General features: G+C 36.0%; 7 protein-coding genes and 1 long non-coding RNA gene across 9 annotated transcripts in view; 5 read left to right on the top strand and 3 right to left on the bottom strand.

Moving 5' to 3' along the window:
• Positions 1 to 19632: 19632 nt before the first annotated feature.
• Positions 19633 to 56197, bottom strand: LOC137390223 (leukocyte receptor cluster member 1 homolog). The gene is made up of 8 exons (XM_068076532.1): positions 56067 to 56197; positions 54576 to 54675; positions 49313 to 49531; positions 47290 to 47407; positions 46681 to 46744; positions 45986 to 46100; positions 45486 to 45826; positions 19633 to 20602 (listed from the first exon to the last, which is right to left on the bottom strand). The coding sequence occupies exons 1-8, from the start codon at positions 56087 to 56089 to the stop codon at positions 20596 to 20598; spliced, it is 987 nt and encodes a 328-aa protein (XP_067932633.1). The 5' UTR covers positions 56090 to 56197; the 3' UTR covers positions 19633 to 20595.
• Positions 56198 to 59460: 3263 nt separating this feature from the next.
• Positions 59461 to 83385, top strand: LOC137391187 (tRNA wybutosine-synthesizing protein 4-like). 2 transcript variants are annotated; one of them, XM_068077574.1, is made up of 7 exons: positions 59461 to 59513; positions 69748 to 70532; positions 70756 to 70957; positions 74841 to 75026; positions 80797 to 80967; positions 81998 to 82114; positions 82578 to 83385. In XM_068077574.1, the coding sequence occupies exons 2-7, from the start codon at positions 69753 to 69755 to the stop codon at positions 83135 to 83137; spliced, it is 2016 nt and encodes a 671-aa protein (XP_067933675.1). In that variant the 5' UTR covers positions 59461 to 59513; positions 69748 to 69752; the 3' UTR covers positions 83138 to 83385. The 2 variants fall into 2 exon arrangements, with proteins under 2 accessions (XP_067933675.1, XP_067933674.1); XM_068077573.1 differs by having other exon boundaries at positions 59471 to 59513; positions 69718 to 70532.
• Positions 83386 to 96159: 12774 nt separating this feature from the next.
• On the top strand, positions 96160 to 99897 carry LOC137391062 (uncharacterized). The gene is made up of 3 exons (XR_010978100.1): positions 96160 to 98549; positions 99063 to 99209; positions 99708 to 99897. It is a non-coding gene; the product is annotated as an uncharacterized lncRNA (long non-coding RNA).
• A 2769-nt stretch (positions 99898 to 102666) lies between these two features.
• Positions 102667 to 111423, top strand: LOC137392209 (nuclear receptor subfamily 2 group F member 1-B-like). The gene is made up of 7 exons (XM_068078863.1): positions 102667 to 103390; positions 103557 to 103775; positions 103917 to 104096; positions 105235 to 105327; positions 106680 to 106764; positions 108130 to 108320; positions 110866 to 111423. Exons 1-7 carry the CDS (start codon positions 102688 to 102690, stop codon positions 111258 to 111260), a joined length of 1866 nt encoding a protein of 621 aa, XP_067934964.1. The 5' UTR covers positions 102667 to 102687; the 3' UTR covers positions 111261 to 111423.
• On the bottom strand, positions 111402 to 114920 carry LOC137392210 (small ribosomal subunit protein eS19-like). The gene is made up of 4 exons (XM_068078864.1): positions 114846 to 114920; positions 114482 to 114547; positions 114064 to 114233; positions 111402 to 111637 (listed from the first exon to the last, which is right to left on the bottom strand). Exons 2-4 carry the CDS (start codon positions 114544 to 114546, stop codon positions 111456 to 111458), a joined length of 417 nt encoding a protein of 138 aa, XP_067934965.1. The 5' UTR covers position 114547; positions 114846 to 114920; the 3' UTR covers positions 111402 to 111455.
• A 547-nt stretch (positions 114921 to 115467) lies between these two features.
• On the top strand, positions 115468 to 130563 carry LOC137391213 (protein phosphatase 2C-like domain-containing protein 1). The gene is made up of 10 exons (XM_068077614.1): positions 115468 to 115624; positions 115962 to 116167; positions 116645 to 117274; positions 120029 to 120213; positions 120496 to 120599; positions 121581 to 121682; positions 122965 to 123188; positions 126195 to 126327; positions 127572 to 127827; positions 130203 to 130563. Exons 1-10 carry the CDS (start codon positions 115474 to 115476, stop codon positions 130429 to 130431), a joined length of 2220 nt encoding a protein of 739 aa, XP_067933715.1. The 5' UTR covers positions 115468 to 115473; the 3' UTR covers positions 130432 to 130563.
• Positions 130564 to 130602: 39 nt separating this feature from the next.
• On the bottom strand, positions 130603 to 138519 carry LOC137391214 (EF-hand domain-containing family member B-like). Its single transcript, XM_068077615.1, has 9 exons — positions 138270 to 138519; positions 138059 to 138118; positions 136195 to 136528; positions 135444 to 135768; positions 134093 to 134315; positions 133284 to 133472; positions 132610 to 132757; positions 131703 to 131884; positions 130603 to 131094 (listed from the first exon to the last, which is right to left on the bottom strand). The coding sequence occupies exons 1-9, from the start codon at positions 138396 to 138398 to the stop codon at positions 130903 to 130905; spliced, it is 1782 nt and encodes a 593-aa protein (XP_067933716.1). The 5' UTR covers positions 138399 to 138519; the 3' UTR covers positions 130603 to 130902.
• A 376-nt stretch (positions 138520 to 138895) lies between these two features.
• LOC137391216 (ras-related protein Rab-5B-like) overlaps positions 138896 to 144179 on the top strand; it is a 10887-nt gene continuing 5603 nt past the window's right edge. Inside the window, exons 1-3 of the mRNA XM_068077621.1 lie at positions 138896 to 139103; positions 142411 to 142586; positions 143808 to 143959. Of these exons, the coding sequence (XP_067933722.1) occupies positions 142421 to 142586; positions 143808 to 143959 (318 nt within the window). The 5' untranslated portion in view covers positions 138896 to 139103; positions 142411 to 142420. The remainder of the gene's footprint in view (positions 139104 to 142410; positions 142587 to 143807; positions 143960 to 144179) is intronic.

A 144179-nucleotide genomic window follows, 5' to 3' on the forward strand; every position in this document is an offset into this window, starting at 1 on the left:
CCTACCAAGGGATTGTTTCAGAAATGAATCTTTCCTTTGCTAAGCTTTCTACATAAGAAACATGTCGAACACTGGAATTGCAGCATAGCTTAAATGATGAGGGAAATTGCACAGATTCCTGTGAAGCCTGTGTAAAAAAAAAACGCTACAGGATCTTCTAAAAGCAGAGGCTAGAGCAGCATACACGAAAAAAGCAGCAAGCATCAGAGACAATGTAATTGTCAGAAGTGTTCAAGTGTGGATTTGCAGAAGGTAATTACATTACCAATAATGCCAGGCATCAAAGTGTATGCTTCACCAAAAGAAGAATTGCATTTCATGAACTGTTTGCACCAATCGACGCCTACAAAAGAACTAACCAAACACATAGCATTGTTTGGCATGAAGGACTTGCCAGTAGACTTGGAGAAGAGATTGCATCAACTTTCCTCATGGCTTTAAAAATGGACCGAGATCACCAACATATAATCTACTTTATGGACAACTGCACAGCCCAAAACGAAAATTGGGTATTATTCACTATGATTGATATGATCAATTCTGCTGACATTGCTGCTGAAACAGTATGTTTCAAATTTCTAGAAGCTGGACACACATTTATGTCAGCTGACAGCGTCCATGCAGAAGTAGAAAATAATACGAGCCAAAAAGAACATCTACGAACATCTCGTACGACTTGTGATGATTTTGTTGGTGTAATCCAGACCTCAAAAATCAAAGTTGTTACCCCTGATCATCTGATGTTCAAAAATCTAAAAGGACAACAAACACAGCATAAGCTTTCAAAACGACCATGCCTGCTTTCTGAAATTAGAGTGGTTGAATTTCGTCGAGGAAAACCTGTTGTTCGTGAAAAAACGACATAGTGACAGGGAGTACCAAGAGTTTGACTTCCTGAATAAGAAGTACAAGCCAAGCACAGAGAACCATCAACCTCTACATGAAACAGCTTGTGGTATTCCACCTAGCAAGAAACAAGACATAATTGGGAAACTTATTCCACTAATGCCAGCTACTCGACATACTTTTTGGACAGAGTTGGTAACATCAGAGGCAGTATCTGACCTGATTGATGGAAATGATTAGAAGAATGACATAGTCTCTTACAAGCAGTAACAACCAATTAAACAATTATGAAGTCTTTGCATGTGCATGTATGTGAGATAGACTTGTAAAAAATATTTTGGTGAATAACTACCACACAAATATGCATAATTATCTAAACTAGGTTACACTTCATAAATATATTATGTAAACTTGGTTAATTAGTATTTTAATCCTTGTGTGAAATAAGTTTTGTTCTGTTTTCTTTGTGCTGTCTTCTTGTGGTTAATTATAATACAATAATGTTGCCACAAGCTTGTTTGTTATGCCATTAAGGCATTCATAACCCATTAACTCTGGTTAGTGTGGTATGAATGCCTAAGCCATGTTTGAAATATTTAAGATGTTTGCCAATCAAAACAAATTAACTATTATAAGTCTTTAAATCTTTGCCAAATATGAAAAAAGTTACTTATAGTAATAAAACTCTTTCTTGTCTATATAATGATGCAAAAAACTAAACAATTCGTGCATTTATAGTTTGAGGCCAAGCTAGCAAACCAAACTGCTTATATTGAATAATTGCACAATCACTAGTTAGTGTGGTTTGATTGCTTAGGGCAGTCTAATTAATAGTGGTTAGTATCTAGCAATGACAAATCCGTATCAGGAAATTAAATTTCAGAATCTCCCATTCACTAGGCATATACCTAACTAATTAAGCTACGGGATACATTGGGTTCACTGAGCAACATGAGTCGTTGTCTGGGTTAACATACGCATAGCACTCTGTGCTCCGCAGTTGACTAAAGCTTGCTCTCACAGCTCTTGTCAGTAAGCTAGCTTACTCAAATTAGCCATTGGCAATGTGCCAGGGAAATGGCAGGCAACTACATCACCTGTCACCGTTTATAAGCTGTTTTTCAATACCTGTGCAACACCGGCAATTTGGCTAGTCAGAATATCAACTTGTCTCCCTCATGCTTTTGCTCTAACGCAGTAAACCATTCAAGAGTTGCTAACATTCTTGTCTTATTGAGACATCTTCTGGGTCAACTCTTGAAATACTACGTCCGAAAATGTTCAAAAAGACTTCTTAAATCAAGACTTTCGATGACATTTTGTAAAATCCTAAATAATTAGCAAATTGGATACTTAACTATCTAGCTTATTTTTATAGCTGTTTGATATTGGCATATGGAAAAACTGTCTTCTAAATATGAGAATGTGTAAACACTTTTTAATCTGTTAAAATTTCCTAACTACAGCAGTTGCTTTGAGGATAGATGCTATGATTATTCTATTATCTAGGCATGAAGAGGTGCAATGTTTCCACTAGCATTCTCCAACATTACTTTCCAGTGGTGGCTACCAACTACGTTTCCCTGTATGTAGTTGGAGATGGAAACTGCCTATTTCGCGCTCTCTCACTAGGAATTTGCAGTAGTGACAGGTTTCATTCAGTGCTTCGTCTGCTTGGAGCATTTGAAGCTCATGCGCATAAAGAAAGTTACGGTAATGCCAGGTGAGCATAAATTCAAGAAGTGTCATTTCTCTTATAATATTTGTTTGTGCAAAATGTTTACAACAAATTTAATCAGGTGGCTGCCGATGTATTAGACTTGCAAGATTAAACACTCTCACGAAAGTTATTAGACATAGAAATAATCCTTTTATGCTTGAGAATTATTTGTTAGTTTCAATAGACGTTTTTTACCTGTTTCATTAAAAGCAGCGAACAACATGCGTTTAACAGTACCATAATTAAAAACAATGCTTGATCCACATAAAAGTTATAATAAATTCAGTCACATATATCTAGGAGCAGTCCTTGAGGCTCTTAGATATAACTAACTAGGCTATAACTAACTATAGCTGATTAAAACGCTCCTAACATTTTACTACATGTCTTACATGGAAGAGTAATCTCCCATTATTTACTTACTATGTATAGTCCTAATTAAATCCAAAAAAGTTTTTAATAGTTTAATAATTATTCATGTTATTTGAAATGAAAAAAGATTAAATTCTATCATAACTGTTCTTAAAATTACAGTCATTGTGCAGAGGTAGACATAGTGAATGCTGAACAGCTGGTAGCGAATATTGCGCAACTGGAATGCTGGCAAAGCATAAGCTCAATTTATGCTATTAGTGCTGTTGTTGGCTGTCCGATTCGGACCTTTTTTCCTGCTCAGACAACACTTCAGATGCCTGTCCTGTCTCGCTTAGTTGTCGGCCAAGGAGTCCGTACAAAGAAGTCTTCTGTTGCTGATATCATGTCCAGTTCGACTGACTTATGGAAAAACTTTTTTGTTTAACCATTACGTACCAGTTACGTCCAGAAGAAAGGTAAGCTTATCACAATATTACTTGTTAGTCTGCCGCAAAACTATCTTTCAGTTTTGCAAATGAAGCAAGTTAATCAAAATCTTTTGGTCCGCTAGCGGTGGGTTATAAGTTGTGAATACTTTCAGTCAACAGATGTTGTTTTATTGGAGGACTCATGGCAAGTATCAGAAGAGTCTGTGGAGCTCCTACAAGATGTAGGCATAGATGCAGAAGAACGTTATTCTCCTCTTCCAAGGACCAGCGCAACAAAACCTGCTGCTCAGATAAATGTAAAATTGAATTTTGAGATTTCATCCCGGAAGATAACGCGACACGAATACTTTACAGTGACGATGTCTTCAAGAATTTAAATATTTGACTCAGAATACTATTGGCTTGTACTTTTCTTTAGGCACTGCCCTTTGAGAAAAGTATGTTAGATGCAGAAGAATGTTATCCTCCTCTTCCATGGACCAGCGCACCAAAACCTGCTGATCGGATAAAGGTAAAGTGAATTTTGAAATTTTATCTCGGAAGATAACACGAAGCGAATACTTAACAGTGATGATGTCTTCAAGAATTTAACTATTTGACTCAGAATGCTATTCACTTGTATTCTTCTTTGGGCACTGCCCTTTGAGAAGAGTACGCTAAATGCAAAAGAATGTTATCCTCTTCTTCCAAGAGCCAGCACACTGAAACCCGCGACTCAGCTAAAAGCAAATATTGAATTGTGAAATTTCATCTCGGAAGATAACGCCAAGCTAATAATTTACAGTGACCATGTCTAAGAAGTTAACTATTTGACTCAGAATGCTATTGGCTTGTACTCTTCTTTAGGCACTGCCCTTTGAGAAAAGTATGTTAGATGCAGAAGAATGTTATCCTCCTCTTCCATGGACCAGCGCACCAAAACTTGCTGATCGGATAAAGGTAAAAGTGAATTTTGAAATTTTATCTCGGAAGATTATGCGAAGCGAATACTTTACAGTGACGATGTCTTTATGAATTTAACTATTTGACTCTGAACGCTATCCGCCTGTTCTCTTCTTTAGGCACTGCCCTTTGAGAAGAGCATGCTAGATGTAAAGGAATGTTTTTCTACCCTGAAGTGCAGCCCATTGAAGCCTACAGCTATTGTTCCAACTCCCGTCATGATAAACTTTAACATCTTCAATTTTAAATTTTAGCTCAACTCACACAAACTTGAGTAAATAAAATTGATCAATTGTTGCTCAGAGAGCTATATTATTAGTTTGTAAGCGCACTGCTTGAAGTAGCTTCAAAAATAGAGAAACTCTTCTTTTGATTGATTTATCATTACAGTAATCCCTCACTACGTCGCGGCTCATCCTTTGCGATTTCAGTATTTTCCAGCTGAAATGTTCGTTAAAAGATAAAAACTTTAACAAAATCAATTAAAAAACAAGTTGAAATATAAACTGAAAGTTAAACAAGACAACTTCAATCTACTTTTCTCCAACTTCAAGTATTCTTCTGTTAAAATTTTAGCTCATTCATATACTTATTGCTTCTTATACTTAGTTCCTTTACGGCGGAAAGTGAAAAGAATACTGTAGGTCGATATCATTCAGTACAGGAATTTAATATAATTTTTACGGACAAGTCATTCACGGAAACAGAGGAGATTTCGTGTTAATATACGATGGCTATCGATACCAGCAAAACCGTCACCTCTTGACCTCAACTCGTTGGAGATGCTGGCTTCAGTGCAGGGCATGGATAACAACTCAGCGATACCCTGTCTCCCGTGAAGGTGATTTTGTGAAGGTGTATGCCACAGAAGACCATAGTCATCTTCCCAATGAAGGCAAAATAAGGTATGATAGCAGGGACAAAATCTAGAGAAGTTGGGTTCACTGAACCCAATCGATACACTTAAAAGGACATACGCAAAAGAGGCTATACAACATGTCGAATTCCCGAGTATGGCGCAGCGTAGAGTGTGCTAAAGAGAGCAAGGTGGGTTGAGGCTGCTACTAACACGTTAGTCTAGTAACATGGATAACTAATAACTAGTTAACACTTAATAATTAGTCAAGATATATTGAACTGTATGGGCAATCACCATTTTTCACAGCGTCGAAAAATTGTGGGCTACTCCGTTCTAAATGAAAGAACTGCTGAGTTCAGCAGAATTCAGATTAGTTAGTGAAGCTTAATACAATTGATGGAATAAAATATCTATTATTCTTTTCTCAAATGGCAATGTGCATTTAACAAAGCTACCATAATCTAAGAACAACATTAAAAACACGCCAAACTCGCAAAATTGTAATGGGAACTGAAATCATGGTATTATACCTTTGAATTAAAAATGGTGAATTTTTTCAATCCTGACTCATTACTTTTTATTAATTTCCATAGTGTTCAGCCTATTCTGAGTTCTGCTTATTCTATATTACGCAATATTGTGATTGCTCATCACTTTTTGCAGTTTTTATTCCAATTCAATTAATTTCAATTACCAGTAGAGTGGCATCGTACCCATGATAACCGACCATTTATGTTTTACCAAGCATAATTGTCAAAGAATAATTCTTTATGTCCTCGCAGTTACTTTTGAAAATGTGTTATCTAACTCGATGCATTATTATAATAATATATTTTCACAATGGTGTCAACTATCCTTCAGACAAACAGTAGTTGTAATTCTTAATGAGTAAATCAAGGTGTGTGTTCTATAACAATTAAAGGTGCCCATCTCAAGTGCAAAGTTTTAACTGTAAATTGTGAAATGGCATTTTCTATAGCTGTTAGTTTTAATCTAGCTACTTTTCACTTATCAAAAAACAAAACTGGAATATTGGTATTCGCCACAAAAGAAAGCCTTACCATTGCTAGAAATTCGCAGACTACCTATATTGATGGAACCTTTAAAGCCATACCATTACCATATCAGCAGATTGTTTCTATCCATGCCACTGTTGCCGATACAGTGGTGCCTGCAATATTCTCTTTGTTGGCTTCAAAAAGTACAACAGTCTATAAGGAGGTACGTATTCTTTGAATAATAATTTCTTGAAGATAAGCAATGTTGATTACCAACATCTACATTGACTAGTGTACATACTAGTGTACATATAATGGCCAATGTTATAAAATGAGCTACATGGTGAAACTGATGATATTGAGTTTTAGTAAATAAAAATCATTCAGTACAGTGAACACTCCTATAACGTATACCTCCTGTAACTTAAATCTTTACGCTATTTGGAATTTGTGAAGTTTTTGCTTCGCACTACATAAAAAAATATAACGAAGAGTGTCAAGTCGGGTGAGTTCTCAAATTCTCTTTGAATGGCAGCACATCTGGGGGTCCTCCCATGTTTTGTGACGATTCTGACGACCCGACGACAGGGATATTTAAAAAGTGACAGACGAGACGACCATTTACCAATGTAGGTGACGAGGATTGCGTAAATAGGATTACTAAAGGTACGGCTGCATGTAACGAATTTTTCGTTGGTTCGGAGTTCTGGCCGAAATCACGAAAAACGCAGAATTAATCAGTCAAAATTCACAGAATTATTTGAGCTGCGCATGCCCACCGAGTTCGTCGACGAACGCTTTTAACAGATTAAACAAATTATTAGCGAGCACGATTCTAGCGGCTTTAGCAATTAGTATAGTCCTAGACATGTACCGTGACACACAATAAAAATACGAAAGCATTTCAACATAGAACACACGATAAAACTGTCTAAGTCGCGCTATTTTTAGTTAGCGAACACGACTTTAGCAAATTTTAAGATATATGTAGTCCGAAAACATAATGCGACACACAAGAAAATTATTACAGAAAGTTATCATAGTAAATACGATGCAACTGACTTGTTTGGGCTAGAGATGTCGACATTCTCTACCGCAAAACTTTTGCTGCTAAAAAGGAAATATAATTAAAAAATAAACAAATTGTAGCTATAGCGTCCAAACAATAAATGCATTCAATAACGCAATCTAAGCAGTTGCATCGTGTGTACTATGTTGATTTGCACTTATACTTTTACTATTGTGTGTCATTATACGTCTCTTGGACTATACTAATTGCAAAAGCTGCTGAGATCGTGCTCGCTAGCACGATTCTAGCAGCGCAGAATAATTCTGTGTGTTTCAATCATTTCGTGATTTTGGTTAGAACCAACGGAAATTTTGTTACGTGTTGCCGTACCGTTACTAACTTATTATTTGTTCGTAAATCACCACGGTCAACCGAAACTTTACTAGTTTTGGTTTGAAGCATCTGGCCCAGCATTTATAGACTGCCAAATAATTGAAGCAATGAAATGCCACGACATTGACAGCAAATCCGTTTCCAAGTCTGTGACTGACAGTGATTATTAAAGGCAATCTCGGTCTATTTTCAGTACAAGAAATATAGCTCTAAAAACCTAAGACGGCTGTCACTCTTCGCGGAGTAATCAGCAACGCTCCCAAACATCACTAATATGTTTGTGAAGGTCGCTGGTTGAGCCATGCTTTTGGTTAGCAGAAGTTTAAACCTAGCGAGTTTCAGATTTTTAACGCAACCCAGTGCCACCAGTATAGATATTTGTATTAAAATAACGAATGTGAAGAAAGAGGTTGTTTTGGTTACCAATTTGAAAAAGGTGACAGTGATTTTAAAAGTGACGACAGTGATTTTAAAAGTGACGACAGTGATTTTAAAAGTGACTATTCTGACGACAGCTTTGTGTGGTAGGACCCCCGCATCTCGCTGCACTTGCAAAAGAGCAAACTACGTGCATTACTATTATACATGTATACACATAGCTTCTGTGATATTCTAAATTGTCGGGATAGATCGTCAGATGTGTCGACAAAACAGAGGATAAGGTAGCCGCGCAATTGTTCATAAATACTTGAAAGCGATCGATTGGCGCAGGTGTTACAGCATCGGTCTACCTATCTGAATGTCACGAGTTTGAGTACCATCAAAAGTTGAATTTTTATACTAACCTCGACTCCTGCATACAGATACACGACGAACAGGTAGTACCGCTAACTTTATAGTAAAATTTTTTTTGTTTTGCTTTCTCGTAGACGTCTGAAATATTTGTTATTAGCTTCACTATGCTGAATAGACTTTATTTATTCTTTAGAAAAAATAAGCAAATCGTTTTAAATGAATGTTGTCAATGCAAATCAATAATACTGCAGTTACGATACAGCAAACAAATTAAAGAGTTATTTTTTGCTTTTTGCGGCCTTAAAGAGGTGAGTTTGGGAAGATCTTGGAACAGATTAGGCAATTTACATGCATTTTTCTGTTGGTATAACGTAAAAGCCTTATTATGTAAAAGTTCCTGGAAGAGATTATTTGCGTTGTAGGAACGCCTACTATATCTTCAAATCTACAGAGCCCATCATTGATTTAATTATATTTGAGGTATTATTGCCTGCATGTATATAAAACTTTGCATGATGTACTGAATCAATTAGATCTTTTTAAATCTTTTTAAGAGTAGGCAGGCTGCTGAAAACCATGAGCAATTTTTCAAAACTGATGCCTGAATGTAAACGGCTTTATACATTTGTAGATGCTCAAGGTTGTCAAGGGCACTGAAGAATTGAGTGCTGGGAAGGTCGTTTGCGGTTTTGAGATTAGTCTGCATGAAGCGATAAAAGCTGCATGGCCATATGTAGAAATGTGCGGGTGCTATTTTCACATCACGCAGAGTATTTTGCAAAAGGTGGCAGCTCTTGGCTTGCAATCCGCATATAAGAACTATAGCAATGTACAAGATATTGTACAAAAACTGTCAAGTATGGGTTTCCTTCCTCCACATCATGTGATCGGGGCATTTGAGCAAGTTGTATTAAATTAGCATGATTATTGTAATAAAGATTTTTATTATTATGTTTATTAATTTCATTTGAATATCCCATAGTAAAAACGTCTTCTGCCTTGACATGATAAACATTTGAACAAATGCTGATTAGCAGATGAGTGCATCGAAAAGTTGTTTAAAAGCAAATACACCTGATTACCGAAATATGGTGGTGATAGGACTAACGATCACTTTATCACTAACGAATACATCGGATGAAACTTTTCATCTCGCATATGTTCTTCAAAAAATACTATGATGTATGAATATAACATAACTTCGGTGTGAATTTAGAGTGGCCAGAAAATACGAGCTACCAATTGCCATGAAACAGTTTTACAAAGCATTTTGTAAGAGTGCAAAGCAGCAAGCGTCCAAGTTCACCACCTATAAATCCGATAAAAGATCTGATAGAATGTGTTCCAGCATGCTTCCTCTGACATCTGAATCATGAATTAATGTTTTCTTATTTCTTATTATTGTGGTAATTTAAAAAGATCAAAATTTGTAAGGGAGGCTGCAAAAGATTTTCCAGCCATGGAGATATTACTCGCCTACTTCCATGATACTTTTATACATGGAATAATTCCAATCAGCGATGGAATGTATATTTTCGAGACATACGCACACGGACTAACAACGATGTAGAAGGTGAACATAAAAAGCTAATAAAATCAAAAAAATCAGGCATCGTCCACTACCTCACAATAGGAATGATGCTTTGCAATTTGGCTTCCCTAGCTATTGCATATTGTTCATATTTGTGGAATACGTTGAACCTTGATAACAAAAATATCTGTCAGCAAAACAATTCTTACTAGCAGTATACAGGCAGAGTTTCTTTTAAGACTATATTTCATAATGACACATCATGTGCCAATTTCCTTTGATTCTCATTCATATTATTCTGCTGTTTCAACATTGAAACCAGCAAAGTTTATAGACACTCAATTTATGATTTTGTCTTCCTCAGAGTAATTCATTCACAAAGCCGCTGCCCCCACTACAAATTTTAAAAATTTTACTGCATATGTGCATATGAAACATTATGTTGACGACAATGAGAATGTGCAGTCCCCACTATTCAGGCTAGGAGCCTAAAAGAGTGAGCTAACAACAATCTGCTGTAAATAAGAAAGCTTCCATGAAGGTAAAATAAAAACGGTATGAAATTTTCACCAAAACTTTTGAGTTGAAAAAGATAATCCGTATAGCTTAATTATATTATAAGTTTATTCAGCAAAGTGTTTTTTCTCTTATGTCTAGCTTGGAAAAGTCATTTTAATGATGTAGTTGGAAAAAGTCATCTTTCAATATGGCTTCTCATTTCATGTTTAAAGGATGAAGAAGTATTGTATAAACAACGAGCCACAGCTGCTGAAAAATGTTTGTCTTTTTACGAAAAAATATGGGAACGATCATTCTAATCTACTTTCTTTGGCAAACCTTCTGTGCAATCATCAATGACACAATTTATGCTCAATACTTAATTGTTTATAAGAAATTCTATTTCATGCATATATATATGTATAGTAGAATATATATATAAAGGAATATATGGAAAGGAATACATATATATATATACTATATATATTATATAGTGGAACTGATAGCAAACCTCTAAACGCTTTTCAAATGCAATTTTATTTATATGCAATAATTTTCATTTCAGGGAAACTGGTAGTTTGCGGGCGGAAAAAATGGCAGAAGCTAAAGGAACGAATTCAAAAGCTCAAGAGACAGCTGGAACAGCGAAAACAAACAATAAATAGCTACTGGCGAGCAATAAAATATGCTGTCAATGAAATAATTTAAAATGACCAGCATTTACTTTAAAAATATGTATTGTATATTATATCATCTCAGTTGATTGACAGAGAACACTTTGGTATGTAAAGATCTAAATGTTCTGTAAGCATGAGTACTCGAAAAAGATCTTGTCAGTCTAAAGCAATTAGGTCAAGTAAACATAGTTGACTACCCCTTTGCTTCAACACTGTTTTCAATTGCTACTAATACACAAAACTGTAACCAGACAAACACACCAAATACTACTTTTTGTCCCCACAATAGACGCTTCATGTCTACTTCTTATAACGTAAATTCCAGGTAATATAAAAAAATGTCATATAGCGAACTGTCAAGTAGGAGTAACTTCTCAAACTCGATTTGAATGGTAAAATATTTTGACGCACTTGTGAGAAAAAACAATATATGTAGTATTATATCTATTATATATACAACTTCCATGACATTCTAGTTTGTAATGATAGATCGTTAGACGTGTCAACAAAACAAAGAATAGCTAGCTGCGCAGTTGTTGATGAACAGTCTACTTAAAGGCGATCGATTTGTGCTACAGCATCGGTGTACCAATTTGAATGTCACGAGTTAGGAGTATCGCGAAAACTTATCTTCTATTCTAACCTTGACCCCTAAATACAGATATGCGACGAATAGGTAGGCAGGCACTGCATTTTATGATGAAAAAAATGTTTTGCTTTATTGTAGGTGTATAAAAATATAGTATCAGTTTTACTTTGTAGAATATACTTTGCTGTTTAAAAAAGTAAACAAATTGTTGTAAATGGAAATCACATGTGTGCGTTTCCCATCATCTTATTGCAAAAGTACCGCAATCAGAGTCTATAAAACCAGTGAATTGACTAAAAAAGGAGACAAGTCGTCGATAAAAAATATAATATTACAGTTATGGTAGAGCGGGCAAATTAAAAAGTTATGTCCAGTTTCTTTCTTATTGTATGGCCAGAGGAGTGAGTTTGGAGAGTTCTCGGAACAGATCGGGCAATTTACATATATTTTGCTGTCTGTATAATGTAAAATCCCTAAGACGTATACGTTTTTGGAACTGACTATTTACGTTGTAGAAGTGTCTACTGTCTTTCCAACTTGTTTTCTGTGCGGCTGAGATCAAACAAAAAGACAAATCATTCAGTACATTAGACTAGTATTTTTATTTGTTTTGACTTGGAGTCCTGGAAGATGTAGGCATAGATGTAGAGGAATGTTATCCTCCTCTTCCAAGGACCAGCGCACCAAAACTTGCTGATCGGACAAAGGTAAAAGTGAATTTTGAAATTTTATCTCGGAAGATTATGCGAAGCGAAAACTTTACAGTGACGATGTCTTTAAGAATTTAACTATTTGACTCAGAACGCTATCCGCCTGTTCTCTTCTTTAGGCACTGCCCTTTGAGAAGAGCATGCTAGATGTGAAGGAATGTTTTTCAACCCTGAAGTGCAGCCCATTGAAGCCTACAGCTATTGTTCCAACTTCCGTCATGATAAACTTTAACATTTTCAACTTTAAATTTTAGCTCAACTCACACAAACTTGAGTAAATAAAATTGATCAATTGTTGCTCAGAGAGCTATATTATTAGTTTGTAAGCGCACTGCTTGAAATAGCCTCAAAAATAGACAAGCTCTTCTTTTGATTGATTTATCATTACAGTAATCCCTCACTACGTCGCGGCTCACCCTTTGCGATTTCAGTATTTTCCAGCTGAGATGTTTGTTAAAAGATAAAAATTTTTAACAAAATTAATTAAAAAACAAGTTGAAATACGAGTATAGACCAACCAAGCGTAGACATAGAGTGTTATGAGTAACAACTAAGCACATATTTTTAATGAATGACATGGAATAAAAAATGATAACCCAGGCAGCTGTACTGTCATTTATACAAACAGGTTCATTATGAACTCTGAATATTATTTACAATATTACTATTATACATTATTATAAACTGATATAAGATAAGGGAGTTTTGAGCAGTATCATGAGTTTGTGAGAGTCTAGTTGGCTACTAATACAAACAATGCTTTGCAAGAATAGCTTGCAAAGTGTACACAACTTCAAAGTATAAACTGAAAGTTAAACAAGACAACTTTAATTACCGTTGCTCCAACTTCAAGTATTCTTCTGTTAAAATTTTAGCTCATACATATACTTATTGCTTATTATACTTAGTTGCTTTAAGGCGAAAAGTGAAGAGAATACTGTAGGTCGATATCATTCAGTACAGCAATTTGATATAATGTTTGGGGACAAGTCATTCACGGAAACAGAGGAGATTTTGTGTTAATATACGATGGCTATCGATACCAGCAAAACCGCAACCTCTTGAGCTCAACTCGTTGGAGATGCTGGCTTCAGTACGGGGTATGGATAACAACTCAGCGATACCCTGTCTCCCGTGAAGGTGATTTTGTGAGGGTGTATGCCACAGAAGACCATAGTCATCTTCCCAATGAAGGCAAAATATGGCATGATAGTAGAGAAAAAATCTAGAGTAGGTAGTTTCACTGAACCCAATCGATACACTTAAAAGGACATACGCAAAAGAGGCTATACAACATGTCGAATTCCCGAGTATGGCGCAGCGTAGAGTGTGCTAGAGAGAGCGAGGTGGGTTGAGGCTGCTACTAACACGTTAGTCTAGTAACATGGATAACTAATAACTAGTTAACACTTAATAATTAGTCAAGATATCTTGAACTGTTTGGGCAATCACCATTTTCACGGCGTCGAAAAATTGTGGGCTACTCCGTTCTAAATAAAAGAACTGCTGAGTTCAGCAGAATTCAGTTTAGTTAGTGAAGCTTAATACAATTGATGGAATAAAATATCTATTATTCTTTTCTCAAATGGCAATGTGCATTTAACAAAGCTACCATAATCTAAGAAAAACATTAAAAATACACCTAACTCGCAAAATTGTAATGTGAACTGAAATCAGGGTATTATACCTTTGAATTACCAATGGTGAATTTTTTCAATCCTGACTCATTACTTTTTATTAATTTCCAGTGTTCAGCCTATTCTGAATTCTGCCTATTCTATATTACGCAATATTGTGATTGCTCATCACTTTTTGCAGTTTTTATTCAAGTTTGCTTTTAACAGGTGAAACAACCTACCTAAAACTCCAAGATTGTTGGAAGAAGTTCAATTACCACTACAGTGGCAACGTACCCATGATAACCGACCATTTATGTTTTACCAAGTATAATTGTCAAAGAATAATTCTCTATGTCCTCGCAGTTACTTTTGAAAATGTGTTATCTAACTCGATGCATTATTATAATAATATTTTCACAATGGTGTCAACTACTCTTCAGACAAACAGTAGTTGTAATTCTTAGTGAGTAAATCAAGGTGTGTGTTCTATAACAATTGAAGGTGCCCATCTCAAGTGCAAGTTTTAACTGTAATTGTGAAATGGCATTTTCTATAGCTGTTAGTTTTAATCAGCTACTTTTCACTTATCAAAAAACAAAACTGGAATATTGGTATTCGCCACAAAAGAAAGCCTTACCATTGCCAGGAATTCGCAGACTACCTATATTGATGGAACCTTTAAAGCCATACCATTACCATATCAGCAGATTGTTTCTATCATTGCCACATACTCCATCCCGATACAGTGGTGCTAACAATATTCTCTTTGTTGGCTTCAAAAAGTACAACACTCTATAAGGAGGTACGTATTCTTTGAATAATAATTTCTTGGAAATAAGTAATTTTGATTACCAACTTCTACATTGACTAGTGTACATATACTAGTGTACATATAAGGGCCAATGTTATAAAATGAGCTACATGGTGAAACTGATAATATTGAGTTTTAATAAATAAAAATCATTCAGTACAGTGAACACTCCTATAACGTATACCTCCTATAACTTAAATCTTTACGCTATTTGGAATTTATGTGAAGTTTTTGCTTCGCACTACATGAAAAATATAACGTAGAGTGTCAAGTCGGGTGAGTTCTCAAATTCTCTTTGAATGGCAGCACATCTCGCTGCACTTGCAAAAGAACAAACTACATGCATTACTATTATACATTTATACACATAGCTTCTGTGACATTGTAAATTGTCGGGATAGATCGTCAAATGTGTCGACAAAACAGAGGATAAGGTAGCCGCGCAATTGTTCATAAATACTTAAAAGCGATCGATTGGCGCATGTGTTACAGCATCGGTCTACCTATCTGAATGTCACGAGTTTGAGTACCACCAATAGTTATATTTTTATACTAACCTTGACCCCTGTATACGGATACACGACGAACAGGTAGTACCGCTATTTTTATAATAAAATTTTTTTTTGTTTTGCTTTCTCGTAGATGTCTGAAATATTTGTTATTAGTTTCACTTTGCTGAATAGACTTTATTTACTGTTTAGAAAAAATAAGCAAATCGTTTTAAATGAATGTTGTCAATGAAAATCAATAATACTGCAGTTACGATACAGCCAACAAATTGAAAGAGTTATTTTTTGCTTTTTGCGGCCTTAAAGGGGTGAGTTTGGGAAAGTATTGGTACAGATTGAGCAATTTACATGCATTTTCCTGTTGGTATAACGTAAAATCCCTATTATGTAAAAGTTCCTGAGAGAGATTATTTGCGTTGTAGGAACGCCTACTATATCTTCAAATCTACAGAGCCCATCATTGATTTAATTATACTTGAGGTATTATTGCCTGAATGTATATAAAACTTTGCATGATGTACTGAATCAATTAGATCTTTTTAAATCTTTTTAAGAGTAGGCAGGCTGCTGAAGACCATGAGCAATTTTTCAAAACTGATGCCTGAATGTAAACGGCTTTATACATTTGTAGATGCTCAAGGTTGTCTAGGGCACTGAAGAATTGAGTGCTGGGAAGGTCGTTTGCGGTTTTGAGATTAGTCTGCATGAAGCGATAAAAGCTGCATGGCCATATGTAGAAATGTGTGGGTGCTATTTTCACATCACGCAGAGTATTTTGCGAAAGGTGGCAGCTCTTGGCTTGCAATCGGCATATAAGAACTATTGCAATGTACAAGATATTGTACAAAAACTGTCAAGTATGGGTTTCCTTCCTCCACATCATGTGATCGGGGCATTTGAGCAAGTTGTATTAAATTAGCATGATTATTGTAATAAAGATTTGTATTATTATATGTTTATTAATTTCATTTGAATATCCCATAGTAAAAACGTCTTCTGCCTTGACATGATAAACATTTGAACAAATGCTGATTAGCAGATGAGTGCATTAAAAAGTCGGTTAAAAGCAAATACGCCTGATATGGTGATAGGACTAACGATTACTTTATCACTAACGAATACATCGGATGAAACTTTTCATCTCGCATGTGTTCTTCAAAAAATACTATAACGTATGAATATAGCATAACTTCAGTGTAAATTCAAAGTGGCCAGAAAATACGAGCTACCAATTGCCATGAAAAAGTTTTACAAAGTATTTTGTAAGAGTGCAAAGCAGCAAACGTCCAATTCGCCACCTATAAATCCGATAAAAGATCTGATAGAATGAGTTCCAGCATGCTTCCTCTGACATCTGAATCATGAATTAATGTTTTCTTATTTCTTATCATTGTGGTAGTTTAAGATCAAAATTTGTAAGGGAGGCTGCAAAAGATTTTCCAGCCATGGAGATATTACTCGCCTACTTCCATGATACTTTTATACATGGAATCATTCCAATCAGCGTATGGAATGTATATTTTCGAGACATAAGCACACGGACTAACAACGATGTAGAACGTGAACATAAAAAGCTAATAAAATCAAAACAATCAGGCAACGTCCAGTACCTTACAATAGTAGTGATGCTTCGCAATTTGGCTTCCCTAACTATTGCATATAGTTCATATTTGTGGAATACGTTGAATCTTGAGAACAAAAATATCTATCAGCAAAACAGCAGAGTTTCTTTTAAGACTATATTTTATAATGACACATCATGCGCCAATTTCCTTTGATTCTCATTCGTATTATTCTGCTGTTTCAACATTGAAACCAGCGAAGTTTATTGACACTCAATTTATGATTTTGTCTTCTTCAGAGTAATTCATTCACAAAGCCGCTGCCCCCACTACAAATTTTAAATATTTTACTGCATATGTGCATATGAAACATTATGTTGACGACAACGAGAATGTGCAGTTCCCACTATTTAGGCTAGGAGCCTAAAGGACTGAGCTAACAACAATCTGCTGTAAATAAGAAAGCTTCAATAAAGTTAAAATAAAAATGGTATGGGATTTTCACCCAAACTTTTGAGTTTAAAAAAGATAATCCGTATAGCTTAATTATATTATAAGTTTATTCAGCAAAGTGTTTTTTCTTTTGTCTAGTCTGGAAAAGCCACTCTAATGACGTGGTTGGAAGAAATCATCTTTTAATATGGCTTCTCATTTCATGTTTAAAGGATGAAGAAGTATTGTATAAACAACGAGCCACAGCTGCTGAAAAATGTTTGTTCTTGTACGAAAAAATAGGGGAACGATCATTGTAATCTACTTTCTTTGGCAAACCTTGTATGACATAGTCAATGACACAATTTATGATCAATACTTAATTGTTTATAAGAAATTCTAATTTATGCATATGTATAGTAGAATATATATATATATAGGAATATATGGAAAGGAATACATATATATATATAATATATATATATTATATATATATAGTGGAACTGATAGCAAACCTATAAACGCTTTTCAAATGCATTTTTATTTATATGCAATAATTTTCATTTCAGGGAAACTGCTAGTTCGCAGGCGGAAAAAATGGCAGAAGCTAGAACGGATTCAAAAGCTCAAGAGACAGCTGGAACAGTGAAAACAAACAATAAATAGCTACTGGCGAGCAATAAAATATGCTGTCAATGAAATAATTTAAAATGACCAGCATTTACTTTAAAAATATATATTGTATATTATATCATCTCAGTTGATTGACAGAGAACACTTTGGTATGTAAAGATCTAAAGATCTAAATGCTCTGTAAACATATGAGTACTCGAAAAAGATCTTGTCAGTCTAAAACAATTAGGTCAAGTAAACATAGTTGACTACCCCTTTGCTTCAACGCTGTTTTCAATTGCTAATAATTCACAAAACTGTAACCAGACAACCACACCAAATACTACTTTTTGTCCCCACAATAGACGCTCCTATAATGTCTACTTCCTATGACGTAAATTCCAGATAACATCAAAAAATGTAAAAAAATTTCAAATAGCGAACTGTCAAGTAGGGGTAATTTCTCAAACTTGATTTGAATGGTAAAATATTTTGCCGTACTTGTGAAAAAACAATATATGTAGTGTTATATCTATTATATATACAACTTCCATGACATTCTAGTTTGTAATGATAGATCGTTAAACGTGTCAACAAAACAAAGACAAATCATTCAGTAGATTAGACTAGTATTTTTGTTTTGACCTGTAGTCCTGGAAGATGAGATTGCAAAATAGGTTGAATGACAGCAATGGACTGGTTTTGTTTTTACACACACATGATACGATTGATGGCTTTAAAATAGTCAGACACTCGAATGCAACTCTAAAGATTTCAAGTCAACTCCCTGATGTGGTTCACGACTTATGTTACAGATATATCTAGTTATCCGAGTTATCCCTGACAACCTAGAAAACCAAATTGGCAGTTTTTAACGATGCGTCATAAAGATTGACGAAGTTATGACTATTCACTGAACCTTATTGAAAACATGGACAAAATTCTAGTTTATTTTGACCTACCTGAGAATGAAGCTCAATTAAAAGAGATAAAAATGAGTTTGTAGGAACAACTTATAGTGAAAAACACTGATTTACTGCTGTACTCGCTTGTTTGGCAAGAGGAAGTAAATCACCATCGATGCCAATCTTCGACTCAATCAATCGGGTTCTTTCACGGTTTGTGGTTTTTGAGTGTAAGGAATGCCAAAACTATCAGACCAGACCCTAACGAGAAACCAAAGCAAACAAAAACATAGTAGACAATGCAAAACATGTTGGAAACCCCCTTATAGCTCAGATGATTTCACAAAAAATATCTCTTGCACAAGATCTTTAACCATTCCGCAGGCAACTTTTTGGGGCAATTGCGAGTTAATTTTCCAAAACATGATTTATTAAAGCCGTTTGATACTCTTATTTATATAACATTGTATACTTCTGTTGTTTCTATGACACAGGTAAACACAAATAAATGTTTCGTCAATGCTTCGCATAACTGTCTCTAAGTATCGTACTTTCATAAGCAGTCGCCTTGCAGAGGCCTACACCAGTCGTTACACCCTGTGCTTAATCTTGTTTCTTTGTAGCTTTGCTCCTGATGCCTTGGCTGTACACACAGCACACTTTCGTCTTTTTTCATTTAGAATGGTATCTATAAAATATCTTTCAGTTCTCTTTGCTGAGGAAAAATAAGACTAGGAACACCTACGGTTTATTGCTCTGCACGGTAGTTACCAATCAGTTCTGTGATAGTTGGGTGCAGTGTAGTGAAACTACTATCATCGAAACGATTAAGAAATGAGCTTGTAGATCATATCAAACTTTATTGTATTATGCTCTCGAAGACTTGAATACTAATTTATGCCCATTAATGATTCTCAAACAGTTTTACATGTATATACCATTTACAAAACCATTGGAATCCCTAGAACCAAGTTGCTACGATAACAATTAATTAAATAGAAGAACCTTTCAATTTACCGGGAAACTGATAGTTCGCAGGCAGAAAAAATGGAAGAAGCTAGAGGAACGGATTCAAAAGCTCAAGAGACAGCTGGAACAGTGAAAACAAACAATAAATAGCTACTGGCGAGCAATAAAATATGCTGATGTAAATAAAATATGCAATAAAATAAAATATCCTGTGTAAATCGAAAAACCTTTCAATTTACACAGGATGCTAGATACACAGACACTGAACGAATAAGAAAGATGTCCATGGCAAACCCGAATCAACACGTCAAAATAACAGATTCGATTGTGAGAATATGAAGAGAAAAATGTTGTTGACCTCTTCCGAAGGTTCCATAAACATTGTTCCACATTTTGATTATTATTTCAGACAAAAATATCTTCATTGTATCAATTAGGTGGTGACAGTCTAATAAGTCAAAATGAGTCTGATGAGTATTTCATATAAACAGTATGAGTGTCGTAAGATAAATAAAATAAAGTTCTATGAGATTGTACTCGACCTCTATTTCACACCTTGTCGATTAAGGCTTCATGGCGAAATTGTGTGATTGCAGATCTCTTGTGATGCGTGAAGTGGTGTTAAGTCTGTAAGGAAACGAGATGGCTGGCAGTGATAAAGTTGATCTTTGGTAATTTAGGATGAAATAATGTTCTGACATGTTTAGCCAGTTGTATATCGATAATTCGTGCCTTTGTGTCTTGCTTCACACAATGACCAAACTCGCGAACACCTTAATTTATTTTACAGTGCAGCAATTCATTTCTGGGATTTGTTGATTTCTATTTTATTCATTTCTAGCATTTAGGTTGATAATCGAGAGGCTTCATAATCTAAAATCAAAATAATGACTTGTAAGTTGTTACAACTAGCAAAAATTATTACATGAAATGAAAAAGGGATAAACAAAAAACCTAAAAACAAGAGACCTTAACTAATGGTCACGTCTCAAACAAATGAAATCAAAAACAACTACAAAAGCCAAAAATAAGTTTTTACTGCCATATGCCTTTCCCCATTAAAAATATTTAACAACTTCTCTGTTTTAACAGAAGTTTTCGATGATGATATGGCTAAAAGATTTGATACAACTCAGGTGTTGGATGCAATGGATGATGGTGATGCAGATGAAGAGTTACGTGATTTTAGTTATAATTTTATGATGATTTTGGATCAGAAAGTGATAATGAAGGTGTGCTCAATCGATCTTATAATTCCTCAAACATTTTAACCGAGCTCGGAAGTGGTAATTCCCAAAATGTCGTAGTCAAACAGGGAAGTTAGATTGGTGCTGATGATCATCATATCTCTGATAGTGATGGTGCAGCTCCTCCAATACTTAAAAGGGCTAAAAGAAGAACATGCAGACATAAGAATAATCAAGATTTAGGAGATTCAAGTCGAAACTGCAGACAGGCATAGGGGTGGGTGGACAAGGCAGGAGTAAGGATTATCAACCAGTACTAAATGGAGGCACGCCTGGATGGGATGTAGATCATGCTACTTTTCAACAGTTACCATTTACTCCCAATGAAAACCATGGCATAAAGAACTTTACCTGCTGACTTTCCCAATGTCAGACCTTTGAATTTATTTGAGTCGCAAAAACTAATAATTATCTAACTAAATCATTCAAAAATTTGTATCTTCTTGAGCTCAAGGCTTTCTTTGGAATAAGAATACTAATGGAGATGATTGTGCACAATGATAGGTATGAGTCCTACTTTCATTTTGATTAACATCACGAAATAACCTAAGTCCTAGCTTTGGTAAAATAATGTCTCGCAATATTTTTCTTGCTATCTGGTCCATGCCGCATTGTGTTGATGAAAGCGACACAAGCGAACAGCAGTGTCCATATGCTTGACAACGCTACCTTTTGTACAAGGACAGGTATTACACAACTGTGGCTCGTTGTAAGCATTTGCTGCTTAGATGTAGTACTCTCATGACCGAAACTGCAATAACAGCCAGAATGAATTTTTCTAAGCAGCTAGTAGGGAGGCAGATGAACTGAGATGAAAACCAGCTACTGTTCAATGGAAACTGCGGCTATTGTCTGGTGTGACAAAAAACCAATCTACTTTGTAACATCAAGTGAAGTTTCCAAACCAGCTGAACATGTTTCGAGGCACAAAGCCAGAACTCACAAAAGGGACAAAGTGGATTGCCCAAATAAAAATGATCAGTTAACAAAGTTACAGCGTTATAGACGTCATTATCGCTGGCCATGGTCGACCGTAAAACTCTTCATGTAGGCTGCCTATAACTCATATATGAAATCCTATAAAAACTTGATTGCCTAATTTCAGGCTACAAGGAGGCTAACTTTTCATCGGTATATACAGAAGTTGTGCACAGAACATGTAGGGGTTACAGACAAAAAGCTTTTCTGTATTCTGGACGTCAAGTGCACGCAGAAGGGCGTCTTCGGAATAGTCAGATGCAGCCAATTGACATGGCAGAGAGAGCAGACACTTTCAACAAACCACAGATGTGTTGTTTGCTCCGATATGTTTTTCAGAGTGCAGATGCTTCATATGGACGGCGAAAGAGTCCATATAGACTTCATATGTCTTCATATGGACTTCATATTGCTGCGAAAGACAGTATACAAGTGGTCATCCTGCAACATTTTCCTTTGTGTCGGTTTAGGAGAGGCCAACTGTTTCAAGGTTTACCACACCAAGGAGAGATTCTGGAGATAAATTTAGAGACTGAATTTTTGTTTTACTTTTTGTATTAATCATTTGAAAAAACCTTTCAATACAGGTTTTTAAAACTTGTTATTTTTGGCAAAAGTTGATAAAATAGTGTAAATTTTGATGGAAGAACTGGAGGGTCACTTGGGACATCCCCAAGTGGTTACCATTACTATTGACGATTAGCCCGTTGCTATCCACCGCAGCCGTCGAGCTGCTGGGATGGTTATTGGGTGAGTACTACGCTTATGCCATTACGTCCGTACCCACTGTAGCCTCCTTAATTTCTTTTACATCCCATATTACGCTCTACCGCACATGCTCATTCACACCATGTTCCTTTGCAGGAATGAGACAGAAGAAGTAACCAGAGGCCGCCTATAGCTACCATGCATATATATATGCATGGTAGCTATAGGCGAAGCTATATAATTGTAGTAGCTAATTTAGCTACTACAATTATAATATGTAGTTTATATAATATAAACTACATATTATAATTCACCATTTATTACAAAAAAAATCCCTTTTTTATTTTATTTTACTTCGTATATATATAATGTAACCTATTTACTTCAAAAAAAATCTTTTTTTTCTTCGTCAAAATTCAAATCTTTGGCTCATCTTAATGTCTTGGTCTCAAGTTATACCTTGGTTTGGGTTGTGGTGGTTGTCGTTTCTCGTCTGCGTCAGTTGTCTTAGTATTCACTGTGCCGTCGCAAAGTTCCCTACGTGGTGCAGTTTCCCTATATACTTAGGCGGGTCATGACATTCTATTGGCTTTGTGGCTTTTTTTAGGCGTTCCATGTGCACCACAAAAGGTACGCCTGTTGGTTTACCATCAAGCCCTAAAGATCGCACATAGGCATTAAGTGACCATATTCCAGTGACTATATATGGTCCGTGCCAGTTTTTGTGAATTTCTTAACTTGTCCAGGTAATGTCTTAGGTACGGATATATACACTATGTCAGCTTCCTTGAAGCTATGACTACTAATCTGCATGTCATGGTACAGTTTATAAGCTTTCTGCGCAGAGTCCAAGTTGTCACTGGCTATACACCATGCGTCTGCCAACTAATGACGAGTCAGTTCCGCTACATTCATGTCCTCATTTAGTGATCTAGGTAGAGTCGTAGGTATGCACAAGTCAAATGGCAAGTCCAACTCCCGTCCAAAAGCTAAGTAGGTAGGCGTAAAGCCTGTGCTAGCGTGTGAAGTATTGTTAAATGCTGAGATAACGTAAGGTGTAAGCTCATCCCAATTACTTTGATGACGATTCACAACAGTTGACATAAGGTAGGCATATGTACTAAAGAATTAAACCATTGGTAGGCGCGTGGTAAGGTGTGCTATGCCTTTTGTCAATCCCTAGCATTTCGGCTAGCTCACTCATTAATGCATTAGCAAACTCTGATCCATTGTCAGATATTAATATTGTTGGAACGCCGCGAGGTAACACCACATGAGAAATCAGTGCCTTAGCCACTGTCTGGGCACTTTTATCTACCAAAGGTATCGCTATCACAAATTTAGAAAAGGCACACTGGAGAGCAAGTAAGTGTTGCCTGAGTCATTGGCAATCTGCCACAAATGTCCATGTTCAGTCTATGAAAGGGTCTCTCAGTCTCTATAATCTCTAGGGGTAGTACTGGATAAGCGTGAGACCTCTTTCGTTGGTTACACAATGCGCAAGCAGCTACGGAATTGTAAACCATGCTTTGCATTCCTAGCCAGGCACCGTATGATATTTGCCAGGCTTATATACTACTTTCAAATTGTATTCCTGTAGTTTTAGAGAATACTTTGCTAATCGGTTATTGCCATGTTTGCAAGTCATTAGACATTGTAAGGCGCTATGGTCAGTGTATACCGTAGTCTCGTGTACAAGTAAGAAGTGTCTAAAGTGTGTTACTGAGTCAAAAATAGCCAATCCTTCTCTCTCAAAAACACCATATCGCTTTTCAGCCTCGTTAAGCACCCTACTATAGAATGCAACTGGGTGCAATCTCCCTTCATGTATTTGACACAATTGCGCACCTATGGTTTAGTGATATCAGCAAGCAGCTACGAAATTGTAAACCATGCTTTGCATGCCAAAAAATTGCATGCAAAAAATTGTCATTGTTTGTTAACATTTGCAGATGGTTTATAGACTTATTTTTCAATGCGTTACCAAATATCATTTGATGAGCAGATATAGGCATATTTATTCAAAGATTAAAAACATCCTACTTTTTGGGAAATTGCTCAGAGAAACTGATGCACCTTGATGAGGATGCCAAGGGTTCAAATGGTTAACTAAGAGAATGTTTGGTTGTTAGGTTTGATGATCAGTGGGTTTCTCATATGGTGCAGGCAAAGGACATTCTTGGCATTCTGTGGCACGGCATTCAGCACATCGAGGATTTGTCGCCATGGGATGTTAAAACAGATAGTTCAGCACACACATGTATAATACATCTGCTGAACTACTTGCCATATTGTTGACAATATTAGTTGTCATATTATGACAACTCCTGATGAACTACAGCATACATGTAACTTAGAAGATCAACACCTGGCTGTCTTACTACCTTGCAACTAGCTAAATGAGTGTTTTTTCTTCTCTGTTGGTATTATGACAAAAATAAAATAATAAATTAGCCATATATGTATTTTGGGATATTCGAAAAACCATCTTAAGCAGAAGTAATTCATAGCTTAACCTGTTTCACTATATCTGTTTGCATTCGCCTATAATTTTCAAGATTGATTGTTCCAATACAAATTTAACTATTATGATTAATTTTGATTTATTGAACATTTATTTAGAAAATTATAAAACCGTCGATATCCGTAATAGCTTTCTTCTGTCATCTTTACAAATTCGCGCATCAAAAGCACTCAAATTATTCACCGACATAGATGTCCACACCGGTACGTAGTTGTTGTCCCTCTCACTCAAAGATTTATGTACAACCAACGAAAGGGCACACAGCTTCGATTTAGACTGTTTTCATAATGCATAAACTCTACCTTGACTCGTTAACTAAAAAAGGTTAGAGAGACAAGTTGCGACCTTGGATTAGTTAATTATATTTAAATCTTAATTTTCTATCTTTAAACTGACATCTAGTGCTCCTCCAGCCAAAATATGCTTTACATAAGTAGGCCATTGATTATTTAACCAATTTTTTTTTCAGAATACTACAATTACTCAGACATAACTATTGAGGATCTCAGTACTCCATTTTACTTCAACTTATCTAGAAATTCAACTCTGATCAACACAATACTACAACTGCACGAGATGACTTTCCACTCAACATAAAAATTGATTCTTAATGGACATTTATGTTTTTATAAAAAATATTATTATCATCGGCACACTGGACAACTAATTATTAATCATAGACCTATACCATTTGAGAAGTTCATTTCCAAAACCAGTCATTTCCATTTTTTTCACTCTGTGACTTGAAATTTATGTTATACTCTAGTAGTATGAGTTAAATAGAATTTACTGGAAGCGGCTTATACTTTTCACTGTTCTATTTTTAGGTGCACCTGAAAGAAAGTACCTAAGTTCTCAATACAACATTCGCCGGCTCTACAACATCTTTGTGGCAGAGAATCCTGACCGGAACAGTGTAGTAAAGTATAGTTACTTTTGATGAGGGTTTTCCTTTTATAGCTTCAACATTGGATTTGGCTCTCCACATACTGATGTATGTGCAACTCGCACTCAGTTGAAATTGAAAATCAAAGACTCCACCTTCTCAGCAGAGGATAAAGCGGTTAATGTTGCTTCATTGATTGTTCACAGGCGTAAAGCGAGAGTATTTTATGACAAGCTGAATGCCACCACTGATGATAGAATCACTATTGTCTTAGATGTAATGGAAAACCTTGTTTTACCAAAGACACCTGTTGGGCAAGCCTACCATAGCAGGCAGCTCTACCAGTATGTCTTACCTGCTGTGCTACATCTGGGAAAACAATCTCGACAGTCTCTGGAGAATGTGCTGCTTTTCACCTGGAGAGAAGATCAAGCTTAAAAAGAGTCTAACATAATCTCTTCAGCTGATAACATTCCCATTCTAGCTGTTGACATCAAACTAATAAGCAGATGAAAATGTAGGGAAATGTGTGCCAGTTTTATGTCATCTGAACAAATGAACCTCATTACAACTGTGCATCAAGGATTACCGAAAGAACCATTGGATATGGTTGTGTTGGGACAAATTGCCACTAACATAGCTAGATCTGGTGTTAAGAAACATCACCAGTCATGCTGCCAAGCAGCGCAAAAAGCACAGAGTCTGCTACCCCCTTGAAGGTCAGTGTGAAAATGTTAACTCTTGGAATTTGAATAACCACAACCCACAGTAGAACGTAATCATCTTTTGATACCATTATCACATTGGTTGTCTGTATGATTTATTTAGGAAATGAGATATGTAGGAATGTATTTCTCTACATCAATGCTATTGGTTAGAGGAGATTGGCAGCACTAACTACTCACTACAAGGAGTACGGTCCAATCCCCAGGAATTTTAATTACAGAGGGCGAAATAACCGATCGATAAACTTTGAGGCCGAAGCTATTGTTGATTTTCTGGAAAGAGTCAGTAGTATTTATGCACTTTCTCTACCAGGAAAAGTAGCAGGTATTTAAATATCTGAGTCACCAATAAGAACAATAGGTATGCTCAATTATAGAAGGCTCTTTTGTCCCGTTGTTCGTCGTTAATTTGGTTTTTCTCCATTAAAAATTATGATTAAATAAAGCAGAAGTCAAGGTACTACCATCAGACTTGACTGGGCCGGGTTATATGATGATGTCAATTCTTGTGTGGCCGACATGATGGCACCTAGGTCCCTGAGAAGCTTTCGAAGAATATGGAGAGCGGTGATGCCTTGGCGAATAATATCGTAACCTAGCACCGATCTACGTAGGTTGAACCTGTCAGCAGTACAACTACAAATACCAAAGGTATTATTCTTAAACAACTTTATGAATTGGCTGAAGAGTAAGTTTAGAGTTAAACCATTGACACTCCAGCATTTCTGTAGCTCTATTAACTATACTGAAGCTGAAATGATGCAGCTCATAGTGGATCAACAGAAGCATCTGGATGAAGCCTCTAAAGCCAGAGAACACCTGAATGAGTGTACTAATGATTGCAGAAAGAGTATTGGTGTTACACTTCTCGACGCAAGAAAATTGTTAGCTACTATCAACGTCATGCCCCAGCCATCGGAACCTCATTCTGGACCAGACATAGCACACTACTGTTTCAATTTTGCTCAACAGGTTAGAATCAACATTAATGAATCCATCCTTTTTCTTTTACGTGTCAGTTTTGAACTTAAATCTAATCTACTGTTTTTCTATTAGTTTAATGGAGTTGGAGAAGTAAGGGCAGTGGTGTGACTATATGGTGTCTATGATTTCCTAACCTGCCTTCTGATGCACTAGTACACTTTCAGCTTATAAATTGTTAGTGTGAGATAAACTTGTGACTGTTATTATTCTTTTCTATTATATATCCTAAATATATTTGTAGCTCTATTACCTATCTGATACTCACCAGACTAGGCCAATTTATTTTAAAACCCCTAAAAAGTGTGGTACATGTATATTTGGTGTATGCTATCCAGGCATCCCAACCCAAGTTAACTTTCTGATCGATGAGGCTGTAACTACATACAAACGTGCAAATGCTGTAGTCTCATACTTACACTTCTTTCTTACCCACGATGGTCTCAGGAAAAAATCTTTGATTCTTCATGTAGATAACTGCGGGTGAGAACTACTAAGGGCTAGTTTGCTTTGGTTCAATATCTTCTATAATGCTGTTTTTCTTGCTAACATCACTTATTCAAATCTAGTTGTAGCACAAATTTTGAAAACAAAAACAACACTAAGCTGGCGTATATGTTATGGCATGTGATGACAGGAGGGAACCAGAATATCCAGCAAAACCTCCTCATAGCAGGACACACTAAGTTCTCGTGTGCTTCGAATTTCGGTTATTTGAAAAAGAAGACGAGGCGTACCAAACTTTCTTCCCTACAAGAAAGGGTAGAGTTTAGCAATCGTTCATGTTTCTGTGCTAGCAAAATTTATAAACCCAATCATACTAATACCATAGCTTGCATGGTATTTTAGTGTGCGAACCAATCTGCCGCTTCCAACTTATGCAAGATGGGGGAACTCAGGATGGCTATGTGGAGGTACCTGTATATGACTGGGCAACATTCCTACCAGTGAGAAAGCTGAAAGGAATAATGAAACTGCACCAATTTGAAATGGACTCCGCTAGGCCAGGTTTGCGAAGCTGTTGTATTTATGCTGTGAATGATATTACCCTTCATAAGGCAATGTTTAATCAAGGAGTTTCAGGACTCCTTGGTATAATTCTATTTGTAGGTGTTATTACTTATAAATAGTATTGTTCATCTATGAACTCAACAAAATTCCCTATGCTTGACACGCTGCCAGAGACTATGCCCGACCAGGTCCAACTAGCCTGGGCATGGCTTTCTTGGGGAAAAGGTTGGGGAGAGGAAGCCTGGGACACGCAGCAAAAAAAAAGTAAGATAACTTCTGCAAAACAAGCGACATATGTTACATATGACGCTCAGACCGATACTAATGGAGGCGTGTCGTTAGATTCAGATCTCACGATGTATTAGATGTAAAGCATTCAAAAGTCTATCGTCACGGTCCCGTGACTTGATTCAGTAAAAGGCCCTGTTTTAATAGGCTGGGTGGTTACATAATACCCTGTTCGATAACAAAACGATAAGAACCATAGGTTACTATTTTCCCGCGTTTTGACATTTGCAAGTTTCATTTCATTTCTCTAATAAAAAAATGGAGCGATTCAAAAATCATCTATTAAAACTAGGCATAGTCACTGAGCCCAGAACAGTCTCAAGCTTTACAACATATTATCGCAGGTTTTGACCAATTTATAGTTTTTCCTACTGGCTTCAGAAAAAGTGGTAGGTCCGAGTTGTTCAATCAATCATCCTCACATCAAGACCATTTAGCACAGCCTTGAATCTACATGTAAATTGAGTACTTTCTCGTTCAGGAATCAACAGTTTAAATTTATGGCAGATGGTATCATTCAAAAAAGTTATTAAATTTATATTTCATAAGATAATATAATCTCTAACCAACAATTTTAGAATTTAATCTAAATAATAAATCCCAAACCTTTTATTAGGTTTATTATTTATTAATTCTAAATAAATTACTACAAAAAGCCTATAAGAAAATCATAAGCTAGAATCATAAATATTTATCTTGTATTGTAGCCTGGGCATGGCTCTCTTGGAGGCACCCATTCCCCAAGAGAGCCATGCCCAGGCTACCTATGGTCGAATTGATGTTTGTTGACTAGGATGATACAAGCATTGCTTATGTGCGAAATTGGAGAATTCTAGGCATAGACTTTTATACACAGCAGTAATAAGCTTTTACTTATTGACAGATGTTTTTTAGGAATGTACATAGCTGATATTCTACGCATTGTGTATTATGGTGCACCCTCATCTTTAGATGAATACGTGCAGGAAGTTGGACGAGGTGGGAGAGACGGTCAAGAATGTGAAGCTGCTATCATTCTACACAGACATGCTCTATTTGGTTCTGTAGATGATGTGCCGAAACCTGTGCCGAAGCTTTCGCCTACTGTTAACTGCTGTGACAATTGTTTGAAGACAGCAACATCATGCTGTCATGACAAGGCCACTAAATGCTATTGTGTCAAAGCTGTGATGCCAAGTTACATGCAACCGGTTATAGGGCAGGATCCATCAGCCATTTGTAGAAGTTTGTTATCTCCTTTTGCTATACAAGCGTGCAGAAATGATTTGAACCTTTTAAATACTCCTACTACTAGTGTACCTCATAATGTTACATCTATTTATCCAGAACTAATAGGCAAAATATTGGCACATCATCAATACGTTGATAACCATGTAGCCAACATCATGGTGGCATATTCTCTAGAACGGGCTCAAGCTATAGTAAATGTTTTGAACAAGCACAGCAGGCTTACATTGTGTGACTCTTGCATCTTTTGTGCTTTATGATACAGAAAGTGATACAACTATGTCTGATTCTGACTAGATAACCAACTGTGCCAACCATGTGTTAATGAAATCATTTCTCATAGTTTATTTTCATACCATTTTTGCCACTGTTTTAGTTTATACATGTCAAGTCTTAATAAAGTTTCATAACATGATTACAATAGATCTTGTCTATAAAGTTTTCTTCCTGTTAAGTTTGTTGACATGCTATGATTAGCTAGAGGAACTTGCATCTTCCTGTCTCGTTTATACTGGCATCCTGCTTGGTTGGTGGTTGATAGTGGCAACATAGGCATGCTCTAATGATTAGCCAGGCATTGTGTTTACTGGGTAACGTTGTAATGATACATATGTAGTTCAAATCATTCCCTTCTGCATGGCGTATACCCATATACCTCACCACTAACTTTTGTGTGTGAGATGCTCAGACTGCTTATTAGATGCAGGGGAGTTGATTCGTCAAACAATTCACTGTGCAAAGAGAGTGTTGCGTAGAGAAGCATTGATTTATATTAGTACTTGATATCACTTCTAGCTTGAAGTGATCTGTGTTCAAATCCTGATACAATAACTACAAAGCTTCGTTCAACCAGAAAGGTAAACAAAATCAGACAGAACTTGTCAAACACATGGAATTTGAAAGACAGAAACCAACCTTAGCCCTAGCCCTACAACAACAGAATGTAACGTTGCAGCTTATAAAGTTTGCAGCTGTCACGGGAAAATTTTACTCAAAAATTATTCAATTTCAATATAATCAACTTGCAGAGTTTAGAGTTTCCTTTAAAACCTCATTTTTCCAAACAATAACTTTGTTGCATTTATTGTTGAACTGTCTATTATGAAGTTTAAAATTGGAAAAATTCAATTTCGGCTACTCAACAAAAAACGTACCGATACCGCGCCTGTCGGATATGTATATCTCGACGACCATTAATACTCAAACCTTCCCTACCAAACCACCTCAACATACCAGCATTTTTTCATTCCCATGTCAAATCTAGACAACAGTCGTTTCAGCATGCAATCGTTTCAACATGCATTCGTTTTTGTCAGCTTCATTTTCATACAACATTGGAACACAGAACAATCATATTTTAGAGTTCAAAGCCTGACATTGATGTACAATATATACATATATATGTTTTGATGCCAAGAAGACCTTTGCTAGCATAACATCAGCTTTAATGATGGGTTTTGTTTACACAAGGACATCACTATATGTTTGCCTATTGCTTCAGTCTCCGTGTGCCTAGAACAAAAACTAGTTTCGTAATGTTATTGTTTCTTTTTGTATCTTGTGGGTAGCTCATGTAAAAATAGTTTAGCGCTGCACTCTTATATAAATTGAATGCCAAGCTTTGTTGGCGTGTCAGCTTTTTTACTTGCCTCGTCTGTGTGTGACATAGGAAATAGACTGTAAATTTGAACTTTGTCTCATTTTGCTGAAGTAACAATTCAATGCAACTTTGGGCTACTAAGAAAAGCCCTACACAGTAGGACAGCCCAGTTGGAGTAACATGCTATAACATCTAGTGTCAAAAGTTTGGTTTGGCATAACGCGACACAGCAATGGGAGACAGTGATGACAATTCAATGATGAGCCACCAAGATCCAACGGATCGGATGAGATATTTGCTGCCATGAGAGATGCAGTAGACTAGCAGCAAAACGCTCTTGATGCAGTGGATCACAAAGCAGACGGTATGGCAGAAAAGATTCGAACACTAACTTCGAAAGTGTCCGAGTTAACTGTCAGAGAATTAAAGATGAGAGGAAGGAGCCTCTTCTTGCCACAACCATATAATGCGTTAAGATATTTTGGGCCCACACCGGAACGAGAATATTATGAAGAATGAAAATGTTTGTAGTGATGTAGTGAAGTTTGGATTTAGTTTTACAGGTCAAAGTGAAGATGACTTCAATGCATTTTAAATCCAATTCAAAACATGTTGTCTATTAAACTAAGTTTCAAGGTCCTCTTTTGTGCCAATACAATCTCAAAAATTTGGCAGCCACATATCAAAAAGAAATTGTTAGAGCTGAAGGTAGCTCAGTGAGCAATGGGAAAGTCAAAAAGGTAATTAGAGAAAAATTACATGCCGTGAAGGAAGAACAGGTAGCGATGGAAGTCTCCGCAGTGAGACAGGAAAGTATGGAAAATATTACAAATGATTTAAGAAAATTGTTGCTTGTAGAAATGCGGGGGAAGATAGCCCTTACATTCTATTGCATTTTCGAGCTGGCCTACACCAGGATACAAAGAAAAAGATAATTGCTATTTATCCAAAAATTTCAGATACTTTGCACTTTGCTGTGGGTGAAGAAACTGCCCTCCCCACTGATAAAACGATTTCTGAAGTACATGCAAACTTTCAAAGTGCCAGACCTCACAAAAGCAAGAACTGAAAATTTGATATGCCTGTAAAAAATGCTTTATATGCGTGTCGGAAAAGCATTTAGCTCAGTTCTGCAACAACGAGTAGCAGAGAAAATTAGCCATTTACAATGAATAAAAGTAGGTTTCCCGCTTACAAGCTGCCTAGATCAAACTACAGGTGACGGAAATGGAGATCAGCATAAAGCAACTAATGACCTGCACTGGTTTGCAGACTAGTTAGCCAGTCAAAGGCCTTAGGCTGCTCAATAGCAAGGCGAATATCAGCCACGAGTAACATATGCTTCGGCAGCAGTGCCTACAGCGGCTACTGAGAAGCAATCAGTTAGTACCAGTAGTACCAGCAGCATTAGTACCCTGCCAGGGGAAAGATGATAATAAAGTGATTTTTGAAATGTTGAAGCACCTATGAAAGGATCTCAACTGAACTTGTAGAAAGTGCACCTATTAGGGTAGCCACTATAGAGCCAACTGTAATTTTTGAGGTAGCGAGTTCTCAGCTAAAAGTGAAGGCAGACTAGGTCCCAATTACGCTTGAGAAAGTTGCTACAGCTGGCAATGCAGAAATAGTTCCAGCTATTGCACATAATATGAAGCAAACATTATTTGGTTTTACTCGATGAGAAAGATAGCGCAGAGCCATTAGGAAACAATGGCAAAGCTTGTACAGACAAAGTGGATAACAACGATTTAAAACGCTTGAATGTACAAGCAAATGGTGTTAGCAGAGACTATTACCAGCCGTCCAGACCATCAAATATAAACACAAGAGCTAGTAATGGCATTGGAATTTTATGGACAATACTTTTCTTGCTGTTATATTTGCACTTCTGTCTGAAGGTCAAGCTCAATCTTTTATGCTTTGTTGGAGTGGGCATACTATGGCAAATTTTCAATTGCCCAAGGTTTCACCATGCGTACTGCCTGACACCACTGCTGCACATGAACCATAAGACTTGACTTCAACTCTTTACAAACCTAATTTGATACACTAGAAATTCCCCTGTCATACAGCCCATGACCAAAGTGATATTGGTAAAAAAGAGAAGCAGAATTTCAATGCGAAATTGTACAAACTAAGATCATGACACATTCTAGATTTTTTAGCGAGAAACAGACATAGACTGACAACTATTTAGACCGGTTGGTTTCATAAGACATTTGCTTCTCCATGTAAAAGTGGCATACATCCTTGCATGATTAAGTTGTGCAAATTGAATCTTTTTTCAAACAGATAATGTAGCAGAGCCGGAGTTTCACACTGGTTTCAAGTGTTGCACAGCTTATGAATTCACTGTATTAAATGCCTACTTGTATGAAATGACAGTATTCAAGCGACACGAGGAAGCCGAGAGTTTGAAAAGCCCAGCTTGTGTGGTAAGCCACTTGGGCAGGGAGAGAGGGACTAGTTGGCTCAGGCTTTGTTTTGAAAACTGCTCTATTGAACCATGACATTTTATCCTATTAACTCTTACCGTGTCAAACAGCAAACATCACAGTTTCCGCTTGCTTTGCCACATGGTTTTGGGTGAGTGAGTACAAAAAACATCAATTTTACCCGCTAAGATAGGTTTTAGACACAGTGGACTACACACGATAACTTGAAAACTACACAGATCATAAAGCCAGCTCCTTCATAGATTGAGGCAGACTTTTTGGCATGGTCACAGCAAATACCTTTTAAGATCAAGTTTCTCAAAATGACAATATCTTCTTTTCAACCCTTTAGACATGCCGAGGCATGTTGGCTCATTTGTAGTAGGGCAAGTTGGCTCACCTAGCCAACGAGCGGCTGAATATAAAATGCTGAGCAAGTAAAAAAATTTGTTTTCGCAAATAATGCAATAAAACAACAATCCCTTTATGTTAACCAGTGTAACCTACTGATATTTGCCTGCGGAAACATACTATATTCGATGTGATGACGCATGTTCACAAAGCCGAGGAGTTGCAACAGCTACAGTATATGCCTAACACAACCTTGAAACGGAGATCTGATCATTAAATAAAATCTTGATTTCACCTGAAATTTAGATCCTACTTTACCAGGTAGCTTTTTTTATGTTCTGTTCATAATTTTAGGCTATCCTGATGAATCTTGAGAGTGATCCGTCTCAATATCTACTCAAATGATCATAGATGCATCACGGTTTGACAATAAAAGAAACACTTGAGCTAGCGTATGGTTATGCGGTGTCAAACAGTTGAAAGGTGCCCCAGAGCTGGGAACAAAAACAGAGTGCTAGAAGAGACTGGCCGCAAGTTTTTAAAACACAACTAACAGCTGTCGATTCGAAAGCGTGATGCACAAGTTTGGCCAGATGCACCAGTTTTAATAGACAAACATGGAATGAATTCTTTACCAATACTGAAATGCTGATGGAAAGATTCAACTTTTCCCATCATCGCACATTTATTTTGGATGAAGATTGATAATTGTTCATGTTCCACCAAAAGTTTTAGCGAATAAAAACCGAAAGCAGGTTGGACAAGTAACCTCTGCTGATGGGATCATTGCTGACAGCACCTGCTTGTGAAAATGCAGCCGGCACCAGAACATCCCTCTTTTTAATTGGCCACAAAAAACTACAGGCAATTTAGATCATTACATGAACGGCACCTCACCAGAATGCCTTGGCTTAGTCAATGAGTCTGGATCGATGAATGCTGAGCCTTTCATAAAGTGGATGGGCCTCTTAATTTATCATACAAAACTGTCTGCTGATGACCCTTTACTGCTGATTATTGACAACCACATCAGCCATATTTCGCCCCAAGTCAATCAAATGGCCAAAGAAAATGTAGTCATGACAACTTTGCATGCAGCCACTTAACCCGTCAGTCTATGAGCCACCGAAAACTCACTATAATTCTGTTTACAAAGAATGGCTGTTGACAAACCTAGATAAAACAATAACCCTCTATGATGTGGGAGAATTGGCTGGAAAAGCTATGACAAGAGCAATCACACCCCAAATATAATATCCGGATTTACAGCAACAGGATTTGCATGATAGGGATGTTTTTGATGATACTGCATTCCCTCCATCGCTGGTCACTGATCGTTCCAATCATGAACAAGCAGTTGCTGATGTCAATATCACCAGCACCAGATCAGCCAACAGGAGGTCTTCAAATAGAAATCAACCATCCCGTCATCAATGACAAGACGGTTGCTGTTGCTACAATGGTGGATGTTGTTGTTGCTACCCTTCAGATCAGAGGGGTTCCATCAGCAGTCACTCCGGATGAAATTTGTCCCTCCCCCGCAGCACCACCGCGGAAAGCCCACACAAACAGAAAACAAGGTAAAGGTACATGATATAGGTACATGGTACATTTAACAATACTCACGCTACTATATGACACATCTACAAATAACTCATGTTCATCATGTTTTTCAGCACCCACACACTCAGCAAGTCAAGCTGACATAGAGAGGTCAGCTCCAAATGATTTGTCGGCATTAGCTAAACCAATTGTCATGTCACCCAGCCTCCAGGAACTCAATGAAGGAAGTGTGCCCAAACCTGAACTCTAGTTCAGGCATCCCTGTCGCCCAAGTGCAATAGGTCAGAGCCCAACGAAATTAGAGATAAAGCTCTAAAAACTACCACAGACACTATGATTAAAGTGCAAGAAAATAGGCAAGCCAAATTAGACGAATTTGACCATGCTGGCAAGATGATTGCTGAGCAGCTCCGTCAAATTCCAAACAAACAATTAGCCTCGACCGCATTGTTGAATATTTCATTTTTTTAATCTTCAACATTTCAAAATATGTAAATAGAATTTAGCCAACATAATTATTAAAAATTATAAGTTTACAGCTGCTTCAGTGCAGAGGGGTTGCATCCGCAGTCACTCCAGGTGAAACTTGTCCCTACCCCGCAGCACCATCGCAGCAAGCCCACACAAAAAGAAAACATGGTAAAGCGCTAATGCTCACCGACACATCTGTCAAGATAGCCTTAAAACTGGCAACTAAGCAAAAATGGATCAACAAAATAGGCATAAGAAAAGGAAATTGAATAAGAAGCCGGTTAGTGAATTCGACAGCTCTGATGAAGACCTTGACCCCGTACTATCAAAATCAGGCAAGGGATTTTGTGGCGCTACACTTTTAGTGCCACAAAATCTCTCGCCAACCAAAGCTAAACCAGTGTAGCTAAATTCTTCATAATGTTGTTTGTGTTGGTCTCCATGCAGAACATGGTCAACATGCGATATGATAAGAAAAGCTGCAATCAATGCTCTTCTAGCTGCTGCAGTGCTATTCACAGGCTCCCTGCCAGCAAAGTTTTTAAGGCTTTTCAGCTCCCTGAAGGTTTGTGTACCGATGGTACAAACTCTTTACTATTACCAGAGGACTTATCTGCACCAGGTATGATATATTTATGATATATACAGCCCTTGACTTGGATTGATGAATGTTTTTTTCTTTGGCTGTCTGTATTGTGAGCCCGGCTCTACACAATTGTGTGGTGGATTTGTGTAGTTGCTCACCCACTCAAAAACCTAGACCTGTTTCCAACAATGAGATGGATGTTATTGCATGTGCTGAACTTGATTTGAATGCTGTCATCCAACACATCCATATGTAATAATATACATTAACATGGAATATAGTATTGTGTCCACAGCCATCATTTGATAAAAAAACAAGACATTTATATTGGTCTCTGAGCCGTCATAATATATGTCCCAGTATCATTATTGTTTTGAGCAATCACATTGTATGAAATACTTCGGATCATTAGAGATGAACTTTCTGACATGAAAGCTAATATGTGAAAGACAGTGAGTGGACCTGTGGTTGTGGCAGGAGATGGAAGGTGTGACACAGCAGGGCACTCTGTCATATATGGGCTCTATAGCTTGATGGATTGTGAGACAAACTTCATTCTATCAGTCAAGCTAGTAAAGGTAGTCAAAACAATTTGTTATTCAGGGGACAATTATAACAGCATATTGTCACACTATACAGTGCATTTAAACTTCCTACGATGACATGAAATGATGTAAATTAAATGTATGTATGTAGGTAACAGAGGTATCCAGCTCCAATGCTATGGAATTGGAGGGACTCAAGAGATGTCATAGAGATATCAAACGCAGGCTTGATCATAAGAGAGTTAGTCACGGACCGGCACAAGTCTGTGAATGCCTTTCTAGCCAAGAATTAACCTAGCATTAGGCATACATTCGACCCTTGGCATGTTGCAAAAGGTAAACATAAAAAACAACTACATTGTCTTTGTCATACATGATAGTCCTATCCCAAAAATGAAGGGTTTTAAAACTTATTCTTGTTTGTAAGTGGTATGGAATGCCTAAACCTGAGCTGTAAAAGCTACCAGTATGATTGAAACAGCTAAGCCATCCCCTTCATCAGTTGACTCAGCAAATCATCGTCCATGTTACGCACAAACCTCAGACTGGAGCTGGTTATTGTAATGTTACTTAAATTGAGCTTGGTTTCATTCACCTGGATTGAATCACTTTTATGGTTGATTAACGATTGTAGGACTGAAGACTAAAATGCTAGACATCGGTGAGATTGTGTCGCTAAGAAAAACTCTCAACTGGATCAAGCCTGTGATCAGTCATGTCTACCATCGCACTGAATTCTCACCTCTCAACTCCCCTCTTCGTCTGGAAATGTGGAAAAGTGTTCCATCCCATCTACAGGTTGGTAACTTAGTTGTAGGCCAAAACAAGTACTTATACTGAACGTACTAGCAGAAGGCCACAAAATACCAGTATCATCAGTGATGGTGTTCAATTGGTTAACTTGCTACTAAACTGAAGCATGTTCATATTTTATTCTTTTGTTATAGGATATCCACCAACAAGTTTCCTGATAATATTCACTATAAAGAGTGTTCTCATGACGACTTGTCTGGTGTTGATGGTAATGGTGAAATAATAGACTGGCTGCTCAAAGGTAGCTAACAGTTATAACTAATATAATAACATGTTTATGGTAATCAATAACACCGAACAGTGAGGCAGTGTAGCTGCCTCAATAATTCATTTCTTCTTATCCACAATTAATTCATTGTCAAACAGACACATGATTTAAATAACCCTACAAATTGTTATTTATATGGTCATGCTTTAAGTGGAAAGGTATGTCAAGCCCTAACTCCTGTGGTGGAGAAAAAAGACATTCTTGAGGCAGTGATAAGAGCCAGGTCTGCAGACACAGCAGCCCTCGAGAGCTATCATGCCAAACTCAACAGGAATGCACCAAAAATCGGTTACTTCTCATACTCTGGTATGCAGTCAAGGTATATAGATCACGAATGTTTAGCATTATTTGACCATCATACAGTTTTTATCGATGGTCTGAATAATGACCCTTTTCTGGACCCATTGTGTGAAACAAGCTTCCAGTTGTTGAAGAAATTGACCGAGTATCCAGTACTGAGATATCCAAACTTTAAAAATCATTCTTTGTGCATACCGATTCTATTGAATTTGCCCTAGGGGCTCAGCTCAAAATGCCTGTACCAAAGGTCAAATGGTCTACAAAGTCAGAATATACAGAAGTATTCTACCTTCCAAGACTTTACACATTTACTAAACTAAGTAGCTAAAATTCAGTCCTTCCCACTTACACACCGTCAGTCAATACCAACTGAGACAAGTTTCACCGTCAAAAAAATCCACTCATGGGTGCAAACAACAAATACTCTGTCACCACCGATGGCAAAGGAAGTAGCCCATTTTGCCCGAAAAACATACAATTGTATTGCCTAGAAACAGTCATCACTACTGATCCCTAAGCACTACCACAACCTGTCAAACTACCAAGGGAGGGCATAGACTAGAGCAGCTATCAGGACTGCAGGCTACTTGCTAATTGGAGGCGAAAAAATAGCTAAATCCATCAAACACAATTGTTTCCTAAGTAGAAAACTTGAAAAAGCCTGCATGGGGCAAAGGCTATTGTTAAAAAACAAACTACCAGTGCAAAGGCTAGAGTCATCTCTAATCACACGCGTGAGGATGGAAATTTTTTGGCCATTCACTGTCAAAGACATGTACATTCGTCACTATTCACCTGTCTGTATTCTAAAGCTGTACAAGTGGAAAACTTGGGTGACTTGACAGAATTCCATTAATATACTGAAAATGTGTTCGCTGAGGATAAGAGCATGGAAGGACGAGGAGAATTCTCATACGCAACAAGCCAGTGTGATGTCACCGTCGTAAAATGGAATAACAACAGCTTTGTCCATACAGCTAGCACATTTGCTAAGGTCGAGCCTCTAAGCTATGTAGAAAGATGGGACAAAAAGAGAAGGCAAAAATGAATGTCACAAGGCCATTTGCCATAGCAATTTACAAGCAGATGGGGGAATGGATTTGACAGACTTCTTTGCGTCTTGTTATCGCCACCACCTCAAGCAAAAGAAATGATACCTGCCAATATGTTTTCACTTTTTGGATCTCGCCATTTCAAACAGCTGGGTTATTCATAAATGGCTTGAGAAGGCTCTCCCCTCGATCTGCTGGCCTTTCGAAGCAGCATTGCAACAGCCCTAATTGGCAAGGGTATACCATTGGGAAGCAAGAAAGGCAGCGGTCATCCAGCATCTGCTCATGCAGTACCTCCCACTAAAATGTCTCAGCTACAACCTCCAGCTATCATCCGAAGGAATCTGTTGCTTGGCCATTTTACAGAAAAGAAAGAACAGAAAAATGCTTCACGATGCAAGAGCATGGCTTGCCCAAACCGGTGTAGTGTCTTGCCAAGTTTACCTCTGTCCGGAGTGCCTTGCTGACTGTCATCAGTAACTCGTGGAGCAGACACTCATGTGCGTACTAAGACTATTTGCTGTAGCTCCTCATGGTTTGAGGTTGTCACAGTTAATTTGCAATTTTGTAATGTCTGCGAAATATATGCTGGCTGAGTGATACAAATATACATGTCATAATATATATGTCATACATGTACATGTGACAGATCTTGAAAAAGTTCCCATTATGACAGCCCCAAGCAACATATTATTCCTGTAATTAGCTCTATGTCCACCTACGTGAACAATGCGAATTGGTAAACGAATGCATGGTGTGCACATACATGGACACAGTGAAAAGGAATTGATGTCAATTTAAAATTTGTTATAATAAGGAAACATTGGTCTTAAAACCGATTGTAAAATCAACTTATGTAGTGGTTTGACCAACTAAAAAGAAAATCATGCTAAAAGGGTTAATATTTAATATGGATAAATTACATTGACATGCGCAATTTCCTTTTCTCATCAAATAAATATTATTACAGATTTGTTGAAATTGTTTCGCGTACTACATATCTTACACACGCTTTCCTTCCAATATTAATACAAACATTATTACTACATCAGTTGTATTATTGCAAATGGATCTGCGATAGGTGATTTTTTTTATCCCCACAATACCGCTGACTCCTACAAATGTGCCGTTTCAATTTAAATACCTTCAATTTCCTGTTTGACTTTCATTTGCATTGACCATCAACAAACACCAAGGTCAATCACTAAAAACTGTCGGCATTCACCTCCTAATACCTTGCTTTTTACATTGGCAGTTGTATGTTGCGTTGTCTCTAGTAAAATCTCCGACAAAAAATATTGTTTAGCTTCATGCACTTTAGTGGTGTATTTAATTCCGATCTTATTTTTATATTTGTGCCAGTGTTATTGTATTTAAAATTTTGATGGACAACTTCTGCGAATGTAAGCTTTTTTATACACGCACGCAAACACGCACACACCTCTATGTACTCAGTGTCATTAATTCAACATAGTCATGATTATTATTTTGTTTACTTAGTCCGTATTAATTGTATCAGTATCAAATCATTTTTCTTTGTAATCATTGTAGTAGAAGACTTGATCTAGCCATTGCTAATTATTTAACATTTAAATACCTTTATTGGTACTTCCTTTTTTCCTATAAATTTATTTGAATTGCACAAAACACGTCTCAAAATATGAAGTTTTAAAAAATTTGTACTTTGTTTTGCCATATAACAAACTTTGTATAAATGAACTTTTACATATTACACATGGTATACAGGTTTGGTGGTTGATATTCCTACTGGAGAACCCATCACCCTAAAAATGGGTAATACATCATTCAACTACTTTTTAGGTCGTGTGGAAATCATAAAAGTAGGTGTCAGTCAGCTCAACCATACTAGCCAATTATTAAAAAATAAATATATAAGTAATAACCTACAAATGACAAATACTTTATTATATATATTTAGACTAGCTAAGTTACTAAAAATTAATTGGGTAAATAAACTTAGCTAATGGCTACTAAATTACCTGCTACTGTTTATATCTGGCGCGAATGTGTACCAAAGTAAGAAATGTTTTTCAACTGTTGCAATTATGCCTCGAGCTTTCAAATATTTGAATTATGCATTGGCTGGACACACACAGAAATAAACAAATACCTTCATTCAAAAATTTGAATAAAAAATGTTGCATAAAAATACATTTTCTATGCAAAAAACTTTTCTATTACCCAGGCACCGCCGGGTATTCAACCAGTATGTATAATGCTTGAGCTCTTTTTGGTACTATTTGAACTTTGTGATGAACAAAGCTTTCAACTCCCACCTATGCACCATTAAAATTTCAGTTATCCAACTGATTTACATGTATTTTATAGTAGTTTAATACCAGTTAAATGTTTGACACTATGTTCACTAATTGAGATTACGTGTAATCAAGGAGTGTGGTAAAGTTAAGATTCTAAATCTTTGGTACTTTCGATGTACGTTTGTTAGTGTTCAACTGTTTTGAATATTAAATGAGAAATGTTTGGAGTGAAACAGCCGTGGAGCCAGCCCAGCTTTGGATAACTAGACCTTATAAAATTAAAGGTTGACTTGAAACAAAAATTACATTACGGTTATTTGGTATCAAGATTCACCACGTCTTACTCTGCTGTTTTGTAGGTGCAAAATATGTGGAAATGTGATTACAAGCTCTTAAAAGCCAAAAAATGAACAGTTAATCACAGCCGTCACGAAAATGGCCGTAGGTTAGAATATCTATTATATCTCAAGGAAGTAACTTGCTAGAAAGCTCATTTCTCGAGTTTCTCATGTTGGGACACTTGATGTAGAAGTATGACTGCCATAGATATTCAATTACCTGTTATTTCCGTTTGTCAATTAGGCTAGTGACTCGGGTTCTAGCACTAGATACTGTTCCAACCGCGTAAGTCAGCTAGTTACAAAAATGTAAAATACATCATCGACTCACGCAACCAAAAATCCTTCAATGGTGAAAAACATCAAGCTACTGAAAATTTTTTAACTGCCATTCAAAAGCCAACTGCCCATCACAGAAAAAATGTTTGCTGTCTGCTGAACCATTTGCATAGTATGCTGCTGAATTAATATGATGTAATACATGATTGTTTATATTGTGACCTCATCAACTGGGGCTCTAGTCATGAAAAGCATTACAACCATTTGCATGCGAACACAAAAAAAATAAACTAAGGGTTGTAAATTAATTGTGAATTATTGTAATGATGCTTTGAAATGGATGGTTTTATGTTACTTTTGTGCAAATGCAGCCCTGGCCTAGGTTTGTGGGTCCGGCCCGTTGGGTCATTTGACAAATGATTTAGTTGCTTAGCAGGTGCTGTGGAATACTCATCTTTTTTATTACAAGAGATTATGTAGCATGCAACATGGTTATGACTTGGAGAATGATCTCCACATCAAAATCTAACCTTTTGCAAAAAATACAGCATCCAGACTTTAATCGCCCAAAGGCTTTTTCAAAGATACTTCAGATGTTTAGACTGAAAGAACTGCAAAATGGTCAGTGCTGGAAAAAAAGCAAGGGTGGTGTAAGGACACCCGTATGGGCATCACAACATTTTTGTGGAACAAAATGTTATGCTCATTTTAGTCTAAACTAAGATCATAACTGTTTGAAGCAGTTCCTCGTGTGGATTATCCAACCAAAGGAATGCTTTATCAATAATCAATCATAACTAATACATTCATGTATTTTATATTGTCATTAATCACAAAATGTATTTGCAACGTTTTTAATGCAAAACATAAACTCACATTGAAAATGTAGCTCAATTTTTTAGAGACTCTTGCATGACAAAGAAAAAAAAGAACAAAATTTCAGTCACTTTTTTTTCGTTTAGGCCCTGCAGTTAATACACATCTGCTATCGACACTGTCTTCAGAGTGGGTCACAACAATGCTGCAAGTTAAAAATCATAAGTTCACCCACAAAAGCTTTCCTCTGTAAAATAGGTGGTTAGGAAGGCGACTGGCCAAAAGACTAATTCAAACTTTGCAGAAGTGTGAAATCCTTGAAGAAACAAACTGTGTAAAAAGGGAGCCAAAGACAGTTATGCCCAAAGATAGTTGTAGCAGCAGCAGTGAAAAAGATGTCTGCAAAACACGCTTATCACAGATAAGACTCGCACAAGTCATTTGGGAGTACACTAACAAAAAGTAGACATGTACCAGAAAAGTACATAGAGAACACCGAGATATAGCTCACATTGATACCCAAAAGAATCATATAAAGTAGATGGTAAGGAAAAAAGACAAGTTCACTTTAAGCAGATAAAATAGGCATACCTTCCAACCTTGAATAGGATAGGAGCCATAATTCTTGAATATTAAAAATAACCAGGGATCAAAACCAAAGCTAACAGGTATGGTAAAATATGGCGACCAAAAACTGAATTTGGACCAATAAAGGCATCAAGGACAACCTCAAGATCACTCATGAACAAGCTTAGCAAAGAACTCACTGACCTTTTCTAAGAAATTACTGCAGCTGGCAATGATGTCCGAGCACAACTGTTCTGAGCAGCCAAGATAGAAAATTTACCAAATCTTTTCTATAGATGTTACGATTTTCAAAATATTTAAAGGCAGCTATGCTTATTCAGACTAACATGGTATGAATTGAGGTTCTGCAATTAGTCAGCGAAAAGAACCTTAGAAATTACACTGGGAAAACTAAACAGACTGAAAATAATAATAGAGCTCATATAAAATTTCAATACACTACATAATCAATGGAATGAATATACTTTACCAGCTCAACGAGTTTATATGATCATAAACTTGCACAAAACAACTCATGCAATCCAAGATAAACCTCAAATGAAGCTCCATATCATCACTGAATTGAAAAATGTGAACAAAAAGTGAACAAAAAGTGATATATACCAACAACGTATTAGAACTTCGTAAAAAGGAACGGAACTGTGACTATTAGAGTGCAAGAAAAATAAATCGACTTCTAGAGCTTCAAGATAATAACATGGATGATGAATTCAAAAATAAATAATCACTTGCCACAACAACAAATAAAAAAGAAAAACACCCTCATGTTTAGCGCAAAAATAGTAAAAGGCTATTTGGAAACAGGAAATAGCAAAGTAAAAACTAAGGAAAAAATCAACAAAACTGACTTTAGCTTGTCCTTGAATTTACAATTTGTAAACACCTATTTGCACTCACCTTTTGGACATGTACACAGTATTGTATTTGAGGCTACGTTCATCGATAACACTGCGGGCTGGGGTAGATGAACCTCTCTGAAGTTTTGATATCAAGTCTATTGATCGCTGTTTCTCAGCAGCTTCTCGTTGCACTCTAGCAGCACGCAACTCCTCTAAACTTGGCTTAGCCGGACATTCCGGTGAAGAGTTCCTATGTTTTTTGTGTTTTTTCTCTTTTTTATGCTTGTGAGGCTTAGAGTGAGTAGTATCAGCAGGTTGGCTATGGGAGGGAGAGGGTCCATCAACGGTGTGTGAAGGTCTCTTTCGGCTCCTCTTACCTTCGTCAATCCTTACAGAAATCTTGAAGAAACAGTAAAATATTCAGTAATAATTAAGGATTCATTGCTGGAATGATATTTACTAAAAGAAACATGGTCAAAATTTATGAATGCTCGTGTGACTACTACTCTCATCAAGTGAAACACAAAAAGACAGAGATAAAAAAGTGATGGGCTTTACCTCTTTCGACCTCCCATAATAAACATCTTCTGTCTGTTTTTTCTTATTCAGGTAAGCTTTCATAGATTTCAAAGGATCTGTGGCAGTCAATGTTTCTTGCTGACTGAAGGTGGCTCTAAAGATAAGGCAACAAGTAATCATAGAAGCACTGTCTGTGACAAGCACCATCAACAAGAGCTCTATACATTAGACGAATCAAAATATAAGACTGAGCTAACATTGTGTCAGCAGAGATCAATAAAAAAGGGTTCAATATAATTGACATAATTGATCACATAGAGGAACTATTTCTCACGGAAGTAGTCATATAATAGTAAAGCAATACATAAAGCAATTCACTGGTTTTTTTGCCGTCATCAAGTCGGTTGCACATGCACTCATTCACGGAAAAGCTGCCATATTTGTAGAAAAAGATCGTTTTTCTTTTATTTACCAGTACTTTTTGGTGTTGTTTTGATACTATACTAAAAAAATTGCAAACAAAAGCATCGTTTTCAAAAGATCATTGCAAAAGCTTCGTGTTTTTAACGATAAAATTGTCTATAAAGGTGTACATTTCATTTGTACATTCAAGAGAGAATGAAAGAACCGATGATGTTTTTAACATGAATTGTACATAATAGGAATACAGTTGGTAACAGAGATAACAAGTATGATTGATGAGCATAACAAATTGGTTTGCCCCAGAAACCCACCTGAAACTGTCCTTTCCATCCTGCTTGTTCGACCTTGAAATAGTCTCATACCAAGGTTTTTCACCTGAAATAACCAGAATTATCAGAGCACGAATCCATGTTCCAAACAAATAATCATGCAATTTATGCATCATAATTGGTAGTGACGCTAAGAAAACATTACTGAAACTGATGGGGACAATTCATGTGTCGATAATTGTCAGAGGCAAAACTGAGTTGTAATTGATGGCCAATACAACAAACTATTGACACAAAGATTTCAGTTATTAGAAATTTAGTGGGCAATTTCTATCTGATAGACCAGCAATGCCATTTCATATCAAGTTCAAAACAAAACACACTGTATTTCACCATTGACAATTTTACGAACATATATTTATATATCACTATCAACTGACAGCTTAATAAAAGTACATTTATATTTTTATGACTTGAGATTTCCAATGACTTGGATGGAAAACGTGCAGGACAAAAGAAAGTTAAAGTATGGGGAAGGCCAGAGAGTGAATTTATTAATCTTTCACATTGTGCAGCATTGGCAGATAGAGGTTTTAAAGTTTTGGCTCAATCAATAGAGTATGGGAAGATTATCATACAAAGGAGACTTACTAGAGAGCTCAGCAGCACTCTGTCCCAAGTAGGTAAGATATCCTATTTTCTTCTCATAGTCTTCCTGTGCCTTCTTCTTTTCTTTTTCATACTCCCTGTTGGCCCCTTGAGACTTTTTCTTCAAGTAAATAATCTCACTGCTATAATACCCCTAGGTAAGATGTCTATATACAGTCAGCGCTGACAACTGCATCAACTTAGTGACTTGGTTAGCTAAAGAAGAATATCAATATGATCAAATTACATAGTAAGGATGCAGCATACCTCGACATACGAGATCACGACAAATGCATCTTGCGACTGAGCTCGTATGTCAATTTACTCGCGTCTCAAAGCACTATTTCCTATATAAAATAGCTAAATACAAACTAATCTGTTACCCTACTATGAAAAAAAATATAAAACAGGATCTTGCCGTGGGAAAATTTAGTGCCTAGGCTAACATAATAAATACCTATTTAGCTGTAACAATCTGCGATAAAATGTAACATTACTATACAGCTTTAATACATCATACTTAGAAGACGCTTGAGACTATAATCCTTCCCGAATGAGCTTCGCTGCAATTCTTAGTAGAGTTGCCCCGATTTTGAAATCGGTATCGGTGCCGATACGGGTGTTAAGTATCTGAATCGGTATCGGCCGATCTTTTCTTAAAAAATCGGAAACTTCAGATACTTTTCACATATCAACTATTTAGCAGAAATTCGTATTTTAGCCTGCTACTTTAATAAAAAAAATCATCAGCTGCAAGTTCCTTACTTTTACCAAATAAATTCCGGGCCTGTCACACAATTTATTTCATGTCTATAGCCTAATAAACATCCACACAGCTGAGCAGTCTTTTGGTTTTAGTCAGGACGTAATCACAAAGTGCGGTATTTCCCCAATTACAGCGATATGATTTATTGCAGCCAATCACGAACAATAGAACCATAATCAGAAACAAGAAAGCGGTGTAATGTTTCAATTTACTAGCGTTGCGAAAGTAATTTGAGCATTCGATGCATAAAGTTATCCTTGATCCTTTAATCCTTGATCCTCTCTTGATCCTGATTATATGATGTATCGTTTGTATCGCATAAAATAACCTTAATGGCTTATCGGTGTTTAGCCTGTCCTCCATCATCATCAGCAAGCAAGTCCTTCTTCAGTACGACTGGCTGCATCGATAGTGATAGAAGATAAAGGCGTCTCGCTGAGATAATTGAATCACTAACGGTAATTAAAAATGCATTTATTTGCTCTAGACTTGTACAGGCGCAGCAGTTCGTTCAGCAGTAGAAGAAAGACTTCATTATCACAGAGAAAGTTGTACCATTAACAGTAATTACCATTATTAATAACGTATTTCATTCAAGAAACATGGACTGTTTTGATATTAGATGCACGGTATGTTAGTATGTGAATATATATATATATACTGTATATATATATGTATATCTTTTTTCATAAATACAAACAAATAAATACATCAATATTTATATTTTCTTTGCATTATATTTATATTTGCATAATAAAATTACCAATAATCTATGCAACACAAAAGAATCTGAATCGGTATCTGAATCGGATTATTTTTCAATAAGAATCGGTATATCGAATCGGTATCTGAATCGGCTGGTGAAATTAGAATCGGGGCATCTCTAATTCTTAGTACTTGGCCGCCGAAAATCACTAAAAATTTGCGATTAACTTTCCCTAGACATTAGGTCTTAGTGAGATGAAAAATACAAACAAATTATATTTATCTTAATCAGAATTCACAATATTTTTATATCAAAGTAATAGAAACATCAGTTTATTACATCTGTCAGTGTAGTAGATAAAGACAATACCGTGATCAATAGTAGATCTGTAGGAAGTATCTGAAATCGTAGAGTCATTTAGGACCTGATATAGTAAAGATTGGGGCATCATTAGTAAAAACTTACACTGGTGAAACCTAGAGAATTTTGCTTACAGTGACACAAGTTAACAAGCAGGCCAATTTGAGACCAGGAACCTTATATGCACAACATACATTCTGTTCAAAATCCTCAAATAGATTGATATGTTGACCAGCAGGATACGCTGTATTCAATGGAGTGTAGACAGACTCTGGCACAGGGCTTTTTTCTCCACTATTTTCATCAGAGCTGAGGCTAGGCTCTTGAGGCAAGTCCCATCGAGTTGCTTTCTTCTCCTCCGCCTTGGCTGCCTTGGCTCGTTCACGCAACACTCGTATTCTCGCTTCTTGTTCCTGTGAGAAGGAAGATGGACACATGCCAATTTCTCACAGAGAATGCCATGTCATTAGGGTTTAGGCAGTGAGTTGCATCCAAACTAGGCTAGACGCCAGTCAAACATATCTGCTTAGATAGCCATAGATAGTTTACATAAATTCTTATGATACCCAGATATGCTTTGCAGCCAAATTGTTAGCACAATATTTGTTTTCCAAGATAATTAAGGTTGAGTTACTACTATATTAAGTACTACATAACGAGCTTTCACACTTTTAGTAGTAGACGCTCCTATGACATAAACCTCCTTTTCCTGTTATCCTAAATTCAACCTAATGTAAAAAATTAGTGTAAAATTTTTGCTTCATATTATATACGAAATTCCATATAAGGTAAATCGTCAAGTCAGTGCATGTTGTCAAACTCGATTTGATCAACAAGAATCACATAGCCTTAAAAATATCATTTTCACTCTTGCCGCACTTAATAGAAAAACGACGTATATGGGTATTTCTATTACCCTACAGGATGAAATTCTTCGCAGAGTTGAATTTCGCGAAAATTGTCTTTTCATGCATATTCGCGGACTACATTATTCGCCGATGAACACATTCGTGAATAAATTACCATAAAACCTCTAATTGAACGTCGCCTCTATTTGAACGCCGCCTCCAATTGACCGCCACCCTGAAAGAAAGGTTGAAAAATAGACCGCCACTCTCCAATTGAACGTCCATTTGAAAACCACTTTGACATTATTTGATCTTTACGAGTCCATAATAGCAACTGATCAGTAGAAAAGTAAATCGTATTAATAATGAACCGTTTATATTAATAACAATTAATTGTCTTGTTATCCAATTCCAAAGCTTTTCGGTTTTTTTCATTAAAACTTCGAAAGTGACACCATAAAAAACCGTACTTTTCGGACTAATAGCCGTTACTTTTTTCGGACGATTTGAGCCATGCGGCTTATATAAGGGTGCGGCAATTCTGTAGCTTTTTCTTTCACCGCTAGGGCGCATTAACCAGAATCTCCGGTTAGTGCGCCTCTAGCGGTGAAAGAAAATACGAAACAATGCCAAACGGTACTGTTCCGTTTAGACACTAGGTTAAAAAGCGTTGATTAATACAAAACAGTGCCGTTAGGCACTGTTTCATTTTAAACAGCGAAGTTGTTGCCGCGTTAAAAAGCACCGTCCTGAGTTCTGCAGCCTATACAACGGTGCGGCCTATGTATTGTTTTATTACCGTTATTTGGAAAATAAAGCAGATGAGGCTTATATAGGGGTGCGGTTTATAGTCCGAAAAGTACGGTAATCAATAACGGTCTCAGGATAGTAGTAGTTCTCTGTTTAACACGGTCTTTCTACTTCAAAGAAGCCTACATAGAGAAAACGGTTTAAATTTGCGATGGTAGATTGAACTTCGAAAGCAACGCCATATAAATAACTACTGTCTCAGGCTAGCAGTAAATTCTTGTTTAACGCGGTACTAATAATTTGAAGGACGTGCGTATAAAAACCAGTTTACAAGTTTTGGACCAAAGGTTATGTTTACTAAACAAACTTTTACGCGTTACATTCTCAATGCAGCACGTGAAAGCTATGCTAAAAAATGTTTGGGTGCTAATATTTTCACCACTAGTTCAGCAGTGCAAAAGAAGAGTTGAGGTCAGAAGATATTGTGGAAGGTATTGGACAACTAAAAGATGTTCGTTCCATCAAAAGCAACAATCAGAACGCAGCTATCCGAGCAAAGGACAGAAATATTTTTGTGGTAAAAACGTTAATTTTTGTTTCTGCATGTAATATAAGTATGATTCGTTTATGTCACTTGTTCATAAATATAAATGTTTGTATCATTTCAAAGATTATTATTGTATAATATATAAATATGCCGATTTATAGCATGTTATTTAATTATTAGCGTCCTTGCAGCTATCTTAACACGGATTACGATGGAGCGATGCTCATAACTCCACTTATATCTACTATATAAAAAGCTCGTTTTAGCTGCAAATTGTAGCAAACATATCAAAGAGTGCAATGAGCTTTTATTCAACAATGACAACCATAGATATAAAACAAAAATTTGTTTTTAAATTTAGAATGAAATAAATATTGAAAACTCAAGCAAATTGCAAAGAAGAACACAGGCTATAATATCATCGCAGGTCAATTGCAAGCAATAGATATCAACTAATAGATATTTCTAGGTTTCTCGATGCACATTTATTAAGAGATTTTTGACAAGTTAGAGACAAGTTAGCAGATTTATTGCATCCTAAAGTTTAATACCGCTCGACCGAATCAGAGAGCAAAATATAGGCGACACTCGTTTCGCTCGCAATAGTGCTAAATTCACTTTCCGAACATTCTGATGAGGCATTTGAAAAACACAACGCCAGTCTCTATTTGAACGCCGCCTCCAATTGACCGCCACCATCGAAGGGTTGAAAAATAGAGCGCCATAGCGTTCAATTAGAGGTTTTACGGTAATCTTTGAAAGCAGCTAGCAACAGAGTAAAATCTTCACGTGAGTATACCATGTATTTAGGTGTCTATTTAGCTAGGAAATTTATGCCGATTATGCTAAGTTATAAATGTTGGACTGAATGTTTTCATGAATATTCATCGATTTGGGGGCTTTTGGTGAACCAACAACTTGTGGTAAATTATGAGTTGTTTCAACGTAAAGAACTGCAGGAGAGATTTTTGTTATGATGATGCCGTGCCGAATAGCTTGTGACAACCTTGAATAATTTTGTAAAGAAATGTGATGCATTGGCAATAGGCTCAACTCAAAGCCCCGGCGAAGATTTTAAAAGAGTTTGGAATTCCGCTACGTTTACTAGATTTGCCTAGCGGTTAGTTTTGAATTTGAGGTAGTAGTTAATCTTTCTTGTGTGGGAGATAAATTAAATAATAAAATAAATTAATAATAAATAAAATAATAAACAAATTATTCGCGGGTTTTAATAATTCGCAGTACGCGAATTCACGAATTATTAAATTCATCGAATAATTTCATCCTGTAGGGTATATATACTAGTACCCTGGTGTGCCTTGAGAGATAGTCAGATATGCCGATAAGTCACAGATAATAAGCAGCCGCGTTTAGCGTGAGAGTATTGCCATGCAAAATGTTCTACCAAGCTAAATGTCACGAGCTAGAGTCAAGTTGAAAGTGATGTTTTACCATAACCTGTAACCCATAACCTCTAACCCTGGCTTTGGAAAGGCAGACAGACACAGTCTTATTAAAAAAGATTTAAAAAAAATTGATTTCAAACATATAAAGTTTTTTTCTTCGCAACATAAATCGTGTTGTGAACAAAAGTAAAAACATCAATTTAAAATTGGCATTGAAGATGTACTCCACCAGAACCTAACATAGTTACCAAATGATGGACCACGGACCACGGACACGAACCCATAATATCACAGTTACTGTACATTCATCTATATACATATATTTCTCAAAGTTTGTGTGTGGATATGTGTGTCTTTCCAGCTATAGCGCTCGCTGATTGAATACCAATGCGGCCGCACCCTACGATGCCCTTGTTAGAAAATATTTTTCGTAAGGTTCAATTACTATATCCAGGGTCAAGGCCAATTCTTCTCGTGCGGACAATTATGATGTCTCCGTGGGAAGAGCCTCAACTTTATCTCTCTGTTCGGTCAAACAAAGACAATACGATATCTAATTTTTACATTTGTACCAGTATCAAGAGGTACCAGTATCGTCGTTTTGATGGATAGCTTCAGGTGGAACGGTAACCTTTTTATACACACACCTCTATGCAAGAATTGTTATTATTAATTCTACATATTCAGCATTTTTATTTTGTTTTCTCAGTTCGTATTAGTCGTATCATTACCAAATCATCTTTTATTGTAATCGTAGCAAAACTGACCTAATTCAGCTATTAGGTATACTTGCTAATTATTTCACATTTACATCTAAACCTTTTTTAAATCGTTTCATTTATTTATTTGACCTGCACAACAAATTTTCTTCATGATATGAAGTTTAAAAATTGTTTGACAAAGTTTGAAAACCTTAACAGTTATTATTATTTTCTATCTTAATTTATTTCAATCCCACAAAACACTTTTTCATGATATGTAGTCTGGAAGTTACAACAGCAAATGTTGTTATATATTGTTAATACAAATAGATTTTCTGTCGTAAGACTTTTTTATTACCCAGGCAACGCCGGGTTGAACAGCTAGTTGGAGTAAAAATTTTAGTTTAGTTTTTTCCTTTTTGAAAGGCCAAAAAGGGAGTTTTGGAAGATCTTGGAACAGATTAGGCAAGTTTCATGTATTTTGCTGCTGTATAACAAAAAATCTTAATAACGTAAACATCCTTGAAACAGATTTTTTACGTTGTAGAAGCATATAAGATCTTATACGCTAAATAAGAGCAAATATATCTTATTGTATAAGATAACATAATCGCTATAAGTTGTATCTATACTTGGCAATAACAGAATAATATATATTGGGTGAAGCAGTATTTACCCAGGCAAGCCAAGGACAGCAAGGGCAAACAAGCAGCAATGTTAATCAGAGATAACTTCAAATATTAATGTTTTTGTACATCATAACGGTCAAAATATGCAATGAAAACACTCATGTTACATTGGTTGATGCCATTAAAACCAAGTAAATTTCAAGCACTGTGTCTGCAGACATGGAACTGGCACTCTCAACAAGTTAATGTTTTTATCTACTCATTTCAAATTTAATCAATTAATTACATAGATTTAAGCCAACAAATGTTGCTATACAAGCAAAGTAACAATGGACCCTTATGTCATTCCGTGCATCACTTTGAGACAGCATTTGCCATCTATAGCTTCTGTTTATTAGCCATGAACTGAAAAAGATCCAAGATATAGCCTTAGCCACTGACAAAACTGCTATCTACATCTGCTACAAAATAATGAGAACAATCTAACAATTTTTTGACAATGTCATAATCTTGGTCTAAATGTCTGCCAACCTGGTATAGCACTATTGATATTTTTTATTTTTCCACAAAACCTACCGCCAATGCCTTGCGTTTTGCCACTTCACGTTCCTCTTCAAGGGCTTTGGCCTCATCTCGCCGAACACGAGCAACATTGTCTTTATTTCGAACATGCCAGCTACAAGTGGCATAGTAATGGCTTACGAATAATACCTCCGCCAATTTTTCATCATAAATTGGCTGATTCGACAAATGTTCTTTATATATGTGCTTACTAAGTTATTTGCTTCGATTAGGCTTCGAAAATAATAATGCTAGCAAATCTCGGCTACAAAAGCCAGTAGAGTATGATTGCCAGGCGTGGATTCCCTAGTTGCAATGTGACATAAATAGGTTGGAAAATATTCAGAACTGAGCTTTGCAGTTTATTCTTAGATTAATCCACCTAGTTAGCTTTACCAAGTTAAAAGAGTGTACAGATATTCTTTCAATAGAGTAGCAAAGATGAAAGCAACGATTCAAGTTATTTAGTTACCAGACCCAAAGCCAGTGGGGTGATAGTAGCTACAGAAGTAAATACACCTAAACACCTGATTCATATGAGAAAGCCACAAAATCTGTCTGTGCCTGCAAGTAAAACTAATGCTCTTTCTAACTCATTTTGGCCTTGCACCACTTGGGAGTGGTGTGACACTCCCTTGTGACGATCCTTCACAAGAGATTGTGTGAAGGAGGATGAAAGGTCAAATGTCGGGGCTACTGTATAAAAATTCAGTGGTTACGATAATTCAATTGCAAATGAAATATTACATATTACATATTACGTAAAATCAGAAATATGTATCATGGCAACAAGAAGGCATAGTCGCATGGAGTTCTCACGCTACCAATCCCCTACAAACCTCTTAGTACAAAATTGAGATTATAGGCATTAGCTTTGTCGATTACAATGTAATGCGAGATTGTCATTAGGCGGTCGTTATTCATGTAAAAAGGAGGCATATTTGACCAACTTGTGTGTATAATCACACAGTCCAATCACTAAACCCAATCTAATACGCTGTTAAACAGGTTTTCAAAAAGTTAGTCTAGCGGAAAAAACCTTGTGAAATACGATATTTTAGTGCATGAAACATACTCGGAATAATAAAATGCCCTTGGTCGAACTTCTTGGTGGTCTTCATCGAAGTAACCATTATGTGAAATAGTCCTGCAAAAACCCAGTGTTCGTTTTGTAAGCGTTGGTTTTTTTATTACACAATAAAAAAACCAGATTGTCTAGAGCGAAGTGCTGAATCGATTTTTTCAACTTAGCCACATACCTGCCAACTCTCACGCATTGGGCGTGAGACTCACGCAATCACCCCAAAGAAAAAATGAAAATGCGTGAGATTTTTGCCAAAATTTCCACAATTTTATTCATACTATCATTGATACATCAATTGCCCCAAAACCAAATCTCACGCATTGCCCCACTATTGGGTTGGCAGGCCTGCTTAGCGAATAGCTACGTTTCAAGGCTTTCGTGAAGATTAGCAGAGGAAAAAAATCAAAATATCTCGATATTACCTTTTCTTCGGCAATATATTCATCCTTTAAACACTTGTCAACCTATAGAAGTGATTGTAGTGTTGTGGAAGTTCTCTCTCCGTACCCAAAACGTGGTGGATCATAAAATGGCGTTCGATCGGCAAGACCAGTAGCGACTACGGTCTCGCAAGGGTAACTGGACTTTTGGGCGACAAACACTTAGGCGACACTTTCGGTTCGAAAGGCGACAACTTCAGACGGAAAGACGACACGGCAGACAAACTAGCGACAATTCCAGACTGAAAGGCGACAAGTTGGTTTGCTGTTTGGTTGAAGGCAAGGTAATGTACATGTACTGACAAACTATGAGATTCTGTTGTCGTGTGCTTAGGTATATTTTTGAAACGTAGCTTTGACAGTGTTATTGTTTTCTTTTTACAGACTTTTTATAAATCGAAATGGTAATATGTATTTTCAACGCCATTGGTGGGATTTCTCTGATTATGCTAGCCCAGACATTTAACAAAATATTAAGGCTATTTTGATAAAAACGCATTTAGCTTTTTCAATTAAAACACCAAAACTTGTTTGTGTATCAGCATCTTTGTTCAAAACGGTTCCAAAAGTCACGTTCTCGGCTGAATTGTTGACAATTTTGTCTCCGATTGTTAAAACTTTAGAGTTATCTTACCTCGAGAAGAAATAGTTTTATGGTTTCGATCGTCGAAATTCACAGTACATGTACATCTAGCTGGGAGAAGAATTTGCTCTTTGTGTGAGATGAAAAGACAATTCCCTATTATTGTGATTTCTTATTCACTTGCGGAATGAATGATTTCCTTATCATTGTTTCCTTACAATTATGATAATAATCCAATGTCATTATAATGCAGACTCAATAGGCTAAATTGCGGTTTACACTGATTTATGTTTGTTGAGATTTTATTTGAGTATGAAGAATGAAGGCTTTTTCTGACATAGGTGTTCTAAGATATATCCATATTTTACTAACTTCTGCAGCTTGTCGCAAGAAGACTAAACATCATCACAAAAAGCTTATGGAGAAACGATCCATTCCAAAGCATAGAAATCAATCGGTCCTGATGTCATGTCACCCTTAGAGTTACTTGAGATATTTGACCGAATCACCCTTGTCACAGATCCCGATGGCACACGCAACTTGTAGTTTGAGACAATGAGGAGTGAGCAACACCTCAAAAACCTTTGTGATATATACTCAGCTGCAGGTTAATGCTGCCATGTGCCACATCATATACTATATTTTGCATTTTAACACGCACTATGAATCTTTTTATACACAATTATTTTAACAAAGAACAGGCTTCAGAAAAAATGGGAAGATATTACATAGACAGCTATCGGCTTGAAATTTAATTACAACTTTATTAAATAGTGGTGTAGGGATTTTCCTGCTATTATTTTTGTGTATGATTGGAAGTGCAAGTGCATTTGAGTACCTGCGAGTCACTGTGTATAATTATACTCCTGTAATTCAAATTATATTTTCATGTAAGTTTTAGTATTATATTTTAGAATTAGTAGAAAGTAATATTCAGTTACTAATTTATAACCGTGAACCTGATCTCGTCATTCTAGACGGGAAAGAGAAGTTCTATCGCTAGATGGGTTTATCTACATAGTATCAATCAGAATAAAGTTATCGTAAAAAAATTAATGCCGCAAACTATTGATATACGTATTTTTAAAAGTTATATATGATAAAAATCAGCTTTACTATTTGTATAAATATACCAAAAAGCAAATTTATTAAAATGTATCAAGCTAAACTCATATGTATTTATTTTCATACTGAAATTAGAACAAAAATATACATTAGCTAAAGAGCTACTACTGAGGGTTCTAATACGTGAGCCAGAAATAGTATAATGACTCATCAACAGCGATATGCTAGTGACTCAAATAGTGACTGTCCAAATGCAAATGACTTCTGAGAGTGTGGAGTTGACAAACTCTAGAGTTAAATTTGTGGAAAAGGATGAACAGAGTAATAGTTAAGCAATTAAAGACAGATTAACCTCAGCAGTTTATTTTTAATAATAACCTTCTCAATTAAATGAACATTTGGTACATTTATTAATTCAAAACGAAATTCTACTGGGTGTAAAATAATAATGTAATCAGATTAATGAGGATATAACAGGTAATAGATGCCAAGGAAATAAGGTGGAGCAATGAGTGAAAAATATACTAATGCAAGATTTCCAATCTGGGCATCAATAAATTTATTGTCTTGTTAGTGTTCACTACTAATTCACAACAACATAACAGGATTTAATATTTTGAATTAATCCTGCCCTCAGAATTGTCGCCTCGATGTCCAGAATTGTCGCCTGCTTGTCCGCTCTATCGCCTTCCCGTCTGAAGTTGTCGCCTTTTGAACTGAAAGTGTCGCCTAAGTGTCTGTCGCCCTATTGATTGTGGCCTAACTGTCCATAGTTCTTGGCAAGTTGCTATAAATTTTGGTAACAGGACTTTTGGGACAGTAATTAAGGCGACAAACTCTTAAACGGCACTTTTGGTTTTAAAGGCGACAGTGCAGACTAACCGGCGATAATTCTACTTTCAAAATTGCCGTTTCGACGTCCAAAATTGTTGCTCGTTTGTTTGCTGTGTCGCTTTTTTGTCTAAAGTTGTCGCCTTTTGAACTAAAAGTTTCGCTGAAGTGTCTGTCGCCCCATTGACTGTCGCCTAATCGATTATAGTTTACCAAGCTACCAAGTTTATTGTTATTACCATATTATCCAAGTCTACCAAGTTAAAAAATCTAAGTGACTATGGACCCGTTACGATTTGTTTGACGGAGAATTTTACTCTAAGTCGTCAAGGACATGGTCAGATCTAAAAAAGATAACGATTCGTGAGTTTCTAGCCCGCAGTTCCTAACTCGGTTTGAAAACTGTGTAGCTGTGTTGGCGATTATATGTAATCAGTAGTATCATGGACGTAATGGATTTATTTAATAGAACTATAACTGTTTTGTAGCTAGACTAATAATTGCTGAAAAGTCAGGTTCAAATTTGTATTGTAATTAGAAGAAAAAGTAAAACTGTTTTGTGGGCAAGCCAAAACCTGCTGTAGTCATATAAAAAAACCGTTTTGCAATGTAGCACATACGTAATAGTTTGTAATAATATTATCACTGTACAAGCTCTATTAAAAAGTATACTAAAAACCATTTACAACAACAGACTACTACAACTACTCAGTGCAACTAGCATTAGCAGTTTTGTAGTTGCGTAGAAACGGCCTTATTAACGCGCAGTTATATTGTAGGCGCCGAAATTAATTCACGTGTACATTCCGCAACTGATTTAGGAATTGCGGCTAGAAACTCACAAATCGTTATCTTTTTTAGATCTGACCCAAGGACATATCTTAGGACTCGCTATCAAGCGCCGCGTAGCGTGATTTAGCATATCCACAACCAGACATTAGAATAAACCAGTAAGTTAGAATAATCAGCTTTATTCTTTATACTTTGTACAGCTTTATACTTGTATTGCTTCTCGGTAGTTCTGTGGAAAGTTGTACTTTTGAGGTTTAAGTGTCAAAATATTGCGACTTTTCTATAAAGCAATATTTTTTTAACACTATTGGGCAGAAACTTTGTCTGTTCAACGATTTGATTTAAATGATAGGTCATTTAGTACTTTAGTCTTATAGTGTTACATTTTACTAGCAAATGGTCCTTCTTTTGTAGGGATCGGTGTCGTAGGATTCTTTTCAGACATATTCCTGTTGTTTGTGCTCTGCTAATATTTCTTATAAGATAGGGTTTTCCCACTTGTTTTCTTCAGGTTTTCCGCATATTTTATTTTGAAAAAGCGTGAAAACATAATTCCATCTTCTATTTTTTATTTATTGTGTGGTTTTCTGTTTTTATACTTATCTAAAGTAGCATTGTTGTGTTAAGGTAAACACTTTTTACATCGGTTGTAGCAAAAAAAGGGCCTTCTCTTATCTTGCACTCGCCTCAATACTAACTCCCCACTAAGTCATTTCTGCGTCACCGGTTTTTCCGTAGCTCATGAAAACCTGTGCAGTTAAATTAGCGTAACAGGTGACTCTTTGGCTTGCGATGAATATTCAGCTCCCACATTAAATAAAGTCATCTTCAGTTTTTGTAATTGTCAATTCACATATTTTAGATATTCACTACATACGAGCATTAAGGTCGGTGATGCCCCTGATTTTTTTCATTTTAAATCAGATTGCGCGAAGGTAGGTGTTTAAGAAACTGGTTCCCGGGAACCAGACAGGCTCGTGAAATCAAATATTTTTAGCAACCTTGCAGAAAGCATGGAGCATATTTGCGAAGTTTGGATGAAATCAGCCCAAAAAATGTGGAAACAGTGTTTACGCAAATTAACAGACACGCACAATGGCGCAGTTAGATTTAGTAAGGTAGACTTGTGTTTGTAGCCGACTTAAAATTGGTTTCAATCAAGAATATATAATATTAATTACTTTTCTTAGGTTGGCCTATTGCTCAGCTGTTTTTGGTTTAAAAGTTTCTTTTTATAACCATATTTGGTTATTAAATGGTGACTTTTAACAAAATTGACATTACAGTATAATTCACATTACATTTGATATCAAAAAATTCACCACAATCAATCTTTTAGAAAAGTATCAGGTTTTGCCTATAGACAGTCACTAATAGTGGTACAAGTACTTAAAGGTTGACTTGCAACAAAATTCACATTACAGTTATTTGGTATCAAAAGATTCACCATGTCTTACTCTGCTGTCTTGTAGATGCAAACTATGTGGAAATGTGATTAAAAGCTCTTAAAAGCTCAAAAACGAACAGAAAATCGCAGCGACACAAGACCGTCCTAGTTTGGATTCGTTTTCCAAAACGGCTAAAATGTGACATATGGTGTGGGAGATGATTTATGTTTACACTTTCATGCATCTTTATTCGTCGAACTATTTTCACAAATATACTTCACGCTTGCGATAAAAACCATGTCTATTGTTCTTACGCGTCTGTTTCATCGGCATCGTAATGCTGCAACTTTGAGCACTGTTATCTCAAAACATAACATAAAAATATGTTTAATTTTTTAAACTTAGCTTGAACGATTGCATATCATCCTATGATAAAAATGATGAGCCTATTGGTCCGCTATGATGGTCGAAAAATGCTGTAGAAGTTGTTCGCGTCATATGGGGGGAAGTGTAAGTCACATGATCAGATAATGTTAGTTTCAGTTCAAGTTTGATCTATCGCAAATAACAGATACGCTTTCTCGTATTAAACTTGCTAATTTCAATTCGTCATAATCTCTAACGCGCCACATCGTGTTTGTGCAGCTGGCAAGCTGAGAAGCACCTTGTTTCTTAGCCAAGAGCAGAGAAAAGACCAGATCTTCACCGGGCGTGGAGCAACTGGGTGAAGCTGGATGTGACAAACTTTATTTATTCGCCTGCTTACTCTTACCTTTGTTTTCGCCATTTCAAAGACGACGTGTTTTCTAACCTGTTTGCATACTCCACATGCCACCAAAGCACGTGAGTAATTTATTTTATGAACCACTTGTATTAGTAATAGTAACTCGGGTTATTTTCTAGTATTCTCCTAATACTACCGTATTAATCTATATTTAATATTACAATATTAATGTCATTTAATTGTAATATGATATTGTTAGTATTTTATCTTTTTAATTACGTGTATTATTCTTATTATAATAACAAAACTAATTCATACTGCATATCTATCTGTAAAACGTAATATATTAATCTATAATTGATAAAATAATGTTATAAGTTTCACGATTAATTTCGCCAAATTTCTTAACCCCACTCACTTATAGATATGTTATATAAAATAGTTATTGTCATTTTCTGGTATCATCGTTAATAGCATATTAACATTATTAGATGATTATTATTAATATTAGATGATGAAGAGTTTGTGCCAATCACTGAAGACTGGGAAAAGTTTGAGCGCTATGTTGGCCAGCGTCAAACACTCTCCAATTACATGTAAGATAGAGCTGAGCTTAACCTAGCCTGTCTTGACAAGCTGTTGTTTTTTAGTAGTTGTCCGCCCGTCGAGCGGCGAGCAACAACAGCTTGTCACAAGACGTACTGCACCTGATGCATCAGCTGCACTTATAGGGAGTTGTTCTCTTCCGTCTACGCGGCTTGGCCGCGATGTTATGTCGGTCGCTCCATTGGTAATCATAACGGATTTCACGCAAAAATTTATGTAGAAAAAAAACCAAGATTACAACGTTTAACCAAAGACCAGTTTCTGTGATAAACTTTAGTAGAACTTAAGAATAAAAAAACTCAAAATAAAATCCATAAGAACAAATTAAACTGACTGATACAAAATAGAAATAAAACTGACAGAGCGCACAAATAATCACATGTTTAGTCGCTGTTGTTGCCTAAGTTCTCAAATTCTAATAAAGTTTACTGCAGAGAGGGGTCGCCAGTTAAACATTCTTATCTTAATTTTTCTACATAAATTTTTGCGTGAAGTCCGTTATGATTACCAATGGAGCGACCGGAATAACATCGTAGACGGAAGAGAACAACTCCTTATAAGTGCAGCTGATGCATCAGGTGCAGTGGGGACCACGGGGGGACAACTACGCAAAAACAACAGCTTGTCAAGACAGGCTAAGGTTAACCAAACTTGACAAAATATAAAGAATATCCATAGAGTTATTACTCACATTTTTATGTTTACAATATCATGGATTCTGATAAGGTTTTGTAAAATCTGTGTCATGATTGCATGGCTATATATTTATTCTTTTTCTGATCAAGCAAATATGATATAATAACAGGAAATTATGTTGTACAAATCTCATTGCAAGTCAACTATTGTGTTGTGATGTCAGACCCGAATCCTCCTTCAAAGAGGAGAAATTAATAATAAGTGTGACAGCACTCCAGCGACTATTTCAGTCACGCCTGCGCCCTTCTCTGCTCATTCACGATGGTGCGAGAAGGCGGATGGGTAGAGTTCAAGGTTACATGTGCCTCCTGTCACCAATCGTACATTTGGGAAACAACTGCCAGGGTGAACAGAGCTCACGTCATCAACCCCCTGTTGGCAGCTGCATCACTCTTTTCTGGCGGATGCCTTACGCAGAACCTCCGTTTTCTGTTGCTCTTGAACACCGCGATACCAAGCCACAGCGTTTGCCTCTACCAACAAAGAGAATACTTACATGGTGTGAGTGTTAATATTTACCCATAAACTTAGAAAATGTGAGTAAAAGCTAGGCACACTAATTGAATAACGACATTTAAAAACAATTTTTTTCTTGAAATGAAAATATGTCATCCTTCAAGCAAAATATATTATAATTTGAAATTCTGATTCTTCATCATAATATAACACAAAAAGGGGGAAGAGGATTCTACATTCTTAGACTAATGATTATGATACAAATTAATCTTGTATAATGAAGTTTTACAATATTTTACAATGTATTGCTGAGCAGTACACCCTGCATAACGAGGGACTGATGGCAGCAATCGATTGGGAGCTTGATTTGGCAGATGACAGTAGATGTGATAGTCCGGGGCATTGCGCACTATACGGGGCCTACACTATGACGGATCAGAGCTGCGGTTTAATAGTCAGCAGCCATCTTGTCAAGGTAAAACTTTGTCAGTTTCTACTTCACAGCCTGACAAAAACTGAAATTTTTTAGTAGTTATTAACCCTATGCGTACCAAGACCGACATTTGTCGGTTTACGAGCAATGTCTCAGCGTACCAAAACCGACAAACCCGACATTTTTGCCGTTTTCGATAGACCTTTTTTAAAACGTTTTATTTATTTTAAAATTAACGTTAAAAATTAAAATTAAAAATTTGAGCAGTTTCAGTAAATTTTTTACTACTGTTCTGACGCTATAAATAATAAATTTTATGCGCATGTGCAAAAAGAACACGTTGTAAAGATTAGATCTTTCTTTATGGAAAACTGATCAACATGGACGGACGCGATAATTTGAGCTCGGCTAAAAAAATTTGTTTAGAGGATGATATCGACTGGTTCGAAAGTGAGGAAGAGGATTTCAGGTCAGAAGAATGTGGGGAAGATGATGAGAGTGAAAAAGAAGATCGACAGAGTGAATCTGATGACGAAAGTGAGAGTGAAACGACCGACGTTGAACCAGGGAGTAATTTCGGATTTCAAAGAGGAGCTGATCTAAAACCGAAAGAACTGCATTTTGATGAGAGCTTGGCAGGTGTACAAAGTCGAATTACTGGACAGATAAGTATTTTCAATTATTTACAGCTTTTTATTACATCGGCCATCATGAATGTTATAGTTAACGAGACAAATAGGTATGGCCTTCAAAAACATGGCGATGCATGGGAGTCTGTCGATGGCAAAGATATTTGGCGAGTTTTTGGTTTAGTTTTGCTCATGGGTATTGTCAAGAAGCCTACTTTGTTGTCGTATTGGTCTACCAATCCGTTATTATCAACGCCAATGTTTAGTAAAATGATTTCGAGGAATAAGTTTTTAATGGTTTTGAACAGTTTGCATTTCACTGACAATTCGGAAAACCCTGATGGCAATAAGTTATTCAAGCTAGGAAATGTTTTTACCATGATATCTGACCGGTTATCTTCTGTTTTGCTGCCTGGTAAATTTATATCTATAGATGAAAGCTTGCTGGCTTGGAAAGGACGGCTCAGCTTCAGGCAGTATATTCCATCTAAAAGATCTAGATTTGGAATAAAGCTATTTGCTCTCTGCGATGCTGTCTCTGGCTATGTGCACAAGCTGTCTGTGTACATTGGTGATGAGCGAGAACAAGCCGAAGGAACTGGTAGAGGAATCACTCACAACATAGTGATGAAATTAATGAATGGTTTGCTTAATTCGGGTCGTTGTTTATATATGGATAATTATTATAATTCGCCAGAGTTAGCAGCTGAACTTATTAAAAATAACACTCATGTTTGCGGAACTCTGCGTGCAAACAGAAAAGGTGTTCCTAAAGATTTGAAAGTTTGCAATGGAAAAGCTATTAAAAAAGGTGAAACAACAAGCTTTTCTAATGGAGAAAGTATGATTGGCTGTTGGAGAGATAAGAAATATATTTCTGTAATTTCAACTATGCATAAAAACTTGGATGTCGTAGATACAGGCAAAGTAAACTATAAAGGGGATAAAGTTTGCAAACCAGCTGCTATTTTGGATTACAACCGATACATGGGAGGAGTTGACAAATCTGATCAAAATTTGCATTATTATAATGCTGCGCGTAAAACCATGAAATGGTACAAAAAACTATTTTTCCATTTATTAGATATTTGTGTGTACAATGCAGCCATTGTTTATAGAATCCGTAGCGGTTGTAAAATAACTGACTTAGAGTTTCGACAGAAATTAATTGAACAAATATTTGAATACACTGGATCTTGCCGCAAAAACACTGTTCCCCGCGCTTTAACTTCTTCCGCTCATCGATTAGTGCTAAATAGTCCAGGAAAAGGTAAACGAGCTAAATATAGAATTTGTAGGCGCTGCCCAAAGCGAGCTAATGACAACACCCGTAAGCGAGACGAAACTAGATTTAAATGCCAAGCATGTGGAGTACCTTTGTGCGAACCCTGTTTTGAGCCTTACCATGCTAAATAAATTTCCAAATTGTATTTAAAATAATTTAGTTTATGCAAATGCTTTGTTGTGTTGTTAGCTATTGTACATACACTTGTTGAAATGTCATGATATATTGTAGTTGTTGTGCATTGCTATGTTGTATTTGTTGCCCACGGCCCTCTTCAGGGCCACATATAATCAAAGAGTTCAGTTCTCATATTGTTCTGCCATCTGGCAGGATTTCTCCATCATTTGCCGTTTCTGTTCATAATAAATGTTGCTTCCTGTCTTTTGCTGCTTCACCAACTGTGTGAATACAGGCTCACCACTCAATTCTTCTTGTGCACAACCAGTTAACCTTTGCTGCAGCACACATGCATCCATGCGATCAGTTTGCAAAATTGTTACATGAATCTATAGTTTCAAGAAATGCATATCAATCTGACAGAAAAAAATAATAACTGAATATATAGATTTGAAGTTGCAGTGTTTGCAAGCTGCCCGGAGGAAAAAATCTCAGTCTGTAGGAAAATATTTCAGCTTTTAGATGCATATTCATTTGCAGTTTTATATAAATTTGCACCAGAGTTTGAGGGGCCATGTCCGGTAACTGCAGCACTGCTCGTCGCCATGGCGTCAGGAGCATTTCGTAGGTCTGCACCCGCGATGCACAGGGGCACCTAACTACACTTTTGATGTGCTTGGACAACCCATTTTTTTTGCAAACTCTTGTATAAATATGACACCATGCAGATGCTTATCATGAACCGTTTTTAGCAGAGATAATGCTTCTAAAAGTGTATTTGTTATCGAAATTTCATGGTAGAGGGGTGACAACTTCGTCGAATCTGGCTTGTGACTAAAGTGTTCCCAGTCGATGTACAGGGAATCTATGGCTGTTTGTTGAAAAATTTCTAAGCTTTCAAATGCATATTCATTTACAGCTCCATGCGAATTTGCATGCGAGTTATAGCCAAGTTTAGACGACCATGTCGCGCCTCCATTATTCGCAGGTTGTTAGAGTCTTGCGCCGAAAATTTCGAGAGGCGTTCCTGCATTGCAACGGAGCTTGTAACTCCGCGTTCAATGCTCTTCGACGATCAGTTTTTTTTGCAAAACATTGTGAACATATGACTCTATGCAAGTGTCTTTAGTACAACATGGTCAATTACTTATATCAATTAGAAAAATACAATTGAAAATGGCATACAAAAATAAAAATTTCATCGCTTCAGCAAATCGACATTTTTGTTGGCAAATATTTGTGAGTTATCTACACAGAAGAAGCATCAGCTTGTAGAGAAATTTCTCAGCTTTCTTATGCATACTAATTTATGCAACTGCCACAATTTTGTTGTAAGTTACTGCAGTTTCTATGCGTTCATGTCGGCAGCTCAAATCGCGCAAGTTATTGCACGGTACTCTAGTGGTTTTTCCATCGTAACCGCGCGGTCGCTAAAGGGTTAATACATTAACATGAAGTTGCTGATCTAGCTAAATAATTCATTCAAATAATGTGAAAGTGATTGTTGGTCGTAACTTTTTTACTTTGCAGTCAACAGAGACCACCAGCTCTAACGCCATGGAGCTGGAAGGCTTCAAGCAATGCCAGTCCGATCTAATTTCCCATGGCCTGAGAGTGAGGTCCATTACAACGGATGTTGTTACAAAGGTTGTGTGCATACCACAAGCTTGTGTTTTGGCTTATGCCGCAAATTCGTCGCGGTGAGCGACGGCCTCTATCTGCCACCTCTCACCAACAGATGATGAAGAAGAGTTTGCAGACTTGCAAACAAGATTTGCGGCATAAACCAAAACACAAGATTGCGGTATGCACACAACCTTTTCCGAGCATTTGGCGATGGCTCTTCAAATTGGAATAGATTATCTATCAAAACAATTATTGAAAAACAATAATTGCCGATCATCAAAATAATCTCGATCTTTATATAATACAGTCATAAAACTAATACACTCTCTACTGTAGTAAGTGTACAAGCCAAATATAACAATTTTCCTTGTGTTCCACGAGTTCAGAATATGTGTGTTCAACCGATGCATTAAATGTGTAACACAAGAATTGTAGATAATGCATGACACATTAGCATAGCTTTGGTGTTATTGACATTAAATGAAAATCCAACTCACTATGATATCGCAGATAATTATTCCACCCCAGCTCAAGGGGTGCAGGCGCCATAAGTTCGTCCACACCAGGATGCATACACAGGCATTCATGCTCCCAGCGGTCATGGAGATGATGCGCAAACTCAGCATCATGGCAGCGCAAACATTCAGGAAGAGATGGCATGTCTTGACAGCGCTTGCAGACACACCACTCTGGAGCCGGTGGTATTAGCTCCTAAAGAAATGAACAGATATGTCTGTGCAACCATAGCTAATACATCAGGTCGATTTTATCCAACAGTATATCAGTGCAGCACTAGATTTAAATATTAAAATTGTTAATGTTGTCATTCGAGAAAAATCTGTAATTATTTTTTCGCAATATGAAGCGATAATTATCATCATTAAAATCATATACATGTATATAATAATAATATTCGTTCTATCACTCTCAAGCTAAAACTATTACTACTAGCTACCTTGGCACATAAGAGCTGGCTAGTGGCGGTGCTTACTTGCTGGGAGGTTTGATTCTGTTGAGGATCTTCTTCAGATAGAGCGTCAGGCTCGAAACGCCAGGGTCTTAACCCTTCAGAATTTGACATTTTTTATGATCGCAACTCGGACATGTACACGTATGTTGAATATTCGGACGAAATGGCCAAGCTGAAACTGTAAAGTAGCGAGCATCTATATTTGATACGGGGTTTTAGGTAAAACCCGAAGTGTTTGTCATAAACTATTGCTACGATAAGTTTGATATTGCGCTTTGTATTGGCCTTTCAATTCACGCGAGAACATCACGTGACAAGACAATACCAAAATCCGCGGATACGTCATCGAAATCAAGAGATTCCAATTTACGGCGTCTTTCTGTTTTTGAGTTTTTAAGAGCTTTTAATCACATTTCCACATATTTGGCACCTACCACGCAACAGAGTAAGACATGGCGAATCTTTTGATACCAAATAACTGTATTGTGAATTTTGTTGCAAGTCAACCTTTAAACTATGTCCCATTTGAGTCGTTTTGGAAAAGGATTCCAATGTACGGCATTTCCGTGATGGCTGCAATTGTTCGTTTGTGAGCTTTCAGAAATTGTAATCACATTTCCACATATTTTGCACCTACAACACAGCAGAGTAAGACATTGTGTTTCTATTGATACCAAATAACTGTAATGTGAATTTTTTAAAAGTCACCCTTTAACTTTTGTTATTGATAAAATTAGATAAAGGTTCAACAGGGCCTAACTGTTTTTGTAAATTAAGCTAGAGGATACTGCTCATTATTGGAACATGTGCAGTAAGTGTATGAAATAACTCTTTGTTGGAAAACTAAAGTTTCTCATTTACAGTATTGTTACTCATTGTGATTTTTGTCAATAGTCATAAATTAGATATTAAATTGACCTTCATTTCAAATCTGTAAACCAAGCAGCTGTAAAATTGTGTTTTTGAATGATTATGTAGGTTGAATTCGGAATATTTAATTTTTAATGGTTGAAATTATCAATCTTTACAAATATTATCACACCACATATATTTTTATTTGCTTATTTCAGGTCCTACACAGCGATTAAACTAATTATTTTATGACAATGTTCTTGACATCCATCTGTGTTTCAATCATTTTAGTTTTTTAGCTATTTTAACAGTCTCATAAAAGTAGATGCAAATATTTTACGTCTTCAAAAAATCATGTCTCACCAAAAACTGCTGTGTATAGTTTATTAACTTGGTAAAATGAGAATTTTGCTAGTGTTCACTGTATTTTGTGAAATTTTGGTTATGTAGCATTTAATCAATTCGGTAATTGGCCTACATTCTTTCTCTGTAGTTTTTCTCCAATTATTTTCAAACAAAATGTACATCTTATTCTGAAAGTTAGTTTTTTTATTCAGAACTTCAATTGGTTGTATTGTAGGAAGTATTTTATTACGTATCGTATCTGTAGAGGAAATGAACAATAAAGGTAATACAGCCACTGTACAGGGAACAAATGACAGCAGTATACTTAGTAAACATGCTATGGTGGAGGCTGGCTACTCATCTGATCCCTTCCTACAAGTATTTACAAAAAAGAAAGCACCAAGAAGAGCTCCTCTCATAAACCGGGGCTACTATATTAGAACTAAGGCAATCGAGAGTATTATTCGAGACTTCCTGTTAATTCATGGGCAAAAACAAATTATCTCTCTTGGGGCAGGATTTGACACAACAGCTTTTCGTCTATCTGCGGCATTGGATATCCGTTTGGCTATGGACGATGTTTATTACGTAGAAGTAGACTTTCCAGAAGTGGCCCAGCGAAAAAAAGATTTAATGGCTGATGGTGACCTGGAAAAATATGTCAATGGTAGCTCTAAAGCAACAAGTGATGCCATAAAAATTTCAACAACAAATTATTGCCTGATTGGAGCAGATATCGGTGAAATTGGTTGTCTAGAAAATGTCTGGACAAATCATACAGAACTTAAGAGGGATCTACCAACTCTGTTACTTTCCGAATGTGTCATGACCTACATGGAGCATGCGCTTTCCACCGGCCTTATTAAATTCTGCAATTCTTTCTTCACTAACTCATTGTTTGTCACGTATGAACAAGTTGAACCCCAGGATGCATTTGGTCAATTCATGAGAAAGCATTTTGACAAGCTTAACTCATCCCTGAAAGGAATTGGCATTTATGATAACAAGGAAAGGCAGGTTGCTCGCTACTTGGCATGTGGCTATCAAACAGTGAGTAGATAAGACTGCTTTTATTTTAATTGTATAAGACATTTGTATTTACATTTGTGCTTTTAGTTATCTTTCGTTTGTCCAATTGTATTATTATTGGTTTTGGATTGAAGCTCATAACTTTCTCATTAACCGGCTGTCTGCCCACAGTTAATAAACTCGGTTGATCACATCATGTTACACCTTTATGTGTTACTTTGACTAAATACATGTAGCTGCGCAGGTGGATGCATTTAGTATGAAGGAGTTCTATGATTCCTTGCCTCGGACTGAGAAAGATCGGGTGAACCAACTAGAATATTTTGATGAGTATGAAGAATGGAATCTGAAATGCTTTCACTACGTCTTGATCCTTGCCAGATCTAACTCAAGTCTCTTTCCTCAAATTGAAAGGAGAGTCAACTCTGTTGAACAACACATTCATGGTACGCGCTGCCAGTGCTTTGATTGTGATCATACGGGGACCATTAACTATTTTGGATAAATGGAGCTATTTGATGCAGAATTATTTTCCGGTTATAATGATATGTTCGCTTGTTTAGTAGCTGAAAATTTGTCATTGTTACAACAACAAAAATCATCATATCCCTTAAACAGTTTCAAACATCGTTTAAACAGCTTGCATGAGATAGTAGTACTGTTTGTTATGTATTTTGGTTGTTTTTGTTTCTTGGTAAGCATCTTAGCAACATCTATCATCTATTACTTCCAATAGCCAAAAATGGACTTGTTGACTAATTAAACCATTACGATTCGTTCAATTTAAATGATCACCCATTGTAGAAGGGACAATTGATTAGAAGGCTTGCGAGTAGAGATTTTTCATGAAATTATTCTATACTAAATTTTAAAAGTAAAGATCAAACTTATTGATCTGAGTGAACTTCTAAAGCAGTAATTTTGGCACATGGTGTTACAGATGTTTTCGTAAATTTGAACAAGCATTGAATAATTGTGCCAGATTATCAGCTTTTAGATTTATCAACTTCTACCCATAGAGTTATCTCCCCTCCCCTAGAGTGATAACTGTGCCTTCAACAACACGAGCATTTCTGGTGCCAACAAGGTGCTTTTAGGCCACGCCCCTTTTTTGTGCTAGTCAATCGTAGTGATTGACAGAACAATAACATCAGCCATGAGAATAATCATGAATTTCCAGTTAAGATAGTAATTATTGCTCATATTAAAGAAATGATGATTATAGTTTATTACTCTAATTTATGCTTATTATTTAAAGCAATTCAATACCTACATGCCTTGCAAAGCCACTGAATAGATAGTATTAAGTAAGTGAGTTAATGCAATCAGTTGCTCCAATGATATACAGCCCCCATGCATGGGGGGCTGTATATCATTGGTTACTCATAGATAAGCTAGATAGTCATACTGGGGTTGTATTACATTGGTGTGATGGGAGGCTAATCGACTGCCATCAACTGAAAGTATTGACATTGTATGGTGATAGAGTGATTCATTGACACCACAGTTCACAAACAGCCCTTGCTTGTAATATTAGATTTCAATACATGTCAATCAAATACGTAGAGTAGCTTGAAGCAAAGATGTCCACTAGTTAGTGGACATCTTTGCTTGATGCAAGCAAAAAGTTTGAAAGTTAGTGTGACAAATGTTGTTATACTCTGGGACACTTATATTTCGCTAGTATTTAGTTTCGTGAGTAGCATACAGAGTAAAATTTCGCTGCAACTTAATTTCGCGGATCTGATGAGTGTGAAAATATAGTGATGTGAAAATAAATGCAGTAGAACAAACATAATTAGATTCATCAGGTCCAGTTCACTAGTAAAGAAATTTTCAATTTGGCACTGGTTTGTATTTGTGAACCGCGGGTAGAAATGTGTGGGCAAGATCGACAATGTAACTTGATCGTTTGTTGCTATTTGTTTCTTGGACTATCAATGACATCTAGGTCCTTGCCGCCGTGACTGATGTGGCGCCAATATTAGATCTCAAGTATTTATAGCACGTGGTGGCCATGGCTCAAGGTTGTTATTGTTTTTGGTTGGTAATAAAATTCATCCCTACAATAATTATTATTCAATTTTATGACTTTCCCTACCAGACTTTCATCCTCATCAGTTACAAATTCAGTGACTAAACTAATATCATCATCTTCCTCATTTGTCTTGGCTTTTCAAGTTTTCCAAAAGAACTTGTTATCTCAATTTGCTTTGCCACGCTGCTCAGTCGGCGTATTAGCTATAATGAGTTAAGCAGAAATTGCCCAATAAGCTCAACCACACACAAAGGTTACCTGCATTTTTGATATGACAATTTTATTGTGGATATCAGTGAACAAAGCTATTTAATTTCGCGTTTTTGCTCGTTCGTTATGATAGTTTAGTTTCGCTCGTGAAATTTTCGCCAGAGGATGACGCCGTCAAAATGCGAAAATTAGATGACGCGAATACATAAGTGACCGAGGGTATGTTAAATAAAAATAAATTATACTTAATTATACTAAATTATAATTATTTAAAAATAAAATAGACTTTTTTATTACTTTATTTATTAAATAATTTTTTATTGTAATCATAGCTAAACAGATTATAATTAGCCATTACTTGCTAATTATTTCACATTTACATTTAAACACATTTGCAGTTTCATTTTTCTTCCTAATTTATTTTAACAAAAAACTTCTTTCATGATATGAAATTTAAAAGTTGTAGTTGTTTGAAAAAGCTTGAAAACATTTACAGTTGTTTTTATTTTCTCTCTTCTCTTTATTTATTTCAATTACACAAAATACTTCTCATAATATTTAGTTTGAAAGTTAAAGTGGCAAATGTTCTTATATGTTAAATAAAAATAAATTATACCTAAATATACTAAATTATAATTATATAAAAATAAAATAGACTCTTTTATTACCTTATTTATTAAATAATTTTTCATCGTAATCATAGCTAAACAGATTATATTTAGCCATTACGTGCTAATTATTTTACATTTAAACACATTTACAGTTTTATTTTTCTTCCTAATTTATTTCAACAAAACACTTCTTTCATGATATGAAATTTAAAAGTTGTAGTTGTTTGAAAAAGCTTGAAAACCTTAACAGTTGTTTTCTTTTTCCTCTTAATTCATTTGAACTGTTTAAAAATATTTTCTCATGATATGAAGTTTAAAAGTTAGAATGGTAAATGTTATATAAAAATAAATTTTCTTTCCAAATACTTTTTTATTACTCAGGCAACTCGGGTAGTACAGCTCATAGTTGATGGCAGTCGATTAGCTTCCCATCACACTAATGTAATACAACTCCAGTATGACTATCTATCTTATCTATGAGTAACTGATTGCATTAACTCACTTACTTAACACTATCTATTCAGTGCCTTTGCAAGTCATGTAGGTATCAGGGATTACGTGTATGTCACAATTTCCATAATTCATTTCCATATTATTTCCATTTCCATAGCATTTCCCTACTTCATTTCCTTATTATTTCTATAACATTTCCATAATTCATTTCCATATTGTTTCCATAACATTTTCGTACTTCATTTCCATATTATTTCCGTAATTCATTTCCATACCATTTCCATATTTCTAAAATAAACTTTCCATATACATTTCTCTAAAATTATGGAAATATGTTTATGGAAATGGATATGGAAAAGTAAACATTTCCTTAATATGTTTAGCGATCCTGGTAGGTATTGAATTGCTTTAAATAATAAGCATATATTAGAGTAATAAACTATAATCATCATTTCTTTAATATGAGCAATAATTACTATCTTAACTGAAAACTCATGATCCTTGTTTAACCATTCTCATGGCTGATGTTATTGATCGTCAATCACTACGACTGACTAGCACAAAAAAGGGGCATGGCCTAAACGCTCCTTGTCGGCACCGGAGACGCTCGTGTAGTTATCACTCTAGGGGGAGATAACTCTATGCTTCTACCACATGATGTGACACACTTATGTCCTTAAAATACCTAACGGTAGATGATTTCAAATTATCAACCTACAGTTGATGATTTTCCAAACATCACATGCTCCTAGATAATAGAACCATTCTGTACCCTTGATAAACTTTCAAGTGTTCTGTGTCGTATGCCACAAACTATGACCATCGATAAATTACAGATCATAAAACAATGTATCAACAGCTATTTGGTGAGACAACTTCTGATTCACTCTGTTGTGATTCTTATTTTAAGTATTATAGCATATATGCAAACTAATGTTATATATTATTTTACGTATTTATTAGCTGTTTTTGCGGTTTTCCAGAAAACCAATATTTTCAAGATGACAATCTTTGCAGTTGCAACTCCTGAGAAACCCCTTACTGTTTATCAGCAGACAAAAGGTTCACAGCAGTTCAGTCATGCTTCATGTCTAGTCAGTCTGACTGATAGGAGGGTCTTGCTCACCCATGGAGGCTTTGGCTTGGAGAAAAGTCGGCACTGTCGCCAGACAGTGACTCGCTATTTCTTGCTAGATGATAATGGTTGGTACTCATCAAGAATTCACTGCGTTTCCAACGAGTTTGGAGTTTCCCACTGCTGATAAATTCGTACCCTACCATTTCAAGAGTAATTGATCAATTCGGAGTTGCGCTATATAGATCATTTCAAGATTCGTGTCGCTCAAAACCAAACTTATTAAAGTTGACTCGCTTTTGGGTTGCATTCACTTTTCAGTGCATGTGTCGCCAATACTAGTTGTGGTACTAGCTAGGCCAGGAGGCCTGATCGCAATGGTAAAATTTTCGTACTTCCACTAGGGAAAGCTTAGCCAGGTTTTATCGATTCAGATCCATCAGCAGTGGGCGTTTTTATGATGTCGAATAGTGCACTCACAGTGAATGCTTTCTCACAAATTTTACCGAAGCGAATCGGCATTGAATGCATGCGAATTTTGCGGTTTTTTTTGTGATTCTATGTTTGAAGTGGAAGCAACTTCGAACTCATTCGAAGCATGGAAATACAGTGATTGTGTGCTTGCCTACACTTTGGTCATAAAACAATTGGGTGAAGTTAGCTATTAAGTTATCATAGTTATCAATGAAGTTATCAACTGATGTTATCATAGTTATAATCCATTATCACTTTGGTCGTGGGCTGTATGACAGGGAAATTTCTAGTGAGAACTATGATAACTTCATCAATAATTGATGAAGTTATCATAGTTCTCACTAGAAATTCCCCTGTCATACAGCCCACGACCAAAGTGATAATGGAAAAAGAAAGAGTACTGCTGGTTGAGAAATGCAATATTAGCAGTCAAATGGCACTGCAGTGACATAGAACTGCAATGGTAGCTGTAATGTACTGGGTGTTGTTATGTACAACAAACAACATTAATGAAAGGAAAATATTACATGTTTATATCTCTTCCCTGCAATAGGAGAAACGCAATATTAGAAGTAAAATGGCAAACTGCTGTGTAATGTACACAGGCTGGGGGGCTGTATATCATTGGTCATAGCAACCAATATCAAGAATTTGTGATATTTATCTAGATTTCTGTATTTATATCTAAAAGATTATGATGAATTTAAAAATCTAAACAGATTTTAGCCGGTTGTCATAGAAATAAATGTATATCTATAAGAAAATGTAGGCCTATTACTTAATTTTTTAGATATTAAAGATGGCTTGGCAGTACCGCGATATTGGGCACAGCCGCAGTATCATCAAAAAAATCTTTAGAAAAATAATAACAGTAACATATTGCACACCATCGGTCACTATATACTTCGATTTTGTAAATTCGAATGAATATTCTTATAACTAAATCTCATAATAATTTTATAAAATCGAATAATTATTCTTACAATTAAATATTGTAATCGCATAAGAATCATTAGAAAAATATCGTCATTTCCTTCACTTTCACTGTTTTGGACATCAGTTGGAATACCAAAGTATTAATTATAAGTGTTCAAAATGTCAGAGTCTGGTAAAATCGGCAAAAAAGAAACGATTACTTTTCAGTACTTCTATGTTAATTACAGAAACCTTCGGCAATTGGACAATGCCATAGACTGGTTAAATGTGCACGTTTTTCTCGTGAAATGCCCACGACTTAATGGTTCAACTCTTTGTCGCTCAGCCTTATCGGCGTTTTGTTGGCCGGTCTTAATTTTTATTAAAAAAGGCTTGTCAAGTTTTTATTGGCGATTTTAGGCCAAATTAATCTGTTTATTTATGTGTAATCTGATCAGATGGGTTAGTTTCGGGATATTGCGTCAACTTTTCAAAGACTTGGTAACATATTTAAATATGTTGATATGTGTTTTGTATCATTATTATACTTGAACGACTCTACACAAAAACGGTTAAATTCTTTGATGGAATTTCGGTACAAGGGTTTGGTAACGGACATTGACGAATAATTTTTCGGGAGTTGTGTGCGCATATGCATTTATCATAAAGCTCCCAAACGATCGCTTCGCTCGTGTTTGGTCGTGGGAACAGAAGTTATCCTAGTTATCAACTGAATGGTAACATCGTCTATTAGTCTTCACCTGTGCTTCCAGAGTGGTTCTCATCACACTCTTTACTGGCTCTTACTTCTCTTACGTTATGTTATCATCTTATTAGTGTCAACTTCTCCACCTTGATTACATCTTTGCAGTTTCCTTTTGACCTACACCCGCAGTGCGATATAGACGTGCTATCAGTAGTTATAATGTCGGCTTTGATATTATTGAGGTTGTGGCAAGACATTGACAAACTGGAAGCTCTTTGCTTTATTTTAACCACAATCTCGGTTGGGCGTGAAAGAGCAGATTGTCCCTTGTTGCAATGTACATACTGTAGAGGTGTTGTGACATAAACAATGTTTTCCTTGGACCTTATAAAGAAATTAAAAATAGTGTCGATTTCTAGCATTTCTTTGCAAGATTATCTTCGTGTCACCTGTCTCCGTATGATAAATGTTAATGACTGACCATTGACTCCTGTTAAATGTCAATCTCGTTTGTGACTAGGCCTACCATGTTTTTCAGGAGTGGCTTTGTCCAATTTTATTTTGTACTGTAAATGTTTAAAACTAACTTTTAACACTTTGTAATTGCATCTATAATAGTTCTGCTGGAGTAATATTTGATTCTTTTCCTAGTGTGTCAGAACCGCTACTTATGAACGAATATCAGTACTCTCCAGCTATATATATATAATAGAATATAGTGAGATATACAGTCAAACATGGATAACTCGCCCACGGATAGCTCGAACACATGGTTAACTCGAACGGTTTCTTGGTCCGTTCCCACGTAATGATAAATTGCTATAGATAACTCAAATTCAACACTGTTAACTCGAACTGTTTTTTGCCCAACCACTACCGAAACGGTTGTTATCGCTTTAGAAAATCACTTTATTCCAAGCCATAGAGGTAAACCTCAACTTTTCGTAATTCATAAGCGTCGTTATTCCCACCATCGGCAAAATATTTTTGTCAACGACTTTTCTAAAGGTTTGGTGAAATTTGATTTATACCAAACATCCGCTTAGAGATCGCCCTTCGGAAGCGAGGTAAAGTGAGGTAATCTTTGCATAAACTTCAAGAAAAATCGGGAAAGTTGATCGTGGGTAAAACGCTCAAAAGAAAAAGATGTCTTTTCTTTTGAGCATTTCAACAACGATCAAGTTTTGCCAATGTCAATCTAAAACCTCCTGGCAATAACATCACCTTAAACAACAAACCAATCTCAAGTGATAGAAAAATCTCTATACTTTTTGATAAAAACGTTTTAAACTTTACATTAGAGGCATTTAATTTGAAACAAGCCATTTGTGCTTTTGATTTATATTATAGTTTGTATATGTACATGTATCTACTAATAAATAAGTAAATACATGGACTTGTGACAATCCTCTGATAACTTGAACGCTCTGATAATTCGAACACTTTCGCTCGGTCCCGTGACGTTCGAGTTATCCATGTTTCGCTGTATATGGTAGAATATAGCAAGATATCTATGATATAATATAGCAAGATAAATATGATATAACATTGCAAGGTGTAAATGATATAATTAGCGTAATGTCCGGCGTTGCCCTGGTATTAAAAATCAGCTTACAGACAGTGACAAGTAATGTAGTTGCCTGCCATTAGCCTGGCACATTGCCAGTGGCTAATTTGAGAAAGCTAGTTGGTAAACTTATTAGTAAGCTTACTAATAAGAGCCGTGAGAGCAAGCTTTAATGACTTGTGTAATGTAGTGTGGTATGCGTATTTTCAGCCACATATTGACATATGTCGCCCAATGAATGCAGCAGTCTTGTGTAGCTTAATTGGTGAGATATTTGTCTGGTGAATGGGAGGTTCCGAGATCAAATCCAGCATGAAACGGTTATTTCTTTCTTAAATTTTGATAGCTATAGCTGGACACACGGAATCACACGTGCAAACTTTGAGATTTATATATATGAAATAATAAAGCAAGATGTATGTTATATAATATAGCAAGATATATGTGATATAATGTAGTACGGTTTATATGATATAATGATCAACCCTCAACAGTGTCAGCAACCGTGTTTAAAGCTAAAATGAACCCTAGAATGTGAGTCATATCAAATGAAATGGACTAGGTCCACCATGTCACATAAAATGAAATGGACTAGGTCTACCATGTCACATAAAATGAAATGGACTGGGTCTACCATGTCACATAAAATGAAATGGACTAGGTTTACCATGTCACATAAAATGAAATGGACTAGGTCTACCATGTCACATAAAATGAAATGGACTAGGTCTACCATGTCACATAAAATGAAATGGACTAGGTCTACCGTGTCGTATAAATTGAAATGGACTGGGTCTACCGTGTTGTATAAATTGAAATAGACTGGGTCTACCATGTCACATAAAATGAAATGGACTAGGTCTACCATGTCACATAAAATGAAATGGACTAGGTCTACCATGTCACATAAAATGAAATGGACTAGGTCTACCATGTCACATAAAATGAAATGGACTAGGTCTACCATGTCACATAAAATGAAATGGACTAGGTCTACCATGTCACATAAAATGAAATGGACTAGGTCTACCATGTCACATAAAATGAAATGGACTAGGTCTACCATGTCACATAAAATGAAATGGACTAGGTCTACCATGTCACATAAAATGAAATGGACTAGGTCTACCATGTCACATAAAATGAAATGGACTAGGTCTACCATGTCACATAAAATGAAATGGACTAGGTCTACCATGTCACATAAAATGAAATGGACTGGGTCTACCATGTTGTATAAATTGAAATAGACTAGGTCTATCGTGTCGTATAAATTAAAATAGACTAGGTCTATCGTGTCGTATAAATTGAAATAGACTAGGTCTACTGTGTCGTATAAATTGAAATAGACTAGGTCTATCGTGTCGTATAAATTGAAATAGACTAGGTCTACTGTGTCGTATAAATTGAAATAGACTAGGTCTATCATGTCGTATAAATTGAAATAGACTAGGTCTATCGTGTCGTATGAATTGAAATAGACTAGGTCTACCGTGTCGTATGAATTGAAATAGACTAGGTCTACCGTGTCGTATAAAATGAAATGGACTAGGTCTACCATGTCACATAAAATGAAATGGACTAGGTCTACCATGTCACATAAATTGAAATGGACTGGGTCTACCGTGTTGTATAAATTGAAATAGACTGGGTCTACCATGTCGTATAAATTGAAATAGACTAGGTCTATCGTGTCGTATAAATTGAAATAGACTAGGTCTATCGTGTCGTATAAATTGAAATAGACTAGGTCTACCGTGTCGTATAAATTGAAATAGACTAGGTCTATCGTGTCGTATAAATTGAAATAGACTAGGTCTATCGTGTCGTATGAATTGAAATAGACTAGGTCTACTGTGTCGTATGAAATGAAACGGACTAGGTCTACTGTGTCGTATAAAATGAGTTGGACTAGGTCTATCGTGTCGTATGAAATGAAACGGACTAGGTCTACTGTGTCGTATAAAATGAGTTGGACTAGGTCTATCGTGTCGTATGAAATGAAATGGACTAGGTCTACTGTGTCGTATAAGTTGAAATAGAGTGCTGTTTTATAATTCGCTGATGTCATAGTTTGTTGTGTTGCATATTACAGAAGGATTATTCCTCACCTCAATCATCTGCCTCACCAAACACTGATAACTTCTTTTATCGCGAGTTTTTTTTTTAGCTGAAAATACAGATTTTACTATTATGTTGTACTCTGCGATATCTGTATGCTTTTTTCTATCATCAGGTTTACTCTCCAATGAGTGTACTATTGGTACTATTGTGGACAAGCTACCTCCTAGACTTCACCACACCTTCACTGCCCTGAGTGATTCCAGAGTATTTGTCTTTGGTGGCAGGCTTTCTCCTTCCAAACCCATTTCTCAACCCGTCGTTCTCCAGGTTTCCTATGGAGAAGGTGATTATTTAGCTCTTGTCGCATGCTCTTAGTAATGTAATCATGTGAATTCATGTCAGTTTACATTGAAGCCTCCATAATGAAAATAATATGCTTAAAGTTCTTAAAACTGTCTTATGGAATTCTATAATACTTGTCTTATGTCCAGTATTTCCAAAAGAATACACTGTAGTTTATGTTTTGTTTCCACAGCTGTAAAACCTACAATAATATTTTAATAAATACCACCAACAACTAGACAGCAATAATACAAGAATTATTTTAAACGGAGATGTAGAAACATAAATTAATAAAATTCAGTAATGAATAAATCTATAAAAGCGGTGCTTATTGGTACTTTTTTAAAGACCGACGAGTGTAAACTTAGTGATATACAGTTAGAGGTGATGGCGGATGTACATGTATTAACTTACCGTAAATTCAGATTAGGTAAAGTTTAAACTAACCTGACCGACGTATTTTATATATTACATTTTTTAGTTTGTTTATTTTTTATCATTTTCATGAAATGGAGATGCTTTGAGAATGTTGAACCCATTCAAAGCACTTCTTATGTTGGAAATTACTGTGGGGTAGAATCGACTATCCGCTTGAATTCTATATCATATGTTGGAAAATTTTTATGCTGCTGCTATTTCATGTGAAATTCTTACAGTGATATATTTCTTCATTGCCAACTGAATCACTAGATGTAAACAACATCTCTGAAATCTAAAACCTCGTAATTGTAAATTTTGCAACAAATCCGCTAATTACCATCACCTAATTGAAAACCATTTCTTCTTTCATTTTAACCAGTATTAGAAAAGGAGTAGATAACTCTTGTCTGGTTTTATGGTTGTCATTCTATAAACCCTTGTCCTAATCACTAATTATTCATATAATCATTTGAACACCGGGTCGGCCATATTTATAATATCATCTTTTTAGGAGTATATTGCTGAGAAGGCCGGTAAAATATCTTACACCGCCTCTCACCATTCCACTAATCCAGTTTGCACATATTTTCTTAGACTTTTTTTTTGTGTAGGTGGAGTCAATGTAGACATGAAAGAGATAGAGAATGTCGCAGGGGAGCCCTGTCCTAGATGGAGGCACGCTGCTACCCATATCTGTGTCGAGGGAAAGGAATATGTTCTCATCACAGGTATGCCCATATCACTCACTCTTCACTCTGGCCACTCAGTCATTCTATCTGTATGTCAATTGTCTCACCTGCATACATCACAATACATGAATAGTGATGTTTTAGTAATTCTCACTTTTAGAGCATTTAACTGACAATGTGATATAAAATAAAAACAAGAATTGTCTTAGTTGCCCTATTGTCATGAAATTATTGTCAAGGGTATTATGTATAGAAAAGAACTGAAATAATAAGGTCTAGTGTTAAAACGGAAAATTGAGATTTAGTCGTAAAGAGTACGGTTAAAACTATTGTTGCTGACAGGGTATTGGTCGATATCAAAGGTTATTAATAGATCTTTCAGTTTAGCCCTTTACAGACAGCAGAAGTATCTGGTTACTTGTCTTTCTATTGTTGTGTCTATTCCATGTTTAGCTGTTTTTTTATTTGCAGACATTTAGCTTTACGATCTTGTTACTTACAGGTGGTGTGACAACTCTTGACCATTCCTACTTTCCCACCGTTCTATCTTCTTGTCATCTTTTCAACCCAAGTTCACATTCTTGGAGTTGTCTTCCTGATCTGCCACATCCTGTTCATTCTCATACAACTTGCTTCGATGACTCGAGATATGTTTATCTTGTCGGCGGACTGGATGGCAATCAGATGGTGCATTCTCACATTTTTATGTTGGACTTTAGTCGACAGGAAGAAGGCTGGAAGAAGATCGTGCTGCCTGTCGAACCAGTATGTTCACATAGCCTTCACATGATTCCTAATACACTCATAGTTGTAGGCGGGATCGGCTGCTCTGGCCAACAGATGGATTTACAAATTGTGAAATTATCCTCTCCTTCAGCGGACACTGTTTCACTTCCTGTGACAGTTAATGGAAAGTTGAGAATGTATTTTAATCATACGAGTCATTTAGTGGCTGATCAGTGTGGTGGTTATCTATTGTACATTGTTGGAGGTGGAGGCAACTGCTTTTCTTTTGGAACTCACATTAATGATTCCGTTGTTTGCCATAATATTGTTCCATGAGCCTATTCCTGCCAATTCTTAATGCATAAAAATATTTGTTAGCTCATCGAGAAATATTACTATTGGTAATATTGGAACAGCTACTTGGAATTGACAAGTATGTACTCAAATTTTTAGCAATTTTAGAAAAAACTTAAGAAGCTTTGACCAGGTACATGATATGTCAAGTTCTATTATGCAACTTGCTTTAGAGACTAAATATTTTCATAGTACTTTGAATGTCATGTCACGATGTATGATTATACATCAACGCCTTTTTGTTGGTAATGTTAAATAACATGCAAGTACCTACCTGGTTACCCAGGGGTCTCAACCTGTCCAGAAAAAAAATCCAAGCAAATACTTCACATTTCTTTAGTAAGGAACTTCTTACCTGAGTTCAAAAGCTTTATTGGTATGAGGGCTTTCAACTGGATGAAGAACAGAAAGTGAGTGGGATGTAGCACTTAATGACGTATGAACAATAAGAACAATCGCTATACAGACAAAGAAATTTAGGAACTGTGCAATCTGTTATAGTCCATTGTAGCTTTTTTGCAACGTTTCAACTATTCATCTTTATTGTCAATTTCCGTGGCTGGAGATCGTTTGTTGACCTTCATTTGTAGGATCGCATTTATTGTCTCTATAGCAAGACTATTGCGTACTGGTGTGTGTACAGCCTTTAATAGACTAAATAGCCTTTCAGTACCTGCGTTGCTATTGGGAAAAGCTAGAATATAGCTCATGGCTATCTGCACAGCTGGATACTTCTCTGCCATGTGAATCCAGAACGGTATACAATCCTTGGCTGTGTCAAACTCATCACAAAGCATCATCCTCAGCTGTGTTTTAAGGTCTTCTGGCACTGGTGCTCCTATCAGCTTACACAGATCAATAAATAGTTTAATGACATTGCGATTCTCAGAAATGGTTTGTTGGTTGAGGACACTGAAGGCTTTTAGTAGGTCAACTGGAAAGGTGGTTCTGAGCTTGGTAAAAAATGCAAGTATCCAATCCTTGCAGTAATTTAGTACCTTGTGTTCGGTCTCTGTGTCTCCATCATAGATACGTTCCAATTCTATCCTACAATCAGTACTGATGGCAAACTCTGATGGTTCTAGGAAACTACTCAAATCAATCTGGGAGAGATCATGTCGCAGATACGGTCGAATCTTTTCTGGAGGGAGAATGCGACCCAGTAAGTCCTTGATCAGAGACAGGGTTGCCTCATAACCTCTATCAAGTATAAACTGCTCATTCTGGAAGAGTACATTGTACTTGTCAACAGTTTTCAGCGTATCACTCAAAAAGAACAGCAGTGGCTTTGTCACCGGGTCAGTGAGGATCTCTTTTATATTCTTTGCCTTTCCTCGCTTCTCGGCTTCCTTACAATCTATGAAGTACTTCATTATGGGTTCATAGAATACCAGCAGCCGTTCTAGACAGGGCCTTATTGACAACCAGCGAGTAGAACAATGCTTTAGCATCCTCTTATATTCAAGATCTGGGTATGCTGCAAAATAGCTTTTCAGCTCTTCTGTTCTGGGCATGCTGTTGTCAAAGTGGTAATGAATAACTACCAAAAGGTCGTCTACGGAAAATGGTAGAGCTTGACTGGCCTTTTTAACACAGAGATTGCAGAGATGACAAACACAACCCATGTCTACCACATTTGGATTTTGGTCTCTAATGAATCTTATCACATCTTTGTGTTTGCCTTTCATCACATTGCAATTGTCGCTCTGAAAGGCAACAACATTAGTCCATATTATCACACCATGAGTTTTGAAGAATGAGTCCACGAGCTTGAATATGCCATTAGCAGAGGCATCTGAGCATTTGACCAGCTGAACAAACCTTGTGGAATTTGTCTTGGTAGGTTCATCCTATAAGGATGCCAGAATTGCTAATACCTTTTCACTAAAATCGTTGCTTTCGTCGATCATAAGAGTAAAAGGCTTAAGCTTCAGCTTTGCAATGACCTGAGTATTATAATCATTTCCAATGCACTTTGTGATTTGTGCCACTTTAGTAGCTCCACACATCATTGACTTGGCTATCTTGCTGTCAGAGCATACAGATTTTAATCCCCTGTAAAATGTATAACAATGTACAGTATGTAGTCTATTATTGTTAGAATAATATTCCATCAATACTACAAGTGAAAAAGAAAATATATTATGAAAAATAATAAGCTACCTAGACTATATACAACTCGTGAGGAAAGAATCACTGTCATGTAAGAGTGCTTACTAACTACTCTCAGTTAAACTATGTTGTACCTACCTAGCAACCTCAGCACAAGCAACAAAGCTGACATTCTTCATGGTAAGCATCTGAATTAGCATGACCTCGGATTCTATTACATTGTTATCTTCTTTGTTTTTCAAGCCATACATATCCAAAGAACTCTGCTTTTTATTTCATTCCACTGCCTTGATATGTTTGGTGGTATTGGTATGTTTCCTAGCATCTTTGGCTCCCCCTCTTCGAATGTTAGTAACTGATCGGCATTCCAAACAACACAGTTCATATTCAGAGTGCTTTTTAAACGTGTTTGGACAACTTTCATTGAGCTCAGCAAGTAAATTGGCAGATGCTTTGCTGCCAACAAGCTTCTTAGGTTTTTTAGATGGTGGGGCAGCCTCAACAACAACCCCTTCTTCACTATCGCTGCTGACCGCTAAGGGAGAAGCAGCAGCCATTTTTCTGCACACCAAGTTGCTTTGTAGATAACATGCATGTTACGCATGATAGATTTCATCTTACGTTGAGCATTAATTCTGCTGCATGTATTTCTCAGACTAGCTTTAGCTTGCCATCATAAAAAATGAGCATTTAGCGTATGCCAAAGACGTAAGATTTCATTTGAAATGTGTGATTATTACTATATATAACTATCGATTCAACAACGAGTTACCCACATTCGTATCATACGGGTATATTATGATTAAACCTTCATGATTCACCCTTTATCAGTTACAGAAGTTAGGTTATAAAATTTAGCGATTCAAATAATCATTTCTCTTTCTTTGTCAAAGACAAAGACATCTTGCTAATTAATTAAACTTTAAATAAAATTTTTAATGAATTTCTATCTCTTTTAACGCATGGATTAAGCTGATAAGAAATGTAAACAAGAAAATCTGAGTAAGTGGTTGAAAAATCCTAGCAGATTACAAGGAATCCGAGCATAAACCTTTATTGGACAAAATTCGTCCGAGTGACTGCTTTTGAACTTCAAATCCGACCAATTCGGATTAAATCCGAGTAGTTGAGACCCCTGTGGTTACCACACTGTAGAATAAGAGCGTCCATGAGGTCCTGTATAGCTTATATGCCAATAGTTAATAAGCTAATAAAGCCGTGAATCCTATACTGTTAATCTGATAGCTTTAACACCATGAACGCGATAGCATCATTGGCCTTGACTCCTAGTAGCATCTCACCATTGCCATAGACATCGTTACGCTACATAAGACCTCGAAACAAGACTAAACACCATGCCCCATCTCCTAAAATAAGGCCACCTCAGAAGATCTTAATTTCATGTATTATCATTTCCAATATTATCCAAACCAATCAAGTTACAAACTCTCAAAATTAAACTACAATTTTGAATCTTCAAATTCCATCAAATTTTCCTCCATTCCATCACCTCCTTTCGCTTCCCAAGGATTTTTCCTCTGCCGCTAAGTCAAGGGCCTCGGACTCCTCTTGGTCAGTGCAGGCATCTGTCGCACTGACAGGTTTTCTGCTTTTTGACAACGTGGAAGTCTCAAGAGACTACTCTAGGGAGTTTTTAGCAACGCCTACAGTTTCCACCCTGGCCTCCACACTCAAGTTTTCTCCCTGGAATCGCCCTTCAGACTTAGATTACAAGAGCCGGGTCCAGCAGTCGTTTTTGCTTCAGCACAGGCGCCAGCGAAAGCGCTGTCCGCTGCGAGCCTAGCCTTCGCAGTCTAGCAAGCAACTTGGCTTTCACGCTGGCCATTTCAGCTACGATGCCTTGGAGGGCGACAGAGCGCTCGTACTTTTCACTCAACTCTACTTCCTCCTCAAACTTTCCCATCTGCAACTCTTTCCAACCTCTCTCTCTCTCTCCCTTTAATCGAATTTTTTCTTTACCCTCAAATTTATTCTCATCCAAGAAGTTGTCGCTTTCTACTTCGTCCAAAAACCCACCAACTTTGCTCAATGTAGAAACTTTCTGAACATTTCCACTGTTCTTCACTACACCAGCATAACTAGCGCTAGATCGAGAAACTGATCCACTAGGTTTATGCTCGACTATTTTGTCAGCTTTTTTTTATTAGATCTATAAAATCTATCACCTTCATTAGGGCACCCTAAGTAATTGTGTCCAAAGTTCTCACATCATCCACATTTTATCTCCTGGTCGCAATTTCTAGCCCAGTGACCACTTTTTTGCACTTATTCCAAAACTTTTCCTAGCAGAGGCAGCATGGTGTGATTTATCACCAGGCTGATATTTTAACTCTTTGCTGCAGCAGTCATATGTATGGCTACAATATATGCATCGAAAATAGCCAGATCAGCAGCATAATTTGTTGTATTCTGGAACTCGAATAGTGTCTCTCCACTGGTCATGCGTGGGAGGAGCCGCTTTACTTTCTGGGTGGTCTCATGCTTGTCTAGGATGTAAACATTATTATAGTGCTCTATTACAGCTGTGACGTTCTTGTATTGCAGATCATATTTACTTATTTTCCTACTATTATGGTTCCAAAGCTTTACTCCACCTTTGCAACCTAACAGAATGTCGCCATTTTGCTGGCTTAGTTCTCAAACCAGTCATGTGGCACACAAAGGTCAATTTACAAAATAGATTACAAGTTTTGGTCTTCAGTAGTTCCATTTTAATATTAGTTAAAATTTTCAAAATCCAGTAAACAATATCCTAACAAAGATCACAATGAATGAGTAAGATATTTTTTATCTTGTCAGTATACTTAGTGCCTAAAACTATTTTCCACAATTCCAGTTGACTGGTTTGTTCACAAACCAGGTTAGAAGTTAGAGCGCAAAGCAGTCAATTGGTATTTCATTGATGCATAACAATGCGTCTGAGGATACACAAGCGCATAGAATAACATTGTTTTATTGTGTACAAATATTGTATTTGCTTTCTCTAGATGAACAACCAGATAATTGTACGACATTACAGTACATAAGCACAAAGTTATGACGGTAAACTGAGTTTATTTCAGGAGTGATTCCACATATGATTTGTCTGTTTCTGCCATAAAAGGAAGCATTGACTCGAGATCTTTTGCTTTAGCTAACGTTATAACCCTTTTATCATTTGGAGCATTGGCTAATCTGATCTCAGATGAGGATCTCCTTGACCTGGTTCTACTTATAACAGAACTCACTTTTAGAGTAGGCTCATTCCTTTTGACCTCAAACATTTTGAGGTCTAGCTGCATGGTACACAAGCTGCTTCGTCTTGATCTAGCGTGCGAGATTGTAATGCCCTGTTTTTGTCATTTAACTAGACCTTCTAATGTGTTTTTTTTGTCAAAAGAGTAACTTGCATAGCTTTTTTGTTTGGTTTTATATTGAGTAGGTGGCAAATGAGGGAGAGTAGACTATATATGTCATGTGGTTGTAGAGCTCTTTCGATCACACTATGAACGGAATCGATTCCTTGTATTGAGCTGTGTCCTTGCTCGCAATATTTCTGCGTTACAGACACAAGTTTGTCATGATTTTGCACAAAATGTTGCAAAGCATAAAACATAATGCCGTTCCTGTTCTGTGGGATGCAGCTATCAGACCATAAAATAATATGTTCGAGTGCGGGGATGGTCAGCCATCACCTTCTCTAGAATAGCAATCAGCGCACTTGCTATATCATTCCCACTTCGACCTGAGAGCGTCTCTGAATAATCCTAGTCAAGTTATATGTTTTGAGCTTTCTCTTGTAAAGACCAAATTTCCAGCATTTCGGTAATGCAAATATGTTTTGTAAGTTAAAGGATATCATCAATGTATTTGTCTCAGCTAGTTTTTGATCTTTTTCTCTCTCCTCTCTGATTGCTATAACTAGCTCCCTCCGAGATTAGTAGTCTTTTTCCTCCTTTTCGGTTACAGAGCTGTGGGCTTTTCTTTTGCTTAAATTGTTCACACCTGTCGCATCGATCCTTCTTGGGTTTATCAAATCCATATTGAATCTCTCATTAAATACTTCTCTGTATTTCCACTCCAGAACTGGATCTTTTCGATTGTCTATTTGTTGTTGATGGTACAACTTGTACATTTTAGTTATTGATAGATCTGGGTCTAAATACTCATTCTTGTAATCTGCTTGACAGTAATGCAATTTTACCTTTGGACAACTTTTGATGTGATTTTCTACATGTATGTCTTCAAGAATACTGACAGAATATTGTTTACCATTAAATGGACTTTTGTCTGCACTAGCATCAGGTAAATTGGTGACTGGATCTTTGTTTCTGCCATAAAAATTGGATACTCTTGGTTTATTAATATCTAATGTCTTTACATATAATTTTTTGCAGGCCTGAACGTCATGTACATGAACAGGCGAGTAATATTTGATGGATCATGTTTTGGTACCTTGGTAGTCTTTTCGCTTTTTAGAGTTGGCTTCTTCTTTCTTAGTGGTAGTAGCAAAAAGGTTCTGTTGGCCATTCCAGCCTTGTTTTCAGATTGACTCATGAATTGCTTCTCGATCTTGTTGAATTAACCTTTGTTGGCACTTGAATTTGCATCTGGAACAATCTATTGCCTTTACTGTTCGCCTAAGAATAGCTCTTCTCTCCCGAGTTTTATATTCATTCCCATGTTGTCATTCTCGCTGCCGCATCTAAAATGAAATTTTCTTATGTAACTTTCATTCAAATATTTCTTATTATTATTACAGGGTTTAGCACTATTTAAAGTGAATAATATTCAAACCAAATTTCCCAAATATATAAATTACACTATTTACCTTAATTAGAGTATATACAAATTTATTTGCTATGCCTTCATGTGCAACATCTATCTTCCACCCATTCTAGAATGCGAAGCATGTAGAGGTAACATTTTTGTATTTTATACTTACATTCTTAGCCCAACTGGTTTCATCTTTCTTTTTGCGAGATCGCGAGCCTTCTGTCGCACCACGACCAGAACCAGAAATACTTGGTGTTGGCTGGTCCATGTTAATTGTATTGGAAGTGTCAGACATCACATTCGTGCCAGTTTAAACAAATGAAGAATTGTTGACTGACAATGTATCTGATACAATACTGTCATCGTTGGTCATTGACATGCAGTTTTATTTGTTGGCGCCAACATCATTGCTAGACCCGTTACAACATATCATATTTAATGCTATATAGAGGAGAACTAAAAATATTACAAGTACCATTTTGCAGTATTCAAAAACAAAATTCAATATAAAAAATTCTGTAAAAGTTTAGGTTTAGATTTTTTTAAATAATATGGGTTAGTGTACAAAAGTACTCATGTAGATATCTGGTTTAAAACTTCACTTTCTTCAATACAACTTTTCTTTTTCCTCCTATTTTCAACCTCTATGCTTGCTCTCGGGTCTCATGCAACGAAGCAGCGCTGAGTTGTGAGTCGCGTATATGCAATGAAGCAGTTACTATAATACACTATAGTTAGATTAACTGTATTATTGATAGTGTATATCGTCTATATTGAACAAACCAGTTGAGGGGTTTGAGCTCTAATGAGCCTGTAGAATAAACTATTTAGCTGATTTGTATGACTGAGCTGAGATTTCCGAGAAAAACAAAAACTTAGCAAAGCAAATTTGTCCATATGTTTGTAACTCTAGAAACACCCAAAAAAATGCAATTATCTCAGTTTTTTCGTTTTTGCAATTATCTCAGTTTTTTCGTTTTTGCAGTTAGCTGATTTGAGAACTAAGCCAGCGGTTTGTTCTATGTCATGCGGAGTAGCACCAGCTCTCTGTAGGGTGCGCAGAGCTGAAAATCAGTGCTGACGGCAGCTTGCCCATATCTATATTCAGATTTACTGGTTGCTCTTTTGGAACCAGAGTGTATCTATCATCTAGGTCAGGTGATACAAGGTCCATGTCAACTCTTTGTCTTAACTTCTCTTTCAGGCATTTTTCCTGCTTGATTATCTCCTCTGAGCTGCCATCATTTACCAGTTGGTAGACATTCTTGCGGGACGCCTCCAAGTCCGCTCTTTGTTGGATTAGCTTGGCATTGAACTCATCAACTTTTCTGTTCCCGTGATCTCTCTCAAAACCTTATCATAAGCTTGACTTAGCAGCTTTACGTGTTCTTGACGAACCTTTTCAACTTTTTGTATCTAAACCTCACAGGCTTTTTCCATTTCTTTCAAATGGTTCCAAGAATTCTTATCAGCCTCTTGAAATTTTCTCGTCTTTCAGGCAGCTTTTGCAAGAAGACTTTGTAGCTCAGATGTAATCTTGTCAGCAATTGCTGTCAGTATAGCTATGGCTGGTAGTCTGAACATTCTCCTTCTGTTCGGTCACAAAAGTTACAGACAAACTTGCAGTTCTCTCAGGCTTTTATCAGTCGTTCACTTTTGTGATGTTTGCAGTAGGTTTTTTGGTATTTGCCTGTTGTCTGCTCAAACTGTTTAATAGATATGACCCTGTGACCTTTTCGAAAAAATCTACCATGCAGCTCAAGGTCATTGCAAAGTTAGTCTCCACAGTCTACACAGAAATGGAAGTTGTTTTGTTACACATCGGTTTATCACAGGACACTGCTGTTTGAAGTTCTGACACTTGAAAGGATGCTATTGGCAGACTATGAATGTCAAGCTTCCTGTCCATAGTGTCACAGGTTTCACATCTAACACCTTTATGTTTCTTGTACTTTGCTTCCAAACACGGGATGCAGCTGACATGACCGCAAAGTAAGGCTCGAGGTTCTATTAGTTTTGGTATTTTCACACAACAGTGTGACAGGGTTGGCATAGTATTTCCCATGGTGATTATTACTGCCAGTTCATATCGGTTTTTACCGTCCCGGGAAAAATTCATTTTTGTCCAAAAGTGTGAAAAACGAAAAAACCTCTTTTTTGACATGTTGATTAATGCTTAAGCAAAGAATAACAATACACATATACCATTAGCTGTCACAGAGCTTCTTTATGACTCTTTAACAGTACACAGGCTAAGAAAGCACATAACCTTTATAAAGGGTTTAGTTACTAGATATTGAATGAAAAGACCAGATTACAAGATAATATTCGTTTATTTACATATATTAACCCTTTCAGCCCTAATTATTTTCCAGTTGAGTGCCCCCAGGCCTAATTAGTTTTTCACACTCGTTATTTAATAAGGGGAGGTGGGTTAGATTGAGCATAAATAAAGCTGCGTTCAAGATAAATGAAAATAGTTTTTTGTAACGTGTTGGTAACATTCTTAGCTACATTTTGATACTAATATATACACATTAGGTTAATCTATATAGAATGTTATTGATAAGATTCAAATCGATACATTTTTGGAAATCGAAAAGTCTAAGTTTGATTGCTACTACCAGTCAGTTTTTTGGTTGATAACACTTCAGTAACATATTAGGATGACAAGAAAATGTGTTATCATCAAGTTGCAAAAAAAATTTGGAGTTCTAACCAATAGAACTGAAGTTATGAGCCTATACGCAACATTATGGCATAATATAGTTTCCGTTCCATAGTTCAATCAATTGGTATATAAGGTCTATATATCATATTTACATTCTATAAGGACAAAATTTATTGCAGTTATGATAATAAACACGAGATGCAAACAACTGGAGTATAAAACTAATATAATTTATCATTTGTATCTACTAAAATTGTGAAAAGATTTGTCAACTAAATTTTTTTTTTCAAAAAATTTAAAAGTTATAACAATTTAGTAATTCTGACGTAGTGCAATTGAAACTTACATTGTGCCTCTAAAAAATGGTCATGTTGTTGTTGTACATCGCTGTCACTGCTAAATTCTTCACCTGAACTAAGTATTACGTTAGATTGACTCAAAGATTTAGCCTGCGTCTTTCGGCAAACGCATATAATATGGCGACCTCCAGAGTTGAAAAGGTTGAAATCTATCACGGGATTTGCCTAGTAAAATGTATTTATCCAACCACATTTCTGGTATCAAAACTATCATCAGACTGTTATCTTTCGAAATAAAGCTATAAAAAAACGATAAAAATAAAAGGAGTATCAATAAAGTTACTCAGAAAGTGTCCCGAAAGTGTTGGCTTCAGGCCCAAGTGAGAACATTTTCTCCCGAAATAGTTGGCATCAGGGGTGAAAGAGTTAAATATTAATATTGAATAAAAAGCAAAATTAATACGTATAGGACATGGCAGTAAGCATAATACAACAATTAGGAAATAATTGAAAACAGAAAACACATGAACATAATGCTAAGTAGTCGAGACCGGTGAACCAATCAAACGGATTAGAGTATTGAGAATTTATTGTCTAAGGTAAGTTAATCTTCGTCTTTGGCCGAATCATATTCTAATGAAATTCTTTTTAGGTTTTGGTAGAGAGCTACCAGTTTAAACGCTTTCTCTACTCCAAGCCTGTTGCGCAGCTTGGTCTGCACTAAGAAAAAAGTGCTAAATACTCTATAGCAGCTGAAGATGCGGGCAATATAGAAAACTGTTTTCTCAACTCACCTAACGCATGCACAGATTCATTTTTAAACTTTCGAATCATGCTATTACACCACACTATTGGAGACAAGCTTTTACTCATATTTTTGTCAAATATTTTTTTATCTTTTACGAATGGCGCTGCATGGCTGGTAAACATGTATAGCATAGGAACAGAGTTTGGTATTCTCGTTCTCAGATAATTCTTTGTTTCTTAGCTTTGTTCCAGATCAGAACCAAGGTATCGTGGGTCAAACAGGTTTGCTTAGAAGTAGGCTGGTGTGATAGCATCAGCAAAACGAGTTTGCACCGATTTTTTCATTCCTTGTGTCATATTGTCTGAGCTGTTACAGTTTTCAGAATGTTGAGCCACAATTGATATGATTCCGCTATATTGCAGTTGTCAAATTGGCACTTGTCCAAAGCAAAACTAATTGGCTCTAAAAGGGGTAACCATATCTTTTGCTTGCTGATACAGATTTTAATTGTTCACCAAGTCGGTTATTTCCTTTTTCACATTATTTCCATTGCACGCTGTCGACATGAACGGCCGGTAACAGATGTACGTTTTGAGGCATGTGATTTGACTATTCCATCGTGTTTTACACGGCAGCTGCGGTTTTATAGCGCCTACTTGCTGATTCAACAAAGCATGTAGTGTATGGTTATTTCTAAAGTACTTTTGGATTTCGATGACATGAGCCATGATTGCTGGAACTGTGAGGTCTTGACCAAGCAGATTTAAATAGTGGCTATAACAGCCATACGTAATGATACCATTGTCCTTTAGGTTTTTTCTCATCACTTTCATTTTGCTTTCATTGTTGATAGCCATTGCTACCACTTTGGCAGAGTGATTCTTTCCAGGTTGGCGATGGTGTCATTTGCAAGTTGAGTGCAGTATTCTGCAGTTTCAATGTTATTAGTGGTGTCTACGTTTGAAATAAAATGAGATTTCTCACCATCATGAACGGCAGTAGCAACGATTGGAAAGTTTTGAATATCACTCCACCTGTCTTGAAGAAGGGTTACCTTTTTTCCTGAACAGCTTTTAATATCATTGTTAATTTTCTTGTGTAGTGTCGAGCAGCGAGTCTGCCAAAGCTCTTTTAGATGGCCCCACATATCCAGGTCGGAGGGTCTCGGTTATGTTTTTCCACAAAGAATTTTTTGCAAAAAAATGGTAGATTGCACCCATAGAACACCTTTGAAATGAGCTTGTCCAATTCAGTCATTTTTCCTTCATTGGTTTTTACCACATAAGCATCAGCTGATGTCGGAGCATCCGTTTGTTGTTCCCAATGCAAATAATATCCTCCAGCTCATCAGTAGAAGTAGATGCCTAAATAAAATAATTGAATTAACGCGATCAAAAAAGTTATTAGCTGTATTACTGGACTATAATTATTGAATAAAAATGAAAACAAGTTTACAATGCAAAGTGCATTGTTGGTAATTAATCGAACTTCAATGTACAATCGCTTTTACTGAAAATAATTAACTTAAGTGAAATAATTGATACAATAAAAACTGGTTGTTAACGATTGCTCTGAAATATTCAAAAAATAGTTTTTTTGTAAAAAATAATAATTTAAAAAAATTAATATTTTAATATTAATGTGCATATTTTTATATGCGCATATAATTTTAATATTATATTGTGCGCCGCACACACGGCGCAGTTCGCATTAAAAAACTTTGTAAAAACCGCTTGGACTCACAACTTATAACCGTAAAAATTAAAATTATGAGATCAGATAAGCATTTCATTACTAACCACTATAACAGGTTTTTATATGTATAAATGACACTGTAATACTTTTTTTTTAACCAAAATTAATCCAGCAAAACATATAATATTAGAAAAACCAAGCTTTGCGTTTTTGTTGGAAGGTTTGATTGCAGCAGTGGAGCTTGCTTCATCTCCAGTCTTATGCTTTTTGATATGGCTCCGTAGTCTATCTGCCTTGGCACTAACCTTATCACCACATATCTTACACTTAGCTTCACAGACTTTATTATTCTCATGAAGTTTTTCAAAATCGCACGATATAGGACCTACAGGATACCCTCCTGACATGCTGACTGGTAAAATTTTTAGTAGCTATCGTCACAAAAAGTTTAGCCTATTTGATGATGAATAACATGCATACGCTCTGCACTCCGAGACCCAGACTCTACATGCACTTTCATAGAGAAACAAGTTAAATAAACACTGTGTTGTCCAAAGATTTTTGAGTGGAGGTATTTGATAAATACCCATTCTCTTCAATTTCAAAGAGCCAATACATGTCAAAACAGTTCTATTATTGGACTGTAAAAGGCTCATCGTCATTTAATGTTGGCCCGTATCTTGGGAGTTGATTTTTTTATATATTTTCTACTTTTAAACTTAATTTTATTTCCATTGCGATTGAGTGATATAAATATGGAGCCACACAACTAATTGTATAGTTCAATCTTCAATTCTTATCAAATTTATCATTGTTTAGCAAAATATTGGGATAAAAAATTCTGGCGTTATAATATTTGCCAGTTTTTTTCCGGTTGCTCCCTGTTTTTACCACTTTTTCTCACTGCCCTGAAAAAAACAGTTTTTTTCCGGGGAAAAATGCTAACTCTGCAGTGTGAACATTTCTCGCCTTCATCAAACTTTTCAGGTGATGCTATCTTAGGAGCCTGTGATAGTCGCTGGTCCAACTTGCTGCTTGTTTTGCACAGCATATTTTATACATGACTGTCTGATGCTCTTTACATTTGTCTGAAGAATGGCATTTGATCTTCACGCCTCATCGACTCAGTGTTTTGTTTCCTAATTTTATTCAATTTACTAAAGAGAGAGCATTGCTGTCTTCCCAAAATCTTGGGTGGATCTGGTCTGGCTGTAACGCTTTGTATTTCACATTTGAGTAATTCTCTTGGAGAGTACATTGTTAGCAGTACAAGGTCTCCTAAACAGCCAGCTATGAAGTCCATCATAATGATTATAGGAAGTTGGAGACAAACTGATATCAAACAGTACCTCCACCTCTTCTGATCGCAAGTGATGCTGATGATAAACAACTAACCAAAGTAGATATGCTTTTTCATTGATAGCCTGTTGTTCCTCCAAAGCAGGGGTCAGGAACCTTTTTGACTAAAATAAAACAAAAAATGCATATGTTTCAAAATTCTAGGATAGTCACATGTATACTTTGAGTCTCGCAAACAAGATGAAAAAAGAGGACTAACAACTTTAGTATGTTTGAGCAATTGTTGAGGATAATGAAACTGTATTTATTTGGAATGACATTGTTATAACAAAGATATAATAAGAAGCACTTCTTACTATTAATGCGACTTCTGATGCTGCATGCTTTTGCTGATAACTTGTTAGTCCGGTTGATATGTGGTGAGGTTCAGCTTTATACAAGCATTTATGCTTCCATCTGTTAAACGTGACTGTAGGTTTGTCTTAATGTTCTTCATGTGCGAGAGGAACTGCTCACATGCATATGTAAATCCAAACATGGAAAAATATTTTGCTGCATTATCTCGTTCGTTTGTTATTTCTCCATCTGATTTCCCATTATTATGGCACGGTTGTGTATGGTTCTTGCTGACACAGGCATGTCTTTAATTTTGTTTATTATCATGTCTCTATCTTTGAAGTTGTCAAAAAGTTCATTGCCCACATCTAGCATGAATGATTTGGCGTATTCGCCGTCCGTAACTGGCTTCCCGCTTCTCACAATTGCTAAAAAACCAGCAAAGCTAGCGGAATTAACGTCACCTTGTCGAGCCCATACACGGAGTTGCTGCTGCCTAGCTTGTGATCTAGACAATTTCTCGGCAGGCTTTCATTTTACTGTCACCCATTGAATATTTCGCTGCAGATGTGGCACGGTGTGAGTCAAAGTGTCGCTTTATATTTGACTGTTTTGTCGACACAATTTTATCATTGCATATTAGACACGCTGCAGAACCTGTTCTCTCACAACAGCAAATTCTTTTGTTGCTGAAATGTCCGACACTACTCTTTTTTCATTTAGCCATCTTTTGGTTTGAAGGGTTTAGCTTTTGATCTAAAAATGACTCGTGCGGTCTTTGTGCGGCCTACACAGATTGGAGTACAAAAGGCACTAGAAACTCTGCTGAAAAGTTACATGGATGCAAGTTATTGAATGGACATTCTGCTTCGTTTTTTTTATTGTTACTGTAATTTCAGCACTAATTGTATTATTATGTTAATTAAAATAACAGCTAAATTATGGATTATCTTTTCTACGGATTTATCAAATAGCCAGATACAATCATCAAAAGAACCATATATGGCTCGAGAGCCTTAGGTTCCCTACTCCTGCTTTTTTTGTCACCGGCTTTTTTGGTTCTTCTCTGAGCCTGAGATCCATTGGTACAGCCTCACATCATACTGATTGTAGACTGGTTACAACACTGTTTAATAAAACCGCCCGTGAGGTCCTGTATAGTTTACATGCTAATAGTCCCGAGAAGCCAATAAAGCCATGAATCCTACAGTGTTAATCTGATAGCTTTAACAACATTGTGATATCATCATTGACCTTGACTCCTAGTGGCGGGTTACAAAGATTTCACCTACAAGAGGATTCGATTAAAAAAGAGGCTTTGCTTATGAGAAAGTTCTGCAACAAGAGGTTTCGTCTATGAGTGGTGGGAGGTTACGTCTATAATTCTTGGAGATTATGTCTATGGTTATGGAGATGTGCCTACTGATTGATCAATGAAGGAATAACGGAATAAAAATGGTAAGAAATAATGCAATAGTAGTGTTTTCGCTGCACTTTGGTTGAAAAATATACTACTCACATATAATGTATTAATCGAAAAGAAAATCATGTGAATATAAAAAAAACTTGATGAATTTACATAGACCTATTAACTATTCTTTAGTATAGTTGATAGGTCTATGTGAATTTATGATCTCATTTTTACTGCCACTGCTGCTATTACTACTGCTGGCTCCTTGGAAAGAATAGAAAAGGCTTGGATGTATGCTCAGATGTATGCTCAGAATACCAAGGCTCTTGTAGATGCTCCATAGCTTCATCAGCTTTCCCTAAACTGTCTTAGATGATTTCTCAGTCCTTTTAGTGGTTTTCTATTGCTGATATGAGTTTCACATTGATTACTGTAAATTTAACCCCTCCGTATGGCTCTGTAATTAACTTGTAGAGATTTGAGCACCATTGTTAAATACTCTGTGGTTAAACAACCGAACTGCCGATGCCACCCTTGCACCACGTTGTTGGTTTTTGTAGGACTCATGAACTGAGGCTATGTGATGTGTGGTCAGATAGTCGATGTGATTCCTGGGGACTTGATATACTCCACCAAATCTTCAAGTCTATCATCTCTGTTTGCCAACCTGGTCCAACATTCTTCAATGTGTTGAACAAGCATCTTAGGCAAGGCTAGAAATTCAATGATCTTTGTAATGTTACTGTTAGCTTTGAATAGAGTAGCAAATCCTAATGTCTGTACTCTCTGTACCCAGCTTGGGTGCAGAGAAAACGAGATCCATTCAATGGTTCATTAAATATGGCTTTGGGGGCTTTCCATAAACTTGTTGAACAAGTAATGAATTAGTTTTTGTTGTGGTGTTGCAAAAAGATTAACCTTGTTTATTAAAACTGAAAGGTTTGTATATTTTCATGTAACCCGCAGTTTATTGAAATTTTGCAATAATACGCTGTTTTTTCAACAGCCCTTGCTTGTTGAAGTAACTTTTCTGCAATATATATATTGCTATTCCTGCAATATATACATATTGCAGGAATAGCAATATAACAGCAATATGCATGTGATCTTATATATCAAGCTAAACAAAGTAAATTACATAATGATACTTTCCAATTTTCTCTAGAACATATTGCTTTTTCATATTTTTATACTCTACTTTGTAGATCATCTGCCGATTGGGTGAGGATGATAACAGTCAGCAGAAAGATATATGACGATGTGTCATTGAACGTACAAATGCTACCATTCCAAGATGTACCACTGACATGATGGTGCTAATATGTGACGAATGAAAAAAAATCAATCTGTACTGGATGTTAGTATTTTTTTGCAGAATAAATCTTTGACTCGTAATAGTTCTGCTGATTCAATTGGTGAAATGAGATCACACCAGCAAGTGAAAGTCCTACAAGAATGTGTATTTAGCATATAAACTATAGCGAGAGTTCCTCTAAATTATACATTAAATGTCGATGGTTAAAACAGTCGAATTACGAGATATCTATATTAAGATTTCTCTGCTATGACTCTTTCTGTCCTTGTGGACTCCAATCTATCAATATCATTTGTCAGCATCCTGTTAAACAACTATAATATATTTATTAGCATACTTAAGTGGGCATACTGGAATAAAATTAATATATTTGAAGTATGAACGGTAGTTGAAAGCTTTTTATTAATTTAATTTATCAGGTTTTGGCTATTAATGAAACAATTCTACAACATTCAACTGCCAAAACGCCTTTTTGTTTTACATAATTAAATTTATTTGGCTCCATGTTTAAAAACGTAGATATACAAACACTAGCATATAAATTTGCAAACCGTCCTTTTTAGAAAACTATTTAGTTGTCGAACATAACAATTCCTAGCCTGGGAACCAGGGCTTTCTGTAGCAGAAATCTGGTAAAGAGTAAAGGTCTCTCCACCTTTGGTCTCTCTAGTCTCTACCTTTGAATTCCACTTGCTCACAACAGATGTCCATTCTAGCCATAGGCCTAATTGAACTTGATCACATGAGAGTTGTTTTAATAATTATTTGACAACTCCTCAACACTGACAACACGTACTGAACTATTCCGTCATGATAAGTGATATTGTAATAACTTGTGGTAAATTTATTATGTAGAGACATTCAAGCTAGATTGTATAAATGATAATCTCAACCAGCTGTGAAGGAGATGCCATGCAAGAGTGGGACATAATGATAGCCAATAGAAGATAGACAAACGCTTCCAATGTTATGCCATGATATATTGACTGACAATCATGTACTAATTTTTGCGAAAGGCCACTCAAAGTACAGTATAAAGAAATAATATTTTTGAATAGCTAAAATAAGCTGAATATTATTCAGCTACTGACATGTGTCTTTATGTATAAGACTAACAACTTCAAAAATCCATTCGCTTATTTTTTTACTTTATGAGTTATGATTTATTAAAAATATGGTTTCAATTTAAAAAAAACAGTTTTTGCTCTGTTTTAAATGAACAGCTGTTAAAAATACCCAATAATAACCCATCTTCCCAATAGTCTACTCAAGGTAAATTTATATATTTTGTTTGGTGACCATGAAATTAAAACATTGCTCTGCATCCTCATCATTACAACAGCAAGTAATACAATTTAATACTATTTTGGCATTTTTGATTTGTGTGCTTAATTTTTTAGTTAAAAGTGTGCGCGCGTGTCCGTATATACATTTATATGTATACCTATAACATATATATATGCTATAGGTATACATATGCTGTGTACTATATATGTATATACATATAGTATACTGGTATGGACTGATACAAATAACCAATTATACATACCCATAATTATTCCTCGTTTCTGTATGCGCAGTCATTATATGTCTAGCCATTACTTAATCATACGTTGAGGGCGAGCCTGTTTTCCATTACAAACTTTCATGTACCTAGCTATTCTCTGGTTGAACTTGCTAAGGCCAGCCCTCTAAGATATAAATACCCTGCCTGTATAATGGATATGTTCATTCCTGTGCGCAATACAAGACATACTGCAACCTTCACTGGATCGTTCTACAAACATCAGCCAGCTCGACTTCACCTGTATTGTACCAGCATACGCATTGCACCAACAAATACAAGTGCACCAGCAAGCATCGTCTTTAATTAACAGTTAGGCTGTTAATCTATCAGATTGCACCAACAACAGTGCACCAGCAAGCATAATCTTCAATAAGCAACTAGGCAGACAATTTCTCAGATTGCACCAGCATCTCAGTTTGCACCAGCAGGACAGTTGCATCTTTCTGATCATTTCCACTTGTCGGGACCCAAAGGTAGTGGTGTTTTTTCCTTACCAAAGCAGCAACAAGTTAAGAGTTGCAATTCCTTTGAAACAGAAGGTCAAAGATTAGACAACCCCTCTCAGCCTACTAACCTAAATCAACTTCAATACATACTTATATACTTATACATTGTAGCTGTGTTGTACTCTACTTATTGATGTATTTTTCGTGTTGAAAGGACAATAGGATCTTATCAAAAGATATTTCCTTTAAACACCCACGCGCGCACACACCCGTAAAACACATTCATCACGTCATTTCTTATTTTATAGCTCACAGAGTGAAAGTAGGCGTAATATCCTAGATCGGAGACGTTATCTCTCAGTTTGTAGGCGTAATCTCCTGGAGGCAAAGTCACTCGTAGGCGTAAGGTTTTATAGGCGTAATCACTAGACCCTATAATAGCGTCTCAGTACTGCCATAGAAATCGTTACGCTACACAAGTCCTCGAAACACCATTATACACTAGGTAATACATAAAGAAGAGTTGCAACATTTTAATTAAGTTTCTTATTTCGCTACACCAATCGCCTGTAAATAAATTGGGAAAGGTCGCGTGTTCGAATAACTCTCAGCTCATAATAGTGGGCGGATCTTGTCATGCTGCATCTCGCCAGTATTTGCGGAGTCACTTGCCAATGCCTTGAACTGTAAAATGTTATTATTTTAAAAATATTAAATATATCTTTATTTTTTTTATTGAAATTTTTTCATAAAAATTTTAACAGTGAAAAAAATTAATTTTTGCCGCGCACCACATTACTATTCGGAGAGTATTTTCGCTTGAGTTCAAGGAAAGGAGAAGTTCAAGGGCGGCAGGAATGGCTACAGCTGAGAAACTACCAAGATTAGTTCAACAACCACTAAAACCTGCTGATTCTTCTGGCTGCATTATTACCTTACCTACTCATATACAGGAATCTAAAAAATTAATTAAACGGAATGGAGAGACTGTCGAGATTGTCACCCTCACCCTCACAACTGGTCCAAAACTAGAGCAAGAAACCGAAATACCTCTTGCAGCCGACGAAAGTTTAGAACCACTGCAAAGCAACCTCAGCGATGCATCTGACTCACATTTCATTCAGAATGACACTACAGATAATGTGGATAATGACTTGATTATTTCAACCACGGTGAGCGACACCCCAGCATCTGAAAATGGCGCTGATAAGTTGTTGCTGGATGCATCAAACGATAATAAAAATCTTGTTTCAGAGACCCCTTTGGTCGCACCATCTACCTCTTCCACTGACGATTTTATAATTGTAACGTCTACGTCTTCTGACTTCTCTAGTAACTCTAACAACACACACGGAAATCTTACCTTCATCTCGTCATCTACAGACACAAATGACATTGGGAATGTACCCTCACACTCAAATGACGAAAACTGTGGTACATCGGGCATGACTTCTCAAAACATGGCACTGGTACAAATGGTTGACCCAACAGAACTCGCTGGAGAACCCAGTTCAGCTGTAGTTACAGCTCGTGGGGCCTCCTCTGTCAATCTTTTAGATGGTAGGTAAAGACTGAGCTTATGCATTTGTCATTTTCAATTATCGTCTGTGTTATATCATTAGCTTCATTTTCTAACATAAATCGCAGTGCTTTCGTCCCACTTGTTGGCAAGTTATTGCTACCATAAAAATAGAGATGTCAGCATTTCTTTGGTTGGTTTTTGTAGATTACTCATTCTGTTTGATATGTGGTGATAAAGGATCTGGCTTTCACTACTCAGTTTTTTCTTGTGAAGGCTGCAAAGGATTCTTCAAGCGATCTGTTCAGAAGAATCTCACCTACACATGTAAAAATGACGGCAATTGTGACATTACTCGGTTTTCTCGAAACAATTGTCAGTATTGTCGTTTCAAGAAGTGTCTACAGTTCGGTATGAAAAAGGAAGGTAAGGTTTCCCTACATCGTACAGGGTTTCATTATTTTAGCTGCGGATGACAGTTTATTTCCAGCCAAAGATGTACAGCAATAATTGAGGTTGCTCGGTCAAGTTCAATTGAGTTCACATGAACTGCTGTGTCTGCATCAGGTGTGAGAGATGACAGAACGCCTGGGGGTCTTACTAGAGCCAGATTCAAAAGAATGCGATTACCAGATCAAGACCTGCCAACTTCGGAAAGCAAGCAATCTCAGTATCAGCTCGAAAGTGACATTCAGCTATTGGTCAACTGTGATCCATATATCTCTCCCTCTTTCGTAACCACCGAAGGTAACTGACTCATTCTCAGTATATTTTTTATTTATGCTGAAGCTTGAAAGAGTTGTTGAAGCAGCAAATACTATGCATGTTGGTAAAATCATTGTGGGACAGAACTTTCTTTAAAAAAGAGTAATTTTCACTTGAAAATCCCAATTGTTCTGCTTGCTTCACTCAGCAATAGGGCAGGTCAATACAAACAGGAATTATTGTTGTTACAAATTAGTTGAATGCTATTGGTTATTGGCGATGTTTCCGTACTGCTTTATTTTTATGTCTGAGGATTTAGTGGATCATTGGTTGACATTGTCTAATGTTCATCACAAAAATACATTTTAGTATGGCAATAGTTTAAAGGTTGACTTGCAACAAAATTCACATTACAGTTATTTGATATGAAAAGATTCGCCGTGTCTTACTCTGTTGTGTTGTAGGTGCAAAATATGTGGGAATGTGATTACAAGCTCTTAAAAGCTCAAAAACGAACAGTTAATCGCAGCCACACGAGACCGCCGTAATTTAGTACACCACCACTTAGTAATGAACAGTTTTGGATGATCAAATAAAGTAATTGCATTTAGTATTTATATTTGACCATAAATGCATGTATTTGTATAAAAAAAAATTTAATTAATTCAATTCCACATAATAGAAAGAATTACATTTGAATTGTGGTTTTGTTGGAGTTGTCTCCTTTTAGTGTTATCAATCATTTGTGACTTTTTCTCAGTTTGAAAACGGTGATTATATTAACAAGTTTTAATAGTAGTTGTGGTAATTGATGACTCGTTTTTATTATCAAGTAGTTGCTGACTCATCAGGTGGTCTTGCAGACGAGCAGTAAACCTGCTGATGCTCAATATTTTAATCATTCTCAATCAGATGGTTGTTAAAGAGACTGGTTCTCAGAAACCAGATGTAGTTTTGAAACCGAATATTTAGGGACCTTGCAGAAAGCTTATGTATGTTTTTAGGAACTCACCCAAAAAATGTGAAAACGCTAAGTGCTTACACAGACATAGACCATGACAAAGTGATATTTATTAATATCGATGCTGGTGCGGTGTTACTTATGTGGCGTCGTGTGAGAGTTACTGTGAGAGATGAGGTGTTAGAGTTACTGACATGTTGGAGATTTATTATTTTGTAGAAAAAACAGCTACACTTTATGGAGCTTTCCAGCTAACAGCAATACTCTATGATGATATGATATACATCGTTAAATGGGCAAAGCAGGTGTTAGGTATGGAAGATATGTGTATACGAGTCTGTCCATGACATAAATCTCTAAATAAATATGCATTGGGAAGCCGGGAAATATCTCTACCAGTCATATCTATTGCTTGCAATTAATCTGCGAGGATATCATAGCCTGTGTGCTGCTTTGCAATTTGTTGGAGCTTTCCATTTTTTATTTCATTCTAAATTTGAAGGCATATTTTTATTTTATAACTATATTGGACAATGTTGCATTAAAGCTCACTGCATTGATTCATATGTTTGCTACAGTTTGCAGCCAAAACTGACTTTTTGTGTGCAATAGAAAAGGTGTTATGGGCGTCAATCCATTGAAAGCCGAGTTAAGATAACCCCAAGGATGCTATCAAATAATATGCTATAAATCTGCAAATTTATAAGTTACATGGTAATAATCTATCAAATGCTACAAATATATATATTCAAGGACAAATGACATAAACAAACCATACTTATAATACACTCAGAAACAAAAAATTAACATTTTTAAAACAAAATATTTACATCGTTTGCTCAACCAGTTGCATGCTGATTGTTGCTTTTGTTTCAAATGATTTCATCTTCTGACTGTCCAATACCTTCCACATTATCTTCGAACCTTAAATCTTTTTCTGCACTGCTGAACTTGTCGATATCAGCGTCCGAACAATTTTTTTAGCAGAGCAAAATAATGAGAAATTTTTAGCTGCATGTGCGTTAAGCACAAATTTTAGCCTGAAATTAAGCATTCATATACCAGCGTAAATGTAAATCGTTTTCCACATACGTCAAAGTATCAAGACCGCGTTAAGCAAGGATCTACTATCAGCCTGATACAGTTATTAATTATTTCTCTGGTGTTGCTTTCAAAGTTTTAACAAAATAACCGAAAAGCTTGGGAGTTGGAAATGAGTTGCGATATTAATAGAAACAATGAAAGAATATATGGTTTTTGATGTAACTAAGTCATTATTCGCATGATTTTGTGGACACTTTTCTACTGATCACTTTTGATTATTGGTTCATAAAGATCAAAGAATGTCAAAATGGCGATAAAATGGAGGTGGCTTTCAATTAAAGGGTGGTGCTCTAATTTTCAACTTTTCGCCGAGGTGGTGTTCATATAGAGGTGGTTTTCCATTAGAGGTGGTGTTCAATTAGAGTTTTACGGTATATTAAATTTTTCTTTTTCTGAAGTTTGCTATATATTGTAATAAATAGAGCAACATCTCATCTATAGATTCTCATTAAACTATATTGAACCACATGTAAATATATCGATTGTCGTTATCCTTGCTATATATATACATGTACATGCTGTTGTAATTAGATTTACTAGCTAGCACTGCTTTGTTGCAGGCTTTAAAACACTCGAGCCAGAGGATCAGAAGACACTTCTAGAAGGTTCTATAGTTGAGTTAAGTCTCTTCAGACTCGCTTACAGGTAGCCATTTCATTAAATACTATAGCAGGGGCTGTGGTGAATTTTTATCGGCATCAGCCACAGTTTTAACCTCTATCTGTACTGAGGAAATCAAGCCTCAGGACTATATCTATTGGTTAGCTGAGCACGGGCTGACATTACTGTTTGCCCATAGTAGCCATAGTGGTTGGTACTGTGACTATTCATGCTGGCTGCACCTTAAAGAGGCGTTTTAAGCCCATGCCATGCTGTGTTTGGACTCAATATGTCTATGGGAGGCAGACCAGCAAAATGTTATCATTAGATTATAATTTTCTTGATTATTATAATTATGTTAACATTACTAAAATTATCATTGTATTCCATTGCAAGAAATTGTTCTCGAGGTAAATTGGATTTATTGTTATAATATCGCTTTAGCATATCTTATCACTTACATATCATTTTTTCATTTCAAATAACATGAGATTATTCTGTTAGACTTGTCATTCTTATTTCGTTGCATTATTGCGTAATAGTTTAGGTAATAAGCAATATTTTTAGTATCCTATAGTAATTTTTGTAATAATCACTAACGTATATTGTAACTGCAAATATTTTTGTAGCATTCACGATGTTTTAAAGCGTTATTCTATTTGCTTCTTGTTTCTAAATATAGTCCGGCCTCAACTTATGATCACTTCTACATGCACAATTTTAGATTTTCTGAGCAAATGTTTGTTCCGCTTATGAAGTCTATTCGTACGATCTTTTTCTTCTGAGCTTTTTCACCGTGATCAAGTGTTATTAATGTTAATCTTGAAACATCCCGGCAGTCACATCATCTCAAACATCAATAAGCAAATGACAGAAAAAATACCGATACGTTCTGATAAAACCTACTAAAATTCTGTTAAGTTCGTCTTTAAATGACGATTTTACTAATATAGTAAATATACGATATAATGTACCAGAAATAAAATATGTATATTAAGTTGATTTAAGCTATATTTGGTGTGAGTTACAGTAAGTTATCACACAGCTATTGAACCTACACATTACCTAACCTACTCTTGAATTCGCATGGCTTTTAGGTGAAACCATAACCAAGCTATAACCTCATGGTGATAATCGCTTTGGTGTTTACATATAGTTTAGGTTTTTGCATTCAGTTTTGGGCATAGTTTTATATAATGTGTAATTGCATGGTTATATTTGCAATTATTCTTTGTGCCCTGAAGCGAATTAAACAAAAAAATGATGTTTTATGGAAATATCTCTACTAAAATATGCTAGCTTTTGCTCATGAAGCAAATTTCGTAACTGTTGAACTTCATGTGTTGAGGTTTATCAGGTATTAATAATTAACGATTTAATTTAGTTTGTCAAGCTGGTCGTCTTTCCCAGGTCTTTTGCATCTGATGAAGGAAAGCTGAGGTTTGCTCATGACATTGAGCTGACCTTGCAAGAGTCGCAACAGCTCGGTTTCGACTCGGATTATATCCAAGCTGTAATAGAGGTGATAGAGAGACTAAAGGACCTTGAAATAGATGACAAAGAGTACGCTATACTCTGCGCCATTATTCTGTTCTTCGAAGGTAACAGTTTTGTTTTCTTTGGAGTTATACTCTCTCTTTACTGGTGATAAACTCCTTCCTGCAGCCAAAGCAGTTACACTAATTTCATCTGTCATTCAACTGTGTTTAACATTTGTTACAGCTGTCAGATGGTTTAAGGCTAATCATGTGTTTGCAGCTATTGTTTGTTGTAAGCTGACAATCTTCTGGTAACTATGGCCGGTTTTTGATTATCTACGCATACTCTGGGGGTATGCAATACAAAATATCAGAGCTGGACACTCGAGTTGACATGCTTGCTCGAATAAGTCTCAAGGCTCATCTTACAAGTGAATTGAATCGATTCTCTGGTACCGTTTCCATGCTATAGAATTGTATTGACACCGTGCATCTTACCAGAAAAAACTGAATTTAGTCTTTACTGTCACCATAGAGGAATTGACTTTATTTTCTATTTTCAATAAGCAAAGCGACTCGAGTCAGAATACACCAATGTTTCCCTTTATTATTACTGCAATGACGAAATATCCATCGTGATCAGTGACATCTAAAGTAACCCAATCTGTTACTCGGTGTTCACCAAAGCAAAAATGTCAGTGCAGTCACATTTTTACAAGATCTCAATATCACTGCATACATTTTATAGGTGGTTAATATGTACTACGCGATAATATATAATAGCTCTATGGTTTGCCTGCGTTCTGACAATAAGCTTATTTATAAGCTTCATAACTGCTCACGAACATCGTTCATTCTACCAAAAAACCTTTTAAACGATCTGCCTTTGTTGCTATACAAAAACACTGATCGCAGATTGCAGTGTTAACAGGTCTACTCAAAGCTACCACAATAAATTTAGGAAGTTAGGTTAACATCGTGCCAAAAACGAACCAGTTACATAGTTTTTCTTTCACTCGTGAAACAAGATAAAATTGTGGTTTTCCACATTTTTTAATTTCCAGTTTAGTATGAATGAAAGAGATATTGTAAACAGCAACTTAAACGTATTTCAGCTGGTGAAATCCTTCCACACTGGACCAAAGATATTTTTGGCTACCACATTTCCATATTAAATAATGGGTGACTGCGTTTTGGTCAAACTATAAAACGGCAGCGTTTATCTTTTGCAGCCAGTTTCACTAAGCTACAAAAATATTGAATATTTTATTTGGTTTTCATATGCATCGATTCTTGTGCAGAATTTTTTGCTGATTCTAAAAAACTTTAAATTGACGTTATATGACAGAAACTCTGCTTTTACAGCAAAAATACCAAGTGTATGCCAGCAAAAAAATGGTAGGCATGGCTTAATTCCACCTGAGAAAGCAATGAAATGTTTAGTGAAATAGTTGATATTTGCTATACAAACAGTCAATGGATTGAGCTAATGTGTGTAGCTAAATGAGCGATTGAGGGATATTGATATTTTGATATTGGTCATAGGTCAATTTTTTGTAAGAATTGATTTTGGTTATATGGGAGAATTGATTCAAGTCATCGAAGTTAAGATAGTTAAAGAATTGAGAATTGAATTGTGATGTTTTTGCAATGAATTGTAAATTGAGTCAATTCTTACACGGCATATGATGCAAAGGAATTGGGATTTGAATTGTTAATTTTTTGATAAAAGTTGATGACTTGAGTCATTTTTTAAAACCATATGAAAATTTCTGCACAATCAACAAAATGTTGTGGAATAGGGAACACAAGAAGCATTTGTTTAGTACTACTCGCAGACGTAATTTAGAATTATCTTCTGTCGCTGTTTTGTGTAAAATTCAATCGGCACGGTAATTAGACACACTATTAATGTGACTACAATAAAACATTCTCATCATGTACCAAATGTATCAATTATAATTTAACGTCATTAAAATGATTATATACCTATAAGATATATATAGATGATAACTAGAAGATATACATATATCTCACTCCACGGTTTTCAGAGATGATTACCACTCATGCACTTATCCTTTCTCAATGAGCCCATGCGACATGTACCCTAATTGTGTAGCCCTTACGCATAGGAAATACAAAAACCATCCTTTGTATTGTATACGTATAGACGGACGCATTGCTTGTCTTCTGCATTACGAATGCTGCTGTCTATGGATAGCAACCATGCTTTAAACTTTTTATTCCTTAGTTTAAGTTATTGAAACTTTTTATTCAAGGGGCTTTGCTCCTTGAAAAGCCTATTTCAAAAGTGATAAGCAATAAATTTCTCATTTGACTTGCTGAGATATGCCTACCGCATTGTTATATGACGTGTCTGCATCATTTTATCTGCATCTCCTAGGTTTTTTTTTCAACAATTCTGCTGTAGTAGCCGACCAATGTTTGTAACTCTTACGCAGAATTCATCACTTCCCATAACCTAATGCTGCTGAAATTGCTACAAAAAGTAGCAGGCATGGGACTAGTATAATTAAGATAGCGTTGTTGGTTATCAATCACTGATCATTTTTAACGATTTTTTGTAACATTGATCCCAAGCCACATCTACACCCTGTAGATGTGGCATCCCTACTACATCTGACAGCTTACATTTCACATATTTTAGACACAACTGGTCTGCGAGACACCATAACAGTGCTAAAGATGCAGCAGAAATACCTAACTGTATTACAGCGTTATATCAGATTAGTTTATGGCGGAGACATGAAAAGATATGGAAGAATGTTGCTCAGGGTACCTGGCTTACGAACAATTGCAGTAAGCATTGATGAAGTCTTTGAACAGTTTATAGTAGCCGACAGGTTAACAATCAGCCAAATGATAGACTCGGCTCTCTTAGATAATGTCGACACGCAAGAGGCTCTTGACCAAATGGTTATAACTTCAGTACCAGACATACAGATCGATGAGGCAGGCATCATTACAGGTGCTGAAGTGGAAACTGTTACCAACGCTGACATAGTTACAGAGCATGTTGTTGATCATGTGTCTATAGGCTAAAGTGACTCCATTTTGTTTATTTTCAATTATCTCTCCTACTCTCATGTTCAAAATATGAACAATTGTAGATATTCTTTTGAAGGCTTGCCCTATATTCTAATTATTTGTAGTCAATTATTATTCATTCATGATTTCTAAATATACACCAGCGGAGTTAGCAGTATTTATTGTGGAACATTGTACATAGCACTACATTCAATGAGACATCTGGGCAGCAATTCTGTCAAGATCTCTGCGTCCAGTACTGCTGAGTCGTCTGCCACCATCTTCATGCTGCTCAACCATCTTCAAACCTTCAAGTTGCTGTAAAATCTTGCGGGCAACATTACCGCTGCCACGGCAGTACAATGATGGTCTCGTGCCTCTGTTTTTTGAGCCTACAATGAAATATTCAGTTGATGAATCCAAACGTAAAAACATCTGGAAGTACGAGTAAAGGTGATGTGTCAGTAAAGATCTAGATCATTAGATGACTGCCATAAGACTGAACGGCAGCGGAATTAGCAGCAAAATATAAAGCTGAGTACTGCAGATTATTTCTTATAGGATGCAGTTTTAAACAATAAAAAGGCTTACAAAGAGTTGGAGGCTTGCCACTGGTTGGAGGTTACGAATGTGCCCCATGAAAATATTCAATGTAGTTACGTTTTAAAACCGTCCGACTATACCAAGCAATACAAACAATTGTGAACTAGTACCCAGTGCACAGGGGATAAATATGCTTTGCTTGTGGTGGAGAAAGACAGCATCAGTGCTTCACTCAGTTTCATGGTGTACCAATGTTTTCATATGTCAATGCAATATTTCCTATATAGAGTAGCTAAATACAAATTGATCTGTTCCCAGATCAGATTATAAAAACAGGCTATTATGATTGGAAAAACTTGTTTCTAATTGTCGTAATTCAGTAACTAAACTCGAAGTATCCAAAGCATCATAAACCCGCAAAACAAACACCTATTTATCGATTAAGATTTTCACTGAAATGTACCATGTACAGTACTGTATAGAGTTCTCACTTTAGAAACAGACGGTGGCCCTTGTAGTGACTACAGCCGCTATGTGTGAGAGAGACTTGACAGCAATGTGTTCGGTACACTACACTTTGTGTGACACTGCATAACAACACAAACTTTGAATTTAACTTGAAATGAATTTAGCTCACTAAACACACACTTGAAGCTAAGTTTTCATCTTTTGCTAAGTTAAATTAAATGCATTTAAATTAAATGTTTATGTTACGTAACATCACAAGTCTAGAATGCCGAACAAGTCACTATCAAATCTCTGACACCGCCGTTAGCCACCACATCTGCCTCGAAGGTGAGAGCTCCATACAGTACTATATACAGTAATGTTACATTTTATTACAGATCATAACCATTAAATGGGTCATTGTTTCGCTTTGTGAGTTTGGATACTGAATTATAACAATTACAAACACGTTGTTCCATTGTAATATCCTGTTGTTAGATGGTTTTCTCATGATATCAAATCGAATTAAATGGTATTAAGTTATTTCAGATGAGAAATATCACAGTAAGATATGAGCACATTGGCATACGAGCTCAGGCCCAGAACGCAATAAGCTCGTATGCCGAGGTATGACAGTATATGCAAAGTAGTTTCCGGCATACTACATCATAAATTTTTGAAACATTGCAATCACATAAGTGAGAATAAAAAATTGGGTGAACTGTAAAAGTCAAACAAACATATACTGCAAAATGCATAATCTATTAGTTTGAACTAGTGTCAGTTATGCAGCCTATCTTTCTCACATTTCTGAACCCACATATTACAAAGTATACAGTTTTCTGCGTGTGACACTAAGGTTAAGTTAGGATCCAATATTATAATTAAGTAGTATTGTAATTTATCGGTACTTTATTTCAGAAATTACCTCCTCACATGTGGAGACAAATATTTGCTCGTGATTTTACTTCAATAACGAAAATTTTATGCATACAAGTGGTGGCAAGTCGGAGTTTGATTAACCTTCATTCAAATGAAACATGAAGGTCCAAATCGCTATAAGTTGTGTTTGGATATTATTTCTAAGCAGATAAAAAGCTATATAGTATCTTTTCAAGTTTAACCATTAGATTCTTCAAGAAGAAAACTTTGCAACAGCAAAATTACAGATATTACACTTTGTGCAAATACTTGCTAAAAATATCCGCAATGATATTCACTGTATATCAATGGTCTGGTTCTTCGGAGCATGGAAATTCACAGAGCATAAAGAACTTTTCAAATGGTCCTTTCCAAACAACATTTATACTTGAACAGAAAAAAAAAGAATCTAGAAATGGGTATGTTCAATCTTCTGTTTATGTAAACTTCTATCAGGGCCACTCATGAGCTTGCCATCATATACAATTTAACATTTAATTCTACAACTAATAATTAATGATAAACTCAAATAAAATTATCTGCAAAAGAGAACATTTGCCGAAATCTTTAATTGATATGAATTAACAGCGAAGCAGATTGGATTACTATAAAGATGTTTCTCTCTTTTGGTTTCAGCATTGTAATTTATAATCACAACAGAAATTTAAAAGATTCATCTACCTCAGGGCCTTCTCTGACTGAATGAGAAACTGAGTTCAACCATTTTTAAATATTCAAAAGGAATGTACGGTGTCTTTGTATTTATATAATCTGTCATAACTAAAGTTTTAGCAAAAATCATTTCGCAGAGTATATAGAATTTTTACAGCAGTTGCTTTATCAATGTGGTCACCGTGATGATGCAACTACGGCTAATTATATAGAGATATGTAAAAATTTTGTGTACCTCCATAAATTTTTGTGAATCCGCCAACACCGCATGGTGCTCTCATATATAGGTGACGAGCGATAGAGGCTGCTCGAACGTAGAACCAATCAGGATCATTTGGTGCCATCTGTTTGAAGTGAGCCAACTTGATAATATCGCTGTTGTTCATTGGCTTCATTTTACCAGACCTAACATGAGAAGATTATTGCATTGTAAATACAGCCATATTGCAGAGCAATACCGGGATTCAATTGTTACAATCTATCTTCTACCCAGAGAGCATTACAGCAACATGATAGATCATAATTGTTAAAACTATATATAGCATACCATGCACTCATGAGAGTATAGTATCAAAATTCTAATAGATGTTCACAATAGTCTGCATGCTTACATACAACTAGACTAAAACTGCACATCACCAGAAATAACTTACTTCTTAAAGAATGCCGCTAGGGCCACAACAAATTTCTGTTGGTCGACGTCCTTCACACCAGGCATCCTAAAACGGGTGAAGCAAAAGCTAAATTTTACAACATTCAAATAACTCTAAATGACTCTACGACATTAACATTTCCATTCAGCTATTGTAGGCATTCTGGATCTAATATATAGTGTTGGGCATGCTTTGTCTACATACATACACATTATACAGTCTAGCTTAATACATGCGTTGAAAAAAATTCGTGAATATAACCAAAATCTAGCGCATGCTAAATATGCTATTCTTCTTTGCTTAGAGCCATTATGATATCCATAAAATTAACATATAAGCTATGTCTTAAAAATAATGCATGTACCTGATATTCAATGGCGAACCGGAAAGAGCGGATATCGACAATTCTCTCAATTAACGAGACCAAGCAAAATGTTACGACGCTCATGATTGGGTAATAGGGTTGGTTGCTCGGCTCGACACCAACTACTCGTGTCTAATGAGTTCAGTGCACTTCTCTTGAGTTGAGGTATAGGAAGGTTGGAAAATGGGAACTTGAAAATTTAATCGTGGGTATTGGTTCCAAAATATTCTAATGCGTAGAAAATTTTGTGTGAAAGTGTTACAATCATTGTTTTACGAAAATCACAGTAGTTTCTATTTAGAAAATGATTAAAAATGCCGAACAAGATGTGTTTAAAGACTGAATGTCCAGAAAAACCTTAGCGAAAGCAAAATACGTTAGCAGTGTTTTTTATGTCATGGTTTGTACTAGTTGGTGGCTGTTGTAAGGCCAAAGTTATAAACTATACCCCTATTTTATGTAATATTTAAGGTATACTTTGGGTTTCTCCAAAGTGTTTGCTTGTGCTGTGATATTCTCTTTTCACATTTGTTTATATTAAGTTCTTGTTGTTTTAAATTTATATAAGGTCTCAAGTTGTCATGAAGTCTATTAATTATTTTGCTAGGTGTAAAAGCTATATAATAGCATGGCGTTAGCAGTAAAGAACAAACCACCACTTCCTGTTACTCAACTATCTAAGGGACTAATTGAGGCTCTTGCAGAGGCACGAACTCCTTCTCCGAGTGGAGTTGCCAAGGAATTGAGAACAAGTCAAAAGGAAACTTTTTCAGAAGGCAGTATGTTGTTGCTTCACAAATTATTTTGTTGGATGATAAATATTACGCTAAATTCTAGAGATACCGGGCAAGAATATTGCAATAGAGTTCCAATATGATCTTATCAAGCCCTATTTTTGCTTAAAAAACTAGTAGTACACTATTTTTTACAAATAATATAAAAGCATTTTGTTCATAGAACTTCGGTCAAAGTTAATATTAAGCTATAAAATAGATGAGTGGCGATTAAGCGCGGAGTGTGAGGTTTTCAAGCATTTCATTATTAGTGCCAGCTATGTTACTAACTTGCGTTCGACATACTTTACTACGTTAATCACATCTCATCATTTGCTTTCAGCCATTCTCGGCCTAAAGGACATATTTTATGAAAATGAGCCTGACCTGACGTACTACTGCAGTCGCTGTGGCCGGTTTATAAGCCTTCTTTCCTTACGAGATCACAAAGCCTTTCATAATGCCTTGTCTACACTTGAATTTTCCCATTTGCCCAATTCTATAAAAACGATCATTGCCAAAAGAAAACAACTTCTTAAAAATCTTAAGGTAAGCCAATATGTGCTTCGCTCTCACAGACTATACTCTCTGTGTAGGTTCGCATATGTCTATAGGCCCAAAGTTAGCAAGTCAGGTTTATTAAATAGTTTTTTATGGGAATGGCCAATGAGAGAAAATAATGGGGTTGGCTTCTATCGTATGCGTATTTGGCATGTTTCCCTCATTAAACGGGTCTTATGATTTCCTATCTAATAACAGTCATTATGAACTGTCACAAGGTATCTAAGGCTGCCTATTGCTGTGATAGGCCTAGTAGTACCGCTTGTTATTATAACTAGTACTAATACTGTCAATGTACTATATTGATAACTATGCTAATAACTAGCACTTGTGGTTATTATAACTAGTACTACTACTGCTAATGTACTATACTAATAACTATACTAATAACTAGTACTACTTGTTATTATAACTTCACTCATTGTTATTACCAATAAACTTCAATTCAATGCTGACACCTTGCAGCAAACTGCTGAGGAAGAGGGGACAACTTTAAACATTAAAAAGGTTCATCAAGTGGATGATGCATATGAAATTCTCAAGCAAGAATTGGAAGATACCTTTGAGTCTTGTTGCAAGATTGATGAAGACATCACGTGTAATGTCGATAGCTACGATTTGGCCTGCAGTGTCGGGTGCGTGTCAGCGATCGGACACTGCAGCGATCCGAACTCAAGATGGAAAGCAAAGATGGAAGATTGCAAAGTTTATCAGGACTGTTTTGGTAATGATCCAAACAAGGCATTTATAGGTTTGTATGATGGACACAATGGGAGATACGCTTCAGCTGTGGCAGCCAATGAGCTCCATTACCTCCTCCTCAGAGAGCTTGCCAAATTTGACTCGAAGATCTCATGCAAGTGTACGTACAACATGCTTGAAGAGAATGATATATCACAATTTGACCTCATTCGTCCCCCAGCCGTGCCATGCGGACACACTCGAGAGATGCATAAAGAGAGTAGTAACTTCGTTCATCAGGTCATCTATACATGTGAGAAGTCTGACGACGAAGGAACCAATCATCTTTCTTCTCATCATCCAATCAAATGCAAACCTAGTGAAGAAAGTCTTTCGCCCGTAGCATCAGGGAAAGTAAGTTTTTGGAATAGATGGTTATATTTTAGCATTTTAGGAGTTATCTGTCTCTAGATCAGAGTGGCACTGTTTGATGTTTTCTTGGATGCTAGAGGTGGAACGAGACAGGTTTTTTAAGTTCGAGACGAGACTCGAGACACTGTCTTGTAAAAATTCGAGACACGAGACAGTAAAATAATGAGCATTTGGTGATGATTTCACTACACAAGCACTAGCTACTTGGTATATATAAAATTAATAAAACTATTTTTAAATTGAATTTTCGCCTGGTGTAAACGATTTAAATACAACATTTTAATAGTGATATGCATGTAGTTTTTGTAAACAAAAGTGACACAAACAGCTCTAAAATACCGAAGTTATATATTCTAAGAATTTTGAGCTTGATTGATCATAATTATTATAAACATATTGCTTTGTACATGTATATTTTTACCATCTATTGAATAGTTCTTACTTTTTAATGTAATGAAACCGATAGCCGTCGCTCTACAAAGAAATACCGCAACTAAAAGAACACACGATAACACTTTCATTCTTATCGTTTCATTAATGTTAAGTGTTGTTTGTGTATTAACTGTAGTATGTGAATTATATTTAAATTGTACTCATGAACTTATATTAATTACTGTATACATGCACATGTATATTCTTATATTGAGCTAACAAAACGTCATTGTTAACCAAACACGGACTATGGTCGACACGGCCTTTCGTTCGTTTCTCCGTGTCCGGGCAAGTTTTACCCGCGATTGGTAGTATATACGTAAAAGAGGCCCGAATTTTATGAAGGGCAGTTGGTGTTTAGACACGATACGATAAAATACAGACATTTTACCCGCAAAAGTCTTATTTATTAAATTGGATTATCCGAAGAGTAATTAGATACGACCCGGTATCTGTTTTAAGGACACAGAACCGAACTAAAATATAACAGGGCCGTTGTCCGGACTACATGATTAGACTCAGTGGCCAACATAATCAATAGCAACAGGTAGTAACGGACCGGGTATAACTTTAAAGGCAGTTGCCCGCAATCCATTACAATATATGGAGTTGTCGCTACCGTAAAAAGCCATGTTTTAACAACCGTGCGCAGGCGCTTTAGTTCTATTTCCTGTCTCGAGTTTGGCAATAGTTAAGTCAAGACGAGACCGATACGCGACGAGACAGATCGATACTCGAGACATCTCGTGTCTCGTTCCACCTCTATTGGATGCACCCGACATTAGTTGATACAATTGGTAAAGTTATGTTTCCTAGTACCCTGGCAGTCTAGTGTGCCATGACAGATAGTCAGGTGTAATAACTATACATACAATTATTCTATAATACTAGTAGGCGTAATTACCATAGATAGACTTATTCTTAAACGCCGGAGGATGGTTGAGTTGCACAGACGGTAGCATGTCTGGCTGCTAAGCAAATTGTCTGAGTTCGAATCACATGTAATGCAATCTTTTTCCTCAAGATCCAACCATGGCTACGGATCGGCATGACTCTTATTATAGTAAAGCTACCGGATAATAATTTTAACTTATATGTTAGGCGCAAGTTTTAATTTGGATTGTTATTGATTTTAATCATTAGTCTAATTTAATAATTCAAATTAGTTTAATTAAATAATTCATTCATTACTTGCTTGTCATCTCTCCACACTTTTCCTTTAAGCTTGTTTTATGTTAGTCATTGTTCACAGACAGAGTGTGTAAGGGAAGTTGGCATAAAAGACATACGATACAAACCGAATTGTTTAGCTTAGTTACACTTTTTCGTAACGTAGTATGGGTAAAGTCGTAATGAGTCCAAACTGAATGAGTCTGAGGTGTACATACCTTCAGTTCTGATGTTGCTAGATTTAAACATTAGACTTTTTCCGGTAACTATACCATGTTTGCATGACTATGGCAATTATAAACACACATAGCAATGTGTAAACAGTGTAGCAGGTGTACATGCTGTGATAATATCTTTGATAAGTTTGTTTTTTGTATCTCTTATAAGCCATTGCAGGGCTCACAGGTACATTGCGACGATATTGCTACATAATAAATATCGTTGATCTACACTCACGCTCTTGTTTTAAAGAGGCAATTAATGTAGCTGTCTGTCACTTGGTTTTCTATTTCTCAGGCTATTATACTTTTAGTAATAGCTATTGTTTTCATTAAGGAAAACTTGAAAACAAATTAATGGGAGTATGAAATATTTGTCTCAACTCGCATTTTTAACTTAATGAATGTAGCTTAATAGTTATAGTACTGGGCAGAGTGCTTGTACTTATCACAGAATTAGCAGTAAGCCTAGCGATTTCCTGGATTTCTCCCAATTCTAATCAGATAGTCCCCAGGTGGGTGTTCAAGAGGCTAGTTCCTAGGAACCAGAGGGAGTATTTATACTATAAAATTTTAGCGATTCAGTAGAAGGAGCGACGCATATGAGTGTGAACTTTAGTTAAAATCAGCTAAAAGTTTCTTAAATGAATATCTTAAACACATAATGATAAAGTGGGATTTATCGATGTAAATAATCAGCTAAGTTGAGCTTAGCCAACTGTGATCTTTTCTTTGAATTCTACTCATTTTTATCGATGTTGTGTGCTCATACGATACCGGTTTTGCCTGGGAATATCCAGGTGATGTATTGCTTATACTAAAATACTTTGCTGCGATATAAATGCAGCTCTTCTATTATGCGTAACTTTTACATTTTGGGTCCAATGGCGTAGCCCATCCCTATATAACCCTGTAGGTCAAGGATGAATATAGCCGGCATATGAAGGCAGCTTTCAAAATGGCTTACAAGCTGACAGATCGAGTGCTTGCTTTTGGAGGAGACGAAAAGTCGAGAGTTCGATGGAGCGGCTGTTCAGCTGTAACATTAATTTTAGAAAATGTCAGTGACAACCTCACACCCATAGCTCTACCATTATCAAGGTACAACTGGGTTTGGCTAGATATGGTTTGTTAGGTTGCTATATACACCAGTATACTCTCTTTATAGAGTTTGCTCAATGTTATTTAGTCGACTGTACAATAGCATCTGATAGTTTACAATGCATGCACATTCGCCTGTTGTGTTTGAACTTTAATTGGATTTCGAAATGTGTCTCGAATGCATCGATTTTGTAGACTTAGCCATGTATGTAGGAGTTGTGTTCTCAAAAACAACTTCTTTTAATTTAGGGTACACTATTCATCAGTTTGTAATATTTGTAGGGAACAGACAGATGAGGCTAAGTTAGCTGTTGATGTGCCTGCAGATAAATCCAAGACTTATGAAGAACTACGGACAGTGGGCAGGCTTCATATAGCAAACACAGGTATTTAATTGTATCATTATTGTTCGGTATGTATTTTTTCATTTCATGCATAAATCTATGATACTTTGTATGAGTTTAGGTTTTCCTTTATAACTCTTTGATACTTTGTATGAGTTTTGGTTTCGGTGTATAAGTCTATGATACTATGTATGACTCTAGGTCTCCCTGTATAAGTCTATGGTACTATGCATGAGTCTAGGTCTCCCTGTATAAGTCTATGATACTTAGTATGGGTCTAGAACGTGTTGTATAAGTCTATGATACTTTGTATTGGTGTATAAATTTTTGTACAACTGTATATGGTGCTGTGGATTGCTAGTAGATTTCTCATACACTGTTTCATGTGCAGACTTTCTCATATTATGGATGTTTATTACACACTGTATCAGTTGTAGAAGTACATCATGTGTATATCCACTCAGTCACTGTATCTTTAGTACTATCGCTCATGTACTGGATCATAAGTAACCTTGTATCACATTAGTGTGTATATATGGAGTATGTGTATGATTCGTGCCAGTTTGTTCAGAGTTGGTGATATAGACAGAGTTCCACATAACGGGTGCTCACGGCTATTGACTTATATATCAGGTGCACATAGATAAACGATTAAAACTTAAGATATACATTTGAAGCATAATCCATCATAGATGCAAACATTTTTGAGAAAAGTGGCCAGATCTTTAGACTTGGATAGCAAAAGTTACCGAAGCTTCTAACACCTACTCAAGTGGCTACAACTTTATGTACATGTGTATGCTGTAAAAGTAGTCATAACTTGTAACATACTGTACAAATGGCACCAAATACACGTACATGTGTACAGCAAAAGCGGTAGCTTTTTTAGTACAAGCTACAAATATTGCTTCTTATTTTCTTATATTAAAATTGAGCTCACTCGTGTATGAAAGTTGTTTCACTAGTGGTTCGGGTCTAAGGGTGAACTGAGTACGTTGAGAGCAGTTCGGGTGTGTATTGCAGGTAACTGTCATGCTGTGTTGGTAAGAGACAATAGGCCATATCTGCTCACTAAGCCCCACACGTATGAGAATACAAAAGAGAGACACAGAATCACCTCCTCAGGTATTCATCTTCGGTTAATATTTTCAGTTTTGAATCTTTGGGGCAGCTAATAGCTACACTTCTTGATTTCTCTTGTTTAATTGTTTTTACCAGCTGCGTGCTATAAACATAAACTGTTGAATTATTATGTGAACTTCTAAAAATGCATTTGTGTAATAAACTTTCCAGTTTTTAAATAATAACATGGTAGGTATATTGACTAGTTGACAAGGTAATAATTACTTTTAAGACAGAGTTCCAAAAATCCTCTCCAAGATGACAACATTTTTAACAATTTCAAATCGTGTATTGGCGGTCATAATATTGTGGTGGGGTTGGAACATTTTTGCGATTGCGTTAGCTAGTTGATGTGGTGTCTTATGATACACCAGCTAGTTGATGTGGTGTCTTATGATACACCAGCTAGTTGATGTGGTGTCTTATGATACACCAGCTAGTTGATGTGGTGTCTTATGATACCCCAGCTAGTTGATGTGGTGTCTTATGATACCCCAGCTAGTTGATGTGGTGTCTTATGATACCCCAGCTAGTTGATGTGGTGTCTTATGATACCCCAGCTAGTTGATGTGGTGTCTTATGATACACCAGCTAGTTGATGTGGTGTCTTATGGTACCCCAGCTAGTTGATGTGGTGTCTTATGATACCCCAGCTAGTTGATGTGGTGTCTTATGATACACCAGCTAGTTGATGTGGTGTCTTATGATACACCAGCTAGTTGATGTGGTGTCTTATGATACACCAGCTAGTTGATGTGGTGTCTTATGATACCCTAGCTAGTTGATGTGGTGTCTTATGATACCCTAGCTAGTTGATGTGGTGTCTCATGTAGCCTGTCTTAACAAACTGTTGTTTTTGCGGAGTTGTCCCCATCGAGCGGAGCGAGGAAAAAACAGCTTGTCACAATACGCACTGCACCTGATGCATCAGCTGCACGGAAAGGGAGTTGTTCTCTTCCGTTTATGCGGTTTGGCCGCGATGTTATGTCGGTCGCTCCACTGGTAATCCTTAAGGATCTAGCCCAAAAATTTATGTGAAAAAAAAAGATAAAAATGTTCAACCAGAGTCCAGTCTCTTCGGTAAACTTTAGTAGAACTTAAGTTCTAGTAAAGTTTACCGCAGAGCAATGATGAGTAATAACGGTTCAGTAATTACTTGCTGTATGTAGTATTTTCTTTTCCTTGGCTGGTTCATTTGTGTTTTGAAGACAGATGGATTACTATTAATGTAAACGCTTCTCTTCACTAAGCTGACCACCCATGTTGATCAACTGCTCTGCTATAGGTGGCACATTTAGTCAGAGTGCACGAGAAATACGGGTGAATGGCATCTCCCTCACAACCCGAGGCCTTGGCAATCATGGGGACCCTGTTCTTAAGGCTTTAATAAGCGTGGAGCCTCACTGCACTACTCTTGCCATAGACCAATATGCTCAAATGCTCATCATTGCTACTGCAGGCGTATGGCAAGTTTTCACACCTGAAGAAGCTGCTGAACTTCTGTTGCAGGTTGGTGGTACATAGACTTACAGAATGGAGAACATTCAGTTTCATGTCTCTGAAAGTTCATTGAGATTCATCTGGCTTCATTGTCCAATCATTAGGATTAACCTTTTCTGGCTAGCAGATACAATTCGGAGTTGTATTCTTTTAAAAATCACTTGAATTTTTTTACCGTTAGAGTTTTTCAAATGTTTGCAAACTTGGGGAGTTTTATTGTTGTGCATGCTTGTACCTGTTTTATTCGTTGTTTTGTTCTCGGCAAGCATGGTGGTCATACCAAAAGTTAAAACTGCATCATTCATCTGAAAGCTAACATTGATGTCTGTAAAAGATGCTTGTTGTCTTAATCTTTGTTCCGATGAGCTGTGCATTGTGATGTCTTTGGCTTGTGTTCTTGACAGTTTTTATTGGTAAAAAACTAGGTTACAGATAAAAGTTACACCAGAAGCAGCCATAACTAGTATTGGTTGTACTTAACATTTACAAACTTGTAGATTATCTATATTCTACCTGTTTGGTATTTATGTGCATAAATATCTAAAGATGGATATTTGATTGGACAAAAAAACCTTTAAAGTGAACCACTTTTACACAATTCCTTCCGCATTTATTACTTTGCATAAAAATGTTTTTACTATGTTGAGATGCAGTTTTTGAATCAAATTTTTATAGCAATTTATTTTTATTATAAACAACAAGCAATTGTCTGATAATGTCAAGTAGCATTTGCTCTGGCAACACTGCGTTTCCTTATCTCCACATGTGGTAGTAATATGGCTATGCTCCCATCGTCAATCGCGCGTAACTATGACCAAAATAAAAGCTTTGGTACAACGGAAAACAATAAACTATGGTGAACTTCCATAAAATCGAGCAATAGTTTATACCAAAGTGGTGATTAAATCCTCGCTGTTTGAAGAAAAGAGCTGTGTTATAGCCGTTGTGCTAGTGATAGCCTCATCACACAGATCTGTCCTGTTGTTTTATAGTTTGCGGTTAAGATTAAGGTGAAGGTAGGCATGTTGATTTATCCTCCCATGACCTTACATAGCAGTATTAGAAACACAGCTTGTAGTTGCATATACGTTGTGGATGGAAATGTTGCTAGGAATTGTCTCTTGTAGCTGTTGTAGTTCATTAGTGAACTAAGATTTAAGGCTAAATGGAGTGAAACATAAGCTAAGTTAAAGAAGGGATGATCGTTGTTGATGTATAGCGTTACCAATGACTCCTGTTGACATCGGCTCAATTCAAAATTAATCATGTTTTTTTTATGAAAAATTGTCATTTTTGATACATTAATTTCTAGCACCGTGACAAAGGATCAGTCAGATCACAGCAACCATAGTTCAAAGCTTCACTTGCTGAGAGTTGTTTGACCTTGATACTCTATATTTGAATTGAACTCCTGGTGTTTTTCAGGTTCAAATGTAAAATGTTTTAATTGAAAATGTGTTTTTACTTTGTTTAGCTTTGAATATTACAATATCAAAATGCAGCTGAATTTGTTGGTTTCGTTAAATAGATGTACAACAAATATTCTTGCCATCTAATTCTGGTATTTAGTTGTTTTGTCAATAGCTCTGGTTATTACTATTTATATTGTTTGCAAAATATTTTGTATTGGTATTATTCTATTTATATAAAATATCTAAAAAAGGCTTCCTCGGGTATTTAAAGGTAATGTTAAAATTAATTAACTCTTTGAAGTTGTTTCTGCTCAAGTAAATTTTCTATACACCTTTTTGTCAATAACATTTGGTAACCTATTTTAACTGAAAACTTATTCAACATTGAATCATAGATTTATCCAACATTCCTAACAAAAGCTTAGAGTTATCTCTCAGCATAAAGGTTGTTATTCAGATAATTGTAGGAACTATTACACTCAATATCCTATAATCATTGCTAGCGTGTAAGCGCTGTCATAAGAGGAGGCAATTCCTGGCTCATTCCACATCCATCCTAGGCAGATATTATGTTCTCAGAATAGTGATCAAAGATTTTGTTCCATCTCCTGCTGTAGTGGAATTCCCCACTGCTAATGCTTATAACACTACCTGCATGAACCCCAGTAATTCATACTGGCTTTCTCCTTGCATCATCCTATTGCCTTTAATTCATTGAAAATATGTTATTCTCAGCCAAGGTTATAGCGGGTCAACCACATTGAAAGGTATATCCATCATTAAATGGGTTTTATGTCATCCATTTTGGAGAGCGCTGTCAAAGATTTGATCAGGTTTTCATTGTAAGCTTTTATTTTTTTAAAAGAATTTGTAGAATTTTTCAGATAATAAAGCAGTCGAGATCAGCTGGCTATGCTAGTGATAATAATGATAGCTGTCTTTGAAGCCAAAAAACTTTATGAGTTTCCATAACTTTCAATAATAACGCAATGTATTCTATTATATTTGTTAGGGCGTGAGATGGCTTTCTGGTTAAATTCGCACATTTTTGTAGAAGCCCCTATTGACGTACTTATGCTATTACTGTTGCTTTTGGCTTTGCCAATTTGTACAGTTTTATGAGGTCTGATTAACGAGTTGCCGTTTTTGCTTTAAAACTAAAAATTAAACAAAATATGATATTTTGTCGCTAAGTTTCTGTCGGATGTAAGGTAATGGTTGTGTCAGTTTTTAGTGTAATCATTGATTTAGGAAAAAGACTAACATTGACTTTTTCGTTCTATTTATTTCTAGCAAGAATAAGGAGGTTAATTATAGATGTGTGAATAGGGTAAAATTTAAAAGTATTATAAATCTGTTCTATAGGGTTATTACCCGATGAGAATGTCTACCGTTAACTTGAATATGGCACGTAAAATTGGCTTTAAACATTAGTATCAAACAAACATATTGAAGATGATTTCAGAGAAAAACATCAAGTCAGCTTCTTTCCCAGACTTGTGAGGAATGATGATTAGTTGTGCTGACCCGCATGTGATATTCCATCATCATGTGTGCCAAAGAAACATCGCTGTTGAAGTATGTGTAAAATTGCTCCTTTCAGCTTCTTCCCCAGAATCGCATGCCGACCCCTGGCTATATCTCCCCAAGTGTCAGCATGCTTAGATCACAAGCACAAGTAGACAATGCTGGTGCTCGCTCTAACATTGAGTACAGTAAGACATCAGCCCGGCCAGGTAGTTTCCTCCATCTATTTATTTACTGTGCTTTGCATGCTTCTACTGCTTCTATCGAGGGGTTGCATGCAAAGCATGCAACCCCTCGATAGCTCAGTACGACTAACGCAGTCTAATTTAGTAATCTTCCGCCTAACATTCACTCTTTTAGCAGAGAAACATATTTTAAACGCTTAATGTTAAACCATTGATTTGAATTCAGTTGCTAAATAGTTCTAACTGTCGCCCTATTTTTTGTTTTGAAGTTCTTGTATGGCATAAATTGAAAAACATTTCTGTGTGAAATAAAATTATTGCCAACAAGGTAATATATATATACATAAAATATACATACATATACATAATATATATCTCATTTTTGAGCAATTGTGACCTTGATCGTTCTTTCGTTGAGGTCTTCATATATATATATATATATATATATATATATATATGAAGACCTCAACGAAAGAAGGATCAATGTCACAATTGCTCAAAAAGGAGATATAGCCATTGGTATCTCTAGACCTAGATCATTTTTGCTAAAAGTTTGTCACAGAGACTAAATTTTGTGGCCAGAACTATCTAATGGAAATTAAACCTAGTATTTTGAGAGAAAGTGACATTGATCGTTCTTCTGTTGAGGTCTTCATATGTATATGGTGAACATTTCTTTACTTTTGACATCATTTACTTTATTTAGTAGTCTAAAAATAGAATGTGTCAATAGTGTACAAGAAGATAGGCTGTAGAGAGAAGGAAGAACTTATGTTCATGAAAATATTTAAGTTTTAACCCATTTTTGTTGTCTAGGGGTAGTTGATATGCTGTAACAGCAATACTGGCTCTCACTACGCTTGTGAGCTCAATGTCAGCAAAAATCCTGAAAGTGTGTCGTTATTCCGCTACTGTTACTAGTATGACTGGTTCTCTTATCTGTTGTAAGGGTCATAAGTAGCCCTTGACATGTTTAGGAGAGGATTTACCTAATATGCATGACCCCTTACGTGTAGGGACTCTCAGCGAAGTCTAATTGTTTGTTAGCTGGGTTACTTTAGTTTACTTTGTATAAAAGAGATAATTTTTGTCTGCACCAAATATTTCAATTTCTGTTCATAACTTTCTAGTTGAGCCTCAGACCTAGAATTTAGGTCTACCAGTTATTGTCATCTCAGACAGAATAGCTCGTCATGCTAGTCCGATAAGTTTCAACTTTATATATTTGAGTCGGTGAGGTTTAGCTCATTCTCCTGTTTGTGTGACAGGTGAGGAAGGGGCTGAGGACCACTTGCAACTACCTGTTGGAGAACTTGCAGTTCCTGAGAGAAAGTCAAGTCTCGCGGCTGTCTCTCCTCGAAAAAATCGCAGCTATACTGCCAGTGTGACCTTCCGAGAGGATCCCTCAGCAAGGCAGAAAGAGGATAGGGTTGGTGAAGGAGAGGAATCTAAAAATGATGCTGGTGAACAAACGCCTCAGGAAATGCTTGATGAGGAAGAAGATGAGGAACTGAGAGAGATCAGGTGATGCAAATTGAAACTTTGGGTAATAGAATAAAGATAATAAAAATCACTAAATTCAACTATGATGTCGCTTTCATTTACTGATAGTCAAGCATAGCTAACTACTCAGAAATAAAAATATGAGTTTTTAAAATATTTGTCTTTGCATTTTTTGATTTTATTAGTTGGTATTTTTACTCAATTTACATCTTAAAGAAGTATTGTAGATGTATCAGAGTAGAGAATGAATTGCTTTCTATCTCAGCGTAAAAATATTAGCTTTCCCATCATCGCAGCTAAAACGTTTTTTTGTTTCCAAAAATTATTTTTCTGTTATACATGATCTTTAGCCCTGTAATTATGTAACTATTCATAATTGCATACTATGGAATATAGCTTTTGAATGAGTAGTTGACCCGTTGTAATCAAGCATTAGCAATCTACAGAGTTAATTGTACATACTCGGTAAGTGAAGGTGAAAATAAATAAAAACTTCAAGGCGTACAAATTATGAAAAATCTATACACTAAGTAAGATTAACCTTTTTTCTGCCAGAGGTTTTTTGCTGGAATTTTGGATTGCTATAATTTTACATCAATTTCTTTTATTTAATATCAAATAAGTCGCTGCTTCAAACTGTTTAAATTTATTTCTTATTCTCCTAACATATATATAAATTCTAGAAAGCTCTAAATTACCATCATTTCATCAATAATCAGGGTGAAAATACGGAGTATATCAATTATCAGGGTAAAAAACGTATTTCGATTCATTAAAGCATCTTATCTTCACCCAGAAGTAAACCCACGGTAGTTCAGGGTTTCTTCCATTTTCAATCAGATAACTAGCGGGTGGGTGGGTGAAGCTGGTTCTTACGAACCAGACCAAGCTTTGAAACCAAATATTTCTAGCGACCTGGCAAAAGGCCCCGAGCATATGTGTGAGAAGTTTGGATAAAATTTGCCAAAAAATGTGCAAACTTATCACAGTTATGAAAACTGACAGACAAACAGACAGACAAGGACAAAGTGGGATTTATTAATAAAGACAACTCTCTAAGATGCAATCAATGTTCATAGTAAAGAGTTTATCTAATGTTTAAACACAGTTTCTGATTGGAGTTGGTTTGACTAGAAAAAGTTATGCACTATTTGGATGGCTGTCGGTGCACCACAACTTCTCTCATCGCCTTAATTACTGATATCACTGCAAGGACATTGAATCAGACAAGGTCATCAGCTCTCTCTATACGAAGTTATAGGAATTTAACCATCTCTTGGTTTTATGACTTAAGTTTAGGCAAAAATGAATGATCGACAGAGGAATAAAAGCTTCATTTTTCATAGCTGTCAAACTCTGGCAAAATGATTATTTAACTCAAAAATCCTAATCTTTACTATAACAAGATCAGTGTTTTCGTCAAAAACCACACTAAGCGTGTTAAGAAAATTGCCCCACACGGGAATCAAACCCAGGGCTTCGAGTTCAAAATCATGCACACTGCCACTATGCCGCTCAGTCACCTTGCCGCAGTGACAAATAATTATGGATATAGCCATTACACATGACTATCTCTTACGGCACATAAGACTGCTAGCATACTAGTTTATATACAAGAAAAAATATGCCTCCAACTTTTTAAAAGACACTTGATAAAGTTCCTGATTTGTTTCAAGAAGAATGCTTGCCTCTTAAACGTAACATCTACAATCTACCATAAAATATTTATAAAAAAGAGTTGTTTATCTAAATACTGAAAGAATCGTGTGCTAACAGAGGGCAGATGTTTTAAAGTTGACCTCTTATGTTTATAAATACCCACCATTGGTTTGCACTGACTTATTTCATAATGATGAAACTCCATTGGAATAGCTGGCACACTTTCGCTGGATAGTTATAATAGAACTAGTTTTTTGCTTTGAAGCACTGGTCAGCGACTTGGGGGTGACCAGAGAGTTGAACCTAATCTTGGCTAAGTTAGCATAATGAACACCATGTACCTCTATCACCTTTTTTACTTACACATTTTCGAGCTTACGCTTTTGTTCGCGTGTTTTAAATTAGCAATATTAGGTTCATTTCCTGTACACTACAATACGCTCTAAAAGATCGAAAAATTCAAGGTTTTATTTTATAATAATTTTCTTTCTGATGTACTCTCGGCAAAGGATTAGCTGTAGTATGTAGAGGTTGTTGTGGTATGTGTAGGTTTTTGTAGTATATGTAGGTTTGATCATATTAGATAGAGGTTAGACCTCATTTTATTAGCATAAAGTTAAGCCAAGGTTTTCTCATTACCAACAGAGATGTAGGATAACTCCTTTAGTTTCTGCTCATCTCTGCTAGCTCAATTTGATCAGTACGGTTTATTATTGTTTGACCTAATGGTTATACAGGTCAGAGGATTCAGGAAATGAGGCTGACGTAGACACAGACTGGGCATCTACAGTTCCCCCTAATGACCTCGCTGTGAGGTCATCGCTCTCAAGCCAGCCTAGCCTGCACCGCCACCTCTCCAAGCTTCTGGCAGAACGACTCGTTCAAAGTGCTCTTCTGGCTGGAGCCAAGGATAACATCAGTGCTGTGGTGGTTTTGTTGCCAGGAACAAGGCTTGTCGAATTCTAAATTTTTCACTCTATGCTCTACTCATTACATTCCTGTCATGTTTGAAGATTTCTTGCTCACGCGTTACTGTGATAAATCATCGCTAACTTTGGATTCTTCCAAGTCTGCCATTTTATTTATATTATTGCTAAGATAGTGCCAATATTTTAATTTATAAATAAAGTAACCGGAAATACTTAATACAAATTTATTGCATAAATTCACAAACATCATAATACATGTAGGTACCTAATTTCTCTACACATTTATTACCATAAAAAAACATTTCATTCATATACTGTATTTATAGATTCAAGGCTTGTTTCAGGAAGGTTATTTCAGGCACTTGAAGTTTGAATCAAAGGATATAGAGTTAGTAGGTTCTTGAAGAGTTCTGCTGTCACTATTCCAACAGGTAAAAAGTAACTTTGATGTAATTCACCAGATATGGTTGCATGTTCAGCAAAGTTGTCTGCTCAATGTCTAGATGAATCAGCAGTCAAGGTTGCTCTTGAGTAGGTGTTCAGTTTCGCTGACTTCTGCTGCCCTAATCTCATCTAGTATTCCTCGGAAGGCTTCAACACTTACATTCCCTTTTGGATGTCGTTTTGCTGCCTCATCGTATATGTCATCAAATTCTTGTAGCGTCATCTGCACTCCAACATTTGAGAACACATCCCGAATCTATGATATAAACAACATTGCACATTAGATGCTTTTTAAAACTCAACTTTCGATCAAGTTGTAAAAAGACTTAAGCAGCAAATTCATAAAAATATTTAAAGGCCTGAGGCTTCATTTTATCAAGAAATTGGCAAAACGCACAGGACTGTGCATTAATTTTCACGGTGGATTCAAAGATGACCAAAAATCACCCAATATACTACTAAACTGATTTGCGGCAACACTAATTCTTATAAAATCGCGATACTTAGTTTTGTACAAAGCTAAAATATTTTATCTCAAGTTGTCCATATGTCAAGCAAGATGCAACAATAACGATAGCCGCTTTCAGTACCAATGACATACAAAAAGTCAATCATATCTGTTTGGCCTCTGCTCAATACAAAAATATCAATAGTTTTTCTCGGTTTGTTACAATTGCGATTCTATGCAGCATGTTATTGTAATTTAATATACAATTACAATACATGTTATGTTTTATGTATTGTAATTGTATATTATACGTATATATATATTGTATATATTGTATTGCATATATATTTCTATATATATAATTATATATAATTTATATTGACATATACATGTATATGCTTTTTTGATATACCAACCTGCTCTCTGGTCCTAGGCAAGAGGAAGTCCTGTTCATAAACCCCTCTATTGCTGTAAATAGATGGATTTACCAGCGCGTGAGATGTAGCCTCATCGCCATAGTTAGTGTGGTCTGATATACTCTTGAATCTAGGTGCTGGCAAATCGTGGCGGATTGTTGGAACTCCATACTTTCTCCATCCTAGCAAAAAGCTCTCCGGTGTTAGCATTGATAACTCAAATCGTTCGCAAATATCACTTTTTAGTTAAGATAAAAAATCAGGTTCCTCATTTACAACCACCATTTTTACTTGACCCAATCAAGTGGAAGCTTTTTTGTCTAAATAATAATTTGGTTATGGATCGTTAAGTCATGTCTAATTGGTTGTTTACAAAGATTGGTTATGGATCGTTAAGTCATGTCTAATTGGTTGTTTACAAAGATTGGCTATGGATCGTTAAGTCATGTCTAATTGGTTGTTTACAAAGATTGGTTATGGATCGTTAAGTCATGTCTAATTGGTTGTTTACAAAGATTGGCTATGGATCGTTAAGTCATGTCTAATTGGTTGTTTACAAAGATTGGCTATGGATCGTTAAGTCATGTCTAATTGGTTGTTTACAAAGATCGGTTATGGATCGTTAAGTCATGTCTAATTGGTTGTTTACAAAGATCGGCTATGGATCGTTAAGTCATGTCTAATTGGTTGTTTACAAAGATTGGCTATGGATCGTTAAGTCATGTCTAATTGGTTGTTTACAAAGATCGCCTTATCATAACATCGATTAGTATAGATGCTAATACCAATATATATTATATCATGCATGTATATTAATATTATTATATATTATGTTAAAACCATTATACATTATGTCATTACTTGTAATAATATAATCAAAATCTATTTGTTTTAATTGCTGTCTTACCTCTGCTTGATAGGCCTCCTCCACCATTGATCACTGCTGAGCTTGTCCTATGCCCTCCTACTATAGCATCCAACTGTTTCTGTAATCTTCCTGGAGTTGCCTCTCTACTACTCTGCACTCTCTGTGTTCCATCATTGTCTTCTACAATCTATTAACAATCCATCTTTGAGTCTTTTCAGAGTCTTTTCACAGCTTCTGTACTAATAACTGAGATATCTGTTTTGCCATTGCAGTTTTTATCTATCAGCAGCAGAAAACCTGCCTTTTTTCATCAGTAATGTATTATCTCACAAATCTTCATCATATTATTTACTATAATAAGAGCTGTCCAAAGCCACACTTTGACACTCGAAACAAAACTCACAGGGGAATCAAGCTCGGACATTCAGCTTAGCAGCCAGACAGGCTTCCATCTGCGCCCCTCTATCACCTTGCTGTATATGGGTATAACTGTGCACACAGTTATTACACATGATGATCTCTCACAACACACCAGACTGCCAGGTAACTAGTGACGTATAATATAACCAATATATATTATCATAGAAGGCTAAACAATTTAAACAAAATAAAAAACTGATAAGTTTCTGAAAATAGATCTGCCCTTAGACGTTATTTAACATGCAGGTATTTTTTAAATTTTTCTTTTGCAATGAAGACTCGAACACACATACCTCTGCTTCGGTAACACCACTTGGCATGTTGTAGTTGAGGAAGTTGGCAAACTCCATATAATCTATGAATCCATCTTTGTCTACATCACAATATTCCATAACCTGAGCAAGGAGCTCAGGCTCCGATGGCAGGCTATACTGCCAACACGCTGTGTTCAGGTCCTCAAGGCTTATCCTCCCTTTGTTCTCCTACAGTCAATATATTGGAATGACAACTACAAATGACAGATACTCGAACACTTGACAGGTGGATAAGTGAAGCACAGATTCTCATTCGACTATCAATTCCGTGGCTCATTAGTTTTTATCTAAACAACTGTCACACTAAGACCTAACAAATTGAAAGAAATTATAAATAAAAAGCCTTGTTGATGGCTTACATGTATAAACATTTCCATCCATAATAAACTTTGCAACATAATTTCTTATTTGTTGCCAACTTTGCTATTGCCTATTCAGAAAGTATATAAACTCACTTGTATACCAAAAGTTAACGTACTAACATTGATCTACTAACATCCACAGAGAGAGATACTACTAACATTGCAGTCTTTCTTATACATATTAATAATAGTCTTTTAGTATCATAAAACGTTTTTGTTTTTAATGTTATATTTCGGAATTTAAAAACCCGACTGAATTAATTTATTAAATTAATATAAAACAGACTATCACTAGTTTGGACAGGTTAGGCACTACAACAATTTATAATTGTCATATACTAGATGTTACTATTTCATTCAAACCAAAAGTTGAATTTCGACCACTACTATTTAAAGGTTGCAGACATTGAATAAAAGTTATCTTACCTTGTCATAGAACCTGAAGGCAGCCAACAGATTGTCAAAGTTTTGATAGTTGGCTTTCATAAGCTTCTGGCGAAGTGCGGCTACGACTCCACGCTGATGATCTCTTCCTCTGAGGTACTTGCCAGCGCCTCTACCATGCAGCAAGTCTCCTGCTCCATACTGATCAGGTTTCACCAGGATGCCAAATGTGTGGTCAGGTCCAACATTCATCGTTTCTTTAATTCTGGAATCATTGCTTATTCATTATATTCTACTTGATATCATTAAATATAACAGGAAAACATTGTTTTAGAGATTTATGAGTGTCAAAGCGCATCATTGTCGTAGCTGTCCACCATGTACTAGTTCACTGTGATTTCAGTGATGAGTGTAACTTGTGCATTTAGGAAAAACTTCAAACAATTACAAGCTTACAGCGACTAAAGCGAAATAGCAGATGGTGATTTCATTTAACCTTCTATAAGTATTGCAAGACAATTTTTACTGTTCTTGAGCTAATTTTTTTGTAGATGATTTTGATGAAACTCCCAACATGGTTTTTGTGACCTTTTATTGAGTGAAACACGACAGGCTGTAGTAGCTTATTCTTAAGCCGTAGGGCATCCTGAATGAGTTCGAATGTTTGAACACTAAATGTTTCAAATTTTCACACTGTTCCTATCAGACATGAATTGCTTTAATGCATTTTATCAAAAAGCTTCATTTGTAATCTTTTTAACAACTGTTCTAGTCTGCAATTTTTGGCTTCTTATTTATATTCTATTTTTTGGCATTCTTGGTAATTTGGTATCCTTTTTACTGAGCTTCATTTATTACATTTGTAACTTTTGCTGCCAGCGTTATTCTCATATAAACCATGTTATGTGTTTTATTAAAATTATATATGAAAGAAATTAGCTCAAACACAACAAAGGTTGTCTGGCAGCATCTCTAGAAGGTTATGCAAAATAGAACCAAAATTTGCTATATAGCTATATATAGCTCTATATATAGCTATATATAGCTTTTTGTGTGATAAGAATGTTATAGTTATTATAATTGTGAATTCACCTTTTCTTATTGAAGTACATGCATACTGATTATGGAATCTTATTTGTAAGATGTACAATTTCAGTTCTAATTTAATTTGGGTGTGTAAAAAAAATTATCACCAAGCAACTTTTCGTATACAACAGCTTTAAGGACTAAACTAACGGTAGATGAAGATGATAACTTTGCTGCACCTGCGATACACCAAAGGATAGTTTCAAAAACAAAATAAACTACATTTTCAGTTTGTAAATTACATTTTGAGAAAACCTTTAAAAATGAGAAAAGGGTTTGTTTGCGCAACATGCCAATCTTTACTTACGGATCTCTGGTCTGGCCAAGTTGGTCTTGGTATTTCTCTCTCCAGTCATCCAGACGTTTGTTAATAACCTTGGCAGCCTTTTCCGTCTGCAGCTCGTGCACCCATTTCAGAGACTTGTAAGTCATTGAACCAGCATTATCGTGAGGTGTTGGGTGTCCAAACTGTGTTTTGTTTGAATAGTGTCCAGTAGGGTACTTCCTGGTAACTTGCTCTCCTGGATCGTAATCTTTGTGAGAGAAGACATACATATCATGGCCGTCCGCGCCCTCCTCCTGCACTTGAGTGTATGGTTTTGGTGGACTCACTAATTCACCTGCACTGCCATCTGCAAAACAGCAAAGAAAGTCCGTTACATATTCAATCAATAACAGGTAAAGCTGATTACTTCAGCCATGCAGACACAAATCCTAATTATATGAACCCATTTTCTGCATAATAATTGTTGGTTAATTGTTAGCAGTTCTTCTGTCACAAAATTTTTATTTCCGCTTTCCCTTGAACTTTTGACCTTTAGTTAATTTCTGTAGAAGTAAAAAAGCATCACTGATCAGCCTTTGTCTGCTGCTGGTTTTGCAACAAATGTTTAATTCTTATATATTGTCAATTCTGAAAATAACAATACACAAACAATAATATTAAATTTACCACCACTGATCAGATTTAGAGATTTCTCAGAAAAGAAATTGACCAAGGTTTGCTGGGCGTAAAGTAACGGTTTGCTGTACAGTTGAATCTAAGAGAATTGTTATACCTTTTACAGTGACAACTCCATATGTGAGATCCTTCCAAGGATAGCCCTTAGGAAAGCCTACAGCCTGGTTGTGCGACTTGCCCAAAGGTCCTGTTTGCTTGGATTTGTACAAACCCGACTCGATCTTATCTATCTGATGCTGTTTAAAGAGAGGCTTAAGAGGTGGGTTAACCATATCTCCAGCAGTGTCTGAGGGTTGAGTATTCACTCCGTGTGTCATGCGTTCTGCCCATTGCAAATGAGGATCTAAGGCTTTGCCATAAAATACTCTCCTTTTTCCAGCATCTGGTGCAAATGTGGCTCGGAATCTTCTAATTGTATCAGGGGATGTTGGCTAAAAAGTGTCGGTCAAAATAATAATAATGACTGCACTAATAATACCTGAAGTAATAATACGAATACAGCAGCAACGAATAGACATAAAACATCACACAGAGTTTTACAATATCTTTAGGATATTATAAAAGAATTCAAAATTAATAAAAGACTTATTGCATTTTGTGACAATGATAATGTAGTCAGCAAGTTTGAAGAAGAGAATAACCTTTTTAAAACAGAATTATGAAACTCTTTTGCCGCTTTATAATTTGTAATTTGGAACAAGAAATGCTGATTTTAAAATATGAATTCGATTTGATGACTAATAATGATGGGCCAATGATGACATCATTTCAGTTCAGACCAAATCATTAGCCTCAGTACTAATAATGTGGTTTATAATCTACTTACATAGATCTGCCAACTACAGAAAATTTATTTGTATTAATAGGCCCAATGATTATAATGTATCTGGACAGACCTGCCAACTATTTAAAATCTCATTTCACATATCTGCCATGTGTACATATGACTATGTAACTTTACACAAATTATATCGAGGATGATGACTCATCAAACTGTTATAAGTTTTTTTGATAAAGTATTTTGATAGTATATATTATAAAATCCTTTGATATTACGCAGAACTATTTGTTGTGGACAAAGATTCTAAACTAAAACAATACCATGAGCACTCAGGCTTATGAAAGCCATCTACTTGTTCCTTTACATATTCAATCTCATGAATATTAATGAGGAGTTGGAATTTCAGGCTAAAATTATCGCACTGTATTAATTGTAACATACATGTAGTTATAGCACTATATTTAGTGTGCTATTATTATCACGCTATAACTCTTGTACTGCAAATATTCCATTATAACTACTGCACTATTAATATTACACTGCAGCTATTGCATTATAGTTATTGCACTATAGCTAATGCACTGTAGTTATTGCACTGTAGTTATTGCACTATAGTTATAGCACTATATTTTTGCACTATAATCATTGTAGTGCAAAAAATTGTAGTGTAGCTATTGCCCTATAGTTGTTGCACTATTGTTATTGCTTTATAATTATTGTACTGTAGCTATTGTCATATAATTATTGCACTGTAACTATTGTATTCTAGCTATGGTAGTTTAGCTATTGGATTATAGCTATTGGCTAAAAAAAGTGACATGGAACAAACTTATATTACTGACAATCACAACATAAATGTCTTCAACTTAACTAGGACCAGTTTCTACAAGGCGTAACTCTAAATATTAGGTACAATTTCTTATGTGGAGATAAAAAAAAGTATAAATTTATGAGGTTTTACAAAGCATAATTATGTGATTTATTGCTCTATTAGGGTTTCTAAGAATTTACCAACCTGTTAACTGCAAAAGAAAAATGTAACTTGGAAACTCATCAAAGCCAAATTTGTCATTTATAAACTAATTCACAGTTAAGAACACCAATGTATTCCACATGTCTTACGGTGTATATTTGGTAGCCTAATAAATACACTGTACAACGATATGAGTTTGTCACTTACCCTTGCAGCCGGCTTTAGGCATTGAACGGCGGAATCTCCTGCAGCTGTCAATTTGCCCGCCTAAAAATAAACAATTAGTAACTAATTAAGTGATTAGCCACATCACCTGCAGTAAAGACTTTAGCGGCAGAAGCTTAATTGCACAACAATTCACATACATGTAGCTATTAGTTTAATGAATGCTTAATGCCATTCTGGGTTTCATTCATACCGGCGTGAGAAATGGTGATCTGTCTGTAAACTTTCCATTATAGATTCCTTGTAGCTGTGAGCAATCTGCGTCTGTTGTGCTTTGCTCGCCAGTAATTGGTGGCAAACGAGTCGCTTCTACCGCTGCCATAACAGTTTTATAGTTTGTACTGCAATAGCCTTTCAGCTAAACTTCGTGCTAGTGTTAAATTTAGTTATATATTTGAGCTTTTGTTTGATTATATTACTAAATTAATTAATAAACCTAAGCAAAAAACGACTGGAGAGCTATGACCTTCCTCAGATTAACGCCTCGCGTAGAAGTTAATCTGTTTATTATGATTTTTATGAGAAATGTTGTTGAAGTGTTGCTAAGGTACGTTAGTTACAATTAATGTCAAGGACATATAGCATGAGCTTCCGCGAAATGACGTCGGCAGTTTTTGTGGGCAAGGAAGCGTCGAGATACATCGATTTTCCTGTTCTGCAGTGTTTGAGTAATTTTTAATAGAAGTCTAGTTTATAGATTTGTGATTATAAGTGTGATAATCAATGCACTTTTTAATGATATGTTTTTATTTAGTGCATTTTAAAAACGTGTTCAAAAACATTTTTTTAAATAAAGTTCAGTCGCGCAAACATAAAATTACTCGTGATAAGTAGTAGGTGGTGTTGTCTGTACTTCTAGTGGCACTACCAGAAGTAGTAAATTTTCTTGACAAATAATTATTAAAAACTAAAAGATAAAACATCTCCTTACAACAAGTTTCAATTTCGTGTCCTTTTTCGTTTGGCTTGTTAGTAGATGGCTGTGATCTTTTAAACTCATTTCATTCACTTATTTATATAACGTTTGGTAAGTAAACCTGTTTCCATTATATTTGGAATAAATGTTATACGCACCTACACGCGTTCAGTTTCTTTGTACTAGCTCACCAAGATGTGCAAAATTTGAACAGTTTATTGTTTAATCAGTGTCGCAGTTATTGGCGGTACTGTGGTATCTGTAAATGATTGATCGAGTAGTTAGTATCTTTTTAGTCATATGTTTAGTTATGCCTTGTTAGCAAATTTATTTGTTGCTCTATGGTACGAGCAACCTGTTGATTGATTTATCAGTTGTATTTTGAAAGTCATTAATGGTTAGTCCTGTGTTTTATGACATTTACTATTAACAAAACCAATATATATACCTTTGGTGACCGGAAAAAAAATTATAGGTTGTCTAAAAAGAACTTTCGACAGACAATTCATTGTTCTGTTGCACTTCAACAATTTTTAATGCAGGAAAATATTTTTATAATGATTATATAATTAAACCTTATTTTACGTATTCATCTGTAGTTAAATTGTACGCGATTTCGAGTTGATATTTGTTGCAATAAATTAATACTTGTAATGTTTGCTAACAACTTGTATCTGGACATTTATACTACTTTTCAATTTTTAGCTCACTAGTTGGAAGCTTTTCAGTATTTTTGCAAAAGGTGGCATTGAAAATAAATCTGATCTTCTAACGTAATGCTCAAATTCTTGTGCTAGTCTACTCAACTATGAAAAACAGTCTGACTCATTCAGGAGCTGGAGTCACTTAAATTTTAAATAAGGCTGATTAAGGAATGGCAACTGGCAATTAAAGCACTAATTTTGGAGAGCCCATAGTTTAGCAGTTGTTACATAATGTCAACTGATAAGCATCGATAAATAAACTTGCAATATTGAAAAATCTTCCTGCTAGTTGCTTTAGCTGATAATTATTCATTTGATCAAGCATTACCTTCTAAAAAATTAACGTTTTAGCTATTTCCTGTTTTATTTTCCAGTAATTCCCCTTTTGTTGACTAACCCACATGAAATGAAGGGAAAATTGGTCGTTGAAAATCACATGTCCAATGTAACTGATGGCCTGGATACACCTGGCTGCACCTACTTTAACTTTTTGATACAGAAGTCATCTCCTACTCCAAGCTTATGATGGCAGAAAATTAAATTCAACTCCTGTTTCACCATGTCATTGATAACACAATCAATATCATACTTGCAAGCCTAGACTATCTCCGATGGAAAATCACAGTTCCCATAAATAGTTACAAGCGTGATGCCGGCAGTAAATTGTTTCTTGAGTAATGCTTAAGTTATATGTTGGTCTGACTGATAACACCTAAAATCTTGTGTCAGTTACTTTGATAACAGAAGAATCTTCGAATTACTCACTTGTGCCATAATTTGTTTAACAAACCATAACAAATAAATTTGCACTAATTTTGTTTAATATAATTGCTCACAATCTAGTTGTTGAGGAGTGATGATGGTTTTATAAAACCAGAGCCGCTTCCCAATAGGATGTAATGAGGCATTGTATATCTTTTTCTAAATATGACCAAAACTTTGTTTTTAACGTTTGGAGACGCAAATGAAAATTAGTTTCTTTTAATATCATAGTCAAGGTTGGTTTGACATATATCATCGACATATATTGTCGATAGATATTATATTTTTGGGTAATAAATCAATATTTGTGAAAAATATCCATTTTATTATTCCGTTTTCACCTTACAACTATTGCTAACAGTCTAAAAATGCTAAATAACACCTAAAATCATCAAGCACTTGCATACTTGCCTATTAGGCTTACCCAACACAGACAAACAAAGACATCCAGACCAAGGAGGTGACATTGGCTAGACCAATTAATTGGAGAATTAGTGTTTGAGATGAGAAGAGTTTTTTAGATCTAAATTGTATTCCTTCATCCCAGTACTATCTCCCTAACCTGATTATCTCATCTCATGTTGAACTGTTATATTTTATTGCCTCATTGGAAGACCAGCCTGCTGAAAACCCTTTGAACTTCATAATCCATGATTTTGAATTGAACAATCTGACACCCAGAAACAAAATTGTAAGCACATTAGACTGACTCACTGAGATGACAGTAACTCATCTCATCATTTTCTGTAAAAGTCTTTCAATGAATAACTTCAAAATATTCTGGCTCAGCATAAAATCTATAAATATGATGATATAACTCTGACGGCTAGTGTTGAGTGTGTGTTTTCATCATGCGGACTGGTTCACAGCAAGTTGAGAAATCGTCGGTGTGGTGAAGGCTGGCAAGCTGGTTTTTTTTACAAATACCCAAACTAGACAAGAGTAGGATATTAGAACATGGTTGGACTATCATAGTGTGCATTTACTATTTGCACTATTTTGTTTGCACATTACAATGCATTCATGTCATGATTTCCAATTCAATGTTTGACAAGCATTTTCATATTTATAAATACTATTATTATACTATTACAATAAATCAAGTGTTTAGTATTAAACATTGCTGACTGATCCCATACAACATATAAAATACATCAATCACAATGTAAACATCATACAGGTTCAACCTAGCTTCAAATTTGTTTCAAAAATGTCATTTGTTTCAAAAATATCATAAATATCAAAAATATCAACAAATGTCATGATATATACCAGTGATATATTTCTTAAAATATCAATATTTTTGCCAACGCTGATCACAGTGAATGAGTTGAAAATGCGAGTAACTGAAAAGCATATTATTTACAACTGCAAGATTCAGTTTGAAAGATCTGATCTATTGGTAGCTGGAACACTTGAGTCATTTTGAATTTGATCTAATGAACATGACGAACCATGTCTAAAGCAGGCTAAACCAAATTCATTGTTTTTAGTCAATTCTATAAATGTAACATTTTCAGTTTAAATTGTTGAAGATTATAGAACTATTGGTAATGTATTTTTGGCGGTCTGAATGAGACTAAAATAATCACCCCCCATGTGGAGCCCTTGTTGGTTGCCATCGGAAGCTATTGCCTGTGTTTTGATGGGCAGCTTTCGTTTGTATTTTCTTTGGTTCATTGCAAGTTAGCTGTGTTCAAACCGCTAGTTATCCAATAATCTATTTGAGCAAATTATTAGTTTTGATTAACAGCAACCGTTTTGCACTTCTCTTGTGTTTGCTATGACTGTGTTTGTACACAATGAATTTTACTCAAGTTCCATGGTTTTTCTCATGTAATTTTATTGCCAAGTTTAGCTTGCCTAAGATCATATACATTTAACCCGTGAAGTTTCACTTTACTTCCAGTACCTGTTGCTCCCAGGATTTATTTATGTTAAATGTTTGACAGATAAAAGGCCATGGCAGCAAGGAGTGGCACCGCCCAAAGGCCAAACGGATCTAGCCAAGGAAAAATATGTCAATTTAAGCTGGTATTGTTAGGAGAGTCAGCTGTTGGCAAATCAAGTTTAGTCCTTCGATTCGTCAAAGGACAGTTTCATGAGTATCAAGAAAGCACTATCGGTGGTATGCAAAATAGTTGTTTGTGTTCTCACTGAGTATTGTAGATAAAATTGTTTCTCCTAAAGTAGAAGCATTTCGTGATTGAATTTCTGCTGACAGAATGCCCATGCGAGCCAACAGTTTCAAGTATACAATATATCTTGCAGCCTTAGTTCATTAAAAGTTACAATATATCTTGCAGCCTTAGTTCATTAAAAGTTACAATATGTCTTGCAGCCTTAGTTCATTAAAAGTGAGATCTCAATGTTTCACAGATTTGCTTGCTTCCGCGTGCAATGGCAGCGAAACTTGTGGGGATTTTAGAACAGCGGTAATAAAACTTAAGGAGACATCTAACCAAGCCAGCTCCACTGCTGATTCTTTATACTTCTGTAACACACTTATTCAGTCTTCTAGAATGAAATGCTTATCTTATCTTAAAAGCGAAGAAAAGATATGATTCTTAAAAGATCAGATCAATGATAAGATTCTTAAGATAATCTTATCAAAAATCTTAGAGAGCCAAAACTGTTGGCTTAGACTTCTCATTAGCCGTATCTGTTGTTTTTAATCTATAACAATTATTATATATATGTGATCTTGGTTTTCTTTCAATGGAAGCTAATTTGAAGACACTGATTCCTTTTCTAAAATGATATCTATTTCCCCTGACACCCTTGTAAACGCGGTTATTTTTAGTCTCAATGTGCCTCGTATTATATTTCATTCATACTTAGCATTCTATCTCAATGAGCTCTTATTATTTGGCATACGCGTTAGTTTCCTTTTTCTATCGGGACAAAAGGACAGGTTTTATATTCATTAGAGCTTCATTTACTCTAGTGCTTGAATTGAGTTTCTAAAACAATAAAAACCATTATCTCCGCTCTTGAGTCCATTCAACTGACTTAATTTGTATATTTAAAAGCATTATAACTGATTTAGAGGTCATGGCTCTCTCTAATACAACACTGTAAAATTAATTAGGCAAAACACATGTATCTTTTCTGAATTCGTTCAATAGTAATGTTGATAATAGTAATGTTAATAATAGTAATGTTGATAATAGTAATGTTGATAATAGTAATGTTAATAATAGTAATGTTGATAATAGTAATGTTGATAATAGTAATGTTAATAATAGTAATGTTGATAATAGTAATGTTGATAATAGTAATGTTAATAATAGTAATGTTAATAATAGTAATGTTGATTCGTCTCTGATGATTTGTCTCATTCTTTTAGCTGCATTTCTCACACAGACCGTTTGTCTTGATGACACGACAGTAAAATTTGAGATCTGGGATACGGCTGGACAGGAACGGTATCACAGTCTCGCACCAATGTACTATCGAGGCGCCCAGGCTGCCATCATTGTATATGACATCACCAATCAAGTAAGTACACACACTGTCAACTCGATGTTGTATCGTCAATTTTTTTCTATCGACCAATAAGAATTTTTCCTAGAGATATAAGTTTGTAGTTCTTAGGATTATTAGCCAAATGTTTGTAGGAGAGCTTATGACCCGACCAAAGGCTATTGTAAGCAAAGAAACATGCCTTTCTGACATAGCCTGTGATCTCTTTCTCAATTAGTGAAAATCTCTCTTTAAT

The sequence above is a fragment of the Watersipora subatra genome, chromosome 3 (assembly GCF_963576615.1).
Source record: "Watersipora subatra chromosome 3, tzWatSuba1.1, whole genome shotgun sequence".
NCBI classification, from domain to species: Eukaryota; Metazoa; Bryozoa; class Gymnolaemata; order Cheilostomatida; family Watersiporidae; genus Watersipora; species Watersipora subatra.

Excerpts from the sequence above, each read along its gene's own strand:
- LOC137390223 (XM_068076532.1), bottom strand. The coding sequence starts at position 56,089 with ATGAATATATTGCCGAAGAAAAG. Across the intron at positions 49,532-54,575 it reads CAAAACGCAAGGCATTGGCG|GAACAAGAAGCGAGAATACG; the intron begins GTAGGTTTTGTG and ends TCCTTCTCACAG. Across the intron at positions 46,745-47,289 it reads GAGTGCTGCTGAGCTCTCTA|GTGAAAAACCTTGGTATGAG; the intron begins GTAAGTCTCCTT and ends TGGTTATTTCAG.
- LOC137391187 (XM_068077574.1), top strand. The coding sequence starts at position 69,753 with ATGAACAATAAAGGTAATACAGCCACTGTACAGGGAACAAATGACAGC. Across the intron at positions 75,027-80,796 it reads TTTCTTGCTAGATGATAATG|GTTTACTCTCCAATGAGTGT; the intron begins GTTGGTACTCAT and ends TTCTATCATCAG. Across the intron at positions 80,968-81,997 it reads CCAGGTTTCCTATGGAGAAG|GTGGAGTCAATGTAGACATG; the intron begins GTGATTATTTAG and ends TTTTTTGTGTAG.
- LOC137392209 (XM_068078863.1), top strand. The coding sequence starts at position 102,688 with ATGGCTACAGCTGAGAAACTACCAAGATTAGTTCAACAACCACTAAAA. Across the intron at positions 104,097-105,234 it reads CTCTTTCGTAACCACCGAAG|AAAAAACAGCTACACTTTAT; the intron begins GTAACTGACTCA and ends ATTATTTTGTAG. Across the intron at positions 108,321-110,865 it reads CATTATTCTGTTCTTCGAAG|ACACAACTGGTCTGCGAGAC; the intron begins GTAACAGTTTTG and ends CACATATTTTAG.
- LOC137392210 (XM_068078864.1), bottom strand. The coding sequence starts at position 114,546 with ATGCCTGGTGTGAAGGACGTCGACCAACAGAAATTTGTTGTGGCCCTA. Across the intron at positions 114,234-114,481 it reads CTAGCGGCATTCTTTAAGAA|GTCTGGTAAAATGAAGCCAA; the intron begins GTAAGTTATTTC and ends TTCTCATGTTAG. Across the intron at positions 111,638-114,063 it reads ATTCACAAAAATTTATGGAG|GCTCAAAAAACAGAGGCACG; the intron begins GTACACAAAATT and ends ATTTCATTGTAG.
- LOC137391213 (XM_068077614.1), top strand. The coding sequence starts at position 115,474 with ATGGCGTTAGCAGTAAAGAACAAACCACCACTTCCTGTTACTCAACTA. Across the intron at positions 115,625-115,961 it reads GGAAACTTTTTCAGAAGGCA|CCATTCTCGGCCTAAAGGAC; the intron begins GTATGTTGTTGC and ends ATTTGCTTTCAG. Across the intron at positions 126,328-127,571 it reads TAAGACATCAGCCCGGCCAG|GTGAGGAAGGGGCTGAGGAC; the intron begins GTAGTTTCCTCC and ends TTTGTGTGACAG.
- LOC137391214 (XM_068077615.1), bottom strand. The coding sequence starts at position 138,398 with ATGGCAGCGGTAGAAGCGACTCGTTTGCCACCAATTACTGGCGAGCAA. Across the intron at positions 132,758-133,283 it reads GTGGTGTTACCGAAGCAGAG|ATTGTAGAAGACAATGATGG; the intron begins GTATGTGTGTTC and ends GATTGTTAATAG. Across the intron at positions 131,885-132,609 it reads AGGAGGCCTATCAAGCAGAG|GATGGAGAAAGTATGGAGTT; the intron begins GTAAGACAGCAA and ends GCTTTTTGCTAG.